This window comes from Rhinolophus sinicus, chromosome X, assembly GCF_036562045.2.
Source record: "Rhinolophus sinicus isolate RSC01 chromosome X, ASM3656204v1, whole genome shotgun sequence".
Classification (NCBI taxonomy): Eukaryota; Metazoa; Chordata; class Mammalia; order Chiroptera; family Rhinolophidae; genus Rhinolophus; species Rhinolophus sinicus.
Window position 1 is genome coordinate 15249817 of NC_133768.1, and position 144179 is coordinate 15393995.

General features: G+C 42.1%; 2 protein-coding genes across 25 annotated transcripts in view; both read right to left on the reverse strand.

The window, feature by feature from the left end:
• Positions 1 to 24512: 24512 nt before the first annotated feature.
• Positions 24513 to 82224, reverse strand: BCLAF3 (BCLAF1 and THRAP3 family member 3). 12 transcript variants are annotated; one of them, XR_012493535.1, is made up of 13 exons: positions 82059 to 82221; positions 68269 to 68355; positions 64580 to 65143; positions 63550 to 64203; positions 56175 to 56347; positions 54350 to 54464; positions 53581 to 53644; positions 51990 to 52105; positions 44736 to 44847; positions 42542 to 42634; positions 40069 to 40224; positions 26292 to 26401; positions 24513 to 25700 (listed from the first exon to the last, which is right to left on the reverse strand). XR_012493535.1 is itself a non-coding variant. In XM_074324264.1 (13 exons), exons 2-12 carry the CDS (start codon positions 68319 to 68321, stop codon positions 31438 to 31440), a joined length of 2049 nt encoding a protein of 682 aa, XP_074180365.1. In that variant the 5' UTR covers positions 68322 to 68355; positions 82059 to 82220; the 3' UTR covers positions 29713 to 30703; positions 31416 to 31437. The 12 variants fall into 12 exon arrangements, 10 of the variants coding, with proteins under 10 accessions (XP_019610981.2, XP_074180365.1, XP_019610980.2 ...); XR_012493534.1 differs by lacking the exons at positions 24513 to 25700; positions 26292 to 26401 and adding exons at positions 29713 to 30703; positions 31416 to 39012; XM_074324264.1 differs by lacking the exons at positions 24513 to 25700; positions 26292 to 26401 and adding exons at positions 29713 to 30703; positions 31416 to 31443 and having other exon boundaries at positions 56175 to 56290; positions 82059 to 82220.
• Positions 82225 to 93518: 11294 nt separating this feature from the next.
• The window catches only part of MAP7D2 (MAP7 domain containing 2), a 91798-nt gene continuing 41137 nt past the window's right edge, over positions 93519 to 144179 (reverse strand). The window contains exons 2-18 of one of the 13 annotated variants that reach the window (XM_019755439.2): positions 139827 to 139904; positions 138530 to 138693; positions 131925 to 132036; positions 131003 to 131068; positions 128626 to 128736; positions 126699 to 126821; positions 124063 to 124217; positions 122295 to 122422; positions 110870 to 111138; positions 110170 to 110302; positions 102860 to 103106; positions 102007 to 102111; positions 100981 to 101037; positions 100463 to 100541; positions 99554 to 99740; positions 96863 to 97138; positions 93519 to 95060 (exon numbers count right to left, since the gene is read on the reverse strand). In XM_019755439.2, coding sequence (XP_019610998.1) covers positions 96889 to 97138; positions 99554 to 99740; positions 100463 to 100541; positions 100981 to 101037; positions 102007 to 102111; positions 102860 to 103106; positions 110170 to 110302; positions 110870 to 111138; positions 122295 to 122422; positions 124063 to 124217; positions 126699 to 126821; positions 128626 to 128736; positions 131003 to 131068; positions 131925 to 132036; positions 138530 to 138693; positions 139827 to 139904 — 2264 coding nt within the window. In that variant the 3' untranslated portion in view covers positions 93519 to 95060; positions 96863 to 96888. Of the gene's footprint in view, positions 95061 to 96862; positions 97139 to 99553; positions 99741 to 100462; positions 100542 to 100980; positions 101038 to 102006; positions 102112 to 102859; positions 103107 to 110169; positions 110303 to 110869; positions 111139 to 122294; positions 122423 to 124062; positions 124218 to 126698; positions 126822 to 128625; positions 128737 to 131002; positions 131102 to 131924; positions 132037 to 138529; positions 138694 to 139826; positions 139905 to 144179 lie in introns of all 13 variants that reach the window. The other 12 variants (XM_019755438.2, XM_074323353.1, XM_019755440.2 and 9 more) reach the window with 12 other exon arrangements.

The window sequence follows — 144179 nt, forward strand, 5'->3', positions numbered from 1 at the left end:
CTGCGCTGGACTTGTGGCAGACTGCCATTCCATGCTGAGGACTCTTCGCTGGCTCCTCCATGCGTTCTCAGAGCAACATGTGCAAAGTCTTTGAGCACTGCTGATGATTCCCACCAGCGCTGCAGTTACCTGGATGTGGCAGGGGCCAGTAAACTTAAACCAGCAAACTGGTGGCTGGCCTCCATAGGGCTCAGGGGCAAAAATCAGCAGCTTGACTTAGGTCTTGCTTAATCTTACTCACCTCTGTCCTACATGGGGAAGTCAGTCTTGTTTACTTGTTTTCCCAGCTTCACACGGGTGCAGACAACCTGAACTTTGGTGTTTTGCTTAACTCTGGTCTATTTCAGGGCATACCTTTTCCTTCTTGAACCAGAGTACTATGCCCCTACTCCTTGATCTGGGTATGCTTCCTACATAGACACATTTGTCATTTTATCATACAAAAAAGACTGATGGCAAGACTTAATATTTTTAAAAATGCCTGAGCTGTGCCCTAATTTAATGCCTTAAGTAAACTATTAGGTTGGTGTGAAAGTAACTGCAGTTTAAAAGGTTAAAAAAAATTGCAGAAAACCACAATTTTGCACCAACCTAATAAGTTGGATCAATTCTACTCAAAACACTGTAGATTTTTTTTTTCATTTGTAGTTTCTCTAAATTACAAAACTGGACATTCCACACACACACACACACACACACACACACACATTCACACGCACACACACTTATTGTTTGGCCCTTTGGAATTGTTCCTGTTGTCCTTTTATTTTTCCTTTGAGAAACTTGCTGACTAGCACAACAAGGGAAGTTCATATGAAGATTCAAATCCAGCTGCTAACAAGAATAGATGTATAATTCCTATCCTGCCTCCCTCTTTCAAGAGGATTTTTAAAAGAATAGTTAGTGCAATATTTCAAATTACGTGAATTCATCTCAAGAATGTTGCTAGAGAAATACAATTGTATTTAATACCACATCCTTTTCCCACTGAACTCCCATTTCCACCAGAATAGAAGATGCATTTTGGGAATGGAGAGTAGCTGAGTGGTTACACTTAAAATTACATCACATGACTTAAAAGGCCCCACTGTGTTGCTCCACGGTGGTAACATTTTGGATAAAAATGAAAGGCGGTTGAGCCTCTGCCTGTGTAGCACTTGACAGCCCGTCATGCTTACTCTCTTCCAGTACTTGGACTTGACATCTGTAATTTGTATGCAATGAATGATACTTCGCTTTGATAACCTTTAATATCATCTTTACATTAATATAAATTACATGCACTCTGCCTTACAAAAGACAGTCATTATCCGGTACTTCTGATGAGCTTTATGGAGGAATGTAAAAACCTTCTGGTGCCAGAAAGCAAGGAAATGCTCAATAAAAATGACGGGGCAAGTACAGAAGGGCCCAAGAGTCGACCTGAAAGAGCTCCTGAGGGCCAAAGCTGGGACAATTCAAACAACAAAATCAATAACTGGATTATAACCCACAGAACAAAAGTCAGATCTTTAAGTCTATATGGATATAAATAAACAGCTGACTAAATGAGTAAATAAGTCAGAGAGATGGGACAAGTCTTCCTTATAGGGGAATTCCAATTAATAAATGTGGAAGAAATGAGGGAAAGAGAAAATCACCATTAGAACCCCACAGTGATAATTGATATAGGCAGAATCCACCTCAAATTCTCAAATTAGTGGGTACAAATATAAGGAGAAATGCTGGCAGACAGCACTTTTTTCAATTAAAGTTTATTGGGGTCACAATTGTTTTTGGGGTTTTTTAATTTTATTTTATTAAATTTATTGGGGTGACAATTGTTAGGGGGTCACAATTGTTAGTAAAGTTACATAGGTTTCAGGTGTACAATTCCGTATTACATCATCTATAAATCCCATTGTGTGGTCACCACCCAGAGTCAGTTCTCCTTCCATCACCATACATTTGATCCCCCTTACCCTCATCTCCCACCCCCCGCCCCCCTTACCCTCTGGTAACCACTAAACTATTGTCTGTGTCTATGAGTTTTTGTTTCTTCATTTGTTTGGCTTGCTCTTTTGTTGGTTTCAGTTTTATATCCCACATATCAGTGAAATCCTATGGTTCTCGACTTTTTCTGTCTGACTTATTTCACATAGCATTATAATCTCAAGATCCATCCATGTTGTCGCAAATGGCACTATTTCATCTCTTCTTATGGCAGAATAGTATTCCATTGTGTATATATACCACATCTTCTTTATCCAATCATCTATCGAAGGGCACCTTGGTTGTTTCCATGTCTTGGCCACCGTAAATAAAGCTGCAAAGAACATCGGAGGACATATATCTTTTTTTTTTTAAGATTTTACTGGGGAAGAGGAACAGTAATTTATTGGGGAACAGTGTGTACTTCTAGGACTTTTTCCAAGTCAAGCTGTTGTCCTTTCAATTGTAGTGGTGGAGGGTGCAGCTCAGCTCCAGGTCCAGTTGCCGTTGCTAGTTGCAGGGGGCGCAGCCCACCATCCCTCGCGGGAGTCGAACTGGCAACCTTGTGGTTGAGAGCCCACTGGCCCATGTGGGAGTCAAACTGACAGCCTTCGATATTAGGAGCACGGAGCTCCAACCACCTGAGCCACTGGACCAGCGCCGGAGCACATATATCTTTACGGATAAATGTTTTCAGATTTTTTGGGTAGATACCCAGGAGAGGGATTGCTGGGTCATATGGTAATTTATTCTTAATTTTTTGAGGAACCTCCACACTGCCTTCCATAGAGGCTGGACCAGTCTGCATTCCCACCAACAGTGTATGAGGGTTCCTTTTTCTCCACAGCCTCTCCAACACTTGTTACTATTTGTCTTGTTGATGATAGCCATTCTAACCGGGTGAGGTGATATCTCATTGTGGGGTTTTTTTTGTTTTTTTTTTTTGCATTTCTATGATGATTAGTGATGTTGAGCATTTTTTCATATGTCTGTTGGACACTTGTATGTCCTCTTTGGAGAAATGTCTATTCAGGTCCTCTGCCCATTTTTTAATTGAATTGTTTGTTTTTCTGTTGTCGAGTTGTATGAGTTCTTTATATATTTTGGATATTAGCCCCTTATCGGAGGCATTGTTTGCAGATATCTTCTCCCATTTGTTTGGTTGCCTCTTTATTTTGTTGATGGTTTCTTTTGCTGTGCAGACTTTTCAGCTTGATATAGTCCCATTCATTTATTTTAGCTTTTATTTCCCTTGTCTTTGAAGTCAAATTCATAAAATCCTCTTTGAACCCAAGGTCCATAAGTTTAGTACCTATGTTTTCTTCTATGCAGTTTATTGTTTCCCATCTTATATTTAGGTCTTTGATCCATTTTGAGTTAATTCAGACAGCACTTTAAGCAACTGGTCAAGGCTCCTTGCAGACAGTTTTGAAGCAGGCTTTTCCCTTCTTCTTTTGCGTTGTCTACACTGGGTTAAATGTTAACTTGCCTGGATCCCATCAAGAGCCGTAGAAATAACATCTTGCTCTGTTATACTTGACCTGGCTTAATAACCACTCTTGGAATGACCCACTCACTTCCCCTTTTGTCCTTTTCAGTGAATCCTTTGCAACAAATCCAAGAGAGATGGTTTTCTCAGCTCTATGGAGATGCAAACTAATCACAATCAGAGATTAGATCATTTCTACGACAGCTAAACTATGATTACCCTTACAAGGTTTGTAGGAAAGGCTTGCTTTGCAAAGGAACTAACTAGAAGGTGAAATGTGCTCTCCCACAAAACTATAAAACTGGAATATGGTGTTCTTGTTTAAAAATCCAAAGAACGCCTGACTAATTGACTTCAAAGTTGATCAGTCATAGGAACTTGCATTGAAAACACAGGAAAAGCCTCAGTTATGGACTAACTTGCCGAGAACATTTTTCCATCTTTTTTCACAGCAATTCTTTTTCTTAAAAATAGTAAATTGGGAAAACAGTCCTATGAGATTAATTTTAAAAAATATGATTTCTACTATTTTCTACTCACTCTACCCAGTCCCCTCCTCCCTCAAAATTACAAGGGCTCATGTGTAAGAAATGCATTTCACAATTAAAAAAATGAATCAAATTATATTCCAAAAAAGTTCCAAAAGTACTGGGCATTAATTTAAGGTCACATCTGTGAAATATACAGTGTAATAAGTGTTAAATTTAAATAGAACAATTGGTGTTTAACATAGGAAAAAACCATCCCAACAGGCCAATTTAAAAAAAAAAAGAGAGAGCTGATTAACAGTAATGAAGATGTAAAAGTAGGAATTACCTTGCAAAAGTTATTTCTCTTTTTCCCTGACCTTTCAGGAAACATTAAGCTCAGAGGCCCATCACAGACTGGTGTTTTATTGGAGCTGGGTCTCCAGGATGCACGGATGTTTGCAGGCATTCCAGAGGGAAAAACAAGGGACTGCTCAGAGCCAGGGTAACAGATAATATTGCAAGGGGGCTTGTGTGAAAGGGGCAGGAGGGCAGCCAAATGTCCGATTCTGTGGTATCTTGTGCCAGACGCAGTGTGAACGAGAACAGACGGGCAATAGGTAGGAGCACAGGTTTCTGAGCACACTGCCTTTCGGAAGGCAACTGGCAAGCTAAATGGAAGCAGGGCTAGAGGAGGGAGAATCTGCAGGTGGGAGGCCATGGGCAAACTGGAAATATTGAAGGCAAGAAATATGATGGCATTGACACTGAGAAAGAGGAGAGGTCACATTCTAGGGTCATTTCTGAACTACATTTGACAGATCTAATGAGGCAGTGGGTTTGCGGGGAGGGGAGGGAGCAAAGATGGAGGATTTGAAAGAAATACTTTGTTTAGAAGCTGAGTAGATGGAAAGATCGATCAAGTGGAGAAGGAATTCATTGGGGGTACGAACGAGATAATGAATGAAGATTTGAATCTTATTAAGAGTGAATACACACGGAAACGAAGTAGTGATCCAAGCTACAACATGGATGATCCTTGAAAACGTGATGCTAAGTTAAAGAAGTCAGATATAAAAGGCCACACATCATATGATTCCATTTATATGAAGTGTCCAGAATAGGCAAATCTATAGAGACAGAAAGTAGATCGGGGGCTAAGGAAACGGGAGAGTGACAGCTAATGGCAAAAGGTTTCTTTTGGGGATGACAAAAATGTTTTAAAACTCATTGTGGTGATAGTTACATAACTATGAATATACTAAAAAACCATTGAGTTATATACCTTAAAATGGGTGAATTGTGTGGCACGTGAATTATATCTCAACAAAGGCTGTTCTGTTATTTAAAAAGAGTGATAATGGGTACAGTTTCAGCTTGGGAAGATGACAAAGTTCTGGAGATGGATGAACAATGTGAAGGTACTTACATAATACCAGTGAACTGTACATTTGAAAAACCTTATAATGGTAAATGTTATGTATATTTTACAATAGAAAAAAGAGAGTGAATACGATTGTGATTGGTGAATTAGATGGGGATAGTTTTCTGTGTGTTTTGCATACTCCAATAACAACCCTACACTGCTTCCCAAACAGGACATCAGTGTTGTAATAACCACTACCCCATAACCCGCAGTGTCACCTCTTTAGGGTTCAGAGAAACCACATCCGGTATCCTAGGCTAAGGGTGATGAGCCACAGTCAACCCCAGATGGGTCTTCAAGCTCCAGAGGCCATGGGACTTAATTGAAATGTCTCTGAACCAGGCTCTCATTTAATAAGACATGGCACATCCCTCGTTTAGCACAACTTCTTATCAAATAGAGCCAGTGAAATCAAGTTTCTGTCCTTAAAAATAATTACAGGCCAGCCAGAGGGAAATAAGTGACGTTCATCTTTGTTTGGCTTCGATTCCCCTGTTGAAGTTTTCTTTCCCAGACCACAGCGGTTCTCAAAGTGTGGTCCCCAGACCAGCAGTAGCAGCTGCAGCAGTGCATGGGAACTTGTTAGCGATGCGCATTGGGGGGCCCAGCCCTGACCTTCTGCATCAGGAACTCTGGCGGTGGTGGGCCCCATTGGTCCGCGTTTGAAACCACGGTGCCAGGAATTCTGACAGCGCCAGTGTGAGTGAGAACCGCTGCTGTGCCTCAGCTCCCTGCAGCCCGGGAAGACCGCTTTGGTCACCTGAGGACCTGGCTGATCCTCAGTAATGAAAAAGGGCTGCAGGAAGCTACCAGTGACATACAACCCTAAGCTGGTAAAACCACTTTGATGTTTATTATTATTACAAAAGGAATACCTGCTCATTGATTTTTTTAAATTAAGAAAACATTAAAGACGCAGTATAGAAGGTGAAAATCTTCCATAATCTCATAATTGTCAATCATTGCAGAGATCACTGATGATCACTGTTAAGTTCTGATGGAATATTCTTCCAGACAGTTTTTAAATGTGTAACAATAACTGATGACAGCCATCTCCTATAATTTTTTTTTTTTTGAGCTGGTAACTGCTGTTATGATGGAAAGTGAGAACCTTGGAGAGGGAAGACTTTCTTTCTTGGAGAATTCCCAAATCACCTTTTCTTTTTCTCATAAATTCTATTGTGGAATATTAAACCTGTCTGGAACAGAACTTTTTGAGAATGTATTTCACAATCTTCTGAGGAGAAATGAGAATTCCTGATATAAATGCTTAAGGAATTCTCTGATACTCTTCAATGAGATTAAACTCTTTTCCAGCGAACAGGCTCCCTCCCTGCCCACCCACCTCTCAGCTGACCTCAGGTCAGAAGTCTAGTGACCTTTAGCCTGACATTCTTTTTCCTTGTGTCAGGTCTAATGATGATTATCTAACCATTCACTCCCCAGAAAAAATCCTAACCAAGAGCGAATCTTGAAAGGAAACTTTTCCACGTGTTCATAATTAAATTTTCCAAAAAGTTTCATATGAGGTCGGACAATTAAGTTCGACAACTCATCCTAGAAGAAGTGCTACACACCTGAATATCTTAATATCACTCTGGTCACCTTCGAAGTACTCCCCTTGGGAAACTATGCATCGACGCCACCCTTCAAAGCAATTTTGGAACTCTTTCTGGAATGGCCATCAGAGCTGTTGTTGTATTACCCTTGATGTCCTGAATGTCATCCAAATGTCTTCCTTTCAATATTTCCTTTATCTTCAGGTAAAGAAAGAAGTCACTGGGGGCCAGATCAGGTGAGTAGGGAGGGTGTTCCAATACAGTTATTTGTTTACTGGCTAAAAACTCCCTCACAGTGTTGTGTGAACTGGTGCATTGTTGTGATGCAAGAGCTATGAATTGCTGATGAAAAGTTCAGGTCATCTAGCTTTTTCACGCAGCCTTTTCAGCACTTCCAAATAGTAAACTTAGTTAACTGTTTGTCCAGTTGGTACAGATTCATAATGAATAATCCCTCTGATATCAAAAAAAAGGTTAGCAACATCCCTGCAACAAGTATGCGAACTTAATTGTCAGTCTTCTTATATGCCTCAGTTTCTCATAACGGTAGGCAACACAAGCAGCCCATCAGAAAGGGACGAGAGTTTTTCTTAGTGCCCAAACCCAGGCAGGAAAAGGTTCAACCTTGCATAAAAATACAGCGTGTTGCCTATCTTTTGAAAATTTTTCTGGGCAGTGAGGATGATCTTAAGATAATAATCAGTACCATTTATGGAGGAGCAGGGGTCCACGACACCCTTTTATTCTCTTTTAAATCCTCACAACAGTGTAAAAATGTTACTATCCCCATTTTACAAGTGAGGAGACTCAAGTTCAGAGAGGCTAAATGTCATGCCGTACATCCCTTAGCACGAGAGAGAGGCAAGCCCGGGAGTGTAAAGTCAGCTGTGCCTGATTCCATTAGAAAGTATGGAGTCATCTGAAGTTGAACAAAGCAACCCACTTTTTTTATGGTTTAGAATTCATACTCAATGGCCTTAGTATAAAATTGAAATGGATCCTTGCGAGCATTTTGCTGGGTGTGAAATTTGTATACATGTAAACTGCTCTTGTATACATGTATACACATGAGTGCTAAAACCCAGAATACACATTTGCACATACCTTATACTTAAAATTGCTTTTTAACTTAGAAAATACATTTAAAACTTTGAGAGCAAATATTTGAAAAAGTCAAAGGGTCATCTTGGAGTCATGTGGCTGTGGTTGATCCTTTCCCTTCTATACGCTGAGCCAACACAGGCTGAGGGTGGAATCACCAGCGTGGATCTAAACAATTCAGGCTGCATCCACTACCCCCTGCTGCGCAACCTTGGGAGCTTTCTGAACCTCTCTGGGCCTCAGGTTCCTCATCTGTAAAATGGGTTGGCATGAGGCTGTAATGGACGAATGCTTATAAAGTGTCTGGCACTGTCCCAGATTTTCTTTCGTGAACATAATTTTAACAAGGGAAAAGGTTGTTTTTAAAGGTTATTACACCTTTATTATTTCATATTTTTCCTTATTTGAATATCTTAGAATAAATGATGACCGTAATTGAACCAATAAACATTTAAAATGATTATTACAGGACTTGGAAGTGAGCATCTAACTTGACAATTTGTAGCAAAGTCTTAAGCTATACACACTGGTTAATTCTAGCACACTGACTACTTGTGTTACCATGTCTCCTCTTCAAATCCCAGTAAAATGATGATGAAGAAATAAGAGGTACTCTACCCACAAGGATGAGGAAATGGGTGGGGAAGCATCACAGGACGAGGCATTTCAAGTTGCTGTTGGGGTTCAAACAGCAGCCACAAGAGGTAACAGGCTCAGCAGGAAGCCACCCAATAGGGGTCTGCAGCAGAGCCCAGGAAGGGAGCACCTTGGCAGAGCCAAGGTTCAGGCAAGGCTCAGAGCTGCAAAGAGGGACGGTGTCGCCATCTATACAGCAAGTGGCTAGACCCTGGGTTCCCTCCTTACCCTGCTTAACCAGACATTAAAAACAAAAAGATCCAGTTCCCAGAAGCCTGCTGACCAAGCCTGACCATCCTACCTGCCTGCCTTCACTGCCACAGGCAGGGGAGGGGAGGCTCCTTTTCCAAGAAAACCCAAGGGGCTTAGAGGAAAGATCCCCTGATGCAGATGGGGGAGAAACTGAAGCCAAACACTAGTTCCCTGGAGGTTGGGGAAACCAGACATGTGGGCAGATGAGATGCACTAGCGGCTTCCCATGAAGCTTTTGAGCTGTAACCTGGGGTGATTGGTGGGACCTTCTCTGAGATTCTTGAGAATTGCTGTAGCTTCTGTGCTAGCAGTAGCGCTTCGGGTCAAGACATTTAGTGTCAGCTTCTCTGACTTTTTGAGCAGCATCCCTGACCTCTACCATCACCACCCCCGCCAGCTCCTCCAACCCCCACACAAGCCCCTGATCCTACATTTCAGTCTTTTCTGTATCTGAAACATGCAGCGTGGCTGGGCGCAGACTGATACAGCCTGGCCTAGAGGTCTTCCATTTCCATCCTTGGTTCTCCTCCAGCCTGCTCTGGGCACTGGTGGTATAGACAGCTTTGTGTCAAGTTCATTCAGTGGACAGCACTGGCAGGGATGGATAATGAAAGGAGAGAGAAGTCGAGGTATACATTCGTCTCCCTCCCTCCATGCTGTGTCACCAATTGCTAGAGTCCTTCTACTGAAGACCAGAGCTCCCGTCAGCAGCCCCTTTCCATGTGGAGACCCTCGCAGAGTTCCAAACATAACTCTCTTCCTTGGGCCTCAGGCAGTAAATCTCTCTGTTATTACTACCCATAGCATACTGATCTACTCTTTGCTGTTTCCCCTAAACCCTGCCCACATCTTCATAAATAATCGCTGATGAAACCCACCTCAATGGAACAGTTTAAGTGCAGCATCTGTTTCCTACCAGGCCCTGACTCATATACTGCTCCTCGCCCATCACCAGAGCCCCTGCCAGGCTCCCAGGATGGCAAAAAGGCTTTTACGTGCCTCAGTGTTCAATATCAACAGTGAAAGATCAACAGACATTTGAGGAACATTTCCAATGTAAAGGAAAGAGATAAACACACACACACAAATAATAATAATAATAATAATTAAGAAAAAATAAGTATATAGGGAACAAAAGAAGACTTCATTATCAACAAAGAAAACACTAAAAGATTCACAGAATATTAAGAGAAGATATTGCATCCATGAAACAAGGACGGGACATAAATAAAAATAGAAAGAAGGAGAGAGACGGGGGAGGGGAAATGGAATGGGAGGAAGGAGCAGAGGGGGTGAAGTTGTTATAATCAAAGGACAAGACAGTTCTTGGAAATTTGAAATATGATCGCCAAAATTTTAAAAACTGAATAAAAGAGTTGTCATATAAAGTCAGGGAAAACTCCCAGGAGGTAGAATAAAAGACAATGAAATGAAAACTAGAACAAAAAGGATAGAAACTATAGAGGATCATTCCAAAAGGTCTGATATCCAACTTATTGGCAGTCCAGAAAAAAGTAAACAAAGAAATGGAAAGAATGACATTATCAAATTAATAATACGTAAAAATGTCCCTAAACTGAAGGACAATTGTCTCCACATGGAAAGGGCCCACCAAGTATCCAGGACAATGAATGAAAACAGACTCACAACAAGGCATATTATCATGAACTTCAAAATTCCAGTGAGAAATACTAAACGCTTCTACAAGAACAAGCAAGTTGCGTTGGGAATCAGAATGTATCATACTTCTCAACAAGGTCTCTAGGCATTGGAAGGTAATGGAGCAATACCTTCAAAATTCTGAAAGTGATCCTCACCCTAGAATTCTATACTCAACCAAACCATCAGTCAAAAATGAAGCTGGAAGAATGACATTTCCAGACACGGAAAGCCTCCAAATACATACCTTCCATGGACTCTTTCTTCAGAAATGTCAGGGGGATGAGCTCCAGGATTACACTAAGAAAGTGGAAGATACAAGACTCAGGAACCAGGATGCCATACAAAACAGCAGTGAGAGAAACATCCCTGGATGACTGTGTAGCAGGACCAGAGAGCGACCGGTTCAGTCTGAACAGCATGGAGAGCTCGGGGTGGGAGGTGTGATGGAATCGAGTATGTGGACCATGTCACTGATAAGCTTTGGTAGATTTGGTGGACGATGTGCTAGGCAGAATAATGGCCCCCCAAAGATGCCCACATCCTTATCCCTGGAACTTGTGAATATGTCAGGTTATATGAAAAAGAGGGGTTAAGGTTGCTAATCAGCCAAGTTTACAACGGGGAGATTATCCTGGATTATCCAGGTGGGCCCATAATCACAAAGGGTCCTTAAATATGCAACAGGGAAGCAGAGAAAGAGTCAGTGTCAGAGTGATGTTGCATGAGAAAGATACGACCTGCCATCAGTGGCTCGGAAGATAAAGGGGCCATGAGCCAAGGAATGCAGGCAACTTCTCAAAGCAGTAAGAGGGAACGGATTCTCCCCCTTGAGTTATCAGAAGGAATGCAGCCCTGCCAGAACCTTGATTTTAGCCCAGTAAGACCCATTTCGGACTTGTGGCCTTATCCTAGCAGCAATAGCAGACACTAATACACAGGACTTGAATGGGTGCCTAAAAACTAAGCAAATAAGAAAATCAAGGCAGTTATTAACATTATGAAAGTTGTAATAAAAAAGGAAACAATCAATAGTATAACCTATGTGGTTCATCAAAAATAATATTTATGTGCTCATATAATGTAAAGCAATTAATATTCATTAACTAAAAATAGAGCAATAATATATTGGGAGACCTTGAGGTTGGAAGTTGGGGACAGTAATACAAGAGAGCTAAATCCCCATCTATGATAAGAGGAACTCAATAGATAATGCCTAAAATTAATAAATCAAGAAACAGCAGTATAGGCATGTTATTTAGGTATAAGGAGGTAAATCCAGAAGAAACAGGTGTAAGAGCTGAAAGTGGTTCCCCTGGAGAGTGGAATTGAAATGCAGAAGGGGTGGAGCAGGGACCCCTGCAGAGGGAGATAATCCTTACTTAGGACAATTGTTTAAATTATGTGTGTATCAGTTTCCTATCGCTCCTGTAACAAATGACCACAGACTTAGTGGCTTAATACAATACAAATTTCTTATCTTACAGCTCTGGAGGTCAGAGGTCCGAAATGGGTCTCACTGGGTGGAAATCCAGGTGTTGCCAGGGCTGAGCTCTCTCCAGAGGCCCTAGAGGAGAATCTATTTTTTGCCATTTCCAGCTTCTAGAGACTAGAGGCTGCTGGCATTCCTGGGTTCCTGGCCCTTTTCCAGTCAGCAATCACATCACTCTGAACTCTGATTCCATTGTCGTATCTCCTTCTGTGACTCTCTTGGCTCCCCGTTTTCCTAATAAAGGTGATTATACTGGGATTATATTACACCCATTTGAATAATCCAGAATAATCTCTTTATCACAAGATCATTAACTTAATCGCATCTGCAAAATTCCTTTTACCAGGTAAGGTAAGGTAACAGTCACAAGTGCCACGGGTTAGGATGTGGAGTTCTTTGGTGGAATGGCATTATTCTGCTTACCCCAATGTACCTGTATTACTTGAATAGAAATAATTTTTAAAACATGCACTCTTTGACCCAACAACTCTATTTCTAGGAATTAATACTAATGGAAAAATTAGTCATGTGTACAAAAATCTATGTTCAGTAGACATTGTTTATAAGTCTGAAAAATTATAAAAAACTATATGTTCATGTCATTCGGAAAAATCATGCTAAGGCTTATTTTCTGGTTAGGTCTTATTTTTTGGGGAAACACGGTATGTAGCAATTAACCATTATGTTATAGAGCGTTATCATGAATAGAAAAAGATGTTCACTGTATGTTAAGTGACAAATGCAAAATAGAAAATGGTAAGTTCTCTACTATCAAATTTCAAACTAAAAAGCTTCTGCACAGCAAAAGAAACCATCAACAAAATAAAGAGGCAACCAACCGAATGGGAGAAGATTTTTGCAAACAATGTCTCTGATAAGGGGCTAATATCCAAAATATACAAGGAACTCATACAACTCGACAACAGAAAAACAAACAATCCAATTAAAAAATGGGCAGAGGACCTCAATAGACATTTCTCTAAAGAGGACATACAAATGGCCAATAGACAAGAAAAAATGTACAACATCACTAATCATCAGAGAAATGCAAATAAAAACCACAATGAGATATCACCTCACACCAGTTAGAATGGGTATCATCAACAAGACAAAAAACAACAAGTGTTGGAGAGGCTGTGGAGAAAAAGGAACCCTCATACACTGTTGGTGGGAATTCAGACTGGTGCAGCCGCTATGGAAGGCAGTGTGGAGGTTCCTCAAAAAATTACGAATAGAATTACCATATGACCCAGCAATCCCTCTCCTGGGTATCTACCCAAATAATCTGAAAACATTTATCTGTAAAGACATATGTACTCTGATATTCATTACAGCTTTATTTAGGGTGGCCAAGACATGGAACAACCAAAGTGTCCTTCAATAGATGATTGGATAAAGAAGTTGTGGTATGTATACACAATGAAATAATACTCTGGCATAAGAAAAGATGAAATAGTGCCATTTGTGACAACGTGAATGGACCTTGAAATTCTAATGCTAAGTGAAATAAGTCAGACAGAAAAAGTCGAGAACCATATGATTTCACTGATATGTGGTATATAAAACTGAAAACAACAAAGGCACAAGACAAACAAATGAAGAAACAAAAACTCATAGACACAGACAATAGTTTAGTGGTTACCAGAGGGCAAGGGGGGAGGGGAGATGGTAGGTGAGGGTAAAGGGGATCAAATATATGGTGATGGAGGGAGAACTGACTCTGGGTGGTGAACACACAATGTAATTTATAGATGATGTAATACAGAATTGTACACCTGAAATCTATGTAACTTTATTAACATTTGTCACCCCAATAAACTTTAATTTAAAAAAATCACTTTTACTAAAGTAAAAAAAATTTTTTTCTTAAAAAAAGTATGTGTGTTGGGGGCAGCCAGATGGCTCAGTTGGTTAGAGCACGAGCTCTGAGCAGCAGGGTTGCCGGTTCGATTCCCACATGGGCCAGTGAGCTGCACCCTCCACAACTAGATTGAAGGAAAACAACTTGGACCTGATGGGCCCTGGAGCAACAAACTGTTCCCCAATATTCCCCAGTAAAATTAAAATATTTAAAATTTTTTAAAAGTATGTGTTATGTGTAGAAAATGTGAGTAGTTTTGCATATTTATATACACAGATGTGTATGAGTATATATATATATATATATATATATATATATATATATACACACATATAGCGAGACAGAGACAGAGAAGAAAAATGTGTGTGTGTGTGTGTGTGTGTGTGTATGTGTGCACACACACACAGTGGGTATATATGTGCCAAAAGCCTGAAAGAACTGAGACCAAATTGTTAACTGTGGTTACCACTGAGTGGTAGGAATACAGGTAATTTTAATTTTGTTCCTTATGCTTTCATAATTTCTATTTCCATTTTGCAAAAATAAATAAATAACTTTTAAAAATGAGCATCTGAGACCCTAGAGACTAACTATAGCAACAGCTGTCATCAAAGATTACACATGTAGCAATTAGCACAGTTAAGAAAAGAAAAGACGTCAACCAACCTTACTAATTAACACTCTTTAAAAAATTGTTTAGCCCTAAATGCTCTGGAAGTATGTTGAAGCCATGACTATAAATCTCCTTATCTTGTTCCTGTTAGAGTCATGGTCTGTGCTAAGGTCTGTGAGGCAGAACATCTCGGTGGGTGGCGAAATCGCTGGTTTCCAGGCAGCATTTGTAAAAAGCATCTCGATTCCCTTCCTTGCCCATTAGGTGGGGCAAGAAAGCTTTAGAAGAGTCCCTACCAGATAAACCACATGAACAGGAAGGGACCAAATTGTAGAAAGACACACACACACACACACACACACACACACACACAATGTAGAAGGGCTCAGAAGTCATCCCGGTCCATTTCAGTGGGATGTATGCTAAAATTTTTCTAGGATGAAAACTATTTACAGAGAATTTCTAGAGAATTCCAAGTTGAAAGTGCATAAAATGTGTTTTAGTATCTGACAATCACACCAGTAACCAAGACTTCTTCCTAACATTTTAAAATCAAAATATCGCTGGTTGAAATGCAAAATAAAACAACATGGAGATACCATTTTTCACGGATCAGGTTGGCAAAAATTTGAAAGCTTATCAACACACTCCTTGTAATGACCAGCGGGGAAAAGAAGGAGGGACACACGCTAGAATGGGGCTAATTAATTAATTAATTAAATATCTAATCAATTTAGTTAGCAATATACAATAGCAAAAGACAAAGGCAATTAATAGAATGTGCTAATGACAGAAAGTAAAGGTGGTTAAGACAAAACTATATACATTGATACCAATGTCATGTCAAAGGAGTACACATACATATAAGTTTAAGAGATCCCAACACATGTTTACTATTGATCAAAAATCAGTTGGCTAAATACACAGATAACATCAGTAAGGAGTATCCAAAAGTAGTAATAAGCTCTACAGGATAGTAACTATTACAGTAGATGTTAAAAGCTCACCGAACTGGGGGAGAACAACACTGGAAAAGTCATAAATCAAAACCTTGTCAAGTCTGTAGCTGAGAGAAACTCAGGCATCTCCCACACCGCTGCTTGTTAGTTCCCAAGAATGTTGGTGTTGTTGGTGTTGTTGTTGTTATTGTTGTTGTTGGAAGTTAGGAACTCTTCTGCAAGCTGCAAGCTCCAAGCTGCAAGCTGCATACAAGTTCCCAAAGATGCTAAAATGATGACAATTCACCAATGAAAGAAGTCTCTGCTGTCCATTGAGGCAAGTTCCGATCTCTTACTCTGAAACAATCCAATCCTGAAAAACAGTCCTGAAACAGCAAATCTTCTGAATAGCAATCTCTTGAAACAGCAATCAATCAATATCCAATCCACCTGAGGTCTGTCTTATATATCTCTTTAGATGCACCCCAGAGCCAAGCCAAGTTTTGTGTTCCCGCCTCCCCTCTCAAGGAACAGCCAGTTCCGGGAGGGTCGGGCAGTCAATGATCGAAAGAAAGAAAGAAAAAAAGAAAATTTTTACTTATCTGGCTGAAGGGCTAGTTCATCTGGATAAGCAATATCTATTGTTCTTGCTTAGGACCATCCAAGGTCTTCCAAAGCCTGGCAACGTGCCTGTCACATCGTCCTAATATAACTTAGCTACTTCTTCACTTCATCTGTTGATGTGGGCGAAACAGACAGAACAGGGAATTCTCTCAACCCCTGATAAAGAATTTCTTTAACCCTAAGCTAACCATCACCTCACAACACAGACAGAACAGCAACCATCATCACATATCTCCCCTGCTTGGGAGAATGAGACCAAAGGGGGAATTTACTCAACCCCTGATCGCAGCACAAAAATCACCTCACATATAGGAACAGATAAAAGCTAATAGACAGGGCCGGCCCAGTGGCTCAGGTGGTTGGAGCCAGTGGGCTCTCAACCACAAGGTTGCCAGTTCAACTCCTCGAGTCCCGCAAGGGATGGTGGGCAGCGCCCCCTGCAACTAAAGATTGAACATGGCACCTTGAGCTGAGCTGCCACTGAGCTCCCAGATGGCTCAGTTGGTTGGAACGTGTCCTCTCAACCACAAGGTTGCCAGTTCGACTCCCGCAAGGGATGGTGGGCTGCGCCCCCTACAACTAGCAATGGCAACTGGACCTGGAGCTGAGCTGCGCCCTCCACAACTAAGACTGAAAGGACAACAACTTGAAGCTGAACTAAGATTGAAAGGACAACAACTTGACTTGGGAAAAAAAAAAGTCCTGGAAGTACACACTGTTCCCCAATAAAGTCCTATTCTCCTTCCCCAATAAAATCTGGGGAAAAAAATTAATGTAAGACCCAGTATTATATTATATTATATTATATTATATTATATTATATTATATTAATTATATTAAACACCCAGTCTTATATTATAGTCAAATAAGACTGGGTCTTATATTAATTTTTCCTCCAAAAGATGCATTAGAGCTGATGGTCCAGCTAGGTCTTATTTTCGGGGGAAACATGGTAAAACCAAAAGCAAATTGAAAAAAACCCAGCAGTAATTTCAATGAAGAACATAATCACATTACAGAGGACTAATCCAAATAATTAATGAACACAGTACTTATGGGGGTGTGAGGGTGGAGAATTGCAAAGAAATCCTGAACTATTTTCAGTAGGTTTGTTTCCTGTAGTGGTATGAGTGAAGCAACTCAAACTATTTTAGATGCATTGTGGGATTCAGCAAACGACACGATTGGATGTTGTTGGGAGTCAGGGTCCTCCCTGGGGAAGAAGGGACATACAAATATGAAACAGGGAAGGCAAGGAAGGATCCTATGGGGATGGATGGGAAGGATCTGTGTGACCTCTCAATTTCAAAAATATGCATGTATAAATAATAGGCATGTGTGAGTGTGTTTTTCCTAACTATGGCTGCAAAGACACCCCAGTAGCAAAAAGGCACAGGTCTCTCACATCCTACCCCACTAAAAGGAACCAGGGCTCCTTTGAGAAGTGGCTGATTTCAAGGCTGGGGCAGGGAATTCCCAAGATGAGCCTGGTGCATCTTGTTATGTCACAAAGTAACAAGTGCTAAAAATAATTATGGGAGCGTAGCAAGAGGACACCGCAATCAGCTTAAGGCTCCCAGTGGCCAAAGCTGGAAAAAATTGAGCAAAAATAATCAAGGACAATAATGAATCATAAGCCACTGAAAAAGGAGAAATGAATCCGTATCAATAGTAAATAGACAAATAAATAGGAGAAAAGGAGGGGTCTTGCTTACACAAGAATGCCAACGCCTGTTGGTAAGTGTAGAGGGAGTACTGAAGTAGGAATATTTTTCTGTAAGTCCCCAAATGAAGTAGGGGACTTTTGGTGAGTGCCGGAATTGAGTCTCCGAAGAATGGAAACACGGACCCAGGAGAGGCAAAGAGTTTTAAAAAGAGGATAGTTTATTGAAAGCAAAGGGTCAGAGGAGGGGGTCCCGAATAGGGGTGCGCAGCGTGGGGCAAAAGCTCCTATTCTTATATCTTCTCTTGTCCATTTGAAGAAGGGAACTGTTTGAAGAAGGGAACTGTTTGAAGAAGGGAGCTGGCGCCTTCTAATGAAATTTGTCTACCAGGTTTGTTCTGCTTGCCCATCCTACAGGAATTAGCAAAGTAACCCACTCTTATCTATCAGATCTGTTCCCTTTGTCAGGCCAGAAGGAATTTTATGATTAACCTCAAGGCCTTGTTACATTATGTCCTGGAGCGAAGGAGTGATTTCAAAACCTGAAGTTTTAGGATATGACTGTCTTTGTTTATTCCACCAGGGACTTCTCTGTCTACGTAGGGACACACTAGCTAACCTGTGTCAGTATTAGAGTTGGAAAATCATCAGTCGGCAACCATAACCATACAGACTAGTTCAGACAAGAATCACCAATAGATATTAAATCTATAGGACAATTTTGATGAGAAGCAGCATCTTTCAAAATCTGAAAGTGTCTCCTCATAAATTGCATGTTCATTGCAAGGCAAAAAAAAATTAAAAGTAATTATATAGGGAAAAGAATGGACAACTCCTTGACCAGGTGATTGAAATTAATATCACCAATGAGAGGCAGATGGACATGGTGGTGACACCCTGAGAGGAACACATCACTTGTATAGTATTTTGGCTGGGAATGCAGCCCTGCCGACACCTCAGCTTTAGCCCATTGACACCTATTTGGGACCTCTGGCCTCAGAACTACAAGAGAATAAATTTGTGTTGTTTTAAATCACCAAGTTTGGGGTAATTTGTTACAGCAGTGATAGGAAACAAATACACTTGGAACATGGACCAAAAAGTAGATAAACGTACTCTATCAATGTTAAATTTTCTAATGTCCGCACCTACTATGGTTATGTAAGAGAATGTCCTTGTTCTTAGAAAGTATTCACTGAAGTATTTAGAGGTAAATAGGTATGATATGTGAAACCTACTCTCAAATGATTCAGAAAAAAATGTGCGCATGTGTATGCATGTGTGTGCACACACATACAGAGACAAATGATAAAGCCAACGGAAAACGGTAACAGTGAACCTGGGTAAATGGTACACGGATGTTCCTTGTACTATTCTTGCAACTTTCCTGTCAAGTTTGAAATTATTTCCAAATAAAAGTTTTACGTAGATCGATAGATAGAGATGAGAGAGAGAGAGAGAGAGAGAGAGAGAGAGAGAGAGAGAGAGAGAGAGAGAGAGAGAGAGAATTGGTTGAAATGTTTAATAATGTCATCTATTTCTAACTTTGGTGGAGATGAAAAATAATTGAACCATACCACCACCCTTTGTCTTCTTGAAAGCAATGAAGGATTGTTTCTCATCCTCCACCTATGAGAAAGATAATTTTCTCTAGATTTCATTGCTCTTTTTAACACTTAAAATATTTACCAAGAACTGGCCTGTGGCTGATAGCCTCCAAGCCTAGCAGCATAAGGGAATTTACGTCTGTTCTTGAGATGTTAAGAATGTGATGTGGGGAGAGGTGGACTAAAATATTAGTTTAAATGCCCATCTGGAAAAATAGGTAGAACCTGGACTAGTGGCAAGAAGCAAAGAATCTGGGGAGGAGAACAAATAAGTAAAGGCGTGGGGTCCGGAGAAAGCCCACCGAGGGCAACTAGTGAAACAACTTACCAGCTAGCACCTGGTACCGAGCAGACACGTCCACAAGTCTGATGGTTCCCTACACGCCTCATCCCCTTGTCTTCAGGAAACCATGCAAAAGGGCTCCTGGGAGATAAGATTGGGTAAGTAGGAAACCTGAAAAAGCAGCCCACCTTCCTGCCTCTCTCCCCAAGTATTTCATAAGCCAGGTGCTAGAATATGGACTTTTTTTTTTCTGTAGGTATCAAGAAGCCACTACAACGTTTTGGATAACATGAAGGTCTTTAGTCATTCAACAAATATTTTTGGAGCTACTTCTACATGTGAGGCACGGAGCTAGATGGACGGAAGAGAGAAATGGGTTGTGCTGCCCACTCAGTGTGCTTCTGGGCTTAAGCAGGGGTGTGTTGAGGTATTCTGGGAGCCCAGAGAGGGGCAGTTAACCAGTGAGGCTGGGAAAGCGGCCAAACTGAGCCTCAAGGGCCAGGTATGAAGCAATTAACCAGACATATACAAGGAAAGAGCATTTGGGACCATGGAAACTGGACAGAGCATGTGTACATGTATAAAGGAAGGAGAGCACGGCACACGTGAGAGAACTTCAAGTGGTTTGGTCCACTCTGCTGGGAAGGAAGCAAGCAGAGAGGGTAAGAAGAGTGTAGGCAAATAAGCACATGAAAAGATGTCCAGCATCACTAGCCCTTTAGGGAAATGCACATTTAGACCACAACATGCCACTTCACACCTAGTAGAATGGCAAAAACCGTAACCAAAGCTGGTGAGGATGTGGAGCCATGGGACGCTGAAACATTGTTGGGGAGAGTGTAAAATGATACTGCTACTTAGGAAAACGATCGGTCATTTCTTACGAAGTTAAAAAATACATTTACCATATGACCTGGCAATCTCATTTCTGGGTATTTACCCAAGTGAAATAAAAAGACATGCCTACCTAAAGACCTGTACTTTATTCATAATTGTCAAAAGGTAGAAGCAACAAATGTCCCTCCAGTAGTGCATGGATAAGTAACTTTTGGTACCTCCAGACTACGGTCTACTGCTTAGCAATAAAAAAGAATGAATTAGTGAGGTGTATGCCACAACATGGACAGATGTTGTTAAAGTGAAAGAAGCCAGACACAACAGGTTGGCTACATACTGTATGATTCCCCTTATATGACATTCTGGAAAAGGCAGAATTATAGGGATAGAAAACACATCTCTGCTTGTTTGGGGTGGGAGAGGGGATTGCTCACAAAGGGGCACAAAGGAACTTTTGGGAGCAATAAAAATATTCTATATTTTGACTGTGGCTGTAGTTACATGACTATATAAGTTTGTCAAAACTTACTGAATTGTATGCCTAAAAAGGGTCAATTTTACTGTATATAAATCATACCTTAATAAGCCTGATCTTAAGAAACTCTGCCTGGGTCTGAATCCCAGCTCTGGCACTTATCAGTTGCTGACCTTGGGCAGGTTACTGACCTCCTCTGTGCCTCAGTTTCCTCATCTGTATAATGGAGACAATGATAGCACCTACCTACTTCATAGGGTTTCTGTGAAGATAAAATGAGTTAGTACATGGAGAGTGTGAGAACATCGCCTGACACAGAGTAAGTGCTTAGTACACGGGAGCTGTTGTTCTTATGGTCAGAACAGATGACCGTGAGTCTGAAGGCTTGGCTGCCACTTCCGCCACTCACTAACTACATAACCTTGGGAAAGTCACTTAACATCAGGGAGCCTCTGGTAATCTCAGAGCTGTGGCAATGTTACCTGCCACCTGCCCTGCACACCACACTGGGTATTTACAAAAAGAAGATGGGATAAAGGTGAGATCAAATGATAGTGGACAATTCAAGGATAGATTTCTCAAAAATTGGGAAAAGTGGAATCTGAGAGGACTGCCTGGATTCTGAGTATCTCCATGAATTAGGAAGCCATTAACTGAGATCATGAACAGAAGAACACTTCTGGGGCTCAGTTCAGTTCCAAACAGTATGAATTTGAGATGGTTGTAGGGCAATCAGGTAGAAATTTCTTTGTGACAAAAGGAAATGTGTGTAGAGCATGGGGAGAGAGGACAGAGGTGGAGGTGACTTTTTAAAACATTAATGAGCATAGAATGGAAGGACCTAAGTCTCCAGATGGAAGGGGCCCACCAGGAGCTCAGCACAACGAATAAAAGACCCATCATTGACAAATTTCTGAGTATCAGAGAAAAAGAGAAAAATCCTCAATCTTTCAGAGGTTAAAAAAGAAACAGTTCACATATACAGGAATGGGAGCCGGAGAAATATTTTGAAAATAGAAACAAAATGATTTGGAACCTATTCTAAGTATTTCATGTAAGTGGAATATTTGTCCTTTTGTGGCTGGCTTATTTCACTTAGCATATGTTTTCAGGGCTTATGCTCTCATAGCCCAGAATCAGCACTGCATTTCTTTGTATGGCTGAGTAAGACCCCATTGTACGGACAGACCTCATTTTTAACCATTCATCTGTTGACGGCCACTTGGGTTGTTTCACCCTTTGGCTACTATGAATAGTGCCACTACAAACAAGTGTGTGACTCCGTTTTCAATTCTTTGGGGTATATACCTGTTATCGAAAAACCCAGGTTCAGCTGCTTACCATTCGAAAGCCAGTACTCGAGAGACAAATGTTGAATGGAATGGAAATATTGCTTTATTGAGGAAGCTGGCAGTCTGGGAAGATGGCGGACTAATGTCCAAAGACCATCTCTGAAGTTCTGGACCAAGCAGAAGAGTTTTAAAGGGGAGGCGGGGGAGGGGGAGTTCCAGGTAACTGAGAGGTCTATTTCTTTAGTCATAGATATACTTTTTCACATCAGACTCCTGGGTGTGAGCAGCTGTTGGTAGCTACCTTGGAGACATTCTTTCCTTCCACAAAACAAACTCATAAATTCTCCCCCAGACCCCAAAGCTATCTCCTCTTGCTTGACAAAGAAACGGTACATCAGCAACACAAAATTATATTGTGAGCACAAGGGGTGGTGGGTTGAAGAACTAAGATTCGGCAAAATATGTCATAATTGTGAGTCAGTGACATTATCTTAACCAAAAGGCAGAAACTAGACATTTTGTGACTCGTCATTGTTTAAGCTACCATTGTTGTGTGCTTAACTCATATATTTTTCTATGATCTCAAGCAAAGTATACTTCTAAACATTTCTCCTGGAACTTGCTTTACAGGCAGTCCTTCGGAACATGACTAATATACTTTATCTTTGACTATAAGCTATGTGAGCAACTGAAACATTTAATTAAAGCCTATACGTATATTCAAATTAATAATTAAATTATTTAATTCTAGCTGTTAAAAATACTTAGGGGCATTAAAATCACAAGGGGTTTAGGTACATACGTAAGAATGGAATTGCTGTGGCATATGGTAATTCTATATTTAGCTTTTCGAGGAAATTCTGGGTAATGTTTTTTCACCATAGTTGTTGAGACCATTAAGGATTTACTAAGATATTTATTTTTATTAGATTCGGGTATACAAAACAACGTGACAGACATTTACACCCCTCACAAAGTGATAACCCCCTCCCCCAATCTACTTCCCGTCTGACATAATTGTTACAATTCCACTGACTATTCCCTATGCTGTATTCCACATCCTGTGACCATATATATATATTATAGTTGACATTCATTATTATTCAGTTTCAGCTACAGGTGTACAGAGCAGTGGTCAGGTATCTACACTGTCCATAAGTGGACTCCCTAATAAGACAAGTGTCCATTGGATACTCTACCAAATCTTTACATTATTGATTATATTTCCCAAACTGACTTTCATATCCCCATGGCCATCTTGTGGTTACCAATTTGTGCTTTCTAATTCCCTCACCTTCTCCCTCATCCCCACCCGCCTCCAATCTAGCAACCCTGTTTTTTCTCTGTATCTCCAAGACTGCTTGATTAGTTTGCTCATTTATTCTATTCTTTAGATTCCACATATAAGTGAGGTCATATGGTATTTGTCTTTCTTTGTCTGACTTATTTCACTTACCATAATGTTCTCTAGGTCCATCCATGTTGTTGCAAATGGTAAGATTTCTTTCTTCTTTATAGCTGCATAATACTCCATTGTATAAATGTACCCTAGTTTCTTAATCCAGTCATCCACCGATGGGCATTTCGGTTGTTTCCAAGTTTTGGCTATTGTGAATAGCAGGGTCATAAGGTAGTTCCATTTTCAGTTTTCTGAGATATCTCCATACTGTTTTCCATAGTGGGTGCACCAATTTGCAATCTCACCAACAGTGCACTAGGGTTCCCTTTTCTCCACAACCTTGCCAGCACTTGTTTGTTGATTTATTGATGATGGCCATTCTGACAGGTATGAGTTGGTACATCACTGTGGTTTTTATTTGCATTTCTCTGATTGCATTGAGCATTTTTTCATGCCCTAAGACATTTTTAGCTTTCTGGGAATGGGATTCTACTCCTTGTCTTTTAAAACACGTAAACTTGAATGTCATTCAAACTGCAAACATGTTTTAAACATGTGACAACCACAAAGACTGAATATACATATATAAAACATTATCTCAACTACCAAAGAAAGCTCAGAAAAAGACTAATGAAAAACACTAAAATGTTTACACTCTGAGCAGTGTGGTTACAAATTTTTCTTCCTTTTACATATTTTGTGTACTTTTTGTCAGTTTTTAAAAAAGAACAGCAGTAAAATGAATTTAAATTATGTGTAATTATGTTAAATATTATAAATCAACACTTTTTTATTAAAAAGTCAACCCAACACATAAATTAAGGTTACCCACATTTTATGATGCGGGAGGAGGAATGGCAGGGAGTAAAACCCCTCTGGACTAAGGTGAAGTAGGCAGTCCTTGGAGGTAAAGCTTGTTTACATGGATTTTAGTTAACAGATATACAATGGATAGGGTGAACTATCCTTACATTTAAAAAAATGACTTTATCTGTATAAAAACGATACAACGTTCGTTATATTCTACTGATACAGAAAGTCACGTATACTCCCACAACTTAAAAAATCACCTTAAGAGCACGTGGGCATGTTTCCAGACCTCTCTATTCATATGTACAGACAGGATTGATGGTGGGAATCACTAAACCTTTTATTTTTAAAAGTTTTAGTTTTATCTGAATGCTAAAGAAAAAAATTAGAAATAAAACTGAAGGGGCTGCTGACCTTCAGATGTTTCTTCATCTAAGGGCTATTGTTTCCTAAAAGAGCTCAGTAAGCCAGTGATTCTCAAACTTGAGCTTACATCAGAATCCTCTGGAGGGCTTGTTAAAAACAATGGCTGCCCCCCCCCCCCAGCTTTGGGTTCAGCAGATCTAGGGTGGGGCCTGGAATCTGTACTTCTAAGCTCCCAGGTGCTGCTGGTTGGAGACCAGTTTGCAAACCACTGCGCAAAGCTCAAGAAAAAAGACTGAAAAACTTAAGGTTGGTCACTAGGTGTTTTCCTGTATTATATAACAGTCTTAGATATTAAAACTTGACATGACACTTGGCCATAAAAGATGAGGCAGTTAGCTGTCTTTGCTCTACTTTCCCTCCTTCAAGTACCAACTGACCAATGTATGTGGACTTTTCTTTGCCAAGGTTAATTACATTTCTATTCTATTCTACAACTACAATTTCCTAGTTCTAAAATCTTAGTTCTGTGTTTTAATGGACTCAAGGGCTCATAACCATTCCTTTTATTGGAACTTCATGGGGAAACCTGGTCCCCCCTCTTCTGGGTGCCCATTAAATGTCCAGAACAGGTTCACTGGACCCAATCAAAGGTGTATCTTACCCTTCGGGCTTTGGCTTCCATAGGTGGCACTGAGACCTAGGAAGTGCCTTGTCCTGGGAAATCTTCCACTTCACGAAGGTCCTGAGATGGTAGCAAAGAACGGAATTTCCAAAGGGTGTTCCTTGACTCTCCTCCCATGGCCTGGTCATCCCATCAGTCCATGTCCGTACTGGGGCCCATGGCAGATGTTGTCAATACTGTTTCTCTACTTAGTGCTCCCTGGGGGGTGGGGAGGACTTGGTCACATTATACCCGGTGAATTGCCATTTTCTCACCCCGCCTTACTTGACTGGTTGCTGCTGGCAAATTTGTGGCTGCTGGATATTGAATTGGCTAGATAATGGAGGAGTTTCTGATCCAGCTTTACTTTTCCTGCTTGTGCCTGGAAGTGTCTGCATCTTTTTTTCAGAAGCTACTCAAAGATGTAGGATTTATTGGGTAAAATATGGTCCATGGTATGCATCTACATAAATTATTATAATGTAAAAATGAGTTTTTTCCAATAGAAAAAAATGTATCCTCCAAAATACCTAGTTTTCTCTGCGATAAGATTATTTTTTAATTGAAACTTTATTGAGATAATTATAGATTTACATGCAGCTGTAAGAAATAATGACAGATCCCCCCCCGCCCGTGTATGCTTTATCCAGTTTTCCCCAATCCATCAAATTTTAAAACCAGCAAAACCACCAACAGAACAGTGCCTTTTGAGGCTTGTGAAACCAGTAAGAAAGGTGATCAGGGGACACTCAACCAGGAATACCAACATTTCTCTCAACCTTTTGTGTGCATTTCCAGTATAGTACTTACACTCTATACTGCAAGTCTTTGTTTTTGTGAATCTCTTCCCCAACAGTTGAAGTTTCTCAGAGCAGGATCTGTGTCTTATCTTTGTCTTCCCAGTGTCAGGGAAGGGCCTACTACACAGAACAGGAAGGGGAGAAAGCAATGGGATGTGACTTAGCGAAACAACTTCTCTTCTAAAGTCTTATGCATTAGCAAATTCAAATTCTTTCCAGATAATAAAAAATGCTACGGATAATCTTTTGTTCAAGACGTCATCAAAATGGCGGCGTGAGGTGAGCCTCTATAAAGCTCCCCTGGAATTTACAACAAATAGAACAACAAAAACTCCACAAAGGACTCCCTGCACAGCAGACAGTCAAGACGAAGAGACCACTACTGAACTCACCTAAAGGTGGGCGAATCGCGCGAGCAGGGGGAGGAGGGAAGGGAGAAGTGCGGAGACTGAGCCACACGGCCACAGGACACAGACCTAGCTCAGTGCTCCGAGCTCGCTGCTTCCCGGAACTACCGCAGCTGCGGGAGAGGGAAGAACTCAGACTGCTAGGGCTCCGCTTATGGCCCACAGGGCTGAGGGGACAGCATATAACACGGCTGAACCCAACACTCACGGCAGAGACCTCGGAGAAAAGACTGAGGGAAAAAGGCTGAAAACGGTGGTTTAAGCCCTCACTGCCGAGCAGAGAACGGAGCCTTAGGCACTGAGACTAGCCGCCCCCTCCCTCCCCTCCCAGAGCTCGCCCCGTCCCCATCTGCCCGATGCTAGAAGCGGAACAGTAGCAGTGTCAGATCAAAAGAACAGAATATTTGCTGTTCTGAGAACTGTGGACCACAGACACAGATTCACAGCCCAACTAGTTCCGGTAAAGGGGAGGGAGCTGTGGAAGCAGGACCAGCTGTGGTGGTGGTCGCCACCACTGCTCTGGGCCACCTCTCACAACTCACCCCACCCCTGGCCCCACCTATCTGGGCAGGTCCCTGCAGGAGTAAACAGAACTGCTAAATCAAAAGCTCTCCGCATACCCACACGGACACTGTGCCCTGTGACCCAGGTGAACTATTAACAGAGGACAAGCCCGTCTCCCAGGGAATCCCCCCATTGTGTGAGAAGCTGGAATAGTGCAGAGAAAACATAGCACTACCATGTGTGAGAGAGAAAAAAAGGCTGCAGTCAGAGAGAAAATAAAACATTCTACCAACAAGTACAGGAAAACAAAAGAAAGACCTCTTCCCATCAACCTGTTGCAAAGGCCACTCCTGTAGATGTCTAGGAAGAGAAATAATAAATCAGTCATTGCCATGGATAACCAAGGCAACAAGACAGCTCAGAAAGAAAGTGAAAAGTCTCCAGAAAAGGAACTTGAAGATATGGAAATATGTGACTTAAATGACAGAGAATTCAAGATTGCAGTTCTGAAAAAACTCAACGAGATGAAAGAAAGGCAGTTTAATGAACTCAGAAACACAATCAAAGAACATGAGCATTTTACGAAAGAGATTGAAATTTTAAAAAAGAACCAAATAGAATTTCTGGAGATTAAGAACTCAATAGAAGAAATTAAGAATGAAATAGCCAGCTTAGGTAGTAGAGTTGACCAGATGGAGGAAAGAATCAGTGACATCGAAGATAGAAACCTGGAAATTACACAGATGGAAGAAGAAAGAGACTTGAGACTTAAAAGAAATGAAAGAACTCTACAAGAACTTTCTGACTCCATCAGAAAGAGCAATATAAGAATAATGGGCATACCAGAAGGAGAAGAAAGAAAGAAGGGAACAGAACATATTCAAACAAATTGTCGATGAGACCTTCCGAAACTTGTGGACAGAACTGGATCCTCGAATCCAAGAAGCAAATAGAACACCTAAATACCTCAACCCCAACAGGCCATCCCCAAGGCACATTGAATTGAAGCTGTATAAAATCAATGACAAGAAAGAAACCTCAAGGCAGCCAGGGAAAAAAGAGGGTTACCTACAAAAGAAAGCCCATTAGATTATCATCAGATTTTTCAGCAGATTCTACAAGCCAGGAGGGAGTGGAACCATATTTTCAAACTATTGAAAGAGAAATTATGAGCCAAGAATAATATATCCAGCAAAGATATCCTTTAGATATGAAGGAGGAATAAAGACCTTTCCAGACATACAGAAGCTGAGGGAATTTTCTAATACACGACCTGCACTACAACAAATACCAAAGGAGGCTATTCGACCACCATCAACAGGGACAATTTGTGGCAACCAAAACATAAAAAGGGGAGATTAAAGGCCTGAACCGGAATATGGGAATGCAGAAAGTAAATGTGCTGAAGAAAATGGAATACTCTAGATATAATCTTTTGTTCAACCTCCACATGAAAATGAGATATGTAGTTCCTAATAAGCGTATTACACTCGTCACTCATTTATTCAACTAATAATTAATGAGTTCCTACTGTGTGTCAGTAGGATGCAATACTACGGTAAACAAGATAAGACACCATGGTCCCTGTCCTTATTTTGTACACTAAATGAGTAAGCCTTTCTTTTTAGGCTTTAGATCTTACACACTCAATGTTTTCTGAATACACCCATACTACAAAGAGGTATTTTTGAAATAACATGCTTTGTATTTTGAGACACTGCCAAAAGTATATCCAAATACGCCTAAATTGGAAATCAGTTGTAGAATGATTAATATGGAATTGACCATCTTATCCTGAAGTGCTACAATAAAAATAGTTAAAGAACCATTTCTATGCTTAATGTCTGTTTTCCCTATCAGACTGCACCACAAAAGCACGCTCCATGTGTCTTGTTTTCTTGTTCACTGCTGTAATTTTAGCACAGAACATGTGTAATAAATATGTGTTAACTAAATGGTTAAATATGTGAGGCTCATAACTATCCCCCAGAATATGGGAATAAATGAAATAAATTATTTTAAAATTTAAGACAGATGTTATGCATACGTAATAAAATATAAAGTTGTCCCACTACTGTGTGCATACAGGCCTTTCTTCCCGTAAGTGGAATATTAAATGTTTGGAAAACCTGACCTACAGAGATGGCACACAACATAAGACAGGCCATCTATCTAAATGTATTACCTGATTTTAATGCATTAAGTGTTCTCACCCCCCTTTATTGCTGACCCATTAAGGAAAAGGCTGCCCTATCTTTCAAAGATATGTAAAAAAAATTAAGTGTTTTAGTAAGATTTTTCATAATCCATTTATGAAAAAATCAAGTTTTTACCAGATTTTGATTTAGAAAGTTCTGTCTTTGATTTAGAAAGTTCTGTTTAGAAAGTACAGAACAGTGTTTTAAACATCAACAGGTCCTACTTAGGGCTGTAATTCTCATACAAAATTACAATAATGTTCTCAGAGAATAGCAAGTAACTTCTTTAAGCATAAGGAGCAACAATAGTTTATTACAAATAAACATTTCACAAAAACTTTATTGGCAATGTACATGTACAATTAAGCAGAACACAGAAAACAAAGAAATAAGGTACTGAAGCCTAAAATATCATTTAAAATCCCATCACGTCTACCTTATACATAATAGGTACTCAATACAACTGAACTTAAACACTTTATAATATGTGCTTGCAAAATGTGTAACGCTGTAGTAGTAAAGTACAATTTCCAAATATGAGATTTTGTCAAATTTTTAAAAAGCCTTTAAAAATATGATATGCACAAGCTTGCCCTGAGGGAAGGTAAGATGGAATATAGATTACAAAATCTTCACGTATTTTCCACAATAGCATTTTGAAATTGGGAAAGAGCAAATAGTTGTGGGAAAAAAATGAATGAAACAATTACTAAAAATTCAGTGCACTCATAACTACCTGATGGAATATTTGAAGCACCTTTTCTCTTGCTTTCTTATGTCACAATATGAAATGTATGAATTATATAGGCCTTGATCTCCAGAAACTTAAGAAAACTTCAAGTTATAAGCCAAAGTGTCATCAGAAAAAGAAAAACCTAGTATAAAACTTGCTACCGTAAGGCCACTGTTTAAAGTTATGTCATGTACAGACACTATACAATTCAGATACTTTTGTTTTTATTACATAAGCAAAACTTTCAACATATAAATGTTTGGATGTAACTCAGTTAAGTTCCCTATGAAATCATGCTCAGAGAAAATTCAACAAATAATGCCCTTTTGAAACTTTTTGCAAAAGAAACTGTAGTTTAATACAACTTTTCAATTGAATACTGTAATTTAAAAGCAATGAAGTGTAAAAAAGTTGCAGCATTCCACTACAGAAAAATAAATTTATTTTATCAAGAAAGTTACAATTAGTGCTTTAGTGCCAATTCTAACTCCTGACAAAGAGATGCTCCCAAATATCCTGTAGTGTCGTTTCCATTTGTAACAATCCCCGATTAGATTGCTGTGGCAATGTTTGTATATTCCTATTGAAAGAAAACAAAAGAATACAAACTTCAAGAGAAACATCAGGTTTAACATCTGAGCTAGGTTTGTTCATACCACCTTTCAAATTATTTTAATTTACATTGTCCTACTTGCACTCAAGATCTCCACAAAGATATATGGAACCTCAAAGACACAAGTAACAACAGCACACATCCAAACGGCTATCAAATTATGTCAGTAGGACAAAGAAAATATATGACACTCAATACACTGGTATTAGTAAGGTAGTGAAAATGGCATTCTGCTATTGGGTGAGTTTCACTGAGGACATCCCTGGCAAAAAAAATCAAGGCTCTTAAATTTTTGTCCCTCAAGTATGGGAGCCTGATGTGACACACACACAACTTCAAGCTGGTATTTTATCTTTGCCATCATATGATATCTAATTCTAAAACTATATGGATTCTTCTAGCTGGTTGATAACGGCAGAGAAAGTCATTGGGGTGGAGGAAGCTTTCTTGCTTTTGGATGGTTACCAACAACACAAAAAGATGTCAGGCTTCAATAAACACAGAAATTCACAAGAATAGTAAGACTATGATTAAAGGGTAATGAACGTGGATTCTCTACTGTGATGCTATGCAAAATATTAAATTACCAACCACATTGGACTAATAAACATGCAACTAATAAAAGAGCAAAAATGGTAGAATGACATGTTTTTCTGGGACAGTACACATATATCCTTACCTTTTACTAGGCTCTTACATTATTAAAACTGAAAGAAATGTAGAAGTTGATTTATTTTTTTGGCATTTATATTGGTGTGGAAACATTCAATTCCAAACAAAAACAGTTCTGATAGAAAGTTCTTATTCTTCCTATTTTGCTTAGTAAGATATTCAAAATACATGCATATATATTTTGTCAACATCATTCCTTTAAATAGAGGTAGACTTCATTGTATTCTATTTCTTTACTCATTCTATAACATAAAAATCATATACATTGATCTTAAAATATTTGTTGCCTACTAACAATTTTAAGAGGAAATTCTAACTACAATAATTCTTAAAAATTTTTACAACTGAAATACCTTGTTTGTAAAAATGTATGACTATTTCGAAACACGTTCACCCTTGACACAACTTCTTCTATACCATCTCTTGGATCTTCCAATTATTTGAAAACCTAATTAAGCAGAATGCTGAACGAGATATACAAGCACCACCCTCATGTAGGCTTTCATTAACTCGACACTCGTTTCCTTGCAAATGTCCCTTTATTGGTCTTCCTACTTGGCATCTCCTCCCCAGAACCCTGCCTACCCTCAAGTATCACTTTCTCCTTCTCAGTCCAGGAAGATGTCCCATCACTTCCACATCACATCCTCGATATTCTGCCCAGCTTGTGAGGCCCTATATAATTTTTAAACCCTTGTCTCTACCCAACTCTGCATTCTACTGCCAAACATGATCTTTGCCTGTAGCCCCTTCCATGTCCAGTTCTTCTCCATGACACAGCTCACAACCTATCTCTTCTGTGAAGAGAGGAGAAATTCAAGTACACAGCATATAGTCCCTGACCATTCCTAACATACTGATCTTTTCCTTCTCTCTTTAGGCATTAACCATCTGTGAAATTAAGCTCTTCAAAAATATGGCACTACAGAAAAGAGTTAATATAGCAAACCTGACTGCTGTCCTTTGAAACGCCCATTTACAAGGTTGGCCGTTGGCTAGTGTCTGGGAACTTAGATTTGGGGAGGGTTCCCACCACTGACGAGGGTCTAAACTGTGCAAACAATATAGTCTATGCAGAACACCTGCTTTCCTCTGAGAGTCTGGAATTTGGGTCTGGGCCTGGCATGGGTGCCTATGTGACCAGCCCCCAATAAAAATCATACGCACTAAGTCTCTAATGAGCTTCCCTGGTTGGCAATATTTCACGTGTTGTCACAGCTCATTGCTGGGGGAATTAAGCATATCCTGTGTGGCTCCACTGGGAGAGGACTCTTGGAAACTTGTACCTGATGTCCTCTGGACTTTGCCTGGGCATAACACGCGCGCGCGTGCACACACACACACACACACACATTCTCTCTCTCTCTCTCTGGACTTTTTCCGGGCATAACACACACACACTCACTCTCTCTCTCTCTCTCTCTCTCTCCCCCCCCCCCCCGCTCCCTCTCAATCTCTCTGGACTTTTTCCGGGCGTAACTCTCTCTCTCTCTCTCTCTCTCTCTGGACTTTTTCCGGGCATAACACACACACATACACACACACACACACACACACACACACACACACACGCGATTCGATTACATTCATTCAACAAGCATTTTCTAAAGACAAACTACATGAAAGGCAACAGGGAAATGTATGAAAACTAATGAGGTACCCTCTATCCTCAAGGAGTTGACCATCTATTTGGGGAAATAGTAAGGTAAACAGCAACAGGCAGAGACCAAATGAAACAAGAGCAAAAGAAGGTGTTTGGTAAGGCTTTACAGTGGGTCTTAAAAGGAAAGCAGGGTTTTAATAAAAGAATGGATCAGGAGGCTATTTCTAGCCAAGAGAATAGCAGGAACAAAGATACAAACACAGGAAAACTTATGTTATGCTCCAAAAAGCAGAGGGCCGTGGAGAAAAACGTAGTTAGGGAGGTAGCTTAGGGCTGGACCTGGCTAACAAATCTAGTCTCTTTTTTCACAGGCAACAGAATCCTCGGAAGGTGTGTGCACAAGAGTGATATGATTCAATCTGTTTCGGGACAGTAACTGCTAGTAGTGAAGGGATGGAATAAGCAAATCTCAGGAGCCCAGGAAACAAGTTAGAGGCTCCAAAGAGTCCAAAAACAGACCAGAAATACGTAAGAATGCAGCATACAGTAAAGGAGGCATGTTTAATCAGTGGGAAAAGGATAAATTATTCAAGAAACGATGTTAGAAAAACTGACTAACCATTGGGGAGAAAAATTAGATCCCAGCCTCACAGTGTACCATAAAAATAAATGCCAAACAGAGTATTTATATGTTTAAAATTTTATAACAATAAATTTAACCTTTATGGTTACAAAAATAACCATAAGGAATTTTTATAAGCTTAAGCATGATATGAATTCCAGAAGCTGTATAGACAAAGTTGACAGATTTCCAAAGATTTACGAGTTCTGTAATGTAAAAGCCACCATAAACAGCTGACAAACATAAAATAAATACCGGCAAAATATATGACAGGTTAAGACCCTCAGTAAATCAGTAGCTCTTACAAATCAGTAAGTAAAAGAACCACCCCTCAACAGGAGCATTGGCAAAGCAGAGAAATAAGGAAATTGAGAGACACATAAAAAGTATGCTCACATCATTAATAATCAAAGGAAGGCAATGAGAACTATTTTCTGCTATTAGATTGACATCAAATAATCAAGTCTGATAATTGGAGTGTTGGCTCGGGTGCAGGTCAACAGGCCCTTTCATGTACTTTGGGGAGAGCAGAAATGAGTCACCGGGGCACTGTCACGGGTATCAGAGCACCACTATGCCTGCGCTGTTACTGAAAAGAATGAAACCTGTAAGCGATCCTGAAGCCACCAACAGAGGCTTGGTTAAGTAAGTCAGCAATCGTCCACCTGGGGTATGCATGTCCTTAGGAGGATATGAAGACTTGCCAAGGAGTATGTGGGTACAGATCGTTTGGAGGGAATTAAATTTCCAGATCCTCAAATTCCCAATGCTTGCTTTCCAAAATTAACCTGCTTGCACAACTGATTAAGGCTGGTTCCCCACCTCCCACAAGAAAGACACACCTTCTCATCCCGGATCTGACTACTTTGTATTACCTGCGGACCCCCAAAAGAGGGGCAGTTGGAAATATTGGTGGTAGTGTGAAGAAAATGAACGCACCCTAGCAGCTAGTAATAAACAGCATACTTCTGCAGGTCCGATGGTTTCCAATTCTGTGCTTTTTAATAAAATAGAGTACAAAATCGAGCTGTCAGAGAAACACTCAAAATACTTTTTCATGATACTGTGTTTCCCTGAAAATAAGACATAGCTGGACAATCAGCTCTAATATGTCTTTTGGAGCAAAAATTAACATAAGACCTAGTCTTATTTTATTATAAGACCAGGTATTATATTATATTATAAATATGTTACATTATATAATATCGGGTCTTATATTAATTTTTGCTCCAAAAGATGCATTAGAGCTGATTGTCTTGCTAGGTCTTATTTTCGGGGAAACACGGTAGATCATTAAGTGATTTTTCTGGCCTGTAATTCCTAATGAGTCCAAAGAACCAAGTGGCACTGCTATAATAAAAGTGCTTTGATTCCCCATCTATATAATCATATAAACAATATTTCTCAGGACTTACATTTATAAAAAGAAAAAATAGAATTAGAATGGATACTTAAACACTGTTATTGTAGTAGCAGTAACATTTATCTCTGAATACATGAACTAATTGAAAAGAGAAATGCATTTCTAATAAAACTTCTTTTGTTTAATGATACTTAATAAAATCTGTAATGTATTTGATATTTTGATCAACTATAATGTTAACGCAATCCAGAGGAAATATTTAACACCTAATAGTCACAGAAATCTATTAATATTATGTGTCAAATTTGACTTGGTGATCAATACAAGACTTTCAAAGAAAAGTCTACAGGGAAAATGAAATGAAATCCAAATTCAAGGCAAACGAATGATCTAAAATTTCTCACTGTTAAAAGAACTTGTTTGTACTTTTTAAAAAAATGAATGATATTATCAAATTCCTGTGGTGTGCAGGTTCCACTGAAGAGATTTAAAAGAATGGTGTAACAGTTTTATTAAAGACTCAGTATTTATATGCCAGAAATTGTATCCTGTAAAACAATTTAAACTTATGATAAAAAATAATAGCTACCAAACTAAAAGGTATAACCAGGTTAATATTTTTTCAAAATTCTAGGGTATGTAAGCAATAAAAGTTTGAAAAGCACTGAAATAAATAATACAACCACAAGGTGGAATAATATGCAGCCCTTAAAAATGAACGAATCGAATGAAGTAATGAATGAGTGACAACTATAAGAAGACTTGGAATGGTTGAAGGTGGAAAAACTACGAGGATTAACAGGACAAGTTCCTGGTTTGGCTGGCTAGCTACAGGAGTCATGGACCATGAGGAGAAACCAGTGGCCTGGGGAGAACAAATCTGATTGGATTTTTAACAGCATTACTGAGATGTAATTCACATACTGTCCAGTTCACCCATTTAAAGTGTACAATTCAACTGTTTTTTAGTGTATTCACAGTCACCATAATCAGTTTTAGAATATTTTTCTCACCTCCTCCCCCCAAAACCCATACCCATTAGCAGTTACACAAACCCCCTATTTTCCCCTAACCCCCCAGTCCCTGGCAAACACTACCCTACTTTCTGTCTCTATGGCTTGGTTTATTCGGAACATTTCCTTCCTATAGATGAAATGATAGAATATGTGGTATTGGGTGACTGGCTTCTGTCACTTGGCATGATGTTTTTAAGGGTCACTCATGCTGTAGCACGCATCAGGTCAAGTTTGATTTTGAACATGCTGAATTTGAGGTGCCTTCAGCACATCTACGTAAGGGTGTTTGGGAGGCATCGGGAAATCTGGGGCTCTGGGGAGTCATCAGGCTGAAGACATCACCAGAGGTGATGGCTGCAACCCTGGGAAGAGGTGAGGGTAATCAAGGCGAGTATGAACAAGGAATAAACAAAGACTAAAGAATATGATGCTAGTGATGCGTACATTTTTGGAGGATGTATGGAAGAAGAGAAACCACCAGGTAAGACAGAGAAGTCCGTCAGAGGCAGGTAGCGGACCTGGAGGCTCCGGCTCAGACGTGCTTGCGGGTGACGATGGCCCTCGCTCTGCACCCTGGCACACCGCAGCGCGGGACAAAGCAGGTTTCAGGTTCTGGCTGTTTCACCTGATCATGGTCGCTGTTCTCATCTTTGTACTCCTAGACTTCAAGGTGTGTTTTTTTCAACTCGAAAAGCCGTGAATCCCTGTCTCTAACTTCCTTCCCGCAGTTTCCTTATGCTTGCTCCTTTCTCCTCTTTCTATCCACAGGCAGAGCTCTGGTAGGTGCCTAGCTGACAGGCAACCGAGGACCGTGGGGAGAATCTACGATGCTCAAGACCTCCATGTCTTACGGACCAAATGCACAGCTGCTAAGTTTTTTCAGAGACAGTGTTCCCAGAGGTGGCGTCGTGAATTATTACTAGGTTCTTTGTTCTATTCTGGTACACAGTCTGACCCTCAAGTTTCTAAAAACATTCTGTGAGGAACAAGGGATATTTAAGGGGGGCACTTGTGAATGACAGTGAATAAAACTCCAGCCTTATTCCAGGCATACCAGACATTCCTCCCAAACCCTCATCTTCCAGCCCAAGCACAGAATCCAAAAGAAAGGAAACACAATAAAAGGGAATCGATATGACAAGTGCATGATGAAGAAGGAGGAAGCATTTCAGTTGTGTACTTTCCTAATACCGCTTGGGACTCTTACTACTCTGTCGGCATCTGGGAAAGCAATGCAGTTTTAGGGAAGCCACGATCGTCTTGGTAAGGGGCACCTGGAGTGTCTCCCCCACCCCTCCCTGAGGCTGTTGTGCCTTGGAGACAGGAGCACATGCCTGATGCACCGTAACTAGACTGCACCACAGCTGAGCATCACAGCACTTTCAAGCCACAAATTTCAACATGGTGGAGGAGAGTAGAGTCCACACAAGATCAAGCTAAACCTTCCTGGTGGACTTTGAGATGTGTGGAAAGAAGTTCCAGGGCACCTAAATTAATTCATTGGTCATGCACCCTTAATTAATCAAGGTAGTGGCCTAAGAACAATGAAAAGAATGAACTCTTATTCGGGCAAAAAGCCAAAGCAGTGCACAGATGCTACTCAGAGTCAGGTTTCTCTCCAGGACAAGGTCTTCAAAGTTCCTTCTAATGCTGAAGCTTGGGATGAAAAGTGATGCAAATGGTACCTCGCAGCCAGTGACCCCATTTGAGTAACAGTGTCCCTAATCTAAGGGAAAGGGGAAGCAAGCAACATTGGAAGAAACCAAAGAGTCCAGGCCTTCACCTCTTTTCTTTCGGGCCTGAAGGCTGGGGTGAAATGGAGTAACAGGACTAAACTGTCAGTCTACATACATGGAATGGGGTTTCAGAATAGCCCAACCTACTGGCACAGCGCTAAGGCCAAGTAAACCTAAGTCTTTACTTAGTTCAGACTGTGACAAAAACAAAGCAGCTGCAATGTCTCCTTCCTTTCCCTGAAGGTTAGGAGAGTATGGAGCCTCACTGTTAATATTAAGCAGGGTGCTAAGAGTAGGATACCTGGTTTCCTGCCATACTCCGAGTTGGGCCTTGTTCAAACACAGTCTAGCTCAGCTCCCTGGTGGCCTAGCGGTTAGGATTTGGCACTCTCTCAAACATAATCTATAAAAAGCCTGGCTGTGGCTTGCTTGCAGGCACCGACAGTAGCCAGGCTGGAGAATCCCATGTCAAAATAGCTACAATACAAAGACACATAAAGTAGCATCCAGAAGGGTAGGCCTAAGAAAAAAGATTAGTAGATACTGATTTTTTAAAAATCCAGTGTGTTGGGACCACCTCTAACGCACTCAGATGGCAGTAAAAGGTAACAGGAGGGCAGGGCCATGACCTGCATTGGACCCTAACTATAACTGCTACACTTCAAATGACACAAAAAGCCTACGCCCTCAAGACTGGAGACCTATAGCAGGTTGTGGCTCCTTCTAGGATACACTTCTCCTGTCCTAAGACGAAGGCTTGATGCCTGGTTTCTATTTGCTATTAAGCGAGGCTGGTGGTCAGCAGGAAGTGGGCAAAGTGAGGCAAAGGAAAGAATGATGAAATGGAGCAGGTTCAATGAGCATGTAGAAACCACAGGCTGAGGCAGACAGTCAAGTAAGCACTCAGGAGCCCCAAATCATCTAAAAAAGAGGTAAAAATGGAGTCAAATGAAGCTAACACTCAAAGCTCAGCACAGAGCTGACAGAAGAGAAACACACGTTCCTGACACTCAACCCCAAAATTAAGGAAAAGGCGTGGCTTGCCTCAGTCTCCCTTCTCAAGAGAAAAGCAATGACTAACTTCCTGGGAACAGCCAGGCTGCCACCTGTGACTGGGACAAATGCCTCGAAGATCTGCTGCAAGGAAACTTGCCACCCAGGACAGGAAGAGCAGCAGCACCTCAATCCAACACGAGGGAGGTGTCCGAGAGGGTAAATGACTCCAATCACACTCACGTTTTCAAAGAGATGGATTTCCTACCACCTAGAGTGACACACACCAAAATTAGAAACCTCTTCTAAAGTACTCAGTCAAAATTGGGGGGCGACAGAGGTTACAGAGGTATTATATTGAACTCTAAAACTTAAAAAGAAATCAGCTGTCAACTCCATTCTATTGATCCACGTTTTGAAAAATAAGTTTTACTAAAATCATGAAAGATTCACAAATATGACTATTTAAGGAAACATTAATGGTTAGAAATATTATAAAACCACAGTTGGACTATTTGACAGCAACACTAAACATATATATACATTTCTCAGAAGAAAATATTAAACCCAAATTATTAACAAGTCCCAAAATTGACAAATATGCCTTATTTAACAGATGTAATACTATTATTCTCATTTAAAATATAATATGTAGAATGTAATTTTATATCATATTTATGTTAAATTTGAATACCAACATGGTAAATTTAAATAAAATCAATCTACAACTAAAAGAGTGAAATTCAAATTATCAAGAAACATTTTATGAACATTAAGAGTTAGCAGACAGTGGTGATGGCTGCACAGCATTATGAATGTAATTAATGCCACTGAATTGTATACTTAAAATGGCAGATTTTATGTTATATATTTTATCACAAAAAACATACGAATGTGGGGGAAAGAAGGGTTAGTGCATTTTGCAATTACATACCCTTTTATGTAGCCAGTTCAATATTTTTTGGTACTTAGATAACTCACATTGTACAGGGCTAAACTGTATAATGTTAAAATTCTTTACCTGAATTCCCATTTCAAAAATTAATCACACAACAGAAATTCTAAAGTAAAAAGTTCAAACAGCTGGCATATCCAAAGTATTTGCGCTATAACAGCTAAAAGCATTTTAAGATTAAAAAGTTTCGCAACTCTATTACCATTACTTCTTGAAGTTTTTCTTCAACTATCATGCAATAAGAGTGTTTTTGAAATCTAGGTTGTTTTTTAAGTCAAAATTAAACTAAAAAACCCAATGTATCTATTAAACATAGATAACTTAGGAGCCAAAAGTCACTCAACAAATTTAAATAATCATAATCCAACTAACCTTTCTTTTCCTCAGTAATCTTTCTCTGAATTTATTAGTGATAAATCCCCTTGAACCAGTGAACCGTAAACGCTGGTATTTAGCCTGAATGTACAAACTCGTCTGTACTAGGCCTGATTTATGATGGGGCTGAAATCTTCCACCTCTAAAGTTGGTCTGTAAAGGAAAAAGTAATTAAATGTTAAAGCTATAGCTTTGAAACCTACTTTATTATTATGAAAAATGAAAACTTGTGTGGTATAGTAGAGCTGCTCTTGATTCTATGTACGTACTACAGATATTAAAAGGGAAAAGGTTAATGATGGTAATAAAGTACATTTTCTTCAAACTAGCTTCCTAGCTTATTTAATACATAAAACCAATTTTTAAAACTGCTAAGTTAAAATTTTTTGAAATTCTTGAAATTTATCATGCTAAGAAAAATACAACTTTCAAAACCTGTAAATGAGCTAAAATTATCCTTTTTGATTCATAGTGAAACATATCAAATCACAAATGGTTGGGAAGACATTAAGTATCAACATCTATTTAAAAATAAAAAAACTCTCTTAACTTTATTCCTGTCAGTACCTACAAGCCAATCTTTCTTTAACATAAAACTGCCATTACAGCAAATATTTTCAAGGTAAGAGGTATACTTAAAAAGACCATTTCCTAGCCTGCATACTGCCTGGTATTACAATAGATGTAAGAGGACAATGAATATTTGTGTGTTTCCCATGCGAGAAATGTATAAATGGTGTATTATAATGGGGTAATTATAAAAACTAAGTAGAGTCCTCTTTCCACAATTATTTAACAAAGGATATGCCATGCATAATGAAGCACGTAAGTTTGTAAAAAGTATTTATGCAAGGACTATTTTCCAATTATTTTTTCTCAAGGCTACAAAAAAATTTCAGGTAAAACAGAATTATAACGAGACTATAGTGTTGTTAAAACTATCTGCACAAAGTTGATACATCAGAGCTAATCTTGAGATTTACACTTTCTATTTTTACATATCTAATAAGGTGATCACTATCGGGCTTTGAATCAGTCCAATTAATGTAAAAAGTAAATTTTAATGAATTAGCTCTTTTTCTTAGGAAGAATTATTTCCTATTTTACTACAAAAAATTGTGAAGTTCTAAATAATCATATAATACTACACAGCTTCAAATGAGTGGTCAAGAAAATTATTGCATATATTAAAAAAAAATTATGTCAACTTTCCATTAAGGAGATAGGGTAACAAGAAGTAGGTCTTATAACAATTGTGGAAAAATATTACAATCAACTACTTCTGACCAATGATTAGAGCAACATGTAGGAAGCACTTAAATCTGAAAGCCCATATACACTGTCTCTAAGTTATGCAGACGTCACATCTTCAGTTAATGATTTTATGCCTCAAGACAGTAAAAGATGGTATAAAACATGTTTATATATTCTATGGCCATAGCTAATTTGAAAACCTAATGTCACATGTTTTTAGGTATGTGAACCATTGGCTAAAAATGTTACCTACTCAATGCCTACAAATTGTATTGCTTCCAGTGGGGGGAAAAAAATCTTCTGACCACTAAAAATTTCACCTCTCAAGAAAGTCAAGTATTAATGGAAGATCACTCAGCTACCCTCCTAGTCTATGGTTCAGGGATAGTTTATATTATTACCTTTCTGCTCATACTAACTTTCTACTAATGAGCTAACTTCTCTACCCGGCCTGCTTGCTACTTTCACCAAAAAAGCTCAGATTCTTTTCTTTTTTGGTGAGAGGGGAAACAGACACCATGGAGTAAAAAATTTGAATAAAGTACCTATCATAAGCAGGAAAATCAGTCGAAATGGATTTAAAAAGCACCTCAACTTCTGAGAATAAGGAGAGAGAAATACAATACTTTGCACTATAATTCTTATTCCCTATGTTTGGGGGGGTGAGGTTTCTGGATAATCAAACATGTTGGTTGATTAAAACTGTCACATCAGACATAGCTGTACAAATATTTAGAATGCGATGAAATATGCTTTTACAAAGCTTGGTGGACCAGAATCTTTCTCTGATGATCCAGAAGGCCTCTGAGGGTTGCATGTCTATGGGCAGGGTTTTTCAATCTGTGAATCCTGGAGAAGGCTCTATACTTCTGCACTTACAGCTTAGAGGTAAAAGGGACCAACTTAAGTGGGGGAGTTGGGGACCTCGCCTGCCTCCCCACCTAAAGCCACTCCATCTGTATTTGTTTTATGTATTTGTAAATTTACATGTAACATTTGAAAAAAGGGTTCTACTGGGGAAAAAATTGAAAATCAAATCCTGAGGAAAGAGGTGATCATTAAACTGGTTACAATTAGCTATAAATGTCCAGAAATACTAGTTTATAGCTATTATTTGAAATAGCACAAAAACAGCTTTTAATTTACTAATACTTAGAACATTATGCTCAAAGCATAAACCGAAAGCTGGAATTAAATGGTAAATGACACTCAGTACCTTAAAAGGTCTTGTAAAGCCTTCTGTGTTTTGATCGTTTTCCTCAACTCCAAATAGTTTGTGAGTAATGTCTCTTCTCTGCATAGTATACTTCTGCATGGAAAAGGTATTACCGTAGGTTAATACACCTTTAAGTTTACTTTTAAAACTCCATTTTACCATTAAAAAAAAACACATTTTAAATGAATAGGATTAAGAACACAAAACGTGGGGTGGCCGGATAGCTCAGTTGGTTAGAGCGTGATGCTCGTTAACACCAGGGTTGCCAGTTCGATCCCCACATGGGCCAGTGTGAGCTGCACCCTCCACAACTAGATTGAAACAACTACTTGACTTGGAGCTGATGGGTCCTGGAAAAACATACTTAAAATAAATAAAAGTTAAAAAAAACACAAAACATGTTGCATGTAGCTTAGCTGTAGGAACATACATCTCCTTCACATAACCCATGGTAGTTTGTGAGGGGCTAGTTTAATTCATGAATGTGAGAAGTGTAAAAAAAGACTCCTGTAGAACACAAAGGGTGACTTATAGAAAAGGGACTACAAATCTAGCATTATTCAGGCACCCAGAAGAGAAACAAGCTCATTATCATCAGGAGTTGCTAAAGAGTTCCCACTGCCAAAGAAGAAAACAAATTCTCAACACTGCAGGAGGCAGGTTTTGCTGATTCAGATAACTGATTTGAGTAGCTACTTCTGCCATGACTAGGAGAGCATGAGAAGTGAGATTATTAAGACTGTAACTACAAAGAATCTGAATCCTTTGATGGGAACAGAAAAGATGGGGCCCATTCTGAAAGATGGCTTCTTTTTTCCAAAATGAAAGTCTTATGTTCTATTTATTCCATTTGCTATGGAGTCTGTACTTCTCACAAATATTCCTCTTTCACATTTTTACATCTGTCTCCAGTTTAAAAAAAGTCACATAAAACCCTTTTCATAGTCATCTTGAATGTATACTAGGTCTATAAATTTGAATAAGTGCATAAAGATACATGTATTGAGATGGGTGAGAGCCTGGAGGGCGTCATGCGGGGTCTCTGCTCCCGCTCCCCACAAGAGAACACAGGACATGGTGAGGCCAAAAAGGAACACCCATGGAGCCATAGGTAGGGGAGTCACACCACTATATGCTCACTGGTGGCTGGGTTGGAGAAACAGGAAACAGGAGCCACACGATCCACAACCCTCACTGCGCCGCTTGCCAGCTCAGCCACCATCTTCTTGCTAGCCCCCATTTTCTGCTAGCCTAGCCACAGCAGTTATATTAGTGGCCAATGGCTCACTGGTTACAGCTGACGGCCAACTAGCCATAGCTGATGGCCATGCACTCACAGTTGATGGCCATTTACTACCTGAGCCAGCACCTGTCTATGTGAGGCTGAGAGCCTGGAAACTGCTTTCTGGGGCTCTGTCCCCACAATGGGACTTTTGGGGAACTTGGGAGGGCGGAGGTGTATTTTGCATGTGAACCGCTGGAGGCCAGTGGGAGGACTCTACCAGGCAGCTTCTGAGCCACCAGGCTCCAATCATCCTCACCTTCTAGTATCCGGGCCCCTATGTCACCCCCTTCCTCTGAGTATGGACTGGACCTAGTGCCTTGCTTCTTACAAACTGAGAATGGTAGAAGTGATGGGATGTCACTTCTGAGATTAGGTTATAAACATACTCCGGCTTCTATCTTTCTAGGTGTCACTTGCTTGCTCTTATGGAAGCCAGCTGCCATTTGTGAACTGCCTTATGAAAAGGCAAATCTTTCAAAACAGGAAGTAGATCAGTGGTTAGCAGGCATGAAGGCTTTTATTGGGGTCATAAAAAGGTTCTAAAGTTGGATTATGGTAATGGTTACACATTTTGATAAATTTACAAAAAATCATTAAATTGTACATCTTGTACAGGTGAATTTATGGTAAGTAAATTTTACCTTAATCAAGTTGTTCCAAAAGAATCTTAAGTAAAGAAACTAATACTATAATGCAATAAAATCCTGCTAAATCAAGTAAGAGATGACCGTTTCTCCTATCGGAACTATTAAGCCTCAACAGAATCTTAACGCTGAACAAAAGAATTGTAACATATATTTACTGAATAGTTACCAACATTATGAAAAATACTGGTGATCCCTGTACACATAGATATATTTGAGAAGAATAGAATGTACAAAAATGAAAACTTTGGAACTACAGTCTTACCATGTGACATTCCTGAATAAATTTTCTAGAATTTGATTTTGTAAAACACGGAGGTTTTTCAAATTCATCATCAGTATCCTTCAAACTTGAAAAACTGGAAGGCTGATCACTCCTATAAAGTGAGAGAGAGAAAATAAAAACCTTTTATTAGTTTACCTTTATCCAACAAATAAACAAGAGAAATCAAATTACCCCCTTCCGAGACAATTAAAGCAGCACAACAGTAAAAATAATCTCAATGATCTATCACTACCAAAATTGCAAATGATAGTCATGAGGGTGAAAACTCATTTTTCAACAAACATTATTTAGCTAAGTTGGAAGTTAGCAATTGGGGGAAAACAGTATTCCTTGGACCAGGGTTCTCAACATGGGCTCTAAGAACAGGCGTCCTAAGGGCTGTAACCCCTTGAAACCATAGGTAGAGTGTGTGTTTTCCGAGGGTAGATAATCACTGCTCTCAAGCCTTTGGCAGCATTGGACCCTCTTTGCTACAGGCTCTTATTGGTGAAAGCACCAGAGATGAGGTATGTGATGGGCTCAAGGTCCCCTCACTGGCAGAGCTGGGGCCTCTGACACTGCTGGGTCACAGCAGCAAAGGACAGCTCTCCTCTACTGTCGGCGCTAGATCCAGAGGCCGTCAAGGGCTCTTCCCAGGCAGCCCTACCTGGGAGGGAGGTCCTTCTTTGAGCTTCTTCTCTGACCCTAGGGCCTCATTTCCACAGCCCTCAGGGAGTCTTCTTCCTGTCATAGCCCACATCTCCGCACAACGCTCCTCAGACCCTTCCTGCTGCTCCATGGTGAACAAACATCTCATGGCCTCGGCCCTGCTTCAGTTCCTCCCACAGATCCTTCATTGACAGGGATAAAATCCACACTCCTCATCATGTCCCTCAAGCCCCTCCTGCTCTGTCCCTTGCTGCCATGCCTGGTTGCTTTGTTCCAATCTCCCCAACACGCACACTGAGCTTTGCGAACATTTAGTGACATGTTGTTCCCAGCACACACCACAATGTCTCCTGCTTCCACACGTTTGCACGTGCAGTTCCTTCTGTTGCAGTTTCCTTCCAACTTAGATTAACTACAAGATTTAGCTTCATTTGCACCTGTTCCATGAAGGCTTTCCCAGACCCCGCTGAGGTGGACTAGGTACCCCTGCTATGTGCACATGGAGCATTTGAGGTCTTCACACGTATCACTCACACTCACATTTTAACTGCTGGGGAGTTAAACTGCCCCTTCAGAGGAGGCACTGTGGATGGTTTGTTTTGTGGCCCCAGCTCTGACCCTACAACCTGACTCAGCATTTTTTGAAATGTTGAAAATACCCCATTTCTGTCAAAATGCTCATGATATGATAGTAAGTCTAAATGTAAAGGTGGAATTTGGTAAATCAATAACATTATTAGACTTAGTGAGCAGTCTGACTCATCGCATAGCCCCCTATGTAGCCATTTGTAGTCAGGCCTAGCTAGTTTGCAGTTAGATCTGCCCTGATATTCAGCTGCTTCCTCTGTTTCTCCCCTCACTGATTAACGAAAGAACTCTGTTCTGTTCCCTTTCTCAAGGCTACCCGTACCTCGTTAATCCATTTAATCAACAGAATCCTAACCTGAAAAGGGCAATTTCTTAATCCTCAGGCGCCCGGACACCGGAATCCGATTTGAAAGCCCCAGGCCACGGTGGCCAGTCCCAGCCCGGAGTCCAGGAGTCCAGAGATAACATTATCTTAAACCAGACCAGACCCCAGGAAGGATGGCCGCCCTCGGACCTGCCTGACCCTCAGACCTGCCTGACCCACTCCCCCTTTCCTTTGTTCTTCTTGTGTCCCTATAGGATCTTCTGCCCCATCTAGGAACGGGAAGGTGGCCTTTGGACAGGAGTCACCATCCTCCCAGATGCCGGCATTCAGAAGAAACCTGCTTTTCTTTCCACCAACCTGTCTCTCGGTTTTTAACTTTTGCCAAGAGGCAGGACCTTAGCACGGTATCATAAAGATTAGGGTGCAAAGCCATACCACGAGGATAATTTCAATTATTTAAAACATACACATATATGCCAAGAAAAAATAAATATAGGAAATGTACTAAATATTAACAGTGGTCATCTCTGACCAGTGAAATTAAGAATGCCTTATATTTTTGTTTTTAAACTTTGCTATATTTTCCCAAATGTTTACCATTAGCATGTACTATGACTTCTACAAACAAAACAATGGACTTTAAAAATCCTCTTTGCAAAGCATATATCTGATAAGACAGTAATATCCAGAATATATAAAGAACTCTTGCAATTCAATAATAAAAAGACAATAATCCAATTTAAAAATGGACAAAGGATTTGAATAGATATTTCTCCAAAGAAGACATACAAAAAGTACACGAAAAGATGCTCAACGTCATTATTCATTAGAGAAATGCCAATTAAAACGTCAATGAAGTTTTAGTTTATGCGCATGAAGATGGCTATAACCAACATGACACCCCCAATGCTCACAACAGCATTATGCACAAGCGCCAAAAGACAGAAACCCAAATGTCCATCAACAGAAAAATGGATAAACAAAATGGGAACATCCATACATTCAGCCCTATGAGAGAATGAAATATAGAAAAAAGAATGGAATTCTGACACGATACAACATGGATAAAAACATTACCCTAAGTGAAATAAGCCAGACACAAAAAGACAATTATTGTATGATTCTATTTATATATGAGGTATCTACAACAGGCAAATTCATAGAGATGGAAAGAAGGTTATCAGGGGCTGGGGAAGGAGAAATGGGGAATTATTGTTTAGTTGGTACAGAGTTTCTGTTTAAGAAGATGAAAAAGTCCCAGAAATGGACAGTGGTGATGGCTGCACAACACTGTGAATGTACTTAATGCCAACTAATTGTACACTTAAAAATGGTTACAATGGTAAAATTTATGATATATACAGTTTACCACAACAAAAGAAATTAAAACCCTTTGATATTTGATTTCTGACCAGGCCAATGAATGTCCACGGTAAAGAATCTATTTCCCAGCCTCCCTGCAGCTAGGCATAGCTGAGACTAAATTTTGACAAAGGTTGCTGAAAAGTCATGTATAAATTCCAGAAAGTCTTTAAAGGACTGGCTAGAACATGGACATGATGGCTGGGTACAAATGCCCATCTTGGACCCATGAAGCAGATGCCGTGTGCAGAGTATATCTGAGAAGCAAGATCTAAGGAGCCTGGGTCCGCCCTACCATGCTGACTTGCTGCCTCTAATTTTTTTTATATGAGAAATTATCTTTTCTCTAGCTCTTACAGTCCATTCTCCACCCAGCAACCTGAGTAATCCTTTAAAAATTTAAATACGATTATGTCTCTTCTCAGGTTAAACCCCAAAATGTTTTCTAATCTCACTCACAGTAAATTCCATAGTCTTCACGTCCTTCAAGGCTCTTTGTGATATGGCCTCATCTCTCTCCCTTTTTCACTGTTACAACTTCACTGGCCCCTTTCTATTCCTTAAAGAAGAGCAAGCCTGCTCCTGCCTCAGGATCTTTGCATTTCCTGTTCCCTCTCTTGAAATACCATCCCCTCAAAAAAAAAAAAAAATATCCCCATAGCAAACTCGCTCACATAATTCAATCCCTGCTCAATTTTTTAAAAAATCATTAAGCGCAGTCCACAACCATCCGAAATAAAATCACACCGCGTATCAGCCTATTAAACTTCCTCTCTGCCGTACTTTTCACCTATCACTCACCAACATGTATTTACTTGTTTTTTTTTTCTTTTTCCTATCATTAAATTGTAATCTCCATGAGCACAAGGGGTTTGTGTATAGTTTTTCACTGTATGCCCAGTGCTTACAACAGTGCCTAGAACACAGAAATTAAATATATAAATATTTGTTGACTATATGAATAAAACATCTTTATCAAGTTAACTCTAATTCAGTATAGATTATAGATTGCTACAATAGCAAATATAAAAACTGATGTTTTCTGTAATCTGCCCAGTTCAAAAGAAAGTCTCAGCAATTTGATGGACTCTCGCAGTCTACTGATACTATTTTGAAGCTGCTTTTTGACACACACACACAGTGTCTCTACAGAGCAATACCTCAATAACACTGTAGGGGACTTACTAATGCTAGTTACAAGAGGTAGAAATAGTATGTCAGGAGAAGACATGGAGACATTAGGGTAAGAGATTAGTCAGAAGTGGGAGAAAACTACGTAACAGGGTCTGGAGACTAGACAGAATGTCCTAGTGTTAGGCTTGCTTGGGAAAGATTACTTAAGGTATCAGGGACTATATAGTGATCCAGCTCTAAATCCATTACAATTTCAGTGTCCTCTGTCCTGTCTACTCCTTTGGAAGACTTCATTCATTCAACAGCTATGAACTGAGCTCAAGGCAGTGGGGATATGATACAATGGTGAGCAAACACACAAAGAGCCTGCATACAACTTTTTGAGGGGAAAAAAATCACACAGGTGGGAAGTTGCTACATCCCATGATTTATTAGCACCATGCTGGACCCAACTGAACTAACCAGTCACCCTTATCCCAGGATTTATGATTTCATCATATTTCATTTCTTCTGAATTTCTGTGGAAATCTATGCACTGACTTGATTAAAAAAGATTTATGCAAAAATGTTAATGAGGTCAATTTTGATAAACTGGATTTCTAAGATGAAAATATAAAATGTTTTCTTATTTTAACAAGAAAATTAAATTAGGATAAAGTGAGCAATTAAAGGTTCTATCTATATCATTTTTTTTTAAAGAACAATAACAAATGCTGGTGAGGATGTGGAGAAACTAGAATCCCCACACACTGCTGGTGGAAATGTAAAATGGTATAGCCATTGTGGAAAACAGCCTGGCAGTTCATCAAAAAGTTAAGCATAGTTATCATATGACCCAGCAATTCCACTCCTCAGTATATACAGAAGAGAAATGAAAACATATGTCCACACAAAAACTTGCACACAAATGTTCACAGCACCATTATTCACAACAGCCAAACAGTGGAAACAATCCAAATGTGCATCAACTGGTGAATGGATAAGCAGAATGTGGTCTATCCACACAATGGAATATTATTCAGCCATAAAAGGGAATATTCATGCTACAACATGGAGGAATGTGAAAAACATATGCTACATGGAAGAAGTTCGTTACCAAAGGCCATATATTATATGACTGCAGTTACATGAAACATCAGGAACAGTCAAATCCCCACAGACAGAAAGTAGATTAGTAGCGGCCAGGAGCTGGGGGAGGGAGATAGAGAGAGTGACAACTAATGTGTATGGGGTTTCTTTTTGGGGTTATGAAAATGTTTTGGAATTAGATAGTGGAGTTGCACTGCTTTGTGACTATTCTAAAAACTACTGAATTGTTAACTTATAAAGGGTGAATTTTACGGTAAATAATATCTTAATTTTTAAAAATCCTCAGGATTCTACTACATCACATCAGCTACCCAATACAAATAAAATAGTCCAACAGACCCAGCAAAGACACCTTGCAGGAAGACACCTTTGCATGCTCCCACACCATCCTCAAAGCTACCACTAATAACAGTACGCAACGCTGACCAGCTCCTCTGTACCTCACATGCATCACGGTACTTAATCTTAACCACCACTGTAAGGTAAGCATAATTCTTATCTCTATTTCACAGCTGAGAAAATAGAGATGAAGTTGTCCAAGGTCAGTCACGTAGCTAGTTGTCTACAGAGCCAGGCATTGAACTCAGGTGTAGTTCCAGTGCTGCAGCTCTTAACCACCTCACAGGGTGAAGACAGATTCTGAAACATTCCATGGTCTTTATAATACACTGATTATCTTAAATCTGCATTTTTTTTTAACTTTTATTTATTTAAGTGTGCTTTCCAGGACCCGTCAGCTCCAAGTCAAGTAGTTGCTTCAATCTAGTTGTGGAGGGCGCAGCTCACAGTGGCCCATGCGGGGATCGAACTGGCAACCTTGTTGTTAAGAGCACCGCACTCTAACCAACTGAACCAACCGGCCGCCCCTTAAATCTTCTTTTGAAATCCTTTCTTGGTGCAGAGTTTCTCACACTTGCTGAGTCAAGAAAAGCATGACAGAGGGCTTGTGTCACTAAAGAGCACTGTCATGCCAAGTCATTAGGAAACTGGAGACTTTCACCCACCCATGGATGAGGTTTTAACTACTTTACTCCCAATTATTTTATATGCCTCAACACACCGTTGTGCTATTTTTCAATCAGTCCCAAACTTATTGTCAGAATCAAGCCCAGTTTGAAACAAGCTCCATGTATTTTCACTAAGGCCTAGTCAGCCATAGACTTGACTTAAAAGTAATTTGACACTAAGGACTACGGAAAGGGGATGGATAGCACTGGCCCCTGCTATTCACACATTGCCCCTTTCTGGGAGATCCAAATAGTTTGAGGATCCTTGGGCGATCTGAAAATTTTGTCCCATTCATTGTACCTCATAATCATATGGGGTCCCAGAGTTGCCATGAGTTCCACCTACGTTTCAGAACAAGAGATAAACTAGGGTCAATCTAGAATACTCAGAGCCACTAAAAAGAAATACAGAGTCAGGAAAGAAAAACAAGAATCTACCGACAACCAATTTGCCATGCATGGCATAAGTGCTTTGCATATGCCTGCTCATTTACTATTTTAACCTCTCCATCATAAATTGGTTGTTTTCATTTTATGGAGGAAAACGCTTCAGAAACTAAGCAAGTTGGCCCGAGAGCAAACAGCTTGTAAACTGGTAGAGATGGGATTCAAACTCGGATCTCCCCAGCATTTTCTACTACACCTGCCTCTGTTTCATGGTCAGACATCCACAAAGTTCTGAAAGAACTGTACTGACCTCAGGAAACTTGTAATATTCAGAGAATACCAGAATCTAAAGGGCAGACTGTGTCAGACTTTGAATCAGTTTGAGCAAAACATTCAATAAACTTGCTGGTCCTGGCTCCTATCAATATTTAAAAAGCTATTACATTCCTCTCTGGAATTATAAACACCTCAAATACTCCTCTATCCCACAATTTCTGTTGTTTAAATCAAACAGCATATGATGATTATTGAGTAACTTTGAAACATTTTAATAGATTTCACTTAAACATATAAAATAAATTTGAAGGATTAAATCCCTACACTAAAATGAAAATTATCGTCACACAAAAGAATTGAAAAATATGCTGAAACCAGAAGCTCCCTGATAACAGGATGTTTGCATCTACTGATTACCTCTCTGTAGGACTATCTATGTGAAAAATGTGCTCATCTTCATTCTGTAACCGTTCTTTTCTCCTTCTTTCAATGTCATGTCGTAGGTCATTTGGATCTATTACTTTGACCAGAGTCTGAGGAATTTTGACAGAAGACAAACCATTCACATTACTGTTAGTTGCACAAAGACCATATCTAATAAGAATCTTAAGTAAAGTCCTACATAAGTTACCTTGCACTCATTCTGCTAATGACAGTGTAAACTGATAAAAATATTTTGAGACACAATTGACAATAGTCAGAAAAGTTTGTAACACTGAACCAGGAATCCCACTTCTGGGACTCTATCCCAAAGAAAAGGCTAGGTACCCAAATATATTCAAAGTTATATTTAAAATAACAACAAAAAAATGGAAGCAACTTAAATATAAAAAACTTTGAAGGGGAAGGGAAGAATGATTTTATGGTAAGTTTAAGTCAAAGAAATAATGTACAAGCATTGAAATCATATAGACTATGTGGAAATAAACATGAAAAAAACTTACTGAAACTTAAAAAGCCTCAATCATAAAAGGTCATGGGGAGTTCAGAGATTTTATATAAAAAGAGCGTTATTATGGTTTAAGTAAAAAGAAAAAAAGCATCCAAAATTGCCTATACTATGATAGCGACTATGTTAAAATGCCAGATAGAAGACTGTAAGAAAAGATAATCGAACAGTATTTTGTGTTAAATGGTTGAATTAGAGGTTTTTTTAACCTCTGATTTATAAAAGTCCTTCAAATTTCCTATAAGTTGATTACAGTACTTTGATGAGAGGAATTTTTGTAAACATCATCTATTCAATAAACTAACTTATCTCCGTAAGTTCAATAAAATTGTAACCATTCACAAGTGAAAAAACTGTTTTACCAGAAATGTATTAAAATCTCTCTTCTACAAAAACTCTTCCCTCTCAATGAATAAATTAGCAGCTCTCTTAGAACTTGTGATCCTTCTCCTAAAACAAGAGCCAGTTTTCTCCCCCCCCCCCAGTCAAGATAGTTTTTCTAATTAGCAAGGAAATGGGTGGGGGTGGGGTGGGGCAGTGTTGGGTGGGAACCACCTCACACAACACATGACAATAAAACCATTCAGTATTATTTCCATTATTTTGCGAGTTCATATTTCATAGAAACTTTCACACATTCTACAATAAATAGAAGGGCAATATCAAATGAAACTAAGTTCTTTTGCATTCATTCCACATACAATTTAAAAATATATTCCACATGACTGATTTGGAAAAAATAGGTATCCAACATACTTTCTGCAAGCTTTACAGTGTGAAGTTTGGGAATGAATATTAAATGCTATACTTTTACGTCAATTTTACCAAGTGTTGCCCTTAGAGACTCTCTCTCAGGGAATATTTGTCTTTTGTCAGTGTTCTCTCTATAACCTGGCCAATAAAATCGAATCACTGGGAGAGCTTTGTATATTTCAGATTCCTGGGTCTTGATCCTTCTTCCTCATCTTCTTTAACTCTTTTATTCCCAATCACCAGGTCCCTTTCCAATTAGGATACCAACAATCATATAATCTCTCATCAAAAATTGTATTCACTTACCTGTTCTGAATTATATACCATAGTTTGTTTACTCTGAAGTTCGTCCAAAGACATATCTATTCTCCTAAAATAATAAAGGCATATTACAATGAAATAATTATGTTATACACTGATACCTTGATTCCATTACTACAGAACAGAATGTATGATACAGCTGGTGTGTCTTGGAGGACGGAAAAGAAACTTGCCCCCAGTTGTTTTTTGTCTATGTGGCAGTCTCCCAAGATGTACGCAGCCTGTGGAAAACATCACAGGGATGCCTTCGTGGCTCTCAAATCACTAGTCTGTGTAACCTTAAACTTTGCTCCGCGGATCTACTGCACTCTAACATTCCTTCAACTCAGCTCCCAAGACAGGGCGCACCACCTGCTCAGGCAGGTGTCAGTAGAAGACATATGTTTTCATCCGGCTGTCCTCAGAACAGCCACTTCTGACCACATGAAGCAACCCATGATTTCAATGGCTCGACAACTGTTTCTCATTCTTCCAGTGGTAACTTCAGTAGGCAATTACTATAGACACAGCAGAATCAAAGTTAGGTAGGTAAATATTTTCAAAGTCCTACACATTTGAACAATGCTAGTCAATGGCTTCAATACCATCTATTCCATCAAAGTGCACAGGCCTCATACCTGCTTGGGCTTGTCCTGTTTTTAGGGAGGAGACGCAGTCCTAGAATCTACAGCAAGCCCAGGAGGGAGCACCTTCCTGTATCTGTTCTGAGGCTTATCCCCATGAGTTAAACGGGTACACAATAATTAATCATTACCTGTGAATTTCTGGATCTGGATTCAATTTAATTTCATTTACATCTGCAGCTTTTGTATCTTGTATATTTGAGAAACGCTCATGTAGAGTAATGTCGGGTAATGGAAAATAATTTGCTGAAAAAAGAAACAAACAGTTTTATCTCAGTGTAAAACAGATTCCACTTAAAAGATTATATACTCGTATAAGCACAGGAAGAAAGGATTATTAAAAAAACATCCAACCTGTTTTGTCTTGGAAGTATGTGGGACCTAAACTTATTCCACAGACTAATTCGTAATGATCACATACTTCCCGAAACCCAAGCAATAGTAAAACACCTGATTCATGAACCCATGGATTCTGTTCCTATTTGACATGCCTTCTTACTTGTCGGAGAAAAAGAGAGTGGCTCTCTCAAAGTGAGGACCTTTCTTCTTCAAGATAAGACTTTACTATGTCTGGGAAGTAAAGATGGTACACAGCTCTACAGTTCACCTAGAGTAAAAAAAAACAACTCCAAAACAACCCTCAAACATTAAAATGATTCTGAACAAATGCTAAATGTTATGTTTACGTATCACAGAAAGCCTCCTAATGCCATTTTCCTCTAATGTTAACTGCAGTTCATGAAGACATTCTGAAACCAGCTATGCTACAGGCTTTAATCAGGATAGAAAGATAATACTTCTATCTTGACCCATCAAGTGTCAAAGATAACACTTGACCCATCAGAATGCTACTTAAGCAATCTTTTCCCCTAACTTGCTTTTCCTGTTCTGAGACAATCTAGATTTTTCTGCAATACCAGCTCCCTTTCTGCCAAGAATCACACTTCCTTTCAGTAAGAGGGGCTGGAACTGCAAAGGTAAACTGTTTCAAACAAACTGCATGCTTTAAAGTAAATATGTGCCTTAGTTTGAGGGATGCAGAGACAAAAATTCATTTTTAAAATATGTTTTATGAAGGTAAAAAAGATTAATGCAATGGTCTAGTAAGAAATATAAAATGAAAAATTTGAAATTCTCAAAGGTCACCTGTTTATAATACCCACAAATACCGTATTGATGCAGCATCAGTGAGGAAAGTTGTTCTACATGACTGAATTTTTCAATTAATAAAAATTGGCCAGAAGTAAAAACAAAACAACTCAATGCAAATCTTTAAAGTGTTTATTATGCAACTCCCTGATGTCACAAAGTATGCCAAATCAAACTGGAATCTTTTTTCTTTCTTTTTTTTTTTAAGGAGGGCGCAGCTCACAGTGGCCCACACAGGGATTGAACTGGCAACAGTGGTGTTACCAGCACCACGAGCCAACCGGCCACCCCAAACTGGAATCTTTTACTGATCGCTTAGGATCACCCTTCTGGCACAAAGTCCCCTTAATGTCCTCAGGGGCTTTAGAGTATCTGCAAATAACCTAGACTTCCAGATTTCTTGAGTTTCATGTCTGGTTTTTGTTGCTTCCTCCTTTCTGTTCGATTATCAGTTATTGTTTCTTGCTGCTCTCAGTACATTTGTCTTTTGCAACAGCCAACCTCTCCCTTTGTAACTTTTGGGTTTTAATTTACTATATATTGAAGCACAAGGTTTTTGGAACTACATGTAAAAAATGAGGCCTAGGTGCTATGACTGTCTCAAGTCTACTCTTTAAAATAATTTTAAAAAAGAACTAGGCTTGAATTAATACTTGCTATTCTCTTCAACGGATTTCCTAATTAATGATCTAGCTTATAATGAAATATTAATTACTACTACAATATCACAGATATTTACCTATGTCTCGTGAAAAGTCAGTACATTATTTTTGTGTTATCCCTAATGTATGTGCAAAATATACCAACCTTTAACTTGATGGATTATAGTTATGATTTCCTGAGCAAATTCTCCTGTAGGTTTGTTTTCAGTATTCTGAGTTGAGTCAAGATGTTCAAACACTGGATGAAAGTTCTCACTTTTCCTGCCAACAGCAACCAAATCATGTGACATCTGTCTCTCTGTGTTGCTAGAAGCAACCCTAGAATAATTTGTAAATGTTTAACTAAATTTGAAACTATTTTACTGAGAAAAGAACTTATTAAAAATTAATCAAGATAGCTATAAAACTAAAAAGATGTTTATCTTTGCTTATAATTAAGGCATTAAATTGTATGCCATAAAACACTTACGAAAATGAGTAGGAGAAAATAACTATAGATGCATGGATTTGAGTTCTCCTTTTCAAATCAGAGATCATGAAATATTTGCCACTTTAATAATAAGATCCTCAAAATCCTAAGTTAAACAATTTCTACTTCAAAAAATACAGCAAGGCATTAAACACACTCTATATGCAAATAATAATCAGATTATTTTGTACTCCCATATGTCCATAAAATTGTAAACCCAGCAAGCTTATTATACTATCTTAAAATACTATACTTTAAAAGCTCATATCAAACAAAATAACTTCTCCGACTTCACAGAAATCCTTATACCTCTATATCAGTAATGAGAAGCTTTGAATAGTATTTTGAAATCTAATTCGGTTGAAATTAATTTAATCACTTAGAAAGTCTCACTAAACTCTCACAAAATAGTCTTAGTTGTTGGCAAAGTTATGATCATTAGGCCTAATTATCCTGTTTATCCTAAATGTATCCTTAAAGAAATGCTACCATTTGTTATATAGCCCAACTATCTTACCACTTTAATGCTTTCTGAATCTTTATAACTTTCATTAAGCGCTCTCCTGACCTGTAGGCACCACTAGGAAGCCGTGACTGACATATAGCTAACAATTATTGAAGGCTTACCACATGCCAAACACAGGGGCTTAAAGCTTACAGACATCTCATTTACTCTTTGCAATAGCCCTAGGGGAAGGTGTCATGACACTGAGACAATGAATGTCTTGGTCCTTTGGCCTTTATATCCCAGAGGTCGAGCATTCATATGAATATAATCCCATAATGGGAAACTATACCTTATTCCAAGAATGGTGCTCTTGCTTAAAACTACTCTTCAGTTCTTTGTCTGGTGGCAGTTTATACATCACAGAAGAAAATGTCTCATTATTTTATATTTATAGCTCATTTTGGACCTAAAATGGCACTAACCATCTCACACTTACTCCTCTGCACTTAACTCTAAATAGCTTTTGGCTGTTGCCAACAATCAAGTTCACCGTCCAAAGAATTGAGATTTACAACTGCTAGGGTTCTTCGTGAGTATGTTACAGGCTCTACACATACATCCAAAAGAGAAACCTGAAATATGTTTGAAATAACAGCAGCACCACTGCAAATGATGATACATCTTCAAGTAACAACCAATCAGACAGATACATTTTAGGGTGTGGGTGTACCAATGCACACATTTACTTATTTATTTAAGTCATTTAACGGCCATATATCTCAAACTGCTCCAGAGTTAGAAGGGGCTTACAGATAGTCTTTAATTAAGAAGTTTACTCCTCTAACAAGATGGTGTTAAATGCCTATTTTTAACTTATCAGAGGAAAGAAAGGCATCCGCCTGATTTTCCTTGCTCCTTGCTTTCAAACCAGCACTGTGGAAACAACTCCCTGCCAAGGCAGAAACACGGCAAAGTGGTTAGAAGCAGGTTGATGCTACTGCTGTGAATTCCCTGATTCATTACAAAAACTTTCCTGGGAGGGCCCATTCCCCTTCTTTCCTCCTGATTTGCTCCTAGCTTCCCACTGTGTATCTGATAACTAGCTAACAGACATTTAGCGATAAACGCTAGAAGCTCGAATGGCCCGGTAACCACCACCACAAACAAAGAACTACAAATGCTCTCTGTTTAAAGGGGTTTAATGGTACAAAAAGCCTGTTCCATACCAAAAAAACATAGCTTTAAAAAACATTTTATAGGAGAAAAAGAAGATGTTTAAAAACGTTTAAATAGAACTATAAAAATGGTCTGGATGGACCATAATGGCAAATCAGTTGATAATGTTTTTTTTATTGCAGCCTTAGTTTCTCCCAAGAGGAAACTAGCTGATAAAGGCTTCCAGTTTTTCACCTGGTAATTATTACAATTTATTTCTAATTTATTATTACTGGCATAACTCTTAGCCCCACTCCGTGCCTCACCCTCAGCCCATAGGAGTGCTGTGGTATACACTGAAGCTATATTTAATTCCTCAAATTTTAGAGTTTAAATTTGCTGTTAGTTAAAAAAATTATCCTAGAGTTACTCTGCTGCAAGATTTTTAACACAAATATTATAATTATTATTTTCCAGAAAATAGTATAACCTGAAATTTCAGTCTTTTACAAACAATTATACTTTTGCTATATGAAAACCCTTGAGACTTGAGAATGCAAAATGTTCTAGGTATTTATACATTTGTAAATATAATCACCTCTTGGTTCAATTTTCCTTTTTCCTATTTCCTGTGACATTATTGATCAACAAGTTAACATTTTCAGGAAATACCCCAACACAAGCAGTTAAGCTGAAAAGACCAAATATTCTCTTTTCAGATGCATTTTAGACAGAAAATTAAAATATAGTCAAACACCTGTATTCTAGCACTGGTCTGATTAAATCTCCCAGGTTCCTCTGTTCCCTCCCCTGACCCTTCCCCATTTTTTTCTCTGTTTAAGGATATTTCCCGACTTTCTCACTGAGAAAGTCATAAAAACTAAAAAAAAACAAAACAAAACAAAAAAACATAAAAAGCTACATTAAACTTTAGTTTCCTCTTATACACAGTTAAGATCCATCAAAAAAACCAACTGCATGGCAAAACGACAGTAACAAAACCAACAACCAAAACCAATGTATAATCCCCTGTCCTCTGGAAGCTTATATATAATAAGTAATAAAATCCGTATGACACAAAGGTTTCCTTTCTTCCTTTTCTTTCAAATATAGCTTACATTTTGCACAGCATCCTACAGTTCATAAAGCACTTTCCCAATTAGTAATTTGCTCCCGTCTTCCGATGAACACATTTAGAATTTCTGGAGTTGAGGGAAAAAGGTTAGGGACACTGCTATTCCCTTAACTCAGCATCTCATTCCTTGTTTCACGAAAGTCCCCTAGCTGCCCTTGCCAACCCCAATGCCCTCCCAAGCCTCCTCACAGGAGGTATTTTCTGGCAGCCACAACTGAGCTGCCTGCCCTCTCCCATGAGCTAATCCTGTCAAATCAGGCCGCAGTGCGGCTGTCTTATCTTCATAGCCTCCCTTTCACCGACTGCTCAGAACCACACAGCTCCAAGTTCCTGTGTGTGCTTTCTGCCTCTGTTAACCTAGAAGCATAAAATGTCTTTCACCTCATCACGTGTCTGAAACACAGCATTACCTTGGAAGCCTAACTCACATGTCAACTCCTGAAAGAAGCCTCCTGAGGCCCCCCAGCTTGGCACCACGGGTGTCACGCACCCCTCATGCATCACTCTCTGTGCCATGGTGCTACCAACACTGCCCTATTGTCTGTAGGACCAGAGAAGAAAGCTAATCCTGTGCCCATCTATAGTGCTGGGGTACGCTAAGCAGGCTGTCTCACACGGGGTAGGTCCTCAAAATCTACCAGCTGAATGAATACATGATGATTGGAAAACGACTTGTACAATTTGAAATGTGAATTTCGGCTGAAAAAGATGACAGACTTCAAAATTCTAATCGAGGCCAATTTAATTTTGTTTTTTAGCTTTCTTGGCTTCCTTCTTATTTTAAAAATTTTTACTTAATTTAGAGCCATTTAAAATTTAAATATTTCATTTCTTATATAATAAAAAATCTCAAATACATACAAAAGGTCAGAGAACCCCATGATGAGCCTGCCAAGCCAGCTTCAGTAGTTATCAACATGTGGCCAACGGAAGCAGAGGCACAAGCCAGGAGGAACGGCAGGTTAATTTGGGCCCCAAAAGGCATGGCCCAGTGACCTGCCCAGTGTCACAGAGCTGCTCAATGACCCACCAGAAGACAAAACCTATGCACCCCAACCCCAAACAGAATGTTCACCTCCCTATACTAGGGCCCCTAAGAGACACTAAGAGAAGCCAGGGTAAAAAATAGGAATGAAAATGAACCTTCTCTCAGCCAATTTTTGACTTAAAAAATGTATCTGAGAAATATTTTAGGAGAAAAAAAAGCCTTACTTTTTCGTGATACATAACAGCGAGGTAGCAGGTTTGTATATCACAAAAATACCTCCACCCACAGCTTCTCTTGCCTCCAGCTGAACAGTACCTATCACAGGTAAACTTGCGGGATTACCTTCCCTCAGTCCTCGCTATGGCTTTTCACACTGTTCCCCCACCTACACAGCACCCCTTTACTCGGAGCCTCAGGGCTCCAATGCCTCCTGGGGCTGTCCCCACGTCATCCCCTTTCAGAATGGGGAAAGATCTGATGGGGGTAGGGAGGCCAGCTCTGCACCTCCGCAGTGGGAAATAACAGGATTAAACGCTGAGAGCAACAACTTTGCCAGCCGACCTTCCCACCCCCGGTGCCCAGTACCAGCAGCACCCCAGGACAGGGACATCAGAGCCGTGGGTCCATTCGCGCCAGCTTAGTCTTCTCCACACTGGTACCCCTGCTCCTCCCTGTCACTTCCTTCCTACCCTGACCAAGGTCAGGCTCTCACCTCCTGAGCCCAACATGAACCCCAAACTCCCTTCATCTGCCCCAAGACTTCCAGATGTATACAACAATTAGTGTTTGGGGTTCATAACACCCTTAGCACAAATTTTCATATGGGGACCCCCTAACTTACATTCTGAAACATATGACTGTGACACGTATGGAACTTCTACCTCTGATAAGGCAGTTTCTGATAAAGCAGGTCACTAGAATATGGTCTTTGGTAACAGAAGTGTTAACAACACAGTGAACATTCAAGCAAGTTGTCTACCTGCTGCTCCTCTAGATACAAACTGGCATCGAAAAATCACTAGGTGATAACCATGTGTCTTCAACTACGTATCTTAATACTTGACCAAAGCTAAGAAAGTAAACAAATGCACAAAATGAACCATCTTAGTCTTCACAAAAAGTGGACAAACTCTCTAGGTTTTAACCAACAAATAAACCTCTCTCCACTCTAGGATTATTTTAATCTTTTCAAGCAGAAGAAAATCTAATTTATGTTAATAATTGAGAAGATGACTCTATTGAGGACATTAACTACCTGTGTTTTATGATATTTCGTCAGTCCATACATAATTCAATCCAACCCCACAAAACTCTTCCACAACTCATTCATCGATAAATTATTGTAAATAGAAAGATTTTGTTGACTATGATGTTTTATCATCCTGAAGAGATGCATATATTCATTACGTTATTTATTCTCCAGGTTTTTGAATAGAAAGGATTCGCAGTGGAAGCTCTTTATTACATAAGCCATCTTACAGGTCCTTGTCAGGTAATTCAAACGTGCTGACAGGCGCCCCTGACAGGTCATAAAATTTCACAAAATTATAGTTTATAAATTCAAACAAAAGATACAGCAGCCTCAATTTTAGGAAGCTCACTTTTGTGACACACGAAGATCAAGCTCCCATTTCTCAGTATCAAATTAACTGTGTTTAGTATCTTTAAAATAAAATCCTTCAAAACCGGTATTTCTAAGCAGTCTTTAAAACTGCTACAGCCAATTTATTAACTCTCTTCATTTTGAAATGCATCAAAAAAATAAGATGGAATGAAAGACGAATAGATGGGCAGATATGTGATTACAAAAGTAGAGTAAAATATTAATTGTAGACTCTACATCGAGGGGTGGGTATATAGGTGATCACTGTACAATTCTTTCAACTTTTCTGTGGATTTGAACATTTTTATGATATGATGCTGGAAAGAAAAACAACTTAACATCCCAAATGTGATGCATACAGCAGCCTTTGTACTCTTAAGATTTAAGAACTACTAGGAAATATAATAGCATAAAATGATTTAAGACATATCGGATGAAATAGGACACAAGATTATTAACATAGTATTATGACAGCCATGTAAAATATACACAGAAATAAAAAAAGGAGCTGTACTAAAATATTAATAAAATTGTCCTTGGGTAGTAGGATCATGAATTATTTTCCCACCTCTATTTGTCCAACTTTCTGTAATATAATCGTATTTGTAAATGTTTTCTGCATATATATATATATATACACATATGTATATTTTAAAATATTTTCACAAGTACAACGAATGTAAAAAAATATGAGGTGGACTGTATACCTAACTTTAAGAAAAGGAACAAAATATATTTTGTAAAAAAAAAAAAAGACTATGGTAAGGTTTACCTCCCTCCCTATCACATCCTAACCTTGGATTGTGTTTTCTCTTCTTTGTGATTCAAATACAGATATGTCAACTGTGAACATAAATGGATCAAATCAACATGGTCCGTCACTTTTGTATTCACATAGTGGTACTGTATTAAGGTCATGTATAGACTTAGCTGACACGGCCAACTGCAGTGCCTTCCTATTCTCAGAATTCAGAGAGAGAGTAATATTCACAATGGAAGAAAGCATGCAAACCTCTTTAGGAAAATAAAACTTATTACGACAGCAGTCTATTTTTTAAAGAATCATTAAGAACTAAACCAAATGTCTTCTAAATAAAATAAGCCTCTTCCTAGCCTCTAGCTTAATTTCCTCTACCTAGGAGAAGAATGGAGTCACATAAGCGCCAGTCATTTTGAGATGGCAGCAAGAACCACATGAAGTCACCAGCCTCCTGCAGTCACAAGGGGACATGTGGATTTGAGACCAGGCACTCTAAGACAAGTCGCTTCATGTCTCAGGGCCTCCCTCTCCTCCTCTATAAAATCAGGGCCTGCTAAGGTCCCTTCCAGGTCAAAAATTCTCTGAATTCCAGGCAACAGGGAAAACAGGCTGTGAGAAACTGAGTGCGGAATAGGTCTCCTTGAACTCCACTCAGCCTATTCCTGGACACAGAAAATCTGGCAGCATGAAAACACACAAATTCATGAAGAGAAACGACTCCATAGAATGATCTGCCCCCCCAAAGGACCTTGAGATACGACATGGAAACAAACAGACATCAGATCATCCTGTATTACTAATTACAGGATTCATTCTCATTACAGGGCTTTTTTGAAAAAAATCTCAGCAATCCCTTCTCACTGGTTGGACTCTAAACACACTATTAATTCCATTTTCAAAGCTCCAAATAAAGGTGGCAAAAGGAGTTATTAAATATCATTAAGAAAAAATAAAGATAATACCTGGATGAATTTACTGTTTTCTTTGCATTTATTGTAACTGTAAGTGATTTCCTCATAACACTGGCAGATGAAGGTTTTACATCAGAAAGTTTACTTTTATCAAGTTGGTTACTGGAAGAGTTGCTCTCTCTTCCGCTATCCCCTTCTTTCTTTGTTTTGTCCTTCCGTTTGTCAGCATAGGGTCTCAAACCAACTTCACTTTTACTGGAATGAGTACAGGTAGTGCAGTCTTTCTTAAACGGTTGAAGAGGTTCTTTGACTTGCCCACCTTCAGGCTCTCTCCTTTTTCCAATGTTAGAACAACTGGGCTCTCTATTCACCGGGCCTTTTTGAGGACTGTATTTTCTATCTTCCTCCTTAGAGTACTTCTGAGTTCTTCCATCAGAAAAGTCCTGGCTCCCGTCTGAGGTCTTGTGACGTTTGTGGTGATAGTCGCTGGATACCCTGGTTGCTGAACTGGTCTCGGGCGGCTCCCTGTGAAAGTGTCGATGAGCCTGGGATCCCAGGTTCCACTGATCTTTCCTCTCAGGCAGAAAAGAATGCCTGGACTTCCGCTGTGCGCTTCTGGCAGGCTCTCTGTTTTCATACCTCTCCATGTCTGTAGGTCTTTCTGATGTGTGTCCATGTTTTCTGAAATAACGATCCTCAGGATACCTGTGTTGACATAAAGCAGTTTACACTTGCACTAGAGAGAAGAAAGTGAGAATTTACGTGTGTGGAATGTTGTGTAGCATGGCTTTCAATGCAGAATGCAGTGTGACAAGTTAACCTATAATCCCTCAAGCCAACTCATAGAGGCCCAAAGTGGTTAAAGAGGAAATACCATCTTTCAAAAAAAATATTCTAGCCATCAACATGATTTACTCTGACCGTAAATACTTCACTACCACCAGTAGACCATGACTATATTACAATGCTTTTTATCTTTTTAGACAAAAGCTTTTCAAGGTGGTTATCTTTAACTATAAAGTAAACACTTTTTCACGTGGGGCTTTATACCAAATTACCCAGATTTAATGTTTTCCTATACCTGTTCTGAAAAGAGCTCCATTTCTCAAAATCTTCAGAGCCTCTTCTAAGTGACTGATAATCTTTTTTATCGTGTGTCCTCTGGTGCCTCAACTCATCTTCATGCCTCTTCCCTTCGAATCTAAAAGAATCTGCTATTGGCCTCTGAGGTGGTTTCCCTCCTGTTCCACTTCCTCTAACTCTGTGGTCATCAGGAATATACCTTCCTTGCATTTGCTGGGGATAGTAATTCCTCTGGTGCTCTTTGTAGGATACACCTTCTGAGTATCTGGGCATATAATGAGACCTTCTATCATTGTCCTCTCTTTCTGGTAAATATACTTGCTGAGGCTTATAAGTATAAAAGTCGTCTAAAGAGTTTCTTCTTATGTTTGGGGAAGGTGATCTATGTTCATGAGGTCGGTAATACGTATTTCCACGAGAAGGAATCCTTGGTTTACTCTGTCCATGTTGCTCATTGTCCGTTCTCCAAGTGGTGAGTCTTTTCAGATCACTCCTATATTCACAGTCATAATGCCCATGAAAAGGTCTTTGTCTGTAGAATTCAGGTATTGGAGATAAAGGCCTATGTAAATAAACACAGAAAAGTTTAGTCCACTTAAAGACAATAAACTGTGTTAACATGACTTACCTAAATAAAACATTTGCTTTCCACTGTTTCTTCCACTCAGATTAAATCCACCAATTTGGGATATCTGCGTGCTAAACTGTCCACGTAGGGGTCTGATTATGCGTGTGCCCAATCCAACCAGCATACTCTTTCCATCTGAACTAAGGCACCCGCGTATATATCAATGTGGGCGGAGCACACCTGTCCGCTGGACAAGGACCAGCTTGGGGGAGCAGCAGGACCCATTTGGGAAGATTGCTGACAGCAAAGTCCTGGGGTCTGTCAGCAAGAGCTTGCATCAGGTTCAACAGTCAGCTAAGAAACAAGCAGGAGGATTCACGCAAGTAAATGTGAGGAACAGTCTGGAGAACTGAACATATCCTCTGAAATTAGATTCTAAGAGTTTATGAAGCTACAATAAACTCAAATTCAGACCCAAAACGGACTCCCCAGTTTCTCCAATTGTCTATTCTCTCTACCAAGGCTATATCCAGCAGCAAAAAATACACACTTAAACAGTATGTGAGGGTGGGGGAAGAAGAGTGTCTTAAGATTTGAATGTCATGCTTAGCTCCTTCATAAATAGCACTAACATATAATAGATAAGTTGATGTCTCTCTCAGAACTACTCCCTTACATATAAAATAAAAGATGTTATTGAAACCGAGCTTGTAACTTTGGCAAATATGTGCTTTAACGCTGCTGTAATGCTCTCCAGGGAAGGCACATCCTTTCTGGAAATACCTTCTCCAATACCTCAGCACGACCAACATTGAGCCCTTCATTCCCACTGAGGAAGGCTTCTGTATCCAGAGAAACCCGTCAGTCTGAATTGACCAGACTTCAGGATAAGCGAGAGGAGTGTCACTACCTGGAACACAGTAAGTTCCGTTTTGCACCTGAGGACGTTTCCTCCCATCTGACCTGTCCAGGCTCCCCATCTCCTCCCTCAGGGGTGAAGATCTTCGAATCAATGAGGTGGCTAGCCTTGCAGCTTTTGTTATTGCCCCCTCTTCAGAAGTTACCGCGGAGTTGGAGCAACCTTGAGCAAAACTCTTTCCATTTGGTGACCTGTCTATGCACCCCCCCGAGAAAGGAGGCAGATTTAGCTTCCTCGCGCACATACTGCGATTTATATACTGGACTCGGCAATATCTCCCTCTGGAATCACCAAGCTAGATGTACTGGCAAGTGTATTATTACTCAGCTGAAGCAGCAGCTCTGTCCTCCAGCTGGCTGCACCTCATCACAGGAAGAAATAACTGGAGCCTCTGAGGACTTCCTAGAAGATTTCATCTCTTCCACCGCTAAGGAGAAAAGCTGGCAGTTTTTGTCCTTGGAGGCTGAGTTCCTCCAGACTGGACAAAATACTCAATCTCTGTTTTAATCCATACTTCACACTGACTACCACTTTGATACCATAGTTCACATCAGGGTTTTATTGCATAGAGCCCCTTTCTTCTGAGTGAGATTGCTGGGATGGCTGCTATCATTTTCAATTCTCCTAAAAGGACAAAAGAGACCCAAGGAGTCTGTTGGGAGACAATTCTCCATGGGTCTCCTGCATTCTGCACACCTGTGAACAGAAGCATTGACAGCTTTTGTTCCAAGGCAAACAGCCTGGGAAGATGGAACTAGGGCCTCCCACAGGGACAGAGGGCCAAGCTGTTTGCTGTCCGGGATAATAAGATAATGTCTTCTCTAAGGCGAGAGCCCTGGTGGTGCTCAGGTTCCTCAGCCATGTTGTCACCCCACTACTTTGCTCTGCAGCGGCCACCCTCAGGGAGCTGGGGATACGGGGAACAGGAGCATGAAGCTCAGGCTGCCTGATCTCCTGTGAGTAATAAACCCCTTTGCCTCTGAGGCAGGAGGGCCTTGCACCAGGTTACTGGTAGCTTACAAGTAGGGTAAAATATCAGACCCTTTACAGTTTTGGACAGAGTCTTGAGGAGGAATCCAGAAATCACGCACTAAGCTTGGGTCTTTTCTGCTCCCTCACCAAGGTCTACCACAAAAAGGTGAACCAAAACGAGCTCTGAGATGCCCCCCATGTTAAAATCATTCACTTCTTTACATTCCCTTTTTGTCTGAAGCTCCTTCCCATTACAATTTGGTCTTACCAACTCCAAATTGAAACTGTTGAAGAAATGATTGATTTGTGATTATAGACCCACAATGAACAAGCACAGCGGCCAAGTGACATTAACATGAAAACTCTTGGTCTGCCTTTTGTGTAGGTAATTATGGGCTTTTCAACGAACTAGTCATTTTCTCAGCTCTGCCCCTTTGCTCCTGTTGTCCCCCTTAACTGGAACACTTCTTTCTTCCTTCCTTTAACAATTCTACTTATCCTTAAATGGCCGGCTAAAATCTCACCTCTTCTTTGAAGACTTTCTTAGTATTGCCTCCCCACCCCCACAAAAGCAAAACTATTCCCTCCCCGTGGACCCGCACGCACTTTCCCACTGTATCAGTGCCGATGGCGTCCACGTCTCCAGCCGGCCTGTGTGCTTGCTGAGGGTCACACGATGGCATATTTTCCTCTGTAGCCCCAGACCCTGCCAGCAGCAGGTATATGATAAATACTGGTGAATTGTTGCAATCTAATTCTATATATGTTTGCTACTACCATCCAGGAAAGAGAAGACTTGAACTACAAGTGAGTTATTCAAAACTCTATTATTCTGCCATGAAGAAGAAATAGGAAAATCCCAATTTTCTAACTCTCAATTTCTTCCAACATATTGATTATGAAATAAACAAATAAATAAAATATACACTGAAAAGTTCTAAACCACTTACAGCTGCGAAACATAACATCTCAAAGGTGTTTCGCGCTCTCCCTTGCTGTGGCCATGACGTTTCTTTTTATTATGGATTAATTCTAGCGGCCAGCTGTCATTAAAGAAAGCTGTCCACTCCTAAATCTTAGAAATGCAACCTCCAGCCTATAAAGCACCTACTGTGAATAACCAGGTCCCATGAGCTCATTAAAATAGGTTTTTAACAGTACTGGTGAATTTGAACATCAAAGTACAACCCAAATCCAAGCTTGCTCTGCTAAACTAAGAACTGCTCACCTGTGTTTCCACCTGGGGGATCCAGACCGTGACCGTGACCGTGACCGTGCCATCCTTTGACACGTGAGCCACGATCCACTTTTAACACTGCAAAGAAACACAGTATTAGCAAGTTTGTAGAAACAGCCTACAATCTGTTCTAAAAACAGTGAATGCCACTGACTTAAGCCCTCTGTGCCTCAGTTTTCTCATCTGTAAAATAGGGGTTTTAATAATAGGACCTGCCTTATTGGAATGTTGTGAGGTTAAAATAAATTAAATCAGAGGTCAGCAAACATTTTCTGTAAAAGACCGGACAGTAACTATTTTGGGCTTTGTGGGCCATATAAAGACTCTATGCATCTCTTTCTTCTTCTTTTCTTAAACAACCTTCTTTTAAAAATATACAAACTATTCTTAGCTCAGGGGCTACACAAAAAAACAGGCCCCAAACACCAAGTGCAATGTAGTTTGATGATCCCTGAGTTGACTCATGAGAAGAGCTTAGAATAGCGCCTCACACATAGCAACCGTGAAGTAAGTGTTCCCAAGAGAAAAAATTACCCAGAACTCTTCTCTCTGAACACAACCACTACTATCTGCCTGTCTTTGCATGTACATAAATAAACATTTCATATAATCACTGTCAACATGTTTAGGAACACTTGATGCTATCTCCTGCTTTTTAAATTGTGGGATAATAAGAATCACAATGCCTAATTATAGTACTCAATTGCTACCTAACTTCCACCAGATAAATATACCAAAACTTAGTTAAGCACGATTAGACATTTAGCTTGCTTCTAATTTTTTTGCTAAAATAAGCAATATCAAATAAGTAAATTTTGAAAAACACGTAAACTTGATTTTTAAAATATTCTTCAGTCTTTAAAAGAAACTGACGGCTTTAGGAACTGAATTGAAAAATCCACGATTCAGGCATAATCTTCTATACTAGCTATTATTTACATTTCAGTAACCCTCCTCAGTTCTGATAATATAATTAAGTAGTTCCCAACTTACTGGCCCCAAACTCTTGGTGGCTTTCAAAATTATTGCCATGGTTCCATGACTAAATACATACAACCAGCATGCACAGACTACATAATATATGTCTCATATATTATAACCTCTATTTTGCAAATTTCTGAAGATACTGTGGAGGTTGTTGAAATATAAATGGCTTCTTGCCACTATGTACTTTTTCCATTGACTGATAAAGTACAACTGTTATTATGTGGACATCGGTTTAAAAAAGGAGTCTTCAGAGTCAAACATTTGCAAACTATTGTTATAATGAATTTCAGAAGAAAGTAAAAGCATATTAAGGTCAAAGGACTTGAACCAGATCACTCACCAGAAGAAGTACATTCAATTCAATTCATTTAGTTACAACACTGCTTTTTTCGAAAAACAATTTGAGGCTTGGAAGGGCAATTAGTTCAGATGTACTATGAAATTAAGACACTAAAGGGGAAAATGTTTACTCAGTAAATATCAAAATACATTCCTTCAACAAGTACTCAACTGAGTACCTATTATTTGCCAGGCACTGTTCTGGGGATACAGCAGTGAACAGAAACAGGCAAAAATTCCTGCGCCCTGGAGCTTACATTCTACTGAGGGAGCTTATAATTTAACTAAAGAAGCTTTGGTTATCATTTCATACCTATTGTGCTGAACAAAAATAATAATAATAAACCCAAAGGTTGTGTGTGAGACACCAAATATTGTTGGTGATGATTAAAAAGCATAATTTTTCTGCAAGGTAATATTTTTTTCCATTTTATTGTTTTGGAAAAGATTTATTGAGATATAATTCACAAACCATACAATTTACCCATCTAAAGTGTACAATTCAATGTTTTTCAATACAGTCACAGGGATGTACAACCATCAGCACAACCTAATTTTAGAACATTTTATCCCGTCTAAAAGAAACCCCATTAGCAGTCTCTCCACATTTCTCCCCTCCCGTGACAACCACTAGTCTATTCTCTGTTTCTAGGAGTTGCCTATTCTGGACATTTCATGTAAATGGACTCATACAATATGTGGTCTTTTGTGACTGGCTTCTTTTCCTTAGCATAATGTTTTCAAAGGTCATCGTTGTTTTACTGTGTGTCTGTACTTCACCCTTTTATGGCTGAATAATATTCCACTGTGTGGGTATACCACAGTTTATTTATTCATCACTCAATGGACATCTGGGTTGCTTCTATTTTTTATTATTATGCATAATGCTATGAACATTTGTGTACAAGTTTTTGTGTGGACATGTATTTTTATTTCTCTTGGTTATATACCTAGGAGCAGAATTGCAGTCATGATAATGCTATGTTTTATTTTTTTGAGCGACTTACAAATTTTTCTAAGCAGCTCCATTATTTTACATTCTCACCAGCAATGTATGAGGGTTCTAATTTTTCTACACCTTCACCAACATTTGTTCTTGTCCGTCTTTTGGATTATAGCAATCTTAGTGGGGGTGAAGTGGTACTTCAACTGTGGTTTTGATTTACATATTCTTAATGATGGGTCATTTCCAAATATGTAAGAAACTATGAAACTAATCTTGCCTACTTTCCTTTAATCTAATCTTTTCAGCTTAAAGTTATTCTAAAATAATTTAAAACAAAAAATTAGCTATATATGCTAAGATGTCTATATCCGCTTTACTTATAATAGAAAAGGAAAAAAAATCACCCAAACTTATAACCCAAATGCCCAACAATCAAATCAGTAAAAGACTAAACAAATTTAAAATCCATACATCTAGTCACTTCCTACTTTTCTCCTTGCCTTATGTATGTCTTTCCCTCCACATACCTTATTAGTATACCACACCACACTACTTGCTTTTCCCTGATCAGGTCATGCTGTTCCAACCACATAGATGGCCTTCCCTCATTCCGCCTGAAAATCCCTATTCTTTCAGGACTGACCATCTTCTCCCCTGGGATTCTTCCCTTGACTTTATTTTTTCCCCAAATTTCTTTCTTCTTGGGAATTCTGGGTTTATTCTGTGATCATTTCAATACATTGTGATTATTTTTGTTTGTGTAACTGTATTTATTTCAATAGGCAAAAGACTCCAAACAACATTATTACAGAACACAAAACTCAAATGACCTATGGACATCTGAGATATTTCACCTCATTAATAACTGAACAAACACGAATAAGGTCATAAGCATTCCACACCCATCAGATTGACCCCTCCAAAAAAAAGAGAAAAAAAAAGGAAGTCGCATCTTCCGGAGTGTTGGTGAGGATATGGAATGAGAGGGACTCTCACAGATTGCCAGCTGAGTATATGAGTATAACCAGTTTGAAGGGGTTAGCAGTTAAAGTTGAATGTGCTCATATCCCACAGCCCAGCAATTCCACTCGGGGACATACCTTAGAGCAGTGGTTCTCAAACTTCAGTGTATGTCTGAATCACCTGAAAGACTGGTTAAAACACAGATTGCTGGACCTTACCCCAGGGGTGGGCCCCACTTCTAGCAAGTTTCCAGATGATGCAGATGCTGCTGGTCCGGGGACTACAGAATTACTGGTTTAAAGGAAAAGGTGGGGGTCACGTGGGAGAAAATGTTTACAAGTGAGATTCACTAATTATGTGATTAAAAGAAGTATTACTTAGAATATTTTCCTTTGCTAATATTAAAATTAGTTTTACTAAATTTCAAACTATTAACTCAAAAATGGGTGAGTTTTATTGCATGTAAATTATACCTCACAGCTGTAAAAAGGTTAGCTTTAGGGGGATGGAAATGCTCTAAGATTAGATCAGATATTATGAGGTGTGATAAAAAAATTATGATGAATGTTTAAATAAAAAAAGATGTATTACAGTAAAAGACACATTGCCATTAATCCCCCTCAAAATACTCTCCCTCACTTCAAACACACTTATTCCATGTTCTTGCCACTTTCTGAAGCAGTTCTGGAAGTCCTCTTTCATGGGTGTCTTTAGTTGCACTGTCGTGGCTGCCTTGATGTCCTGAACCGATTCAAAACATTTACCTTTCATGGTCATTTTGACTTAGGTGAAGAGCCAGAAGTCACATGGTACCAGATCCGGTGAATAAGGTGGATGAGGACACATTGTAATGTCTTTATTTGAAAGAAATTGCTGTACCAGAAGCGATGTGTGGCACGGAGCCTTTCCCCGTTGTGATTACACAACACAGTGAATGCTGCTGCCGAGTGCCATCCAACGGAAAGGCAGGGATCTTCAATACGGGAAGCGGAACATCGAACCTTAGTAACAGTGTGTGACAAGTTTCAACTTGTTCAGTGCAGTCAGTCGGGTGTGAGCTACGGTTGAGAGAAGGTGTTTTAAAGTGTGCTATCAATCATCCTCCATCATGACAATGCTCCATGTCACACATCGCTTCTGGTACTGCAATTTCTGTCAAATAAAAACATTACGGTGTGTCCTCATCCACCTTATTCACTGGATCTGGCACCGTGCAACTTCTGGCTCTTCCCCAAAGTCAACATGATTCAGGACATCAGGGCAGCCACAATAGAGCAACTAAAGACACTCACGAAAGAGGACTTCCAAAACTGCTTCAGAAAGTGGCAAGAATGATGGGATACATGTTCAAAGCGAGGGGGAGTATTTTGAGGGGGTTAATGGCAGTGTGTCTTTTACTGTAGTAATTTTTTTTATTTAAACATTCACCGCATTATTTGATCACACCTTGTACAGATGGTTGCACAACTCAGCAAGCATACTAAAAACCACTGAATTGCACACTTTAAACCTGTTAATTATATCTCCATAAAGCTGTTTTTTAAAAACTTAATGTTGTTGGCAACTGCTTAGTGCACATCAGCCAGTAATGAAAAGTACTGGCTCAGGGGCTTAATGAATAAGAAAGGAGAGTTAATTTAAATCCTACAAGTCTGAGATAAGCATGGTTTTTACATTTTTAAAGGCTTGCTAAAAAAGAAAAAGGACTACGTGACAGAGACTACATGTGACCCACAAAGCCTAAAATATTTACTATCTTAGGTAAATATTTTATTTACTGGTCCTTTACATTAAAAGTGCGTTGATCCCTGATTTAAACTTGCTTATGACTAGCATAGTTATTCACCTTTTTGAGTGGGTGAAGAGCGGGAGCGGGAGCGGGAGCAGAAAGGAAAGACTGAAACACCAGCAGGGTTTGTGGCTTCGGAAAAGGAGATGTCAATAACAGAAGATAAATTCGTTTCTTTCTTTTTTTTTTTTTTGCCCTAAATTACTTTTTTATTAAAATCACGACATCTTTTTTTCATTTATTAGCCTTTCATGTTGGAATATCTACTTTTTTTTATTTATTAAATGTATTGGGGTGACAATTGTTAGTAAAATTACATAGATTTCAGGTGCACAATTCTGTATTACATCATCTATAAATCCCATTTAGAGATAAAGACACGTGTGCTCCAATGTTCATTGCAGCTTTGTTTACAGTGGCCAAGACATGGAAACAACCAAAATGTCCTTCGATAGATGAATGGATAAAGAAGTTGTGGTATATATACACAATGGAATACTATTCGGCGGTAAGAAAAGATGATATAGGAACATTTGTGACAACATGGATGGATCTTGAGAGAGTAATGCTGAGCGAAATAAGTCAGACAGAATATATGGTGATGGAAGGAGATAAATTCATTTCTACTGACTGCTATTCCAGAGTGAACTGGACAGGCCCAAGGGCAGTAAATGAACCCATCTGCCCTTGAACATAGAAAGATGCCTCAACCCTACCTAATCATGAAGATAAAATTAAAACAAGAAGATGCCATTTCACACTTGTGAGGTTTGCAGAAATTTTAAAGTCTGATATCCTGTGTGTTTACAAGAAAATAGACAAAGAATTTCTCAACTGAGGAAAATTCCTCCCCAAAAAACCATGAAGCAGAAGAAAACCCTTAGTCTGTATTCCAAACAGAATTAAATATATCCCAAAGCATTTAAGGATATTCAAAAAAAAAAAAAGGGCCGGCCCAGTGGCTCAGGCGGTTAGAGCTCCGTGCTCCTAACTCCGAAGGCTGCCGGTTCGATTCCCGCATGGGCCAGTGGGCTCTCAACCACAAGGTTGCCGGTTCAGTTCCTTGAGTCCCGCAAGGGATGGTGGGCAGCGCCCCCTGCAACTAAGATTGAACACAGCACCTTGAGCTGAGGTGCCACTGAGCTCCCGGATGGCTCGGTTGGAGCGTGTCCTCTCAACCACAAGGTTGCCAGTTTGACTCCTGCACAAGGGATGGTGGGCTGTGCCCCTGTAACTGGTAGCGGCGGCTGGACCTGGAGCTGAGCTGTGCCCTCCACAACTAAGACTGAAGGGGCAATAACTTGGGGCTGAGTGGCGCCCTCCACAGCTGGGATTGGGCGGACAATAGCTTGACTTGGGGGGGATCCTGGAAGTGCACATTGTTCCCCAATGGAGTCCTGTTCCCCTTCCCCGATAAAAAATCTAAAAAAAAAAAAAAAAAAAAAAACAACTTCACCTTGCATCAAAAATGTAAAAACTAAGAACAGAAATAAACCCAAAATCAGAGTGAAATGACAGAAAAAAAGTTAATCGACCTCAGGGAAAAAAAGGAGAAAAAGACTAAATGATCTCAGAAGTGAAGAATAAATTACAAGGAGCCCAAGGGAAAATAAACTCAAATGAAAATTTAACAAGGGACACTGAAGAAAGTCAGGAAAACCACCAAGAAAAATGAAAACTGGGGGAAGGCGAAAAGACAAAAGTAGTGAAAGTAGAAGACAGGTAAAGAAGGAAGAATATTCATGTTATTATAGCCCCTGAGAAGAAAATCCAACAATAAAACTGAACTAATACTTGAAACTGTAATTCAAGAAAACGTTCCAGAAATGGAAAAAGACCTGACTTTACCTACACACTGAAGAGCTCACCAGATACTTGGGAAAATTAACCTAAAACAATCAACTCTGAAACACAGCCTAGTAAAAATGATTTGATTTTAAAGATAAAGGCAAAATTCTCCAGACCTCTAGGTAAAAGGAATAACTTACAAGTCCAAAAGAATTAGACTAGCATCAGAAATTTCAAAATCAACATACAATGCAAGACAACAATGGATCAGCATTTAAAATTAAAAAATAAAATAAAATCAATTAAAGTGTGATCCAAAGATTTTGTCAGCCAAGTTGCCCCTCAAATATCAAGGCTACAGAAAAAGTTTTCGACATACAAGAATATAGGGAATTTCTTCACTTACTAGCCTTTCCTGAGGAATCTACTAGAGGATGAGCTTCATCCAACCAAATGGTAACTAAGAAAAAGTCAGCAAAGTTGACAGTGAGCATTTTAAAATATGTAAATGTAGATATAAGACGTTTAACAAAAGATGAAGATGAAGGTGGAAGCTGCATATTGTAACAGAGTGGAAACGTTGCAACTAAAACATGGAAGAGACAGGAAACGAGAATAACAGTAAAAGCTCCATGTTGCTTTTAAAGTATACTGAGCGGGGAAACCTGATAAATCAGATATTAAGAGGTTAAACAAATCCATACAGTGCTGGGACAACTTGCTATCCTCAAGCAAAAGAATAAAGTTAAGCCCTACCTCACACCGTATACAAAAATTAACTCAAAATGGATCAAAGACCTAAATATAAGAACTAAAACTATGAAACTTAGAGGAATACATAAGGATAAATCGTTTTTGTGACCTTGGATCAGGCAGTGGTTTCTCAGATATGACACCAAAACCACAAAAACAACAACAAAAAAATAGATAAACTGGGTATCATCATAATTAAAAATGTTTACACTGTAAAACATGCTATTAAAAAAGTGAAAAGACAACCCATACAATGGGAGAAAATTTTGTGCAAATCATGTCTGATAGGGGAGTGCATCTAGAACATATAAAAATCTCTTCCAACTCATAATAAAAGACAACCCAATTAAAAATGGGCAAAACAGCTGAACAGACATTTCTCCAAAGATAAGCACATGAAAAGATGCCCAACGTCACTAATCATTAGGGAAATGCAAATCGAAATCATAATGAGATATCACTTCACACCAACCAGGATGGCTATATTCAAAGATAATAAAAAGGTACTGAAAAGATGTAGAGATAATGGAACCCTCATATTGCTGGCGGGAATGTAAAATGATGCCGCTGCTTTATACAACAGTCTAGCAGTTCCTTAAAAAATTAAAAATAGAGTTACCATATGACCCAGCAATTCCACTCCTAGGTACATATATACCCAAGAGAAATATATGTCCACACAAAAACCTGTACACAAATATTCACAGCAGCATTATTCATAATAGCCAAAAAGTATAAACAACCCAAATGTCCACTGAGAGATGAATGAATAACAAAACGCGGTCTTTCCATACAAAGGAATGTTATTTCGCCATAAAAAGAAATGAAGCAGACACGTGGTTAAACAGGGATGAACCTTGAAACCATTATCCTAAGGGACAGAAGCCTGTCACAAAGGACCACATGTTGTATGATCCCATTTATATAAAAGGTCCAGAATAGGCAAATCCACAGAAAGTAGATTAGTGGTTGCCTAATGGAAACTGGGGCACAGGGGTTTCTTTTTGGGGTGATGAATTGTTCTAAAATTAGAGTGTGATGATGGCTGCATAACTCTGTGAATAGATTTAAAAACACTGAATTGTCCACTTTTAAATGGGTGACTTGTGTGCTATGTAAATTATAGCTCAGTAAACCTGTTACCCTCCCCCCTCCAAATCAACTGAGATTCCATACTAACTGTGAACTCAGCATTTAACAATACAAAGAATTCCCCAGGAAAGCCTTTTCAACAAAGCCACACTCCTAGCACAGACCCAGACCAAGTCGGAGCCCACAGAACAAGAGGGCGATTGCAGATCAAAGGAAACCAGAGCATGAATTATTCTCTTGGCCCCAGTGGTTAGATGTCATCACCAGTTCTGCAGTAAGGAGCAGCTAGAAGTGCATAGAGAACCCCACTGTTCCCTATCATTATCCTACTTTGATTTCATGGAACAACGTATTTCTCATGCACACACAAAAGTTTAAATAAACAAAGAGGAGAGTAAGGACATTTAAAAAGGTTAACAAAAATACAAACCTTCCTAAATACCCCAATTGCTTTAAATAAAAAAGCAAAAGACACACCTCACAGCAAAAAAAAGGGCAAATATAACAAAATACATATAATTATAAAATATTAGGATAGAGTTATCAGTCCCAGCAAGAAATGTGAATGGGTTTAACTTACCTATTGAAATAAAAAGTTTCAACTTGGATCACAAAATAAAACAAGGAGTCATACAAAACACATTTAAAACAGTGATTCTGAAAGGCTAAAATGAAAATATGGCCAAAGTATACCAAGCAAATGGGAAAAAAAAGAGAGCAGGGGGTGGAAATCCTGAGATAAGGGAAGGCAGAATTCAAGCCCCAAAGCATTCATACAAAGAAAAACACTTTCTAAAGCTAAAAGCCACAATCCATGATGAAGCTAGAACAAATAAAAATATATCCACATGAATGTAACATAGCAACCACCTTTAGGGAAAAAAAAGAACTACAAGAGATGCAAGGAGACATAGGAACACACTAATAATAGGAGACTTTACTATAGCACTCTCAGTGGTATATTAGACCAGGTGAACCAAAAATAAGGAGATAGAAGGTCTAAACAGCATAATCAGTACAGTAAATCTTAAGGATATTTCTCAAACTTTACACTCTGATACTAGAAAAAACACATTCTTCTCAAGTACATACACTACATTCACCAAAAATAATCATATATTATGTCACAAAGAAAACATCAGTAACTTCCATAAAACACAAACATTATAAACAATACTCTCTGATCATAATGCAATAAAACTAGAATTTACTAACAAAAACAAAAAAACAAAAAGGCCCGTCCACCTAGAAATTTTAAAACCTATTGAACCACTCCTGTTATTTTTGTAACTAAAATTATAGATTTTTAAAGAAATAATGACAATGAAAGCACTACATATTAGATTTCATGGGGAGCATTTAAAGCACTGATCAAAGGAAAATTCATTGCAGTAAATACCTTTGTCAATAAAAAATGAAAGAATAAAAATAAATTCATTTCCATGGCAAAAAACAAACAAACCTGAAAAATAACAAGGTAAACCAAAAGAAAGCACAAGGAAGGAAATAATAAAAATTAAAAAGTAGAGGAAGAGAATTAAAAACTAGATCGAAGTAATTAATCAAAATTCTGTCATTTGTGAAAAAATTAAAATAGATAAACCACTATATAACTTGATTAAGAAAAAAGAGAAAGCACAAATATACAAAATAAGAAACGGCAAGGGGGAAATAACCACTGATATGGAAGAAAAAAATTTAAATCACAAGACATTACTTTGTAACCCTCTAATAAATTTGAAAATCCAGAGGAAAGGGATAATTTGCTAGAAAAATACAGATTATTAACATTGACCCCATTAGAGTTAGAAGAAAGCTTAAATAAACCAATTTCCATACAATAGAGAAAATTATTAAGGAAATAATATTTATCCCATGAAAAAGCATCAGGCCCAGATGGTGTCATCGGGAATTTCTAACAAACCTTCAAACACCAGATAGCCTCAGTGCTCTATAAATTATTCCAGAGCCGGTATATCACACACACAAAATATCAAGCCTACAGGAACACCAACCTTTCAAAGATGAACTAGCCAGAGATTAGAAGCTCCATCCTCTGGGGAAGAAGGAAACCCTGGAGCATAAATCTTGGAAACTAAAGAAGGATGTTTCAAGAAAGGAGACTTTCATGGCAAAAAGCTGCAGAGATCCAACAAAAAGAGGGAAAATACAACCACTTGGCTTCAGCAGAAGGTAAGGAGACTGAGAAAGCCAATTATTAACTCTAACAATCTAGCTGAAAGGGGAGAGAAACTGGGTTGCAGCTGGATGACTGGGGTCTAGGGAGGTTTCAAAATGGCAGCAACTTGAGTAGGTTTAGGATGTAGTCAATTTCTCCCAATATCCCACATTTACATACTGCCTTCCTCAATGGTCAAAACTGAATTTTTATCAGCAGTCACATTTTATGTTAATTTAGCAAAAAGTACGGCCAGTGACTGCTAGGGGTGAGGCATACAAAGTTGGAAGAGACCTAGTTGACTTCCTGGAGAGTTTAAGTCTTCAGTGGATAAGAAGGATCCCAGGAGCGCCAGTACTTTCTGGTTCACTGAGTGTGCTGCAAGTACTATCTCATTTAATCCTCATAAGCCTTTGAGGAAGCTGGAATTACCTCCATCTCATTGATGAAGAAACCAAGCTTCAAAGAGGTTAACCAATCTGCTCCAGTGAAAGACCTGAAACTAGAATCCAGGTCCTCAGACTCCAATACTCACACTTCCCCACTTTGCAAGGCCTACCTTCAGAAAGATGACCCTGAAGACGCGGCTGGCCTGGTCATTTGCTGGTCATTTGCGTAGATGCTCAGTCAGCAGAATTGGGCTTTAGCACACTCAAGAATAGTTGACATCCTGCATCACATCTAAAATTGCTGTCTAAATTTGGAAAGCACCTATTATGCCCTCTAGCTGCCTGCACATTCTGTAGCCTCTAGGACACAAAAACTATGTTTTATTTATCTTGATCCCAAGGACTGTGTTTTATTTAGCTTTGTATCTGTCCCCCTCAACTTTGTATATAGTGCCTTAAAATATTTCCTCCTTCAACATTTGTGTAGATTCATTCACTCACTAATAATTTCATAACTCTGATATCGTTTTTAATATAATCTAAGGCAGTAATACAAAACTGCAAATTTAAGGAGTGAAAGAGTGTGGGGGCAAAGGGTATCACAGAATCGAGTTTTGAATTCAGATATGACTTTTTTAAAAAATCAATATACTTTTGTGCTCTGAAATTCTTACAAGATAACTAGCAACAAGACAAAGTATGCTTAAATGTACTTTTCCATCAATGTCTCATTTGACACTTAAAACCACATTATAATAAAGGTAAGGCAAAACGCTTTACCTATAATCTCAAATTCAGAGTTGAGGAAATAGTCCCTTAAAAAAAGGTAAGTGACTTGTGCAAGGTATTCAGATACACTGGAATTCAAGGAAGTCCTGATTTCAAATCTCCTGCTCAATCTATGATGCCTTTGCCTCACCTAGATAACCTTTCTTTACTAAACTGGGTAAAGGTGGAATAAAAGATGAGGGACTGAAATGCTATCAACAAATAAGGGAAAAAAAAAGGCTAGCTAGAGAAGAACACCTGCACATGGTTGGAGAGAAGAATGTAAATGGCCCCAAATTGTTTCTTATAGAATCCTTTAAATGTTGCCTTTTGTTAGGGTGTGGAAAAGGACACTCACAGATTGTTGGTGGGAGTGCAAAATAGCACATCCTTTCTAGAGGGAAATAGAGCAATTCACATTAAAAAAACAACAACACCAAACCAACAATTCTATCATCTAGGAATGTACACTAGGAAAGTAATCACAGATAATGCAGGTTTTACATTTCTCCAACAATGTGTTTAAGTAGTGAAAAACTGGGAATAACCAACTAAATAAATTACTACAGCCATAAAATAGCATGCTATGCAGTCAGAAAAAAAAATGGTTACCAAAGAGAATCCACCTTAGAAAAATCCATGCATTCATCTCTGCATAGAAAAAGACTGGAGTTGTACAGCCAGTGCAATCATATTCACAATGGTGACTTGGAATGGTGAAATTGGATTTTCTTTATTATGGTTTTGTCTATTTTAGAAATTTTGTATATGTGTTACTAAAAGCTAATAAGACGTTTTAAAGACGCCTGGGGGTGTGAAACAGCGGGGTTTTCGAAAGAACATTTTAGAAGCCATTTTTTAAAAATACCATTAAAAACTAATTACTATACCATTACCATTAAAATAGCATTGAATTATGTTGTACACCCGCAACTTACGTTATCAACCAGTGTTACCTCAACAACAAAAAAGAACGTTGAAAAATAAGCACTCATGAATCCACATCAAAACCTCTTTTCAAATTCCAGTCTTTTATTTGTACCATTTCGCTTTCAGAAAAATGCTACAAAACGTTGCCTGACCAGAAGTCTGAGCGACCTTCCTGATTTCTACCTGTAGTTTTCACTTTGTTCCAGAAAGGCATCCCCTAAGGGGCAGCTCTAAAAGCACCCAGAGAGGAAAATCTTTGGGAGGCTAAGTTTCGCTCACATTTCTTCCCCTCCCTCCCTCCCTCCCTCCCGGACAATCCGACAGTGACTGGCCCAGTTTCTTAAATACACGCTAGAGAAGCACAGGAGATGCGCCCATTTTCAGTACACGTTTCTAAAAAGACAAGTTTTACTTCCCAGTGCAGGATAAAGGGCAGCCTTCACTACTCATTCTGGACGTTAGCTGAGGAAGATGCCGCGGTGCGGCAGGAGCGCCTCCGGAGGAGGACAAAGCAGGGGCTCCCTGGCTTGGTCCCGCCGGCAGCGCGTCCGGGGCCGCCTCAGAGACAAGGGCACCGTCCCTGGACACAGCTCCGCCCGTCCGCATGGCAGACGCAGCCTGCCCGACGGCGGGGGAGGATCCGGGCCGCGGCAGCAGGTGCCCGGGTCGCCGCGCCTGAGAGAAGGCACCGGCCCAGTGGCCTGAGGTAGTGGCAGGGGAACGGTTGCCCGGGAGTCGGAGCCGGGCCGCAGCATCCACCCCGCCGCCTCAAGACCGGCTCCTCGCGGGCAACGGACACGCCCTCCCCACGGACCGGAGCCTCCTCGACCCGTCCGCCCCCCCCCCAGGGCCACTCACCCGGCCGGGAGGTCCCCGTACCCGCCACCGCCGCCGACACCGGCCCCTCGGGCCTCGCCCGTCTAACGGCCGCAACCTACCACAGCAACGTAACCGCAACTACATCAGCCGGGCTGCGGGACCCGGAAACACTTCCTTCCGGAACCGCCTCGCCCCGCCCTGGTCCCGCCTACTGTCCGCGGCTTCGCACTGGGCAGGCTCGCCAGACCCCTGCTCTCAACTCTTTCCCAGCCAGGCTGCCGGGCCCCGGCAGCTCCGTCCAAAGCGCCTGCGCCCTCTGCCGGCAGTTCCCACCACTGCCGCTCTGTCCAGAGCGCGTGCGCCGTGTTCCGCCCCGCCCGCCGGGAAGGAAGGACTGCGTGGGGCGTTCCACGGCCAGGGATCCTGGCGGTTGAGGGTCAGGGAATGGAGCTGACCCCTCAGTCAGGAGCAGGAGCTTGGTTCCGTGGGCCATCCAGCCTTGTGCAGATGGGCACACAGGAGCCAAAAGTAGCCTTTCAGTCCCCGGCTTGGCCTTCAAAGCCTTTCCAGAGCCAGCCCACCTGAACCTGCACCGCTGTGGCCTCTCTCCCTGCCTATTCAATCTCTAACCTTCCCCATGGCGTCAAATTAAGCTTCTACCCGGAAAATAAACCACTCCTCTGGACCTCCTAAATAGATTAATGGTACCAACATCTCTCCACCATCCAATTCAAAATATTGACTCATTTTTGTCTGTTCTCTTCATTTCTCTACTCCCACACTCCATCCACCAGCTCGCAAAGTAGTATGTCCTCTCTCTTGGAGCTTTCTCACTTGACAATTGGATATTCTTTTTACCGCTCGCAAGCTTTCCCTTTCAGGGTCCACCCCATCTGGTAGTACCACCTTTTATCCTCCCTGTCACTGTCTTCTACTGAATGCAGTTTTCCTCTCCTGAATTACTGTCATTATGCTGATGAAAGCAACACCCATGACTGAGCAGCGTTTCCTTAGCTTCCTTAATCCAGGTGACTTGCTTGTACTCTACTTTCTCTACCCATTCACAGGCACATATTCTAGAAAAATCTAGACGTTCATCACTTTATACTGTTCCATTTCTAAAACCTTAAGTTTAGAAATCCCATCTATTTGGACTCACAATCCTCATGCTTGCGGTCCTGTCTCTCAGTCCCAATATTCTTATTCTTCAAAGACCCCAGAGCTCTCATAGCCACTGAACCTTCTACCTAACATAAGCCACTCTTATAAGTAGAGTCCTTGGAATTGCCTTTTGACAATCCTAGTATCGAACAACCATCTTTAAACACTCCAGTTACCTGCATTCTCCATTCCTACATCTGTGTTTCCAAGCACTACTTGGGAGGGGAAAGCCACACAATTATAGCAGAATGATGCCAAGACAAATTTATTGGAGCCTCTTAGGAATCCTTTTATGTGGCCTCATTTTCAATAATTGCTGTTACTAACCCTTACCACTCTCTTTAAGCCCCATACCCATGATCCTTTTCCTCTCGTCATACGTGATTTTACTTACCGTTTTGCAGAGAAAATTCCTCAGCATGACATTATCTGGTTCAGACTTACCTCTCTAACCTCTCTCCTCGTTACTCAATGTTCTGGCCATATTGAAATGTTTGCACTTTAAAGGGAATGTTACTTTTGTTTCCACTCAGTTGCACATATTGTCCTTTCTGTCTGGTTAAGAGGTATGAGAACTTTTTGTCTGCATGCACATAGCTTCAGTGCAAGATTTGTTTCCATTCTACCTTCAAGAATTGTTTCCACTCCATTTGTTCTGGTCTCTCTTTTAGGAAGAGCAATTGTCTGTGGTAGTTCTGTTTTATCATTTTCATCTCTTTGCCCTCTTTTTTTGGCATTCTGGTAGATCTCAAATTTGCTTTCAATATTAATGATAAAGTTCCCTAAAGCATTATTTATGCCTCTGTTTTTACTTAAATTCCATTATTGAGATTTTCATCTCCTTGTGTCTGTTCCTCCCCCACTTCCCCCACTTTCATTTCATCCTATTGACTTTCTATCTCATCCTTTGAGTTCCTTATGAATTCTGTTCTGGACTACCTTCTTGCAAAACGATGCTAAATTGGTCATAAAATCTTTATTTTGGATTTTGTAGTCAATCATTTTCATAAGTATGATCTTTCTCTTCCATGATTAGTTTTTGTGTACTTCATTTTATGTGTGTGTGTGTGTGTGTACACACACACACATACACATACTTTTGACTCATCTTTGAAAAAGGTGATCTTTGTCCATATTTATTATTGGTTAACAGACAGCACAACTAGATGGCCCTCGCCTTATATTCTGTCTTTCTGTGTGGACAGAAAAGTTAAGTAGTTGGCACAAAGTCATGTGGGAAAAGAACAAATTATCCTCTACCCTTCTAAGTTCTTTCAGCTGGTTGAATAATCAAATCAAATTGATACAAGGCGGATTAATAAGAGTAAATGACCAAATTGAATTACACACATACTTATAGGAACCCCACATACTATCTAAAAGTCAAAGACAGGGAAAAATGAGGTATGTATGGCATTCTGAGTTAAAAGTGAGGTAAGATGCCTTGAGGTTTCCGAGGAGAGGAAACAGGATGATAAGAAGAGCAGATATTCAGTAATTAGAATTTTACTCGGGGGAGGAGGGTGGTAGATGAGGGTAAAAAGGATCAAATATATGGTGATGGAAGAACTGACTCTGGGTGGTGAACACACAAGGGGATTTATAGATGATGTAATGTAGAATTGTACACCTGAAATCTATGTAACTTGGCTAACAATTGTCACCCCAATAAACTTTTTTTAAAAAAAAGAAGTTTGCTCTGCCCTATGGATAAGTCAAAAAAAGTTATTTCTGGTGATAACTCTTATTATGGGCAAGGCCCCAAATTTAAATTCTTTAAGAGAGAGGTAAAAGTTTCTCATGAGCCCACAGGGTCTCGACTGCCTTCAGCTTTAAATAATTCACAGGCCAAATGACACATCTTGGGGAGGCCTATTCTGAACCCCTTTAGTCACACAGCTTTTGGTGCATATATGAATAGCACACACGCACACATACTCAGAAGAAGGCTAAGAGAAATGGAATGTTATCTGCCTTTCCACTTATTTTATTTTATTATTTTTTAGCAAAGCTAAATCTGCTACAGAATGCCAAGTATGCTTAATACAAGGATTCTCTATTAGTAAGAATATTATGCTATAATCACAATCCCAAATTATTTCTCACGTATGTTACAAGTCCATCATGGGTCAGCTTTGGTTCTTCTGTCTGGGACATAGGCTGAGGGAATAGACTGTATCGGAGACATTACTGGTGTCATATCAGAAGAAAAGGAGCAAGAGTGGGGCCATGTGCTAGATCTTAAAGTTTCTGCTACAAAGCTGACTCAGGAACTCTGGGAGTGGGGCCCAGCATAGTTTCAACAAGCCCTCTGAAGGGGCTTCTGAAGCATGCTCAAGTTTGAGAACCACTTGTCTATGGCTTGTATTCCCCGTATACCAGAAGATGGACACAGAGGCTTGATGAAATTCAGAGTGATTTTAAAATTACTAATTCTTAAACCAGAGAAAAAAGTCAAATTTAAAAAAAAAAAGAGGGAATCAGGCTTTGATACAGACTTAGACCAAGTGCCCACTGTCATTGTCATTTTTTGGAGGGACACTGCTTCTGGGGAAATCTGCCAGCTGCTCTGACATACATCTCCAGCCATCTTTCTGTATAGCTTTCTTTGCAAAATGCTGACTGATGTGAGAATAAGATAATTAGGGAGAAGTAGGACAAATAGCTTTTTCATCCCTTGACAACACTGTTGGCCCAGATTTTTCTCATAGGTTTTGTATAAATGGTTTGTATTGTGTTGGCTGTGCCTTCAGCATTAGTCCTAATAACCCAGGACTGACTGAACCAGGTGAGTTTTCTTTTTCCTTAACTATCTGACTTTGGTTGTTTTCCTTAATACTGATAATGAAATGCGATGTATAATGCTTAGCTGGCCCTGTTTTCTTCTCTTTTTCTTCCGTGAGATAGGCATTTTTGGTGGATGCTGTCCTTGCTTTACCTTTACTTTTTTAAGGGCTTTGTCAACAGCGGAGTGCAGACAGAAATGATTTATATTGTTTGAAAGAAAATGTTTTTAGACAGGATTATGCTGCAGACTCATTTTTGCATATTTTAGTCACTGCCTTTATGTCTGTTTTCCTACTGAGGTGGAGGACAAATTCCTAAACAAGATTTGGTAGTTGTTACCAGCCCACTGGTCCCATAAATTATTTCTGATGAACTCCTTTGTAATGTAATATGTGAAGTGGCTTGGCCCTGGTTCTGCGAGTCACATAATGTTTGTGGTTTTAAAACAGTGTGTCACAACTCAGCAATTATTTTGAAAAAACAGTTTGATGTGGACTACCTACATTGATGCAAAGCAAAACAGAATGATGAGATGAAATTTAAAACTTAATTTTCCTGCAAAATAATTTTTTAAGTTCATTACTCCACTTACTAAAATCTTTAGTGTACCCCACAAAGCTCTTCCCCCAAATCCTTGATAAATTGAGTTCATAGATCTCTTCCTAACAAAGCAGTCTGGTTTTGTGTCCTGACACAACCCAGACTCCATTTCAAAAGTCATTAAGCTCTCAAAAAAATTCATTTGCCTGCTAAACTTGCTTTAACTCCATATTTATTAAGTATCCCCGCCCCAGTTTCTTAAGTTTCACACCAGTTCTCACTCTCCCTTAGACTGATAGGGAAAGAGAACATAATGGACTCTGTGGTAGATTTTATAATAATACAATTAAAGTATTTACTGACCCTTTCTCCCCAAACCCCTCATTTGAACACTGAAAATGACATATGTGACTTGCATTATATTGCCATTGGACACCTCTAATCTAAGTCAATCATAGCATGGATAGATAACTATCCACCAAATTACTTGTGCTCTCCCTTGCATAACAGCAATATCTTTGGTAAGAAGTAAACCAGCCAGGGCCTACAAATCCCAGTATCCCTTGCATCTAAGTGGGGCCACATGACTGGTACTTGCCAATGAAATGTGAGTGGACATGGTGTGAGTCCCTTAGAGGCCAAGGTGTTTGGGAAGCCATGTGTCTTTTCCATACTCTTTCCCTATTCTGTCAGCTTGATGCAGAAAAACATGATAAAATTGGAAGATGAGGGAGCTATAAGATTGAAGCCTGGTTCCCGAATTACCAGAGGAGAGTTGTAAAAGGCACATCTGTTTTGAACTTCACATGAGGGAGAAAAAACTTCTATTGTATGTGAGACATTCTGCAGCTTGGGGAGGGAGGTGTTGTCATAGAAACTAGCATTACCTTAACTAATACATATGATCATCTCCTTCCGTTTGGCCAGTGATTAGCATAGAGGTCAGTGTAAGGTCTAGTACTGGTCAATGAGAAGCAGAAATTTGCTGGGAGCTTCTGGGAGTGTCCTCCCTGGTGGAAGGAGGGAGCAGTACAAGGAGCAGCCTGCCGCTAACTTCTTCACACCTTTGACCACAATGGAATGAGGATAGAATGCTGGTGCCATGGCAACCTTCTTAAGAGCCAACAGACTCAAAGAAGTGCTGCCCCAGAATCCTGATATCATTGAGCTGCCTTTGGAGCTTGTTATGTATTACGTGCGATTGATAAATACCATTAATGCTGAGCCACTTTCTGCAGTGTATAGTGGAACCATCCGAACTGGTATATGTATTCTCAATTCTAAAAAAACATTTATTCAACAATGATTTATTGTGGGGCTACTCTGTGTAGGTGCTGTTCTAGGTGCTGGGGATCCACAAGCAAACACAAAAGCCGGGATCCCTGAGACTATCATTTCATGAAAGAATGTGGGTCTGGCAGAAAGATATGCAGATGAGAGGCCACGAGTTTTAATTCACAGATTTCCTCAGTAACAACTGCATTTATTCACTCATGAATGTTTACTGAATACCTGTGTTAGGTGGTAGGAATATGGCAGCCCTGCTCTCAGAAGGCTTACAATGAGGGAAATAGACATTAACCAAAGTATCACACAAATAAATGTTTCATCACAAACTGTAATATGTGTAACAGCAGACCTGACCTCATCACCCATCACAATTGCAAATAACTTCATAAATTGTCTATTGTCTCTCTTCCCTACCAGACTATGGGGTCCAGGAGGATGGGGATAATATCCAGCCTCATTCTTTGCTCCATCCCATCCCTAGCAAAATGCTTGACATGGAGTAGGGAGTAGGTATTCATACATAGTTGCTTAATAAATGAGCATTTATAACATGGGTTTCCTCCTAGATGACACACACACAAATTCTCATACCAACTGTGCTTCCAGAAAAAGGGTGCAGGTATTCTGCTGGACTGAGGAATAAAAGGCCCTCAGCAAAAGATTCCCAGGAATCTGCAAAATCATCAACAACTTCTGGTGAGGGAAGCTGGTTGAGATCAATTGGGAAACTTGCAAATATAGTTTATTAGGTTGGTGCAAAACTAATTGCAGTTTAAAAGGTTAAAAATAGTTGCAAAAGCCACAATTACTTTTGCACCAACCTAATACAAGCTGTGTAGACTGGCAAGAGCCTCTAGGGGTTGGGTCTGTGTGATCTCCCCAGGCAGGAACTTGGAGGTGTGGTAGGCCAGGGCAAGCAAGACTCCAAGGCAAACGCTGGGCTTGGAGCCCAGCTGTGCATTTCTTGGCTGTACGTGACCTTGGACGAGCGACTTCACCTCTCTTGGCCTTCATGGTAAAGTGAACGTGGCAACAACAGCGCTCATCTCAGAAAGCGGTTCTTAATGTTAAGAGAGAGAATGCATGGAAAGCCCTTAGCATGATGGCTAGCTGGCTCAGGTCAGGTTCTCCATGAACAGACTCAGACCAATTAGCATGTAGGAAGTGCATGGAAAGTACTCAGGGGAGTGACAGAAGTAGGAGGGAGAAGTTGGGCTACAATGCAGTCTCAACAAAGCTGTTTGGTGAATCCACAGGGAGCTCGGAAGCTGGGACAGCCCTTCGGAGTTGGCCCACCTTGAGACAAAGGTCTTTGTACAACGAATTATACAGTTATTGGATACAGGCTGACCAAGTGAGGGGGTTTCATTTAACCTTGGTAAGGCAGCCTCCTTCTGTGAAGGGCAATTCTCAGGGAGGAACTCTACCCACAAGACTCAGTAACTGTACCTCCGGCATCTGGCAGGACAAATACCTCAGCCCCAAAGGAAAGGTCCATCGGGCAGTGAGCCATGCCATCCACTATGCCAGCATTTCACCTGAACCTTCACTGCCATCGCAGCAGCTCTTTAACATTTCCCAAAGCCTGCTGAGGACTTCAAGTTTCCTCATTGTCCAAGTATAACTTCCCAAGGGTTAAAGGCACAATTGTGATGTAAAATACACCATGAGCATATATCAAAACCGTGTTTCACTCATTAAGGGGGATGACACAGCTGGATCAGAGGAGGACACGGGAGCTAATTGTTATATACACGCTGACGTAGGTCTACACACACCAACACACACGGTTAGTAAGGAAAAGAATGCTGGAATAAGATTGCAAAGTTACATACAAAATTGTTTAGTGCCCTACAGGGCCAAACAGACATAACCTTTGGAGTTAGCTTTTCTACAGGACAAGTCATGTGCAGCTTTCTGCCTACAAGTGAGTAACTCCAGAGACTGGGTCCTACTCAATAGCACGTCAGTCATAGGTCACATCGCCCTAAACTCAGCAGCCCCGTGAGCTGCCTCACTGAGCCCACACTCTAGCAGGGCTTTGAAGGGCGCAGTTCTCTTTTGCCCTCATTTCCACGTTTTGGATAATTTCCTACTATTGGTGAACACTGAATACCTTGTACCAGTTATGGGGACTGTCACCGCACAGTGGTGGCCCCTGCGAACCCTTCAGAAGGCCAGGTCCACTGAGCAAATGGGATTTATCCGTTCCTTTTAGGGGTACCAGTTAGGACTCAGTTTGTTCTAAAACAGCTTTTGAGTTGCATTCAATCCAACAAGCTCTCTGGAGGCATGTCTACTGTGGATGACCTAGCCCCTTTCTGGCTATCAATTCTTTGTTGAAAACTTTCTGGTTGTTTCAAAGATGAGCCCACACAGTACTAGGAAAATGTGATTACAAGATAAGTGCAGCCAACCGAGAGTTGTTGGCTCTAATCCAAAAAAGTGACTTTACGCAAAGGTTCAATTCCTTGGGACTCTGTTCCTTGCATTTTACATTTCCTGAGAAAAGGTGAGATGGGGAAAGCCAGTCTTCGTACTTTCCCGGAAGTGCACTAGGCTGGCCACTTTAGATGTTTCCCCTAATGCCAACCATCCCTCAGTGCCAACTGGAAGGATTAAACCATCATGGGCATTTCCTAACTGCCTCACAGAAACTTCTTGTTTACTGCAAAACTGAAAGGAGGGGTGGGATTGAATTCTCCAGGTGCAACATCTGAGCTGACCTGCAATCTCTGCCTTTTGCAGGCTGCCCTCAGGCTCTGGGCTGTAGGAATGATTTATTTCCATAGTGCATCCCATGCCCACTGTCTTGGACCCTCACCTGGACCTCAGGGGCAAGAAAGAAAAAAGGCAGCACTGACACACTCCCTCCCTCCCGGTTCACATGGGCCATCTATCCCAGAAACACAGGGGCAAGGAGAGCCAGCCCACGCGCGCCCTGATCTGGTGGTCACAGTAAAAGGCGCTCTCCAAAGGTGCAGGATTTTCAAAGCGTTTTAAATCAGTTTCACGCACTCTGTCTCTCCTCGAGCTAGAAGGCCCATGCTGGCATCTGATAAGTGAGCCCATGTTTGACATTTAATTCAGAATTTATGCAGAGAATGCGACACAACACAAAACAGCCCACATGAATTAGGTTACATCAACAACACCTCCCCAATGTTACCTATTGGAAGGGGGAGAAGGGCATGTGACTGGTTGACGGAATACTACTTTCAAATCCCATGTTCTTGTTTCCAGGTGCTATGGGAACTTGAACTAATGATAAAGCCAAGCTCTGCTGCTTTGAGCAGACGAGTGGATAAGAAACCCTTGCAAAAGCAGTCGGATGAAAATGTTGTAGAATTAGATAGCAGTGATGGTTGCACAAATTTGTGAATAAATAAAAAATGGAACTGTATACTTTAAAGGGGAATTTTTATGGTGTCACTGTGAATGATATCTCAATGTTTTGTTTTGTTTCTTAATTAATGCACACTCATAACTAGGATTCCCCATGGGGGTTCGGGCCCTTCTCGGCTCTAAGCACCTGCTCTAGCAAAACACTTCTGCTGCTCTCAGGGACAGAAGAGCCTGTCAGCTCCCCTGGCAGTACCAAAGGTGAGGACCTGGAGTCAACTCCAGCTCTGCCAACCTCCAGCTGTGTGTCCTTGGGGACGTAACCCTCTTCTACCTACCTCATAGCCTGGAGAAGTCTTAGGACGATCTCACATACAGCAGGAATGCAGGACGTGCCAACTGTTAAGGTCCACTCCTGCAGGAGCTTAAACCACGGTGAATGGAGGCCACTGCTTCACATCTCCTGACATCACAGCGCATCCTGGGAAAGGGGGCATCAATTCAGGCTCTTTAGAGGCTGACACCAAGCCTTGTGTCTAAATTTTCCCTTGACTTAAAACCTTGAACCCTAATTTGTACCCTCGCCTTGGACTCCACTCCTGTCTTTATGATTTCCTCACTGACACCCTTATCCCATCAGATATTAAACTCAGTCCCTCAGGAGACACTAAACCATGTGCTCTCTCTACAGAAACAAATATTCCAACCCCACCATCATACATTAAAATCTTACGACTCTTGGGTATGGCACTGATCTCTATTTCTATGCAGTTTTAATTATGGAAGTTTTATCATATATTGCTTTGTGGTCATTTTCTTACATGAATTGTACGATTACATTTCAAGTTGCAAAAAAGAAATCCCATTGACTGGAACTTCATTTAGTTTATAAATACTGCACAAATGTGAGGGCCACCTACTATTAGTCTTCCTCACAAGCACAGGTTTTCTCATTTGGGGACATGGCTTGCCTTTCCATTTCCATTGATTCTAATGTCTCACAGTCAAGTTTTAGACATAGCTTGTTATTTCTAGGAATTACCTGGGCTTTGTTGGGATCTACTTCCTGCTTATCATTAATGGGAAAGAAAACTTGATTTTTCTTTATTTAGTAGTTGGCTCCCCTGTGAAACTATTCTAAGAGTTTTTCAGTTGTTTCTCCTGGGTTCCACCCAAAGACATTACTGTACAGGCTTCTCTTTTCTAATGTTTCTAAGAGTTCTCACTCCATTTTCTTACCTAGTTAAGCTTCCTGAAAGATGCTGAAGAGTGGGAATGGAGGTCACCTTGTGCTGTGCCCCAATGTAACAAATGGGTGTACCTCCAGAAACAAATTAGTTCTTTACATTTGCTTTCTAAATTTAGTTTACAAAAGCATTTGCTAATAGAGAGCTATGCTGTGCCCCAATGTAACGAATGGGTGTATACCTCTAGAAACAAATTAGTTCTTTACATTTGCTTTCTAAATTCAGTTTACAAAAGCATTTGCTAATAGGACAGCTGTGCTGTGCCCCAATGTAACGAATGGGTGTACCTCTAGAAACAAATTAGTTCTTTACATTTGCTTTCTAAATTTAGTTTACAAAAGCATTTGCTAATAGGAGAGCTGTGCATACTAAGACAAATTTAGAATGTCTGCAAAATAGAAATTGCTCTTAGGAGTGGCCTCCACTGTGACCTTCTGGCCAGAGCTCCTGATAACAGAAGCCACTTGTAAATGCACTGTCAAAGGCCAGAATATGGAAAGTTAAGAGGTCCACTCCTGTACCCTCAGGAGGGGCTTTGTCAGCAGAGCTGGGGAAGGCTGCAATGACTGGGTCCCCAGCTTTGGAAATAGCAGCTCAGAAGCTACCAGGAGGGTCCCAACATCCCCATTCCAGCCCTCCTCCCTGGCTCCCCATCCTGGCTGGTACTGTCTCCCTGGCTGCAGGCAAGCCGTGAGTTAGAAACAAAAAATGAGTTAGATACAAAAAAGCGGGTCTGGGTTTCAGCTTACTGGAAAATAAGGGTCACCGTTCCCATTGCAATTGCAATTTTGTTTAAATGCCAGAGTGCTAGGTGGAATGTTTTCGTAGATTACACTAAGGTTAACTGCATCTTAACTAGCAGAAATCCCTCCCGTCAGCGGTCTGAAAGCACAGCAACTTCACTGTACTTAGAAGTTCATCATGTCCTAGAGCAGCTCATCACTTACGCTTATTTCCACAGTTGGCTTCACTTGGAACTGACAACAGAGGAATTTTAATGAGTTTGACAGGGAAAGAACACCCACACAGGATTTTTGTTTTTTTTCCCCACATGGGTTTTAAAAAAAATCTGGTTTGGTTTCAGCACATTTCTTCATTGAGCCCACAGAAACAAAACACTAGCACGCCATGAGACTCTTCAGTGAAAATGTATTTCACGTGAAACACAATGTACACATCATGCAAACGAGGCATCACCACAGTCACAACGGTGCTGTGAGGTACAACAGATCACAACAGAACAGCTGTAAGAAGATGGCGAGGCATTTTTTGAAAGTCAGACTATGCTATCATTTTGTGTGCTTGTCATAAAAGAGATTTTCCCCGACAGTCATCACGATCATTGGCACTGCATTAGTGTAGGCATATATTTTATTTAGTATATACACATACACAAACATACACAGTTTCCATAACTAATAAAGTCTTATATTGTAGCTGGTTTTAAAAGCACATGAACAAGATGATTACTACTGAGACTTCTTTATATTTCCTGGTTGCAACCTCAGTCTGAATTATGGATCTTTTCAAACTCTCTATTGTACAAGTCAAAAAAAAGTTTCAAAGAAGAAAAGGTCATTTTAATCTGAAAGTCACATTTCACCACAAAAAAAAAAAAAAAAAAAAAAAAAAAACAAAAACAATAAAAAAACCACTTTATTAAATGGCATAAAACGCATGGAGTATACATTCTAGTGTCATTTGTCCACGTTCAGATGATTTTATGTCAAAGTCTGTTAAAATGACATACTTGGCCAAGTTCAGGGCCTCCTAGTTTCAAAGCATAAGATTTTCATTGGTGCCTGGTTTTACTAGAGTTGAGCAAATACAGAGCAAACAAACAAACAAATCCCCAAGATACAAGAGAAAAACAATAGCAACAACATGAAAACCAACTAGCTGTGCATGATACACACAACTCATTCAGCCCAAAAGCCACTCGATGGTATGGAGTGACTACACCTTGGAAATTTTAAGGTGCCGCATGAAAAGCTTTTTGCTAGATTCAGCTGCCCATGTCTATAAGAATATGCATAAGAAAACAGACATCACACTGGTTAATGGCTTCCTTACTCAGCCAGACTTATTCTGTTAGCCCCCCAAAGAGTAGTAGGGCAACACATTTTGCAGGTGACTAAGCTTAATAATGAAAAACAGCTTCTTAATAGTAACTGCCCAACAAAGAAACCCCAGAGGGGGAACCCTCCAGAATTTCTTCTCCTTCTAAACACAGATAGGGAGATATGCAGCCCAAGTTCAGTATATGTTTAAGGAGAATCTGGGTAAATGTCTAGATTATTTACAGGAAACCACATCTACATGTTTATGTGCTCCAACTTTGAGAATAAGAATGGTTACAAGATGAATTTCCAAGTAGGAAAGACTGCGTTTTGGAGGATCACTATGATAATAGAGTAAGCAGTACAGGAAGCACTTTATCAGCAGCAGAAAACTCATAAATAGAACTGTAACATGAAACTTTGCTAAAGCCCGACAAAGGCCAACGTGGCAAGGTTTCTACCAAGGGTGGCCAGTGTTTGACATACTAACTAGGAATACATTTACGTTGGGATCTAACACTTTGGAATCCAGTGGTTAAGGACAGCAGGAGCTTCCTCCGAGGGCCAGCAGCGGATGTGATCACCAGCAGCTTCAGGGATTCTCCAAACACCACCTGTGTCAATTCACAAACAAACCCTGGTGAGATGAACGAAGAGACTGAGTATTTTGCACTTTGTAGTACCTACAGTATTCTCTCTCTCTAAAATGCTCAACTTTCTACCTTCTTGGTAATTATGATTTCCTTGGTTCATACCGAATCTCTCAACAGGAGTGCTACAGCAGTTTGTGTAGGACTATTCTTTTAGGTGGGCCAAATTTTCTTTGTGTGGGACTGTCCTAAAACCTGCAGGATGTTTAATGTCCCAAGCTTTGTTTCCCAAATGCCAGTGCTGCTCCCAGCTGTTGTGACAACAAAACCCCTCAATACATTTACAAGTGGCCCCCCTTGGGGGTGGTACCACCCCTAGTTGTGAAGAATTTGAGAACTAGACTACATGACAAATGAAAATATATAAGCGGTGTGGATACAATTATTTAGCCAAGATTTTTTTTTCTTTTTGGACAGGGACTTTGCATTTCTTTTAGTTAGAGATGTAGAAAATAGATTCGAGGAGCCTAAGTTGTGTGTATTTTCTGGTCCTTACTGGATAGTGAGGTCCGTGAGCTGAAGGATTCAAGGTATGCTAACAACAAAAGATACTTTATACCAAATATTAGGCCATATAACTGTCAGAGAACTAGAACGTTCAGGTGGTTTTTGTTTTTGAAGTATCCCAGAAGGCAGCTGCTCTTCCAGACCAGGCATATGGTTTATTCTAAAAATTACCTGCCACGCATTCCCTCTTATGTGTGAAAGAAGCACAACTGCTTTCTCCAGAGCCAAGAGAAGCGAACTCTAAAACTCGCTGTCTACAGCCAATAGCTGAAGTCAGCTAGAAATAAGTATATGACACACCCCAACCGTAGCCCTGTGGCCTCCTCAACCTGCTTCCTCATTTGAGAAATAGATTGGACTACATCCTCTCAGGCATTGAAGTTTTGTTATAGGAGTGGAGCATCATAAAAAATAAAGTGACAGAGTATGCAGAGAATTTATAAAAACGTCTTTAAAAGGGTTTAAAGTGGGAGGGAAGTTGTCATTAAGTTACACAAAAATTTGATGATAAATTCTATTTATGTTTTCATCACTGAAAAACAAATAAGCCCCAAACTGAAGTAAATCCAATGTGAGGTGTATATAAGTAATTGCACACAAATCCAGAGTGTTTAGAATCCATAGATAAAACTTACTCAAATGAGAAGAGCTTCTAGAAGGTCTTAGGCAAGAAAAAAGGCCAAAAGTGGGGAACAAAAGATTCAGCGCACAAACTTCAGTTCTCCCCTTCCCCTCCACTCCCTCAGGTATGCTCCAAGAACAGATGTTTGCTTTGAAAGATTCCAGAATGGATCAACAGAACTGGAAATCATTTGGCCCAACACTCATCAACATATGTGAATAATTCGATAAAATGTGCAATGTCACTGACTAAAACTAGGGGAGAAATTCATTTTATTAACACCAGTGCCTTGTACCAGTATTAGAGCATTCTCTCTTTGCCTCGAAATCAGGTGCTACTCGAGACAGATGGTTGGTCCAACTTTTAGCCAGTGCTTCTCAACACACACACATCCCATCCACACACCCCTAACAGCAGGGGCGGGCTTGGCGGGTGTTGCACTGAAGGCTCCCATATGAAGGATTCACTTGAAATCCATCTCAAGTCTTGTGTGTGCTGCAGTATATACCACATATTCATATTCCTGTTTGCATTTTTCAATTAAAACTGACCATCCAGGAGGCTGAGTGATGTTTACCCTATCTTCACAACCCCAGTTGGAGAGTTACGGACGTAGACTATCATCAAAAGACTGTACCTTTCATTAAAGAGGTGTTGTATTTGTCAACAGAAGGTGTTCAGGGTATTTTCTTGGCTGGGACTGTTAAATCCTTCGATCAGGTTTTTGTTACAGTCATCCAGGCTGAGATTTTCACTGGATCTCTTGGGGAACATGGGGGGGCCGGTGAAATCTAAGAGATCTTGCAGAGCTCGGGCATTACCAGTTCCATTTTGGTCCAGAGACACCCCAGGAATCATTTCACTCACTGGTGAAAATTCTGGGATGGAGATAAGCTCTTCTTTTGAAACAGGACTGGGGGCATGGGGAGAGAAAGGGAGAGGGAGAAGGAGAGGGAGAGACAGACAGACAGATAGACAGATAGAACTATTAATTCTAATACTTTGTTATACTACTTTTCTAGAGAAGATGGATTTAGAACCAGAGCTTGCGTATAACACACTGTGGAAAATACAAGTTAGTTCAAATCTGAGACGCTGACAGACACAAGGACCTGGGATGAGAACAAGGGAAGTGGGCTGAGCAGGGCTGTGGAGGCCAAGTTCACAGGAAGGAAGAAAATAGGACCCACAGGCAGCAGCACTCGACTGCAGAGGAGGCAAGCATTTCCTAAACCTTCGAAATGGGAACCCAGACAGAAGGCAAATGCTACAAGTTAAAAGTGAGCTGAGGAAGGGCCCTGACTAGCATTGGGGCTCCGGGTGCAACCTCTATAGCAGTGGCGCCTTAGGTGAGCTGCTTTTCCTTCCCCAGCCTCAGGTTCCTCTGCTGTAAAATTGGACGAACAGTCATTTCTCCCTACCAGGCTCATGTGGGCGTCATGTGCTCATGCTGGGGAAGAGTTCGTGTGGAGGGTTGGGGCCACAGCTAACAAGGACCCCACCATCCCCCCAAGTCACCTGCACACTGAATCTCTTCCACGGCTCCCTCTCTAAAGTGAGGCTTTCCCTCCACCCCCCTGACTTATCCAGCTCCTGCCCAGCAGGCCTGGGTCTCTCTCTCTCTCTTCTCCCTAGAGATGGAAGGAGTGTCATGGCTGAGTCAACCACAAGCCTAGCTCAGGTGAGTGGTGGCCTGCCATTTGAGGGCCTGTTACCTGCAGTCTCTCTTAACAGCCAGAGTAAGGCTGCTGCCAGGTTCGTCTGTTCTTTTGTTCCTTGATAAGATCTTAGAGAAGAATCTAGAAAAACCCGTTGAACTGCAGAAGCTCAGAAGAGCTGTCTCCCTCACACTGAGCAGCAGCTGACCTAACACCACTTCTGATGGCTGCAGCCTGGGCAGACTGCCTCATTAGCAGAAACACCCGCCCCACCTCCATTTCCTGGGTCTAAACAGCAGGCCAGAGCTTGGGGAGGACACAAACTTGGGCGCAGCCTCCAGGAATCCCCTCTCTTCAAATGCAGAGGTGGCCACAGGGAGATCCCAGTGCACACACAAAGCCCCTTCACTTTCTTGTACCTTGGCAGGGACCATGTCTTATCCCTTCCCCCCACCCAGACTAAAGAATAAGCACAGCTGGCTCAGCATACAGGTGGGGAAAGAACGTTGTGTTAACCTTTAAGGTGCCTCCGCTGTTTTCCCCTAGGGGCAGAGTGGTGCCAGTTAGGGGAAGCCTGCCATGAGGGGGAAGCCTGCCAAGATGGCAGCCAGTGGTGGCAGGGGAGCTGGAGGCAAGAGCTGAGGAGGCCCTGCTGTCACTGTGCAGGACTCGCCCTACTGGTGACAGGGCTGCTGGACCCTGGGTTTTCACATATCTGGCTCAAGGCCAGGGTGCACATGCTGGGATATTTGCAATCAGCTGCCCTGGGAAAGACCCTCCTCCCCATGCCCCGCCCCCAGACTGAGCTGAGAAGTCAGCCAAGGAGAGCAGAGTCAGCGATCGTGGCTGGAGCTCTGGCAGAGCTTCTGGGCCACACTGTCAATCCCTCCTGACTCAGAGAGCCGTCCCCCACTCCAATGGAGCTGGCTCTGTTCCAGTGCCTGTGCCCCAACCCCTCATGAACAGACTTCTCCTTTCATCTGGGATTAATCTGCCTGGTGATGTCATCCACAAACATACCAGTTTAAGAATTCCTTAAGTTTTTAGAATCTGAAAGCAAATTAGTTCCTTTAACAAGTCTCTAATGACAAACTGACATGAACATGAGACACTGGACAAAGTGGGCCCTGTCAGTGCCCCACCCAGATCTCCTGTACCTGCGGGTGCCCCCATCCCCCAGCTGCAGAGAGAGCTGACAGCTAGGGACTCAGTGCTGCCGCCTGTTTTCTTGACAAGTGCCTTGGGCTGATGGGAGCCCATGCCCACAGACATGATCCTGCATCCTCCCACCCTGAGTGGCCCACAGCCAATGGCTGGCAGATAAGTTGGCATGAAGGCCGCCTCTCTCTGGTGGAAATTCACCCTCCAGAGCTCCCGTGGGACCAGCTGAGACAGCATCCTTGCCTAGTGACCCCCCCACCCATACTGCTCCCTGCTCCTGCCGCCTTCTCCTGATAACTGTCTCCGATGAGTCCCAGGCACTAGGCCCTCTGCCTCAGGCTCTGCTTCTAAGGAGCCTGACCCAAGACACGAATGTACCACTGAGAGCTTTCCAGGACGGCAAGCTCACCTACCGGAGGTGACCTGGGTGTGTAAAACACAAAGAGATCAACTCCGAGGCAGCGGAGGTGTTTGGCGATGAGGCTCAAACGCGAGAGAAATGGACTGACCTCACATCCATAGACTGAACTTCTTCGGTTGAGTCATCCAGACTGTTTGATTTCCCATCAAGAGCATCCAGATGAACAAGTCCCCCAACTGGTTTAAGCCCATTGGAGAAAACGTCTCGGGGGAAAGTTTCTGGGGCAGCCCGCCCCACACCGTTAACTTCCTGGCAGGTGCTCAATCCGTTGATTTCTGATTGAGAACACAAAGTCCTTCTGTTAATCGTAAAATACCCCAAACAATGGAGCAACAGAGGAAATATATATCGAGGCAATTAATTTAATCCATTGTTTTTACCAACAATGCAACATCTTTTGCAAAAAGAAACCCAGGTAATCATCTTCACACAGTGGAAGAGAAAACAAATGATATCCCCAGCATTTGCGCAGGGCTCAGGACCCACCCAGGAGGTTGGGTGTCGTACACTGTATAGGTCCTCAGTTCTGGAAGTAGGTTCTTGAGCCACAAGGCAAAGGAAAAACGTGAAGAGTAACTCTGAGATGGATACACCTTTTCTGACTTTGGCTACCATGAAATATTCTAACCTCGGAGTTCTGAGTGTACATGCTGGAAAAGAGCTGGACCACTCAGGAGTGGAAAACAGGAGAAACCGTCATAGAACAGCCGTCAGTTCTTAACAGAACCTGCCCAGCAGTTAAGCTAACCGGAAAGCCGCAGGGGCCCGCAGACAGGTAGATCCTGGCTGCGATGATCAGAGTAACCAAGGAACTCAGTGGTCTCCAAATGCACCTGACAGACTTGTGCTGCACATGGAAACTCCAGCAGGGAAGGGACACTGCACAGGTCCCTTCCAGCAATCATGCTGTTAGGACCCATGGGTGCTTGTCCCCTGCAGGACGTGCTTCGAGCCTTCATGCTGAAAGCAAGAACCTAAGGACCAGACCTCTACTCACCTATTTTGTCCGGGACAACTGGCTTTGCCTTCTTTTCCACGTACACAGCAGGCTGAAGCTGCACTTTTAGGTCTTCTTTCTGAAAACAAACAGAAGGAAGGCTGACTTTACATACAAAGACAAATGCTTCTGAAAAGCATCAGAGGATTTCTGGAACCATGCTGGGCCATCTGCCTGCTCCATGATCACTCTTTGAGTCTTCTGAGCTTACCACAAATCAGCGTGTTTCCCTTAGTACTAGGTCACCACTCTCTTTTGTATTCATGGACTACTATGTCTTCCCTCACCCCCGCCCCCACCCCACCCCCATTTCTCTGAGGAAATTTTTAAGTGACCCCCATCTCTGAAACTCCTCTCTTTTCAGGCACCTACAGCCTCCTTAATCTAGCCAGGAATAAAGCAGGAAGAGTCCATTTTTTCTGGCGAATCCTCTCCAAGACCTACAGTTCCACTGAATGGATTCTGCTATTCTTTTTATTCAGTACATGAAGTATTAAAATGGTACACCGAATGCCTACCTTCACTTCTGGAGACACATCACTCTTCCTTGTTCGCTTCATGATTTCATCTATTCTCTGGAAACCAAAAAGAACCAGGTAAGAGGACTACAAGACCAAAAACATACCAAAGTGGCTAGGTCTATATGCAATTTCACATTTCTCAGAAAACTCAAAGTTTTCCATTGGTTTTGCAGAGATACACCTCTACCCTATGAACAAGGTCAAATGCTTGAGAAGTGAATTAGTAAGTATCTCGAATCCACATTGAATTTATATCCCATCTTTCTCCTCCCTCTCCTTAGGTTATCTAAAGATCACCAAATCACCACCTGCCGTTCTAGAGGCTGAGGTGCAAGTCAGGAGGGGGGAGCACAGATTGGTCTCCCAGCTCCCAGGCCTACAGCAACACAAAGCCCAGGCTGGAGCTAAGACACCATAACAATGGTCCTTTATAATCAGCCAGCTGAAACCCAACTTTATCCACAAGTGCATTAAATGTAAATGGACTACACACTCCAATTTAAAGAAAGACTACCAAACTGGATTAAAATAACAAGTCCTGACTATATGCTGTTTACAAGACACACACTTATAAAGACACACATAGGTTCAAAGTAAAAGGATGGAAAAAGATTTACTATGCAGATGCTAATCGTTAAAAGGCTGACAAAGGACTGGAAGACAAGTATTACTAGAGATAAAGGATATTTCATAATGATAAAGGTGTCAATTCAACAGGAAAAATTCATAATTTGAAATATGTAGTCACCTAACAACAGTTTCAAAACCTAAAACGAAAGTTGATAGAACTGGAAGGAGAAACAGACAAATTCACAATCACAGATGGAGCTTTTATCACTCCTCTCTCAGTAACTGTTAGAGCAAAATGACAAAACTAATTAAGATATAATTAGCAGCACTATCAATGAACTTGACCTAATTTGACAATTCTAAGATCATTCTACGCAACAAGTGGGGAAAAAAATCGGGATTTACGTCCTGTTCCTGTCTCCCCCTAAGCCCTCCTAATCCGTCGGCCCTTACCTTCTTCCTCTCCAGTCGCTCCTGCTCAATCTGCAGCATGATCTGTTCTCTTTCTAGACGCATCTGTTTAACCGCCTCCTGGGCCTTTGCGTCTGCTGCTTCCTTCTGATAGGAACAGGTAAAGCAAGGCACGGGCTTTACTAAGCTAGGAAGACACTGGCGTAATTCCCCGAGGTTTGCACCTGTGCCTGCACCTCCTCATCGACCCCAAAGTGGGTGCTGCACCGCTACTCAATGTGCATTTACCCAGCCAGCTCTGCAATGCAGCACACATGGCTGGGCCTCACGCACACCCTTGGTCCACCATGCAAATCGCCTGCAGATGTGCTCGATTCAGCAGCACATATACAAATCACCTGCAGACAGTTCCCATACAGCCAGGATCTCTGGCGATGAAGAGTATGTGTGGTTAGGAGTGACCTTCAGCCACGAGAAGCAGGAGTTGGTAAATAAATAACCGTTTCCTCAGCCTTTAGAGGGACAATTCTAAGGCACGCTGCAGAGTCTCTTGGTCCCAACAGGAGAGTTCCAGTTGCACACAGTGACCCATTCATCCACGCGCTTACATGGGCTTTCCTCTCAGTCCCCTACCAGCTTCCTGGGACCTTCTCTCAGGTAAACAACCAGCACCCAAACCTCATCCAGGGTCCAATGTTGAGGGAACCCGAACTGACATACAGCAAACATTACCAACTTCACTTTTATTGCCCAAAGTAACTCATATTTAATAACCAGCCCAGTTAATTTCAGAAAACACTTCAAGTGACTATTATGAGCTATTCAAATTTTCCTAATTTTACCTAGTATTAACTAAGGCCATTAAGGAAAGGCTATATGAAGATTCATACGGTACCTGCTTTTCAATCATGGCTTTTTCCTGCTTTTCTTTTTCTTGTTTTTCCTTTTCTTGCTCTTCTTTCAACAGCAGCTCCTCCTTGGCCTTCCTCTTGGCCTCCTCTTCCTTCTGTCTCTTCTCTTCCTCTTCCTGCTGCTTCTTTTCCTCTTCCTGCCGCTTCCTTTCCTCTTCCTGCTTACGGGCTTCCTCTTCTAAGCGAAATCTTTCCTCCTCTGCCTTTCTTTTCAATTCCTCTCTCTCCAGCCTTTTGAGAACATAACTGTTGTTAGAAGACAATGACACGCTCAAAAGGCAAACTGCCAAAGAACTGTGCTGACACTAGAGCATAATGTGTGACAGAGTCACAGACACGCGCACTTGAATTAGTATCCACTTAAGAAAATGACTCAGCCTTCTCGGAAAGCCACTCCAGTCCATATACTTACATATATACATATATAAACCAGTCAGCAATTTAAGAGCAGTGACTATGGGCTCAAAAAGTTCACTTTGGGTTCTAATTGGTATATGATTTCTGAAGCAGCAAATGGAAGAAAATGCTCAAAAGAAACTTGACATTTAATGCAGAAATTAAAATATCTATTTCCATTTATTTTGGCAATCTTTAAAAGTCTATTTTAGCTTTTATTCTTTGCTATATAAAAACTAAGTGGCATTTAGACATTTTTCATCCACAGATGAATGGTTGGTGATGTGATGATAATGAACTCTAAGCAGTGAGGGGAAATTCTGTAACATCTAAGCGCCTGTTTTTACATTTCTAAGGCTCTTCTTGCTCACACGTTTTATTTTCCTAATCTATAAAACACTTGAGAAATCATACCCATCTTGCAGTGTGTTACTGGCAATGTGACATATGGGCAAGACCAAGATTGCGTTCTGATTGTGCCACTCACTATGTGACCCTTCCTTGGAAAGTCACTCATCATTTCTGATGCCCATTTTAAAAATGGGAATAGCTGTATTATTGGCTCCACGACATCACTGTGAGAATTAAGTAAGTTAATAATGCATGGGAAGCACTTAGGACAATGCCTGGCTCTAGGTAGATTCCCCAATACTAGTCTGTCTTACCACTGCAAATGAGTGCTCTCTCCAACTCCCGATGTCTTTGTAAGTGCATCTATAAATCTGTACGTTTTTCACAAATTCCCTTTATTTGGAAGCGTGTGCCAGTGACTTACTGGGTGCTTTATATTGTTATAAGAGGATCAAAATTTAAAAAGAACATCCTTCCATCCTAATGGTTGGCTTCAGGAATCATGGAGACAATTAGCTTATGTGTCACCAAAGAGGTATTTTAAAAGGTAAAGAAATACTTAAAGACATCAGTCTAAGACTAACAGTACGTGACAACATACTCTGTATCAGCAGGGGCTGCAGTGCCCCAAAATGGCTGGAAAAACTGTCATTATTAGCAGATATTCTGGAGGTCTGTAGAGAAGAGCATCATGGAGCCTTATCAGAAAGCAACCGCACTCCTTCGCTTCCGCAATGACAGACTAAGTCTGCTCAGCGCGGTTACCACCCAGGGCCATGTGGAGTGCAGGATTTCTCCAGAGGTTAATCAGAGCACTGTTTCAGTTCTCATCTGTTTTAAGGAGCCAGTTGTGACTGTCCCAGAGAAGTTAATATAAAAAGGATACGTTGCGTGTGAGTTAATGCCCAAACTGCTTCACCGTTATCTTCATCTTCAGGATGTGAAAAGCCACTGTTTCTTCTGTTTTACCATGAGGACTTCGGAGGTGCCCAATGCACACGCGCAGTTAAGTAACACATCCTCTTGCCCCTAAGTCTCCATAATCACCTACAACAGAACCTCCCCCAGGCCCGTGAACCTGCCTGTCCCTCCTGTTACAGACAAAACTGCCCCCATTAACCACACTCTGCTTCCCCCAGAGCAGGTCAAAACTGGCTTCGCCTATGTGTAACTGAGTCCCTCAATATCCTCTCCAAGGATGAACATTCTCTGTTCCTTCTTAACGAGTGAGAGAGAACTTGGACTCCGCCATTTCCCTACAGCCCTGCTGCTACCAGCTGCCCACACCCCATCGCATTGTCATCATTACCCTCCCCAGACCTGTGTGCAGTTGTGTCACCCTCTCTGTCCTTGTTCTTATCAGTCACCCCAAACCCATCCTCCTTCCTCACCAGGTAGAAAATACTAGAAAACTGTGCACCATGGTCCTCACTCAGCGGATCCATCTGTCCCCCAGTCACCAGCCATTGGTGAGACTCTTCATTTAACAACCCCGGACCTCCAGGCCCTGCCTCCCCTTGCGCCCCGCCCAGCTTTCACACTTGTACCATATCCCTGACACATGCTCAGCCTTCAATCATTCAACCTGTGGACAAGTATGTGGGTCTCCTTTTCCTTGTGTGCCTAAACGTTTTCATTTCAAAAAGCTTAACCTTTAATTAACATCCTAAACTTGACCTTCTTTGATCTGCGCTCAGGCCGTCCTTCACCGCCTTCTCCCTGACCCACTCCCGGTGGCCCTGTGCAGTAACTTGTGTCTGCTCCCTCTTCTCTCAGTGGCCCAGGCCTCTGATCCCCTCCTGAGCATTTCTGGGATGGCATGGAGGCCACGCGGCTGCCCATCTCCAGGCTTGGGTGGCCCCCAAGACCACTTGTGCCCCTCCTGGGCTGGTAACACTAGAGTATGGTCCAAACAAGGCTGACTGCTCATCTGTCCCTGGGCCTCTGCTGCCACTCTAGCCTCTTATCCCACCCCCACCCCGATCCCTGCGGAAACCTCCACCCTTCTCAGTGTTCAATATCCTCCTTAGTTGATGGCATCACCAACTACTTTACAGAGAAGCCTGGGGCCACCTGATCTGGGCTTCCTCCACTTCTCCCCTCTATGGCAGTGCTGCTCAGAAATTTCCCTGCGTCCTCGCCTTAGGCAAAGGATTGTAAATGCCACCGCCTGTGTTACTAATTCCACTCTCCCGCACCGTGTTCGACCACAATCCCATCTCTTTCTTCCATCATTTCACCCTTCTACAAGTTTCTTTCCATAGCCTGCAGAAATACTCGGGTCTCAGGCGTCTGAAACAACTCTCCCCTGCCTTCCACTCCCAGCGTGTGTGTGTCCGGCTCACGTTCAGGGCCTCCACGCTCTCGCCTCTTCTAAGCTGGCTTATGTCTCCACCAGCTCCACAATGTTCTTCCAAAACCTCGGCTCATCAACTAAGCAGCAAGACCAATAGCCTTTCTTCAGTCTTGACATGTCTTGCCGATTTTGACAGCATTAAACGTCCCTCCTGGGAGGACCTCTCTCAGCCCTGTGCCCATGAGGCTGTGTCACCCTGGCTTTTCCTTCCAGCCTTGGCTACCATCATGCCCACCACAGCACATTGGAGAGGCCCCGCCTGCCCCAGCTCTCACCCCAATAGCCTGCCACCCGGAGGACCTCTGCCTGCAGTGCCAGGCCGGGGGCTAAGTCCTGTGTGGGCACCGAGCTTCAGCCTGGCTACGTGACCTTGCTTGCGGGGGCTACCTAACTTGAATGGCTGTCTATGTGGGTCCCTAGCAGCTATTTCAGCTTCTTACCGTAACTTAACAGGCCCCATGTGGTAATCACAGTAAGAGCTCTAGCCTGCTAGTTTCTGCCAGTGCCTTCCCCAGGGTGCACCTGGGCTCTAGGCTTCCTTGTCTCGATTCCAAGACTCCTGCTCTGTGTGCTTCCAAGACAGCCCTGATATCACTGCTAGTGGGGACCTGACCAGCTTTAGATCTTCTGCCTAGGCCCAGCTGTCTGGACTCTTGCTCGGAATGGTCTCATCCCTCATGGTGTTTTCCTCACCAGTTTGTGACAATAACCAGCTTTCCGCGGTTTGGCTCGAGTATCTTTATTTTTCTCCATATTCTCTCATCTGGCAACCACATTTCTGTGGCTTTGACTACTGACTCTAAGCATAAAACAGATGTGAGAATGGTCTTATTCCAAGGGGCATCTGCTGTGTTCCACCCCCAGGTTGTCTAGTACTTTCTCACCTCCCATGTGGTACTATGCAAGGCTACATATTCTGGCAAGAGAGAGGAAAACTGGTTTTGGGTCAAGTGTACTGCTCTCATTTTCACCTAGACCCCAGGCGTCAACCCCATTTCCAAACCCGGGGACACTTTGCAGGCCCCTTAAACTCAATTTACCTAAAAGCAAATGGATAGCTTTATACTCTAAAACGAATCCCTTCTGTCCTTCCTTTACTGTTTATTGGGTATACCCTTCTCCTAAGTCCTTAGAATCAAACATTAGCATCAACTTGGAATTGGCCCCTTTCTGTTGGGTTGTGCAAGGCCATAGACCAGAGCGGGACCACCTGATGGGAGCTCACCCTCCCCTTCCAGGTCTATGTTCGCCACATTGCGTTAGCCCACACCTTCTCTTAGCCTATGACTGTCTTAGCAATGACGTCTTAGTTGGGCCTCTTCCTCCCTCTCTGCCTTCCTCGTACATTTACTGAGTGCCAGTACCTGCGATCCAAAGTCAGTATGTCAGCCTTTTAAGGTGCTTATTAGGCAGAAGTGGGCCTGTGAGCAGACAAGGCTGTGTTAGTCAGCTGAAGAGCTGGGCTCAGAAAGGGGAAAGAGTGGGAGACGTGAGTTCTCTCCTTGGTGCAGGGAGAAAGGCTGAAGACAGGGATCTAAGCTTGACCTGAGTCTGGAGAAAATAATGTATGTTTGGTGAGGAGCATGAATGTACGTGGGAAAGAGTAAAAGTGGAGGTGTGGAACTGCATGATGCGGGCAGGTCGGGGAGCCCTGCATGCCGGTGCCAGGGTGCTGGAGGTGGAAGGGAGGCTGGTGGCCAGGTCATGGCTGGCTCTGAAGGCCTGTTGGTAGGTTGGGATGGGTCCTATAGGCAGGGGAGTCGCTCGCTAGCTTGTTCAAGAATGTGAAAGTGACAATGACACTTATGTGTGAGTAGTCACTGGGGACACAGTGTGGACAGTGAACAAGCTCTGGGAGACCTAGTGCAGGGACTTCAGCTGGGGTGCCACAGACACAGTCCAGGTGACAGACAACAGGGGCCGGAGCTCAGAGGAAAGGAAGGGCTGGAGGGGAAGGGAGAGGAGAGAGATGCTGAAGAGGCAACCCAGACGGGCCCGACAACTGATGGGATACCGAGGAGGAGTGACAGGGAGGAGTTGAGAGCTGGCTCTGACACTTCTGATTTGGGTGCTTGGAGAGATGGGAGCGCAGAACCTGTGAAAGGAATAGGAAGTTTGGGAGAAAGATAGCAAGGCCTGCTTTGGAAATGCTCGGTGTGAAGTGCATATGCGACATAGTCCAATGGAAACACACGGCAGTTAGAAATACAGCCTCTAAGTTCTAGACCAGTGCTATCCAACAGAACTTTCGACCATGAGGGAAATGCTCTAGAGATTTGTGCTGCCCATTTTGGTAGCTACTAGCCATGTAGCTGTTGTGCACTTGAAATGTGGCTAGTACAGCCGAGGAACTGAAGTCTACTTAACTTTAGTGAATTTACAGCTCTGCAGCCACATGCGACTAGAGGCCATGGTACTGGACAGCGAGAGACCGGGCCATAGGCGCAGACTCAGGAGTCACCAATACGCGTGTAATTTAGTGCCTCCCTTGTACCAACCACAAAGTATTGAAGGTTTACAAAGTAAGAGGAAATGAGCTTCAGCAACAGAAGCAAAGGGGAAATGAGGGTAGAAAGGGAGATGGGAGCCGAGTTGGTTTAGTTCACCAAGTGCTCAATATAAAAGCAGGGTGTGCGATGTGACCCCACATCCTTTGAAACCGGCAGCACAACGAGGGCACTGGCAGAGCAGGAGGGAGCACCACTGTTCTGGAGGGCTTGTCAGGTGAAGATGGCCAAGCACTGAGGGCTGGGAGCCCAGGCAACATGTGAGGGGAAGTGGGGTGGACAGAGGAGGCCAAGAAGGGGAGGTCAAAGAAGAAGGGCGAGCTCGACAAGGTGCAAGTCAACAAAAACGTGGGTAAGCGCCCACAGTTAGGAGGAACGGTGAGTGTGAGGTACGAAGACCGAATGTGGCTGAGGAAACAGGGCGCGTAATCAAGTCTTTCAGGAGCTGGGCAGTGAAGAAAAGGCGAGAGAGGGTGGTCGCTGGGAGCTAAAGGACTTCACCTTCCTCAGCACACAGCTACAATCATGTTACTCCCCTGCTCAGGGCCTGCGATTACCAAGGTGTCATCTGAGGTCCTGCCACTCATTTTCATCTCCCGAGACCTCCCTTCACACATCCTGTGGCCCACCCACACCAGCCCAGGCACAACACTCAACAAGATCTGCCGCTGTTGACCAATAGGCTGGAGGTATGAAAATGAACAGAGAAGTCCGGAATTTGAAGAAGGCACCACCCAGACCTACCACCCTTGCCCTTTTAAGAAACAAATCAGCCAACTTGTAATCAGAGACCACAAAGGACTTGCCAAGGTCACTTCAGGATCAAGAATACGCTATTTTTTATTACTCTCAATTCAGTGCCGGGCTTCTGTCATGTCAGTTCTCTACATAGTATTGGACTGCACTCTGTGATGATCCTAAAAGCTTCCTTTATCAGTTTAGAGATAAAATCTACCTTGTCCCTCAACACGCATTCCTCTCTGAATTCAAAGATCAGAAAAGGCAGGCTGTCTGTATTTGACCAAGTGCCTGATATAAACAAAGCTGTGGTTCTCAGACTTGGGCAAGCTGCTGAGGCAGGACAGGGCCTGGGCTGGGTGTTTTCACTGTATTCCCGAGATGATTCGGACACCTTCCAAAGTTTAGGGACCAGTGTCACGACGTTTTCGGTCACGGTCCAGGATGGGAGCCCCTGTACCTCCCATCTCGCAGACTATGAGGTCGGCTTCCACCCCATCCAGGGGCCTCTGCTCAACGCTCCTCTCCCTCACTTGGGGGTGTGAATTAGGATAATTTGGGGGGGGCAGGGAAACATGATTAGAGAAGCAGAATCAAAACCTCTATATCCCGTCTTTTCAGGGAGAATCTCATTCTATAAAGAAAGCTCAAACTCCTTTGATGGCTCTACGAGGCCTGGCTAGTCCTAGACTCCAAGAGGGGAACGGGATGCCTCTGGTGACATTTAGATCCAGGAGCTATGAGCCTCCAGGTCCTGTGAAAAGAGCAAAATTCCACTGCTCTTAATGACATCTAATAGAAGATGCAGTCTTCTGAACACCAGCCGTGCAGACCTACATTTCTGCCGAGGTTTCATCAATTCCAAAGCTCTGGTAAGAAAGGCGAATTGCTCTTTCACCACAGCCTTTTCTGTGAGATCGCGGCAAAACTCTGAGCACCCCCATACCTGTCTTGTTCTTCCTTCTCCAGCCGTTCCTGCTCCTCCTGTTCCTTCTGCAGCCGGGCCTGTCTTCTCTTTTCGGCCAGGATCTTCGCAGCCTCTCCTGCATCGGTGGTGCCTGCTGTGGGCTTCCCTGAGGCTGCATCAGAGGAAAAGATCAAGGCAAATGAAACACTGATTGCACTCACATGGCAGCTGCCATTTGGAAATGAAACGCCCAACCCAGTGGGGGACAGGAAATGCTGCAGGACTAGCACAATTAGGCCCAGAGCAGAGATGGTGCAATGGGGGGGGAAGGGGCCTGTGACCTGGATGCATTTCACAGAGGAAGGTAGTGAAAAGGCCAGGAGGAGAGATAGGGCCACTGGCAAGTCCCACAGCAGCCACCACCGCTGCGTCCATCTGGGTGAACTCACTGCATGCATCACAGCAGTTTACAGGACTAAAGGAAGAGCCTCTGTGGGAAGTGACGCTGCTGGCCAGATGCAGCTCCGCATCCCGACATCTCCTCCACCAGGACCCTCAGGAGACCAAGGGAAAGGATTCAGGCAATGCGCAAGCCTGAGAAAGCACGAGTGCATGCAGCTATCTTAGGAAAAACTCCTCTCTACCCCAAACATGCGGTTCCCACCCACATGAATTGGGTCAGAGGGCGAACTGGCCCAGGAAAGTCGAGGCCGGGGTAGCGTCAGCAAGGAGGGCCTACCTCCACTGCTCTCGGCCTTCCCTCCAGCGGCCGCTTGCTTCTCGGTGATGTGCTTGTCCACCACATGCTTCTCTGGGGCATCCTCCCCGTGTGGGCTGGCCACCCGCTGAGTCAGGGCCCCTTCCCTTTCCTTGTTGCTCTTCTCTTTCTCCGCTTTCTTCTTGGGCGTTTCCTGGCTGGGCAAGGCAGGTAAGCGGTACTTCATGGGAGACCCTGGGGATGGCGGCTTTGCATTCTTTGGAGACTGTGGATATGCTTTGGAAGTAGCCCTGGAAACCAAAAACAGGCCAGGAGGTAATCACTGGGCCTGACTACAGCACTGTCTGTCCTAAGACACCTGGTTCCACAAATTTGAACAATTTCATCCATCAAGGCTTAGCACACACTCAAAATTCTCTGAAGTACTATCACCCTAACAAGAACATACGGTAGCTATAAGATGGCCTGGTGGAAGGGACAATATTTTAGGGAGCCCAGCTGGTGACGCCATGTCCTAATTTCACTTAAGTTTGATGACAACATAAGGATGGAATGTTAAGCATTTTCCCCACCTTCTCTTTTTAGATGAACACCAGAGCTGGAGCTGACTTTAGCATATGGCAATGGACAAGCTGGCTCCTTTTCTCCATTGTAGCAAAATACATGTAACACAAAATTTACCATCTTGACCATCTGTAAGTGTACAGTTCAATGACACTAAGTGCATTCACATTGCGGTACAACCATCATCACCATCTAGCCACAGAACTCGGACCCCTTAAACACTAACTCCCTGTTCCTCCCTCCCCAGCCTCTGGCAACCTCCCTTCTATTTTCTGTCTCTAGGAACCTGGCTGTTTCAGGTACCTCCTAGAAATGGAATCATACAGGATTTGTCCTTTTGAGTCTGGCTTACTTCTCTGAGCACATTGCTTTCTTTCAAAAAACAAAAATTCACCTTTCCTGAGACATAACTGACATCTGGCCCCTTTCTAAATGCTGAGGAACAAAGTCAGGCAAGAGAGCGGGACAGGGGGTGTCCTTTTGGAGGGTATTCAGATTTAAAAGAATCTCTCTTCCTACTAGGAAGATGCAAAAGGTGAGGACAAGCCCATTTCTAGGCAGGGAAACACCACTTTGTTGAATGTCTTATGTCTGTCAGAAGAAGGTCCGTTATAGGTACGCTGGCCGAGGCCTGGCTGCTGGTGAGCGCCAGATGTGGATGATGTAGGTAACAGCCTAGCTTTAGATGCCGAGGTTACCCAGAACTTTGCACGGGGATGTGGCATTTGTACAGAGTTCCTTTAGGAAGAATATAAAGTAATCTGCATGTAAATTACAAATGTCACTCTCAATCCTGTAGCTGGTTGAACCATATGAAATTGCTAATATTCAACTGCTTTTGATCTATAAAAACAGCAACAGAAACGGCAACTCAACCTAATATTAAAGGCCAATTTCTCACCAGAGGCTTTAAGAGTTACCTAATTGGGGATCCTGGTAATAAGGAAAAAATATGACCAGATCAATATTAAAATTGGTCTTGAGCTGGAAAATGATGCTCAGGTGGTACGTGGATTGAGTAAAATGTAGGCCAGTTTTCCAGTGATGCTCTCACACTAAAAGGCCAACTCCAGGCACCCACCTATCACCTCTCAGTCAACGCCAGGCTGAGGGCCACATAGTGATATGACTACTCGACCCAATGAATACAACTGGAACATGATTTGAAGTTTTGAAATTCAGTTTTTCAGCACCAACCATTTTACTGATATGGAATCAGTCCAGATCCCATTTCCATGGTGGGCCGTACGTCCCTCACCAGCAGTCTGCTCCCCAGCTGGACAGCTCTGACCCCAGAAAGAACAGCTTCATACTGGCCACACTGGCTTCACTGTGCCATCATCCTGTTAGGCCTGGAGCCACACAGAGCCCCTGTGACACCTTGTCCACGTGGACAGTGCCTCCTTCCTGCAGACTGTTCTCCCTCCACGCTTGGGCTCAGCTGACTCAGCCCCACCATTCCTAAGGGACCTCTCAGCAACCAGGCGTCTCTTTCCAGATGAACTATTATCACCTGGTTTCCTAATTTCATTCCTAGACTCTTAACCACATAAAAGTCATGCACAGACTCCTCTTGCCCCCTCCATATGCATATGCACCAGGGTTTCCCAACCCTGCCGTTCCTGACATTTGTGCCGGGTCACTCTTTGTGGTGGGCTGTCCTGTACATGTAAGATCTGTAGCAGCAGCCCTGGCCTCGATCCATGAGATGCCAATAGCAATCTCCACCCCCCACCCCAGGTTGTGACAACCAAAAATGTCTCCAAACATTGTCAAATACCCTTCGGGGGCAAGATCACCCCCAGCTGAGAACCACTAAGGTGAGAACTCCCACATACCTTCTACCTATATAAAGCAGATAGAAGTGGAGCTGCCGTAGTCAGAGAGGCTGTCTCCTAATCCCCACAGTGACCCCGAGGCATGCCAGTGAGCTTCCTGAGAGGTAGTAACTAGTGCCTTATGAGTGCTCAGTTGCACCTGGATCCCTCCCCAAATGACCTGGAGCTCCGACTTCCATTAACACCCTCCATAATGGTGCCCATGCTTCCTGAGTGCTGTCTACACACCAGCCACTGTGCTACGTGTATATCCGCGTCTATACATATCTGTGTATGTATGTGTGCATACGTGTGTCTTTTAGCTGTCAAAACCTGGTAGGACACGGGTACTATTATCGGGTGAGGAAACAGGGCTGAGAAAGGTTAAGGAGGCCATGGAGCTATGGTCTGAGCCCACATGTCTCTGACTCCATTTCTTACAATTCTGCCCTATTCCCTGTGTTGCCATGGTGGCTAAGCCTGAGTGTGGGGTCACTAAGACCCCCAGGCGCTCATTTTAAACTGGCACAGAGTAAGCACTCAATAGCTGTTAGGTATCAGTGTTGATTAAATATATGATAAAATTAAAAATCTGAATTCTCCTCACAGACAAGAATAAACGAAAACCAGGAGGAAGAACTGTGACCCTCTCACGATGACAGTGCTCCATTGAGCACTGTCTTCCAATCAGCTGCCACATCCCGTGTTTAGGTTCAAATCACCTGTACAAATCTTTTGCTTGGCAGGGCCCTCCTTTCACACTGTCATCCAGGGCCTCAAGGGACTCAGTCTAATGCCTTGTGAAGATCAAAACAAGTCACCCACTTCCTGGAATATCATGTGCATGCTAGGTGCGCTTCGCTCCAACCACAGGGGCAGGGAATGGCAAAAAATTACCCAGGATTTGGGATCTGGAGGGAGAGGCAATAGGAAGGTGCTATTTTATGGTAGATGATGCAGACGGAAATAGATTCTCCTCTGTAAGCGTTCCTACCTTGACTCGTTAAATAGGAATTTCTGGTACTAGGAAGAATGGCCAAAAGCCATCTACTCTTCTTCCTTGCCCTCATCTTCCTCCCCAAGGAGCGAGGCATGATCTCTTTGATCGGTGGGGCTGTGCCAAGGTGCTGGAAGCCTTCGAGCGCTCTGTGGACCTGCCTACAGTAAGCCCGCACTCGGAGCTTCTGTCAGCAGTGGCAGACGAAGCGGGCTCCAGCCCGGGGGGCTGGCAGTGTGCTGCTGCCTCTACCCACCAATGGGCAGATGGAGAAGGAGCGCTTCTACAGACACAACTCCGAGTGGGCAGAAGACCCGACCTGGCCGCAGTTGGAATGGCTCACTATCAGAAGGGAATGGAGCGCGAAGTGACCCTCAGTCAGCGGGCCTGGATACCGTGGGTGGTCATGTGAAGCAGAATCACAATCCCAGGGAGGAAAGGCCAGACTGGCCTGCGTGGGAGAAGGTCTGACAGCGTCAGGTTGCCCATGCCCCCAGCAGCCTGGCTCCAACTTGCTTTAACAGAACGCTCTCACATAGATTCTGTTCATACCATAGACTGTGAGGTTCTATTCTAAATAAAACTGGGCCAATTATCCATGAGCACACATCTAAAAATAATTTCTACCTGAGAAGTAATGGTTGATTGTTTGGGATAAAACTCAATATACTAAGAAGTCTGTTTACAATCTCCTACCGCAGCCCTTGCCCAATAAACAGAAATTAGAGTCACGCGCACGAGCGTGCCCACACGCGCGCGCACCCTCCCACAGATGACTTTCAAATTAGAGAAGTACAGGCAACTCACAGATTTTTTTTTTAACAGTGAGTGACCAAAATATAGATGACAATCTTAGAAGTTCTCTATTTTATCTCTGAATCTTTAGAGTTTCCTGTTCATCCTGTCTTCCCACTTCCCTACATGAATTTAGCACTGCGCCAGGCACCTGCCAGAGCTGCTAAGCGCAGGTATCTTGAACCAGGTAATGTGGGAGCCCCAAGGCTCTCTGGCCAGCCCTGCTCACGCTACTGCAGGCCAAACAAGGTTTGGCAAAGTCATTCTCCGTCCAGTTTCCCAGAAATAGGTATGTTGGCTGCTGAAAGAAATTAAACACAATTAATCAGGGGAACCCCCCTGTGTTTTCATACAATTTTATTTTTAAGTACTTTCTTGTCTATTTAATAAGGGTCTATTTGATGGCCACAATAACCCAATGAGGTCAGTGGGAAACTACTATTAACCATATGTTAGGTAAAAAAAACAGTCTGAAGGGTTAAATGACCTTTCCCAAGAGATGCCAACAGAGCAGAGAGCCAGGGCTGTCACCCGAGTCACTGACTGTTCATCTTGCTTTGTTTACAGCTCTTCCACTTTAAAGTTCAATACCTCCAGTGATTGACAATCTCACAAAAAGGATTCACAGGTTCTGTTGGGGTGGGAGAGACAGGCCTTCCTGGTGCACAAGGCAGGATTATATAACCTTTTGCGGTTCCAGGACTGGAGGAAATATGAACAAACACCTCTGTAAGTGGAGCAGCAAGAATAACTGTCGGGAGAGTGTTGTCACGCTTCTGAACACGAGCTTACTGCAAAGCAGAACCCCAAAGGGCTTTTTCCCTCCACATCTTGGAATCTAGTTCTATTTTCTCCAAAACCACCTGACGCCAGGCATGGTGAACACAGCCCACCCACAGGACAGCAGGGGTCTGTGGCCTTATCAGCACAGCTCAGCCAACATTCTGAAAAGTCTCTGTTTATGGTCACAGTTTATTCCTTCCCAGAGAGGAAAAGAACAATTGATAACAACAGAGAAACCTGTGTCTATCACCTTAACCAAGAGATCTAAGTTGCCATCACCAGTAATGGAACAACCCGACACCCTGGTGCGATGCACAGAGAAGGAGGCAACATCCCTTCAGCGGGATTCCAGCCCCAAACGCACATCTTGACTCTAATGAGGAAACAACAGACCGACTCAAAGTGAAAACAGTCCTCCAAATAATTGGCCTGTGCTCGTTTAAAATGTCAAGGTCATGAAGAAGAAAGGCTGCAGAACTCTTCCAAGTTAAAGGAGACTAAAGGGACAAGACAACACAATGCAGTGTGTGAGCCTGGGTTGGATCCTGGACCAGGAAAAAAAATGCTATAAAGGATCTCATTGGGACAACTGGCAAAAGTGGCATATAGACTGTAAATTAAGTAACAACATTATGTCAAAGTTAAATTTTCTGATTTTCACCATTGTACTGTGGTTATACAAAACAGTGTCTTCATTCTTACTGGTAAAGGGTCATGACGTCTGTTACTCCCAGATGGTTCTGGGAAAAATCTGTGTGTGTGTGTGTGTTTGTGTGTGTGTGTTGTGTCTCTGGAGAGTGAGAATGAGAGTAGGGAGATAGGAATGATGAGACAAATGTGGCTAAATGTTAACAGGATGAAAGGTATACAAGAGTTCTTTGTTCTAGTCTTGTAATTCTTCTGTAGGGTTGAAATGATTTCACAATGAAAAGGCTTTTAAAAACTGGTCTAAACTCAAATTACCCTCTGGTAAGACTGAAAAATATGGAACTATGGACTGGGTGAGTATGTAAGTATCACTGTCAGGAAGGGGTACGACTTAACACTTTCAATTATCCTCTTCAAGGAAATTTTCAGGTAAGAATGTAAAAGCCTATTTGGGAATGGTGGTGGCAAAAACAAGTTAAATTGCCAGTGCAGGGAGCAGTGATCCACTGAAGATGCTCATCTGTGGGCAGGGATAACCACGTCACACATCTACCAGAGGGGCCTATGGGAAGGGCACCCAGGAATGATTGATCAGTGCCCTCAACCACCACAGGAATAGGCTGGCTCCAGGAGCCTGTGCATCTGGGTGCAAAGTCCTTATTTGGGGCCCTCCAGAAAACCTGGTCTTAATTTTTTTCCTCATAGGGACAAATAAAATCTGTTTTGTTTCCACTGCATGATAAAGTGAAATGAACCTAGGCCAGGTTCCGGATACAACATCGATCTAAGGTATAAGCTAACTATGAAAGTGATGCTCTTTGGCAGATTGTACTTTCCAAAGTCGGCCACAATACCTCCTCGCATCCCACATGATCTGTTGAGTTTATTTCTCTATCCCACTGAATCTGGGTTGGCCTGACTGCTCCTACCAATAAAATACAGCAGAGAAGGAATAATGCACCAATTCAGGGCATAGTCCGTAACTGGCCTGGCAGCTTCCACTTCCAGTATTGGGAGATACCCACTCTTGGGAACACTCCTTCTTGGAACCCAGCTGCCATGCTGTGAGGTGTCTAAGTCATGGAGAGGCTACATGTGGGCATTCTATTCCGGCTGACAGCCCCAGCTGAGCTGCAGCCAACTGCCAGCATCAAGTGCCAGGTAGGTGAAGGGGCCATCTTGGACCTCAAGCTCAGTTGAGCCCTAATCTAACCGCAGCCTCAGCTAACACTGCACTGGAATTACATGGAAGACCCCAGGTGAAAACCACCTGGTGAGCCCAAGTCAACCCACAGAGCAACCACCCAAAAAACCCAAAGAGAGACCCTCCTTGTAAGCCCAAGTCACAGAGCTGTAAGAGTTAATAACATACTGTTGCTTCATGCCACTAAATTTGAGGAGGGGGGGGGAGTTGTTACAGCACCAATAGACAACTGAAACATTCTGCATCATCATGACCAAACTGACTTGGAATATATTTCTAAGAACCTGAGACCATTAGACAGTATTTCACACTGAAGAAGTGGGAGTAGAGGCAGCACTGACACTGAGAGGCTGGCTCAGTCCACTCGGCCACACTTGATTTCCTCCCTCTAGGTTACAAGACGAAAGCTATGCTCCCTCCTCCACAATCTTTGAGAGTGTTGCTGAGGCTAGTTTTCTAAAACCCATACAAGTACCCAACAATGCGAACAATGAAAATAAACTTGACCGCTTAAAAGAGCAATGCCATTAATATGCACCGCCACCCAACAGTGGCTTAGTTTATCCAAGATCCGGGAGGAGAACAATGCACTGTCAGAGCCATTCATCACATAACCCGTCTGGGTTTCTGGATGAGAGTTCAAAGGGACTAACCAAGCCCAAAGCCATGTCACATCCAGCGTGCTTTAAAGATCACACACTTGGTCTGCACAGAGGGAAGGTTGAAAATGCCACTTTGGTTAGGGTTTATTTTGTTTGTGACACCATTTATAACAGCAAGTGTTTCTTTTTTTGTTGTCTTCCTTCAATATTGAGTATACAAAAGAGTACTTATAAAATATGAAAGCTATAAAGAACGATATAACAAATGCTGATGTTCCCACCAACTAGTTCCAAAGAAAGACATTATAATCATGCCGGAAACTCCTGTGTGACCCTCCATGACTGCCTCCACCCTCCTTACTCAGAGGCCATCATCACTTTGCATTTCATATTTGCCATTTTCTTACTTTTTCTAAAGACCATTTTAGCACATTTATATTCTTAAAAAAAAAACCGCTTTACTTTTGCACATCTGAGAACTCAATATACGTAAATGGCATTCTTCTACAACTTCCTTTTTCTGCTCAACACTGTGTTCCTGAGATCCACCCACTGGTTGTGGGCGGCTGCAATCCATTCTTTTTCACTGCTGTATCATTGGATTGGATTTTCAGAATTTACTTACGATCTACTTGACTTCCTACATTTCTGAAACTTAGTCTATACCCAGTGTGGTTCAGCTATCAATTTTCACCCAGGGAGAAACTATCTTTCCTTCTAAACTTCTTAAAATCAAAAAACGTTTGCTTCTCCTTAGACCTCTCAACATGTAATTGTGACTTAGAGGCACCCGAGCAACTTCTATCCCCAGGGCTCCTCTTAAGGAGATGATTCTGGTAGTCTGGACAGTACCCAAGAAGTCCAGCCACGTTCGAGTTTACTATTTTTCCTGCTTGCACTGGAGATGACATGTATAGGGCTCTGAAAATCTAGGTCATTCCAATCATTTCTCTTGGCTGATGTGCCAGGAATACCCTGTAGCACAGTACAGAAGCCAGCATCCCTCATCCTTTAAAAATTCCCGAAGTGAAATATGCAGCCCAGAAAAGCGAATGTTTAAGGGACTGATCAGTGGGAGAATAAGCCTATGAATGGCCCCTAAAGGAAGAGGAGGCCAAGGGCCAGAATCCTTGGGCAGGACTGGTCCTAGCACCGCCCACACCAGCCAGTCTAGTCCGCCCCCACCCTCCAGGCTCTGCTCCCTTTTGGCTTTCATCCCAAGGACACTTATTGAGCGCCTACTGTGCAACAGTAAATCAAGTCAGTCCCCACCCTCGCGGCAGGAGGTGACACAGTACAGTGAGGCACAGAACAATGTGGTCTGCTGTCTCACTTCATGCAGGGCTTTACTCAAATGTCACCTCCTCAGAGAAGCCATCCTGACTACCTTATCTAGCTACTCCCCTCCATCACTCTCTGTCATCCGACCTGGTTGTATTTTTTAACTTCTCACCACCTGATGTTTTATTTGCTGTGCACTGTCAGGTAGGCTCTATGACAGCTGAGAACACCGCACACAGAGCAGGCGCTCTGGAGGTACTTAATGAATGGACGAATGACAGAGGTCTGCACATGACGCTCTGTGAGCACAGAGAAGGCGATGACTTCAGCTTTGGCTGGTTCTGGAGAGGATGATGGCTGAGCTGCGTCCTGAGAGATGAGCAGTTCAAGGTGGACAGCTCCCTCTCTGGTCTAGGCCTGGATTGGCCTCTGCGCCCACATCTCCCTCCTACCTCTCTTGGGGCCTGTTCAAGAGGAGACTATTCTCATCTAGAAATTCTCTGAAGTGTCTGGCACAGTGACTTGAATTCATTCATTCCACCAGTATACTATATGAAGTACCTATTAGGTACTCGTTACTGTTGCAGAGAGGGGAAAAAATTTAAGTTTCTCTACACTGAACTGTATAAAGCAAGCCTGAGATTTTGTTCACGTCTCTTTGGTCAGAGAGAGCTTTTCTATAAAATTCAGATGATGTATCCTTTAAAACATAAAATAGCTCCATAAAGATGATGTGGCATATACATATAATAGAATATCATTCAGCCATAAAAAAGAATGGAATCTTGCCATTTGTCACAATATGGATGAACCTTGACATTATTATGCTAAGTGAAATAAGTCAGAGAGAGAAAAACAAATACTGTATGATTTCACTTATATGTAGAATCTAAAAAACAAAACAAAGAAATAAAACAAAATAAAAACAAGCTCATAGATACCAGTAACAGATTGGTGGTTGTCAGAGAGAAGGGAGGATGGGGGGTAGGTGAAATAGGTGAATGGAGTCAAAGGGCACAAACATTCAGGTATAAAATAGATAAGTCATGGGAATGTAATATACAGCATGATGAGTACAGTTAATAATACTGTACTAAATATTTGAAATTTGCTAAGAGAGTAAATCTTACAAGTCCTCATCACAAGAAAAAAAGAAAAAAACTTTTGTAACTATGTATGGTGACAGATGGTCAGTAGACTTATTGTGGTGATCATTTTGCAATGTATACACGTATCAAATCATTATGTTGTACAACTGAACCTAATGTAATGTTATACGTCAACTATACCACAATAAAATATACACATATTTTAGGAACTCATATATGTATGTGTATATATATATATATATATATATATATATATATATATATATATATATATATATATATGAGTTCCTAAATCACAATGGTCAAGATTTCAACCTCAAAGAAATACCACAGAGCCCACTGAGAGCTTGCTTCCAAAAATCAAATTCTTATCTCTACAGAGGACTAACAACCCCTCGTTCACCTCAGTGGAATTTACAATGATGATGGTGAAACTTGCCAGTTACTATCCATGCAGGGACCATGAGTCAATGCCCTGGAAAAACCCCAGTATGAGCAGGCTTTTCTCTCTGTTAATGTCAATGTCCCAAACTGACACCAGAGAAGTGACGTGAATGGAAGGCTCAGAAATAAGACAAATAGAGACCTTATAGCCCACCTAGATTTAGTTTGCAACAGAGCAATACCATAACCAAAGACAGGCAATACAAGCACAGAAAGGATGCAGTGGACTTAAAAACAAAACAAAAAGCTAAGGTGCTATTAATTCAGCAACGCGCTGTGGAAGGCTTTTCCATGTGGAAGACCGAGACAGCAATAGCAAGAATTAGTAGTCTATGAAAACCATAATGACCTCTGAGCAAAACAATCACGAAAATGTCTCTGCTAGGAAGCAACAAATTAGAAATAAGAGCTGACGTCACCTTGAAATACTTTTAATAAATTCCCAAGTGTTCATTAAATTTGTGTTTTGTCCTGTTCTCTGAACCAAACTGATGCACTAAACGAGTTTTATGATTCTATATAAAAGTTTCCTATTTTCCCAAGTTAAAATCACATTTCTCTTTCTGTCAGTACTACTGACGATGTTTCCATTCTACTGTTGGATTGAGCTACTCACCAAGACATTTTTGTCATTTACTGTCACTAAAACATTTTAATGACTTAAGACAATGGTCACACCATGTGAATCTGTTTTTCAGGTACACGGTGTCATTGGTGAGTTCACCCAATTCTTAAAAAATATATAACGGCTTCATTAAAACATACCGCTAATGGTGGCTGACAAGTTATTATTGTCTCTCTTTTAAAGAGACAGAGGAGAGAGGGGAGAATGAGAGAGTACACATGAGCTCAAGCGCCCAAGCACAAGGTAATCACTTCACTCCAGATGCAGTTGAAGGATAAAGAAGGAAACTGCCAGAAAAGCAGAATGGAATTGATGGACTTAAAGAGAAAATGCTGAATACATCATCTCAGTAACTAAGAGTCCCGTATTTACCAGGTAACAAAACTCCTTAAGAGCCCATCATGTATCCAGAAGATGCTCAGAAAGGCCATAACTCACAGTCCAGCATTCCTCCTGCTCGCCTCTTAGAGCTGGCCACGCCTCATGGGAGAGCAGGAGGCACACGCTGCACCACACAGAGCCCCACCATACTGCTTTCATCATCCAACTATGGCAAAGGGGAAAGAAAGATGCTTACTTGGGTGTCACGGGAGAAGATGATCTCTTAGACATGCCTCCTGGCATCTCACATCTTCTCAGAGGGGACCCGGGGCCCATGCTGGGACTGGAAGCTGTTGTTCGTGGCCCCTTCTTCATCTTCTCTGTCTGTAGAGGACATAGAATAGGACAGCCATGGTCCACACTTAGCAGTACTTCTAGCATTTCTAAAAATACACCAGATGGCAGTGAATGTACAGCTTTCTTTCAGAAGCATCCATATGAAGCTATAGTGTTCCCCACAATGGGACTATTTGCAGAGAAACACCATGAGGTCCTCATATTTAGATCACCCAATTAAGAAAAAGAATCGCCTCAAAATGCAAAGATTTCCTTCTCCTTGTTATCTTGCAAAGAGCTAAGCACAGAACCATGGTACGGTCCTGGATATGTAGAAACTGAAAAGAGTACAAAGATCTATAATCACTAGAAAAAAGTTACAAGTGGGTGCAAATGTGGTTATAACACCCAAGACAGTGAGCTGTGGATCCTAACAGTGTGCCCTGTATAACGGGGCCTGCAATCCCACCCATGGCCTTCTTTGGCAGGAGGCCGGAGGCACAGGCCTCAGTGCGCGGCCCGCAGTGGGTGCTCCGCAAGGGTGCTTCCCTTCTTTCCCTATCGCACCTTTCTGCAGCAAATCCTCATTTGGCCCCATACTCACATACGTCAGTCCACTTCCACAGGAACCCACCCTACGGTAAAACCCGAGGGTCATTTCTCGTGTGAGAAACTCAGGGCCACACTGGATTTAAAAAAATGAATAATGGCATTATAAAAATAAATGTCCAATAATGTGGTAATGTGTTGGTTTTAAAGTAAGTCCGTACATCATTGGATGTTCCTCCCTTCAACAGGTAGAGCTCAATTCCCTCCCCGCTGACTGTAGGTTGGTCTGAGTGACTTGCAAAAGTGGTAGGGTGCTACACCTGCGGCCGGCATATGAAAGGCATTGCACGCTCTCTCTTGCTCTGGGGGAAGCCAGATGTCATGCCATTTGGACACTCAAGCAGCTCTATGGAGAGGTCTATGCAGTAAGAAACTGAGGCCTCCTGCCCACAGCCATGTGAGTGGACCATCCTGGAAGAGCCCCAGCAGAGCTTTCAGGTGGCGGCAGCCCTGGTCACCACCCTGAGCATGCCCTCATGAGAGACTCTGAACCAGAACCACTCAGCTACGCCATCCTCAATTTCTGACCAATGATGTAATAAACATTTGTTTTAAGCTGCTAAGGTTTGGGGTAATTTATTACATATCAAGTGATAACTAACAAAAGTAGTATAGTATGTATAATTCCTAAATAAATATACATAATTGGGGGTACCTGCTCAACATTTGTTTTGCTGATAGTGTCAGTATAACAGCAAACATGTTTAAAGGGCACTGTTGTAGACGAAGGCTGACCTAGAACCTCAGTTCTAGTTGCCTATAGAGGCAAGGCTGGCCCAGAATCAGACAACTTTAATAAAGCAGAGAGAAGATGCTTAGAACGTTCCTTCTGACTTCTGTCCTCTGGAGGGAAGGCTATAATGAGCAGAAGGTCTTTTGGAATTTGCCCCAAGGCACTAAGATTTAGGAGGGTACAAAAAGTTACATGATTTTCAAAGGTTGGGCGAAATTTTAAACCCCATCTGCCCCTTGAGCAGTCCCTGGAGACTGGGAGACACAGAAAGCCCGGTGGAGTGCAGGGAGCGATCATGCTGTCGGATAATCCAGTCCCGGGGGTAAGCGGGTGGGTTTAAACCTACCGGAGAGGCCTCCGCTCCTGCAGGGGCCGCTTTCCCAGCATCTCCTACACTGGATGTAGATGCAGTCTTCTTCCTCTCGGTGCTCCGAGTGGGAGAAGACTTGTAGGAAGATTTAAGAGGGCCAGCAGGAGCTACACGAGGACAGGCATGGAATACTAGAGAGTTACAGTATAAGAGCCAGAGAGACAGAGTACAGACGGAAAAAGCAGGGCGAGCAGGAAGTTGGGAAGAACACCACATTTCTGTTAAAACGTGACACAGGCAATCCACAGTCTCAAAACACCACCATACTTTTCCTCATGTGCACAGAAGGGACTCTATCTTAAAAGACTCCCACACTCAATGCACAAGAGTCCATCCAGTTCGTTTTAGGAGTTCAAAGTCTGGGCTTTGGAGCCACACAGATTTAACACTTGCCACCTAATAACTGGATCACCTTGGGCAGGTTACTTAACTTCTCTAAACGTGAACTTCCTTGTGTGGAAAGAGTTAACATAGCAAGCCTGACCGCTATCCTTGGAAAAGCCTCCTTACAAGGTTGGCCCTTGATTTCAGGAGGATTCTCACCATTAACTTATGAGTAGCTCACTGTGTCTAAGCTATATGAACATGACTTCTGCTTTCCTTCTCAGAGTCTAGAATTTGGGTCTCTGCCTGGCACCGGTGCCTATGTGACCAGCCCCCAATAAAAACCCTAGGCACTGAGTCTCTAACGAGCTTCCCTGGTTGGCATCATTTCATGTATGTCACAACGCATTGCTGGGGGAATGTGTCCTGTGTGTGCATTACTGGGAGAGGACTCTGGAAGCTTGTGCCTCGTCTTTCCCAGACTTCATCCGATGAGCCTTGTCCCTTTGCTGATTTTGCTCTATAGCCTTTCAGTGTAATAAATCACAGCTATGAGTCCTTCTACAGAATCAGCGATACTGGGAGTGGTCTTGGGGACCTCCTGACACATTCCACTTCTCAAAATGGGGATAGTTCCTACTTCCCAGAAAGTCTGTGTTTATTTGTTTGAGATATGATTCATATACCATAAAGTTCACCCTTTTAAAATGGTGTTTTTTAGTATATCACAAGGTTGTGCAACAATAAGTACAGTCTAATTCCATACCCCCAATTTAACACCCCAAAAAGAACCCCCGTACCCATTAAGCATTCACTCCCCTTCCCCCTCCCTCAGTCCCTAGCAACCGCGAATGTACTGTCTCTCTGCATTTGCCTATTCTGGACATTTCATATAAATGGAATCATACCATTTGTGGCATTTTATGCCTGGCTTCTTTCACTGAGCATAATGTTTTTAAGGTTCATCATGTAATATGTATCAGTAATTCATTCCTTTTTATGGCTGAATAATATTCTGCTTTATGGCTATACCACCATTTTATTTATCCATTATTTGGGTTGTTTACACTTTGTGGCTATGAGGAATAGTGTTGCTAAGAACACTCGTGTACAAGTTTTTGTGTGAACATATGTTTTCAATTTCCTTGCCTCTATACCTAGAGTGGAATTGCTGGGTCATATGGTAACTCAATGCTTAACTTTGTGAAGAATTTGCCAGACTGTTTTTCAAAGCAACTGCACCATTTTTCATTTCCACCAGCAATGAATAAAGGTAATTTCTCCACATCCTCATCAAGACTTATTATTTTCCTTTTTTCATTGAATTTTAGCCACCTTAGTAAATGTAAAGTAGTATCTCATTGTGGTTTTTCATTTGCACTTCCCTAATGACTAATGATGTTGAGTATCTTGTCAAGTGCTTATTGGTCACCTGTATATCTTCTTGGTAGAAATAGCACAACCACTCGGGAATAGAAAAAATTAGGTAGAGGATCATATGCCATTTATATGTCATCTCACTGAATATACTATCTTGGGAACTGAGACCTGACCTACCCTAATACGAACATAGCATTGCTCATGCGCAAACAGAAAATGCCAGCCCTCATTCATCTTGCCATGATGATTTGATCCCCTTTGTTCAAGGACGGGCTTTAATGGTGTCATCGGCCCAGTGTTTCTCAGATGTCAGTCTGAGACGTCTCAGACTGGTAGGGCCTGAGAGTCTGCCTTCCTAACAAGCTCCCAGGTGATGCTGACAGTGCTGGCCCATGGACCAACCCTTGAGTAGCAAGGCTCTAGACATTTGCTAAGGTCTTATTGTGCCAATCATTGTGCTATCTCATTTAATCCTCATGACAATTTAAAAGAAATTCATTTTACAGATGAGGAAACTTAGGCTTAGAGAGGTTAATTAACTTACCCAAAGTGATAAGAACTACTAAGTGGTAGAGTTGGTTACGGGACTCCAGAGACTGTGGTTTACAGACTACTTGCCAAACCATCTCTTTAAAAAGTCTACTAATCTCCATAGCTTATGAAGTAGATTTTTTTTCTAATCTATATGCCCTCAATGATAAAATAATTTACTCACCTTTGTGACACTTAAAAGAAAAGAAACATAGCAGTAGCAAAACACCGGTGGATAGAAAATGTAATTAACTGTTGAAGACATTTCACGAAACCAGCAAATGGGAAGCAAAATACATAAATTCAGGAATAATTCTTAGGCTGACCCACACCAGTTCTGGCATTTTCCTCAGTGTCACCAGCATGGCCTCTTTTACCTGAGTCACTGGCCTGCTCAGAGAGCATGAATGTACTTCTGCTTCTGGCTAAAGAAGCCTGTGTAGGTGTCAACAGTCGCATAACAAGAAAGGTTTCCATGGGACTAAGGTGCATGCGATGAGCTGAGGGATGGAACCAAACAAAATTTTTAAAAAGCAAAATTAAGACAAAACAAAACAAAATTGTTTAAAATGACAGTGCATGATGCAAATTAACTTTTGGGTGTTAGAACAATGTGGAAAATAAAAATATTCTTGCAATGGATGGCTTCAGAGTTCGTCATAGTAAAATAAAACAAATGATGTGTCATCCAGAGTGTGAAAGTGCGTGAATCCTGTTGGGGGCCAGAACTCATGCAATATGCTATTACAGTACTACCTGTATCACTCAAAGAGAATGAGCCCGTCTCCCATGACGTAATACAGACTCAAGAAACCATTTACTCACCAAGTAGACCTAACATTGAAAAAAAGACTAGTCCTAAAAAGCACTTGTTTTAGGTCCTCTGTTGAAAAATATTTCATAACACACTGATTTTGTTAATGTATAAATATGCATCCTTTCATACTTTTTCCATGTAAATAAGGGCAAAAATTAAGTGAGAAGCACAAAAAATAAAAATAGTCAACTGATTATCAGCTTTAATTGAGGTAACAGTATTCATAATCCAAAATTCAGTGACTAAAATGTCATTTTGATGGTTTGGGAATGTATTATATGGGAATGGATTAACTTTTCCATTATTTGTATTCTGTGGGTATCCAATAGCCAGTAAATGGTTTGGGAATTAAAATTTTCAATTTATAATCCACAAGCAGATAATTCAGTTGCCAACAAAATATAATAACATACTGATATCTTTACATATTAATCAGTGCAATTTGTAACCATGTGAATTCATGAAAACATAAGGAATACACTAACGGAACAGCTATATAAAGAGCATGTGGCTTTCTCATCCAGCTCTTAATTAATTCAAGGTTTCCAACGCTTACCCATGAGCTACATCAGAGATCAGCGACACTGACACTTATGGGATCTCTGACACACGACAGGCTTCTGTGCTGGAGGTACAAGGTCAGTGCCATTGAAAAACAACCAGGAAGACACACTGGCCTCTTCAAAGTCACAAACATCCTTCTGCTCACCCTTTGGTGATGACTTGATGTGTTAAACACGCTACTGGCACCTGACACTTCTTCAATGATGCTTTAAAATACACATTTGCTGCATGGAATGCTTCCCTCCCTTCCTTAACCTACACACTCTGAAAGGTATAAATTCAGACTTTTAGTGACTTATCTGAGCCTCCATTAGGACTAGAGCAGTTTTAAATCTATTCAGTCTCTGGAACTGGCACATATCCTGTACATATCATCTCCTACCTCAAAACAGAATGCTGGGAAAGGCCACCCATCCTTTTCCCCTTTTAAAGGCTTCTTATTAATTCTGAACTTCGGTTTTCAAAACAGAAGTGGGCAGGCAGGCCTACAAACCACAGACAGTAGCAGAGCCCCATTTTTTTCACACATCTAAGTCTCCCATGTACCTCTGCCTCATCAATTCTGCTGTTTCTGGCTAATCAACTATACCACATCAATAACCGGGCAGTTATCTGCCCACCGGTCAATTAATTCCGGGGCAGAGTAACTCCTACATGCACTGTGGAAGATGGAATAGTCTCTTTCAGACCGGGAGAACAGCATTAATTCCTATCTCTATACAACACCCACCTGGCTCTACAGCGTGATGCTACTTTCCAAAGTCCTGTCAGTGAGGCCCTGGGGCTCCCACATTCAGACCACAAGGCTAGGATAATGGAGGTATTTGCAGAAGGCTCAAGAGGGGCTCTCACAAAGACTGGCATTAAGACGCTCACACTAGAAAGAAGAAAACTGGAGAGACCAGGTCTACACGTTCACTTGCCTCGGTCTGGGGAATAGGATATTGCCACGGTGGATGAAGACAGGCGCTTACTCATGGGAGGCTCCGTCTGCTTTGGCAAATTCATGGTTGATGTTGAAAGTTTGTCACATGCTGCAGAGAAACGCATTAAAGACATTGGTATCCACACCAGCGTAGACAGAAACACACATCCCGGTGTTCTTCCTGTCCTCATCCACACGCCTTCTAAACCGCTTCCATCATCCTGTTATCCACCCAGCCTATTGGAAATGCCTGGACCACAGCAGCCATCGGTCTGAATCAAGATCTTCTCTTCAATATCTCAACTCTGTTCTTCTCTTCGATTTCAAATGTTCAACCTCACCCAACTATTCAACTAAAGCCACGCTAATCCCACTAGCAAATCATTTCCTTATGTCCAGGGGCTTTTATTCAGTGTATTCAGACCACATGAAAACAAAACCAACCTGGACCCAGACACAAATCACCACTGGACACTGTTCTATGGTCTGACTGAGACTGCGTGAGCTGAAGCTGGACTTTTTCTGAAAGCTATCTGTAGCTCAGGTTGGAGAGAAGTAATTTGTAAGGCAAGAAGCGGTATTTAAAGCAAACAACCTTTAGTAGTTAGATACTTCCTCTTATCAAGAGTTGGGGGTCACAAGGGCCTTTTCTCAAATGCTATGACTGTTTATGATTAGGATTTTAACATGCGGTCCCAGGTTTGGTGTTCTTCATTTCCAGCCATTATTTTAGAGTGGTTTCTAAACGAAACCATTACAGCAAATGAAGAGGTGCTGACAGCGCCCTGGCCAAGCCATACTGGAGCCCGAGGCAAAAGGAAAGATGTGTGCCCTGGCTTTAAAGGAAGTGGACTCATCAACAAGATTTTCAAAATCTACTCCTCCCCTCATGCTTTCAAACGAGAGAATTGCCATGTTTGACAATTTCTTCTGACCAACTGACCACCTTAAAAATTTTTAATTAACTTAAGCTGAGGTAAAATTATAATAAATTCTGCTTTGGTATAAATAACATACTTAATCTTAAAATTATGTGAGTTTCAATACAGCTACTTTTCAATTTTTCAGTATTTTGGCAACTACTTTAATGTTCTGGAAAAAAATTAACCATTAGAAATTACATGAAGCCATGTATATAAGTAGGGGAACACATTTTCCCCTTTGCTTCAGGCTCCAATACGGCTCAGCATGGCACTGATCTTTAAAAGTTCCATACTTTGTTCATCATGGATTGTTTGGCAGTAATTTTGATTAAAGTATTATTTTATCTTGTTTAGTGAGATATTTGATGTCCCCTTAAATTGTGTGCCCGAGTCAAGTACCACACTCACCTTACCCTGGCCTGGGCCCTGGGTGTGATTCCCAAGGGGTAATTATCAACTGTACCTGCCTCTCTCAACTGAGGGGAGGCCAGTGCCCACACTCCAGTTCACTCGGCCGGTGCAGCAAAGTCTCTGCGACTCAGTAACTCCAATAAAGATTATAATGGGACCAAGGATATTTATTCCTATTGCTGTAAATTGATCTTCTGCATTGCTGGAAAATACCGCATCCCTCTTACATCTTGTTTTTTTCTTTGCCAGCCAAAGATGGGTTGACTTTCTAAAGTCATTATTCAATGGGAGCCAACTTTTGCTAGTTCTGTTTTTTTTTAACTGAAGTTTATTGGGGTGACAACTGTTAGCAAAGTTACATAGATTTCAGGTGTACAATTCTGTAATACATCACCTATAAATCACATTGTGTGTTCACCACCCAGAGTCTAGTCTCCTTCTGTCACCATCTATCTGATCCCTTTCACCCTCATCTCTGGTAACCACTAAACTACTACCTTGATCTAGAACCTTAAGAATCTCCCAGGCCAGTATCCAAAGCAGACAGACAGCCTACGAGAGAGATGGAATCCAGAACAAAGCTCACCTATCTCGTTTGGATCCCCGGTGTTAATACTGAGAAACTCTCTAACACTCCCTCTCAAACCCATTGCATCAACACCCAGAACTCTGTGTGATCACAGGTTTTGGTAACCAGAAGTGATTGAAACACAAAACTATTTAATACCCAAAACCGATGATTAATGAGAGTGTGAAAGCTCTGACTGTACAAAAGCCAAACATTGACAAGATTTTTCAAAGCAGAAGTTGGTGAGCTAAGGATGAAATGTGTCCAGAGCAGCAGGATGTAAGGCGTGCATAGCTCCATGATGACAGAGGAGCAAAGAAACATGGGTATGTCATTCACATCGCTAGGAAAAAAGTTCTAAGGGGTCAGACTAAAAAATCAACTGTAACAGTGCTGAGACAGACACGGTAATGGAGGAGGGTGACCAGAACGGTAATCACAAAACGCCATGGTGCGGTGATGCTGAGATATACCGTTGGTGGACTCGGCAGTGGCAGCAGCGGTTCCCGGATCCAGAGGAAGTGTGTTGGCTGCTAAACCTAGAGGAGGGGGTGGGGTATTTTCTGATTCACCTACACAGCAAAAAATCAGAGCAAAGAAAGGTAAAAGGAAAAAGTCCCAACTTCTGGTTGATTTTAGTTTCTACTGAGGAAATTAGAAAAAGTAACTGAAACAGGTTATTGACTTCTCAAAAACAGAAAAAAAATAAGTACATTCACTAAGAAAAGATTAAAAGCACAATACAGCAAAGCCAAGAAACTATATACAAATGTAAACCCATTTGCTCTCAGAAAGAGCTAGTATACAACTCCTGCGTAATACAGTGACAAGATCACAGAAAAGACACTGAACAGAGGGAAAAGCCACCCAGAGACTATTAACAACCCATACATTAAATTAAACGTTTGAAAATTTTAAGATGAGTATGAATTAGATAATGAAATAAATAAGTCACTTTGAAACAAAATCGAAAGAGCAACAGAAATTAATATGAGGAGGGAACACCCTCAGCCCATTTTAGAGGGTAACTGCTGCCCAGCCTTTCCCAGGCTGCAACAGTGAGTTAGCCCGCTGCCCTTTTACCTTCCCTGAAATCAGATTATCCCTGGGCTTGCCAGGTGGATCCCATTAATCAGACTCTGCATTCATTTTCCTTGCTTTTCTTTTGCTTTACCTCACAGCCCAGTTATTGTATCAACTGCTGTTTGCCAGCAAATAGAATGTACGATCCCCTTCACAGCAAATGCATAAACAGGAAGCTTGGCAGTTTGAAACATCAGATATGAAAACGGTACCTGCAGATTGCTACAAAGCATCCCCCAGGTCCTGCAAGCTGTGCCCACCATCTCCCGCCTGCCCTGGGGCCCTGCAATGCAGGAACAGCCCTACACTCACCATCACGTCCTCCAGGCCCTGCGGCCAGTGATGGTCCCCAAGAACACTTCTTCTTCAGCTCCAGCTGCTGCGTGCGCTCCATGGAACGGCGCATCATCGCTTCCAGCCGCTCCTGCCCAGTTCATGCAACAGAGAGCAAGATTAACCCCACAGCACTGACTGCCGCTCCTCAGTGCTGGGGTGAGTCACCAAATGGGGCTCTGTACTCAGCATCAAAGCCGCCCAGGCACACGTGCTCTCCCACCAGCCACAGTTCTCAGTGGGTGGAGAATAAACAATGCGGCTGATGCTCCTCCCAGCCCCAACACCTCATCCCTGGGCGAGGCTGCTGCAGCCAGGCCTCGATTTGTTTAAGAATAACGCCAGACAAGCATTAACTCCTTGAGGCCTGTCTCCAGTCCCGGTTTCCCGACTTAGTAGGAGAACTGGTATCGTGCTCTGGAACCAACTGCATGCTTTTTGGCTGAAAACACAGAAAGCATTCGGATTTGAGAAAATTTGAATTAAAATAGAATTTGAATTTTATAGCCTTAAGCCTAACTTTTTGGGGCGATATAATGACTTTGAGATCTATTTTGCAAAGCCCCATTTTCATCTCACAGCTTCTTAAAGGGGAATCAGTTGTTTTCCACATTGTAACACTTTTCTGCTAGTTTCCTGGGGATAATGCTACGCATTTCAGAATTTACAAGACAAAAGTAGGGAATCTTCCAGCCACAAAATAAAGCATCTATGCATTCGGAGTTAGAGGGGAGGAAGAACTAAAGCTTTTCGCCAGAAGAGAAAAACAAGCAGGCTCTCTCTTAGCAGAACTTTTACCCTCCTGTATTAATCACCCCAATTTGTCGCTTTCATCAAGTTGGGCCTGACTACTGGCAAATATTTCCTTGACACTGGAGTTCCAATTCTGCACTCCCCATTGCCCCAATGACACTGCAAATACCAAACCCTCTCCCTGCCTCCAACGGAGGAGGCCAAGCAAGGTAAACAGTTACACTGACATCGCTGGCCCTCACCCACCCCCAGGAGCTCCAGGAACTGGGCGAATCCTAGCCCAACTCCAAAGCAAAAAGATACTCTCTTCTACTGGCTTAAATAAACAAGGTAAATTAAGTTAGGGCAGCACCAACCGAAGAACTGCGACTTAGAGTCAGGGAAAGACTCCCTTATTTCATTTACTAGACACAGAGAAAGGTCACTTAGGAGATGCCGGGATCTATCCCTTTACCTACACCAGAAGGATGAGATAAGCATTCTCCACATCTCGGCCTCCTCTGCATAATTTCTCTCTGAATAGCACTTTGCTAAGAGACAGCCTCTCCAGGGACCTGAGAGCAGAAAGGGTTTTATTTCCTCCTGTAAATCTCAGATTTGTATTTGCTCTAGATTTTGGCTGAGACTCTGTAATCATGAGCATGCATTTCCTGGCAGAGTCCTTTCCTCACGACCCCGGCCTATTAAATTCTGCCAGCCAACCCCGGGGGTCTGCCCAAGGAAAGCTAGGGGCATGGAGGGGCTAGAACTTCACTACTGGATATTTGAAGTATGGTTGCTTTGACTGGGGCTGAATAGTAATTAGATGGATTTAACATAAAGTGTTTAACCAATGACCTAATTTAAATGTTGAAACCTTTCACCTCAGAGTGAATTTACTATTCAGTGGGTTACGGAGATTTCCTACATGCCAGAAGGACCTCACAAGATAGTCCCTCATCTACTAGGAGACCAATGAGAACAAAGAACAAGATTCGCCAGGCCAACATCACCAGCTATCTAGGGGCATAATTAGAAGGAAATCCTCGACCAAAGCCAGACCTACTCCTAGACTCTTTAGTTACCTTTAGAAAAAAATACCTCTCCATCCAACCCCAATCCACTGAGCTGCTCCAAATTCCACCATTAGAGATTCATTCCTTTCCATAAGTAGGCTTATGAAAATGAAGCTATCCCTAAGAGAAGACACAATCACTTTGTGTCACTCATTTTTGGAGAGACGATAAAAAAAAAAATAGGTGGCAACCAAGCTCCATGGCAAGGGGACTTATAGAACTCAAAGTCGTCAGAATGGGGTAATTCAAACATGTCAAAAACAAAACTGGGGCTGGCCCGGTGGCTCAGGCGGTTAGAGCTCCATGCTCCTAACTCCGAAAGCTGCTGGTTCGATTCCCACATGGGCCAGTGGGCTCTCAACCACAAGGTTGCCGGTTCAACTCCTCGAGTCCCACAAGGGATGGTGGGCTCTGCCCCCTGCAACTAAGATTGAACATGGCACCTTGAGCTGAGCTGCCTCCCGGATGGCTCAGTTGGTTGGAGCGCATCCTCTCAACCACAAGGTTGCCAGTTCAACTCCCGCAAGGGATGGGGGGCTGTGCCCCTGCAACTAGCAACGGCAACTGGACCTGGAGTTGAGCTGTGCCCTCCACAACTAACATTGAAAGGACAACAACTTGACTTGGAGAAAAGGCCTGGAAGTACACATTGTTCCCCCAATAAAGTCCTGTTCACCTTCCCCAATAAAATCTTTAAAAACAACACAAAACAAAAACAAAAAACTGGTCCACATCACTCTTGTTAGAAGTTAGTCCTACAAAGGTCAGTATTACTGTGTGTGTGTGTGTGTGTGTGTGTGTGTGTGTGTGTGTGTGTCTTTCTATCCCTTCCCGTGCTAGAATGGCAAGAGTCCTGGATATGGGGTCAGGAGATACGGATTCAAGTCTCACCTCTGCCTGCCACTTTTTAGCCCTGTGACCTTGAGTTAATCGTTTAACATCCTTGAGCATCAGTTTCCTCATCTACAAAATGGAGATGATATTACCCATATGAAACCATTCAGGTCTACAAGGCAATGACTAGCATAGTAAGTTCTGAGCCAATGCTAACTGAATCCAAATCTGAAGAGGAAGATTATTAACAGGGAGTAGAGCAGTGACTGGTTCCCAAACTAGAGTGAGCCGGCAGCAGAGTTCCCGGAGGGCTTGTTAGCACACCACTGCTGGGCTCCACCCTCGGAGTTTCTGATTCTGCAGGTTTGAGGTAGAGCCTGCTGCGAGTTTGCATTTCTGACAAGCTCCCAGGCCATACTGGTGCTACTGGTCCTGGGGCTGCACTGTGAGAAGTACTGGTTAGAGGAAAGGCTGAGCATGAGAGAGTTTGAGAAAGTTCAGTCAAAGCAGAAGAGCAATATTAATAAATATTAGAGCTGCATTCCGCATACCACAATTCCTGCCAAGTTCTGGTTCTCTGGATGATCGATAGAGGGTGGGAAAAGAGCAAGGCAGATTCTTATCCCTAGAACGTCCTCTATTGGGTAGGGCTTAGTAGAAGGAAGGAATGAGATCTCACCCTTGACCCTTTGAGCTCTGGCCCGAGATCTGCCTGGATGAACTCAGAGGACGGGCAATCATGACCAAGTGACCTGCCGAGCTGGCCTAGCGGGACAGCACCATAAAAGGCCTCCAGCAGGGCATGGCCCAGCCAACTCGGCAGGAGTGGAGGGCTGGCTGTGCCTTTTCCGGTGCCCTTACTACACATGTTCGGGGGATGACAGTGTGGGGACAGGTCCCCAAATGGTCCTCAGCAGGACTCCACAGAGGATCTTTCTCTCTACAAACAGACGTCCACATTCGACCAGAAAGCCCAATGCCCTCGGAGAGGTTAGCTCTCAGCACAGTGAAAAGTTTTGTTTAGGTAACTTTAGAAATTTCTCAGTTTACAGCCTGGTGGGTCTTGTTAGGTATCGAGCAGTAAGAGTATGAGAAGTTGTGATGTGTCAGAATAACTCGCAGAGGTGAAGCTACTCTCTGAGTGAGGCGTTGCTTGGTTATTAGTTTAGCATGAGGAACATGAAGTTGGCTTTGCCGGAGTCCATTTTCCAGGGCCTCTAGTCAGGAAGCTATACTCCCCAAGTGGAGAATGGTGAGCATACTGTATTGTCAGCCCTAACCCAGGTAAGTGACAAGGGCTTATTCCACAAGCTCGATTCTTGGGGCATGTGAGGGTTGGAGGAACCCACCCTGAGGAGAAAGCAGCCTCTAGTGAGAGAATGAGCTCAGACTAAGGGTCTCAAGTGAACACTGGACCCCCCCCTTCTCCAGGATAGGCCTGATCAGCCTCCAGCCCTCAAGACCTCTGGGAGCCAGGCTGTCTGTGTTGCCCACTTCTATGTTGGCAGACAGGAGGCCTCCTGGCTAAGTCTGGAGCTCACCTGCACAGATGTGAAGAGTTACGAAGGGCAAGATCACGGCAACCTTAGGGACACGGAGCCAGGGCAGGGGGAGGGGGGAGGGGAGTCAGCAGGCATTTTATGAGCTCCTAGCATCAGATCCACAGAGGTAGGACTTGGTAGGCAACCCAAACACTTTCCAACAAGCTAGAGGAGCAAACTGGACTGCAATGGAATGAACCATCTTCCTGCAGAAGTTTCTTCCTGATTGACAGAGACAGAGCATGACAAAAAGAACTGAAATGGAGAATCCCCACAGCCACGTGCCAAGGAGGCAGCAGCCCTCCCGAAGATCTCCATGGGGGCAAATGCAGAGGGTTTCCTTTGCAAGGGGGCTCTTGTAGTGCAGACGTATCCATCCTCTTCAAAGCTCACCCAGGAGAACAGCAAACAGGGCTCTGCACGGGCACAGCGCCGAAGTCAGTGTGGTTAACAAGCCAGCTGGGGGTGGAAAGTCCCTAAGCTGCCCTGGGTCTCCTGGGGCCCTGAGGGTGGGAGCAGGGGCAGAGGGAGGCTGCTGCTGCCCTGTGTTGCTGCACAACCACGGGAGGCTCAGCTCTCAGCTCTGCCCTGCTGTGTCCAGGGAGAAGAGGGAAGCAGGCCTGGCTCGTGTCTGTGCTGACGAGGGTCAGGCAACATCCCTGTTCCTCACCATCACCATGTTAGTGATGAAAAGGAGCACACAAAGCAAATAAAAACTTATCCGGAAGAGCAACCACTAATGATTCAGCTGCATCAGGGCCATCCATCTGGCATGATATTCCCTCATCTGCAAGGGTGGGGGTAGTCCGATAGCTTGATTTCAAATGCCTCCGACACTACTGTTCAATAAAGAAACATTACAGAGAGTGCCTCAAAGGCGGACCCCTGTGCCACTGTCACGTGTGTCACGGCTTGGGAAGCATCTCCCATGACTACACAGTACCCCTCTCTTCCTGGAATCAGCAATCCCACAGGATGTCAGGAATCAAAACAGAGACCCAGGAGGAAGGAGACAAGCTGTGAGTCAAGGAATGGAGGATGGGAAGAAAACAGATGAGTCCAGTGACTCACGGCAAATGCACACAGGCTGGGAAAGCAGAGCTCTGTCCCAGGTTACTGAAGCAGCCTAGCACGCGGTGCCTTTTGTCCTACTTTGTACCATTACCTTTTCTGGGTAGCTCCCTCTTGACCTTGCTTCAGACAAGGTCAGCTGAAGTCACTGAAGGGAATCAAAGATTTCTAGCATTACTTTGTGCTAAGTGCTTTGCTGGCTACTTTCACAAGTCACCTCCTTGAATTCCTGTGACCACTTCTGTTTTGGGCCGAGAAGACTGACTTAGAGGGTCATGGGGGGGGGGGGCAGATGAGTATCAGCTGCCTGCTGGGAGAGCTGGGATTTGCACCGGGAACAAATGAAGCCACACAGTGACCAGGCTAAGACCCTTACTTGGACTGTCATTCGCTAAGAAGAACAAAGAAATCTCCATGTAAACGAGCACTTTGTGGGCAAAGATGGGTGTAATTGTGTGTGTGCATGCATGTTTCTGTTTTTTAAATTAGAAAAAAAGAGGAAGAGGTAAATATCATGATAAACCATTCAGAGATTTAAAAAATACTGAATGTATATTAATGTTTCTCTATCCTATAGTGTTGGCAATTAACAAACCTCTATCTTGTTCATACTAAATGATGAGTCATTATACCTTATGAATAAAAAATGATCATCTCCTGATACAAGGCTATGATTATAGCCTTAAAATACACTTGTTAAGAAAATCTATATCCCAAATATGCTTTCTAAATATATTTTCAAAGTTTAGTCATAAAGGACTCTGTAGGGGTAATTACATTCCATTTCTTTTAAAAAAGGTAAGTGGAGAAAAAGGATGATTAAAGCAAGGAACTGCATTAAAATTTAAATATACCAGCATCTTTGTATTTGAAGGTAGCCTTTGATTTTCCAGCGGTGAATAACAGGATCAAGTTCTCTTCAACCCTCACAGCCCTTTCTCTGGCCTCCTGTCTGCCCTGCAGGCACGGACCCCCAGCGTAACCCCCAGGTCTATATTCCCCAGCTCCTATCCACATTCCCCTCTGAGTCCTAGAGTCAGAAAAGGTTAGGCCTGGAAGAGGCCTTGGAGACTGCCAAACCCAACCCCCTCACTTCAGAGAGCAGCAAATCAAGGCCCAGAGAAGCCCCCTGGCTTGTCCAAGTTCACACAGCAAATTTCTTCATTCCTATTCTGTGTCACGCTACTGAAAGAAGGCATGGGGAGCCACCAAGGAGAGAGCTTAGGAGCAGATCTCTCTCGCATCCCAGAAGAGGGCAGGGCACACAGGTGCCCGAAGCACCAAGCCCTCTGTGAGCTGAAGAATCAGCCTGGGGGTTCCGGGACCTTACCTCCTCCTCCCGGAGCTTCTGCTTCCTCTTCTCTTCCACGGCAGCCCTCTTCTGGTCCTCCCGCTGCCGCTGCTCCTCCAGTTTCCGCCATCGCTCCTCAATTTGCTTTTCGTACTGGAGCTTGGCTCTTTTCTGCTTCTCCAGGATCTGCTGCTCCCGGGCAGCTAGGGAAAGGAAAGTGGAAGAGAGGTGGTATTACCAGAGCACCCCACACGATTTGAATCAAAACCAGACACGCAGAAGCAAGAGACCAAGAACGAAGTGTGCTGGGCTCTTAGGCTGCAGTAACTGAGATGATGGGTTCTGGGATCTCGGCCACTAGCTGGGTGACCCTGGGCATGTTAACCACATAGTCTCTTTGTTTTGGTTTCCTCCTCTGTGAAGTGGGGACTGTTACATTTGCAACATCAGTGTTATGAAGACATAATAAGACAATGCAGAGAAAGTGCACAGTAAGTGCCCCTCCAGCGGGAGCTGTTTCTATTGTTGTTATCATTAAGTCAGACTGGTCATACTGGCTAAGCCATCATACATACACTGGTTGAGAAATGAGTTGTAAGGGTATGTTCATTCAAAACACATTAACTGTGCACACTCCACGCACCAGACACCGAGCTAGGCAAGGTGGGTCAACACGAATAAGACCGCCTTCCCCCATAAGATAATTCCTAAAGGGGCCTTAACTCCGCCTGGTGGCGGCAGGGAAGGGTTTCCTGGAGGACGCAATGCCTGAGCCTACCCGCAGGAGGCAGTGAAGCAGAACTTGAAAGCTGCTCATTTGTCGCAATTCAGTGGGGGAATCACTACCTATCTGGTCAGAGCTCCCTGTGGGAAAAACTGTACTTATCCATCTATAGCCTGCGAGAGGTAAGACAGCCTTTCTCGACCGGGTTCCTCATTCTAACGCAGAAAATGTCTTAATGCTGATTTCTCAGTTCTCCCAAGGATGGCCCTTCTGGATGCCCTGGCGAGAGCCTGAGTGAGCGCACACAATGGGTGCCTGAGGGGTGGGGGCAGCGACTGGTTCTCGTTCTTCTCCATGCTACCCACAGCCCCCAGCACAGTGCATGGAACACAGCACAGGCTCAGTGTTTGCTGGGAGACAAAATGAACTGTTCGGAGAATTACAGAACTGGGAACATGCCAGCCACGGTGTGGGCTCCCCAGTTCTCCACGTTCATCTAACAACTGTCCTAGTTCTCTTCCAATTCAGTCACAGATTTCTAAGGCTCCCTAGATAAGACATCACCATATCTCCACTTCTGTTGGACCTAAACAGACAAAGGGCACAACTTACCAAGACATTTTTCTCTTTCTTCTCTTCTTTCTTTAGCTAGTCTTTGTCTTTCATCGGATCTTAAAAACCCATCCATGCCTACGAGAAAGAAAACACAGTCAAACACTTCTTCACTCTTTCCCTATCTGTTGAGTACCAGGGGCTGTCGGGCCCACGCCCTGGGTCTGGCCACAAGCACACATCACCCACCACCACTGCTTCATTCTCAGAGGCCTGATCTGTCACTCCCCACCACACACACGGCCCGCCCCGGGAGCTGAGGGGCAACAGACACAACTTCCACATTCACCTACCAATGCCAGCCCCAGAGAACCAAGCCCTTTTCCTATTCCTCTGGCCCCGGGCTTGGCCCTGGAGGGCTCGGAAAATGTTACAGGTGACAAGAGGCCTGGCAGTGTGCAGAAAAGCCCACCAGGCCTCCCCTAGCTCGGCGCCCAGGGGAGGGAAGCGCAAAAGCAGACACCAAGATGACACAGATAATGTGAGCATTTCACCATCTGGAGGAGCCGACTGCTGAGGGACATGTATGAGAAGTACAAAATGCAATTTGATTTCATTTGTCCAGTGTCACTGTTAGCATTTTAGAATCACAAAGAAGCAATATAATGTACTTCTATTTGTCATTTGACTATCTACAAAAAATAAAATGGAACAAATGGTGGTTCCCCTAAAATGTCTGGGAAGCGTCCCAGGAGCTCCTCACCTCCATCCATCTTCTACAGGCCTCTAAAGGGCATTCTAAATAAAAAATGAATGCTCTTCGTGGTTGTTTTAGGATGAGAAATCATTTAGTGCTCTTGGTCACAATCGGTCAGTCGTATTATTTATATCATGTTCCAGGACAACATTTGGGAGAAGTCGGCTTGAGTGTTAGCACAACCAGATTCACTTTCCCAGGGCAGGGCCCTGGCGCTCCTCTCTGGCAGCGTCACGCGCTGACGTCACAGTGCGCCCGCCCCTCTCCGGGAGGTTCCTGCCGTGTCCAGGGGAGGGACCTGGGGGCCTGGACTGCAGTGTAGGGCACGCGGATGCGGGTGGAATGATAAACACAGCATGGTCACGGTTCCCCACCAGCATCTGCTTTCGCAGCCTGGATTATGGCTCGGGGATATTAATGCTAGACAGATAAGTACTAGATAATCAACCTGTACTACAAGTGCCACTCCCCATGTTTGTTTTCAGTCAACTCAATCATTACGAAGCTACCAACACCACAAACGGCATGAAAAATATCAAGGCCTGACCTCTCAGCTTATCACTGCCGGCCCCCCACAATCGCACCCCAAACCCTCTTCCCAGCTTGACCTCAGCACTGCCCCTTTCTTCCAAGCACCTCGAAGCTCAAAATGCCCCCTTTCCCACACCACCTCAGCACCTGTTTAAACCCCACACACTTTCAAGACCCCACAGATCCCCAGACCCCGGGATGCACTGTGCTCCCACACGGAGGCGGAACCCTAATTTCATTCTGCTTGGTTGTTGTGTTCTCTTCTACCTCGGTCTCACTGAGGAGGGAGAGGCTACCAAGCCACCATGGTGGCTTAAAGCATCTCTGGTTCACACAGCTCAGGCCACTGCCCCGCACCCACAGTGGCTCCAAGGTGTAAACACAGTGCTCGAAGGCAGGCGTGTAGCCAGTGGAAGGGGAACAGGGAGAAAAGGCCAGGTTCCTCTTCTCTCTAAATACTTTCAGGCTCTAGTCTCTACCTCATGAGTTTGATTAGTAAGAATGTGTTCTGTGAAAAGCTACAAAGAAAAGTCTAGGAGCCCTGGTCAGATGCTTGTGTCAGCGCCCACATCCACTCGTCCGCCCAAGCAGCACCTGCGCCTCACTCTGTATTGCCCAGGCCACCTTCCAGGTGTTACTGGGCTTGCCCGTCCCTAAGGTACAGCCTGAGAACCACTGAAATAACAGAAGGCTGTATATCCAGGGACTTGCCTGATTTTAGGCTGCCCCCTTGTGGGCACTTATAAGAGTCACACCTTCAAATCTTGCTTTCCAGAAAATCTTCATTATCGTGCTAAGAGTGGTCATCATCTGCTTTGTCTTAACAGGCGACAATCGAGCAGTGACTGCAAACCAAGTGTATTGCTTGGATTTACTTGGCCCAATCACCCTATGACGATGGAGGTACTCTCACCATCCTCATCTTATAGGCACAGAAAGGAAGGCACAGAGAGGTTAATTAACTTGCCCAAGGTCACACCATCAGAAGTGGAGAAGCTAGGTTCCAATTCAAGAACCTGACTCCAGGACCCACACTCTTAATTACTGCTTCCCTCTGTGGCTCTTCAGCACAGGAGGAAGTGTAATAGCTTGATTTTGGTTCCCATGAATGGAAGTCGTGACTCAGTATCCAAGGCAGGAAACAAATCCCATCCTCGTCCCACAAATGAGCCTTCAAATTGGGGGAGAACTGTGCGTCTAAGTCATTACAGAAGTATCAGGGTCGGTCTGGTGGCTCAGGCGGTTGGAGCTCCGTGCTCCTAACTCTGAAGGCTGCCAGTTCAATTCCACATGGGCCAGTGGGCTCTCAACTACAAGGTTGCCAGTTCTACTCCTTGACTCCCGGCTCCGCCCCCTGCAACTAGTAATGGCAACTGGACCTGGAGCTGAGCTGCGCTCTCCACGACTAAGATTGAAAGGACAAGAACTTGACTTGGAAAAAATCCTGGAAATACACACTGTTCCCCAATAAAGTCCTGTTCCTCTTCCCCAATAAAATCTTCATAAAGGAAAAAAAAAGTATTGCTTGAAAAAGAAAAAAAGGAAATATCAGCAAGCACTACTGGGAGCCAAGCAATGGCTGGCTGGGCACACACGTGGCCACTGCCTAGGTAGGCTAATTGTTTGCTTCCTCTTAAACTGATGGCTTGGAAATGTTTGCTCAAGGATGCTTTAGCTAAGCTAATGATGCTGGGTGGGGAAGAGGGGTCGCCAGAGAACCCTGGGGACAACTGTGGCAAGCAATTCTGCCTTGGCACCACTGAGGGGGGTGGAGTGATTTGAACAGCCCAACATGGGTAAACCTGGAGTTTCCATGCTTTCATAAGGCAGCCATGAGCCACATGTGGCCATTTATATTTAACATAATCAAAATTAAATGCAGTTAAAAGCTCAGTTCCTCAGTCACACCGGGCACACTGCAGGCTCTCACTAGCCACATGGGGCTGATGGCCACTGTACTGGACAGCACTGAGTTGAGAGGCCTAGTGGCTCAGGCCTGTATTCTCTTCCTTCACATTCAGCTGCTCCAGGACACATTTGGATAAGGAATATCTCAGAGTTCAATCGGGTTGAGTTTTGCTGAGTGAGTAGGGCCAGGGGAGGGCCTCATCCCTCCACTAAGCATCTGCCTCTCCCAATTAAAAGAACTGTCAAGCACGCTAATGTCAAGGGAAACAAAAGAAAACGTAAATGAATGGGACTACATCAAACTAAAAAGCTTCTGCACAGCAAAGGAAACCATAAACAAAACAAAAAAGGCAACCAAGCAAATGGGAGAAGATATTTGCAAATGATATTTCTGATAAGGGGTTAATATCCAAAATATCTAAAGAACTCATACAACTCAACAACAAAAAAATAGTCTGATTAAAAAATGGGTAGAAGACCTGAATAGACATTTTCCAAGGAAGATATACAGATGGCCAACAGGGCACATGAAAAGATGCTCAATATCACTAATAATTAGGAAAACGCAAATCAAAACCACAATGAGATGTCACCTCACACCTGTCAGAATGGCTATTATCAACAAGAGAAGAAATAACAAGTGTTGGAGAGGCTGTGGAGAAAAGGGAACCCTTGCGCACTCTTGGAAATATAAACTGGTGCAGTCACTATGGAGAACAGTATGGAGGATCCTCAAAAAATTTAAAAATAGAACTACCATATAATCCAGCAATTCCACTTCTAGGTATTTATCCAAAGAAGAAGACACTACAATCTGAAAAGCTATATGCATCACCAAGTTCATTGCAGCATTATTTTCAATAGCCAAGATATGGAAACAGCCTAAGTGTCCCTTGATAGGTGAGTGGATAAAGATGTGGCACATACATATATACAGTGGAATACTACTCAGCCCTAAAAAAGATGAAATATTGCCGTTTGTGACAACATGGATGGAACTTGAGAATATTGTGCTAAGTGAAATAAGTCAGGTGGAAAGGACAAAAAATGTATGATTTCACTCACATGTAGAATATAAAACAAAAGAGAAATAAATGAACCAAAACAAAACAAAAACAAACTCATAGAGACAACAGATTGGTAGTTACCAGAGAGGAAAGGGGGTGGAGAGAGGACAAAAGGGGTAAAGGGGGTCAATTATATGGTGATGGATGGAA

What these genes read in the sequence shown, in the direction of transcription:
- BCLAF3 (XM_019755419.2), bottom strand. Translation starts at nt 68,321, where the DNA reads ATGGCACGGTCACGGTCACGGTCACGGTCTGGATCCCCCAGGTGGAAA. An exon ending in TCCCCCAGGTGGAAACACAG is followed by an intron (nt 65,144 to 68,268) that starts GTGAGCAGTTCT and finishes TTATTTACATAG; the next exon opens with GCCTTTATCTCCAATACCTG. An exon ending in GATTACTGAGGAAAAGAAAG is followed by an intron (nt 30,704 to 40,068) that starts GTTAGTTGGATT and finishes TTCTTTCAATAG; the next exon opens with GAATATACAAACATTGCCAC.